Raw genomic sequence first — 132,202 nt, forward strand, 5'->3', positions numbered from 1 at the left:
GACAGCATGGCGATGACCCCTGACACTTTTCTGGCCCCTGCTGGACAGGCACCCCGACCAACCTGTAGGAGTCACGGTATGTGACACACGCACGCGCACACGCACACGTGCACACACACACGCACAATCTGTGCATTTATAGATCGGTAGATACAGAAGCAGAACACATTGCTTTCAAATATTAAATACCTCAAAACTGTTTTTTGTTTGTTATAAAAACATCAAAGATTTTAATAGTTCCATGAAAATAAATGTAGAATAATCCATTATTATGATGTAACGGTGGCGTTTGTATTGGCATGTTACCTGCACATGTGGCCTTCTAGCGCCCTCCTGTATCTTATTTTCAGAATGTTTCAGCATATTTAGTCATAAGTACAAATATATGCAATTCTAAGAACTACAGCTGTGACCTACACTGTTGAAATCAGGGGACTTTGCACATGTCACATGAGAGTGTTTAGAGAGTTGATTGTTTAGATCAGATAATCAATCTGTCACATGACTAATCAACAGAAGGTAAACCCATATAAATAGAGTGGATGCTCACTGATCAGTGCAAAGTGTCCTGCAGGCATCAGTGTTCCATTGCGAGCTCAGAGACTGACTGTAAGAATTGAGTGTTTACATGACGATACATGTATGTATTTCTGACATGTTTTACAGTTTTGTGTGTATGTTGCATGTCAGTAATTTGTTGTTGTTTGTGTTTCCTTTCCTGTGTTTATAACCTACTGGCCTATAATAAGTGTATAATTAGAGATCTAATTAGTTGCATTTGTGACGCCCTCCCACTCTGTCTACCAGTGCTAGTCTGTTGTGGATGCAGGTACCCTCTCTCCTCAGGTTGTTTGTTAATCTGCCTTGGTTTACACCGTGCAACATTCACACTGCACATACACTCGCACCCATACACTGCCTACACTGTGTCACACTGATGGTCATTCATATTTACTGACATGTTATGTTTGCAGTTGTTTATTTAGTTTTAAAATGAAGACATTTTATATACTTTTAACTGTGCCTGTGTCTCCCTTTTGCTGCAACCCTGAGTCAGGTTGTAACAAATGGGGGCTCGTCTAACTTGGTAGGACAAAATGTATCCGTAGAATGCTTTAAAACTGGTCGTTAGCACTTTGGCCATCTTCCTTTAATGGACGTTGGGCCCTTCAGGGGCAGTGTTCTCCAGTGGTGAGCACTAGTGCTGAGTACTAATGCTACCTGTGTGCTAAAATGATGGGAGATACAGGTGCAGGTTAGACATTTTCAGTATGTAACTTTGGTAAAGTTAAACATTGTCTGGTTTGGCTATTGGTTGAGTTTGTTCTAATTTTGAGAAAATGTGTTTTTATAGTTTGGTGAAGAGAGAGGAGCTTGTCTCCCTGGTCTGGTGGTACAAGGCAGTGTGGAGCTATTCCCCTTATAGGTTGAAGAAATGTGTCCTCGACTTGTTTGTTTATTATTTTGGTAAACTATTTGTTATTTTTGTGTCTTCCTTGCGGCCCTGGGGGCACATTGAGAGGGTTGCCATTTCATGGTTGCCCAATCTACACATCGGGCTCAAGTGCGTAAATACCTCCCGCCAGTAGGACACATGAAGACTAGGGTGAGTTAGCCAGGCTCTGTCTCTGTCATTGAGTCTGTATCCTTGTATGTACCGGGGAGGGAGCAAGGGTGGTACTCCTAGTAACCTTTGCTGTCGTTGTTACAGTAGCAGTATGGGGTGAAGGTTTGCTTTTGGTGAAATAAGAAGCTGAATTCCTTTTTGGTTGCTATGGACAGGTAAATCAAGTTTTTTTTTTTTTAATCGGAAGTTATTGTTGGTGTGGAGGACATGTAGGGCCCTTAGGAGTTGAGGGTTGTATGAGGGAGTATCAACGAACATGTCAATTGGTAAAAGACTTGATACATTGTACGGAGGTGCAGTACATTTGGGCTCACATTGCTTGTGTGACTGGCTAGATAATTGTACAGTAACAGTGTTGACTTAACATAGGATTGTAACAGGGGTGACACTATCCTGTTGTCAACCCTGTTACTGAGGAGTCAGCCCAGTTACTAAAAATCAAACACTGAAAATGGAAAATGGCACTTTTCGTAGAATGACTCGCATAGTAATGTAAACAACACAGCTGCAGCTAATCAAAATGTCTGTTAGATTTTAGGTGTGTCAATACTGTCTATCATGCTTGGCTCTGGACACACCTCAATCTCACACTCATTATCAATTTGTCTGGTGTTGCTTACGAATCTGCCATGTTTTTAATCTGCTGTCGTTTTTTAACCTGAACTGGAAAACAAACTGGGGTGTCATGCCCCTTCAAGGGGGTCCAGCCCGTGCCCAGGGGCCCATTGTTTCATACGTACTGTGGTGTTGCTCAATAAGTAATATGTACCTAGTAATAACTTTTCACTATCCTTTTATTTTGATATTTTTGCATTTATTTCCTAGTAGGTTTCCATGTATTTAGTAGATCATGCATTTCTTTTATGGATACTCGCCTATTAACTATAATTTATTCCATTTACATTCATTGTAAATACCTGGAAATAAAAGGGCTTCATGACCCCAGTCAAGTAGATAGGCTTTAAGTGGTTAATGGGCTAAACCATCTAAAGTACAATGTGTAAATTGCTTAGCCTTCATGTCTGACATTTTTGCACAGTTCATATTTATATAACCGTATACCCAATAACGGAGTAAATTAATATTAGTTGAACCACATTGCAATCTGCTATTTGCTGATAAGCCTAACACCCCCCCACACACACACCCTTTCCCCTTCTTACAGACTTCCCCTTCTTACAGACTTCCTCATTAGGGGACAAACGCAAACATAGACTCAACAATTACATAACCGCTCCCAAGAGTAAGTGAGGCGCAAAATTGAAGATGAAATACAAACTGGTGGACCTAAATTATATTCACTCAAAGAACACCAAGCAATCTAGCAGTATGCAGTGGGCATACTTACAGTATATATACAGGGTATAAAGCTTTTTGAAGCAAATGGCAGCAATCTTTTGCAGTCACTTTTGGGAGAATTAGCAGCATTTTTTTCTCAATACTATTTAAATAGTACAAAGCCTCAGATTTAAAATGTGTTTAAGGTAGCATCTCTGTTTATATGTGCAGTAGGTATAGAGGTCTACTCAGTACAGTAGACCTCCCACCCTTTGTCTCTCCCATTACCATCTCCATTACAACTCCCCCCCCCCCCCCCCCTCCTCCTCCCTCTCTCTCCAGTCTCCTCATTTCTTTACTCATGATCCTTCCCTACCCAGAATGCAACGCAGGCTGAGCAGGGCTGAGCTGAGCTATAAAAAGGCTCAGGATGGGGGAGGGAGGGCCAATGTGCAGCAGTAACTGCTCAGACGCACTGAGAACCAGAGGGACGACAGCCCCCTGCGCTGGGATCTAGAGCCGCAACGCGTAAGAGAGGTCAGTACAGAGGACAAAGGCACCATAGAGGAGGATCAGGCAGGGAAATGGCAGCGGGCAAGGTCTATTTGGGAATGACAAATAAGCAGATCTGACGGGGAGAGAGAGAGAGAGCGAGCTTGAGAAAGTGGGTAGGGCTGTTTGACAGGATGGGCGAGAGGAGAGACAGCAAGTGGAGAGAGACTGGCGTGAGTGAAGAGTGGCACCTGTTCATCTGTTGAGGTTCCACTCACCTGATCATGCTGCTCTCTAGTATCCACTCGATCTGTCATCTGACAGATGATCTGCTTGTCTGATGCAAAGCGTTGGAAGGAGCTGTTTTGGGATGGTTGGTAGACATTGTTTCACTGAATGGACATTTTGTCTACAGTGTTCAGATGCTGGCACATGCAGGCTAAGCTTGAGCAAGTCGCTATGGAAGGAAGAATGCCATTCAGAGTGCCATCCACAGAGACGGAACACAAATCATGTGTTATAATTAACTCTGAGATTGTACAAATGTCCCCTTACGGGTCCATTTGGTAACATTTGTACACTCTGAACACTGCAGATTTTGCAGTGTAAGCTTGAGCAAGTCACTGAGGAAAGAATAATGCCATTCAGAGTGCCATCGAAGAGGGGAATTTGACTAACTCGAGTAACTGGATATTATAATCATGTTTGCTCTGACAGCAGTCATTATGTTCAAGCATGCACCTCTGCCAGTTCATTGCCTTGTACCATCCAGTGCCGTTTTAAAATGTCAGAGCGGTGTTCATTCACAAACAGGCTTGCTGCTGCCTTTGACTCATCATCATGCATGTCGATAGTGCATGTGTCCTCTCCAAGCCTTCTAAGCTCAGAGCCCAAGCACACAACGCTCATTATGAACTGCCACACATTTGATTCAACAATACATTCCCTGCTAAACAGTGCATCTCTCTCACTAACAGCAATCCCTCACTCTCCTGACGTCAAAGAGGTCTCCTGTTCTCCCTTAAAGAGACAGTACGTACATATTAAAGGCACTGTATGCAATGTCCTATGGTAGTTACTGGTTAATGGGCAGTGACATACTGTCATAGGTGGCAGTGGATTGAATTATGTGGTTTTGAGGGGGGTGGGGAAGAGGCTCAGAGTGCAAGACCCCCCATCCTGGAACATTTTTCGAGAATGGTTGATATGTTATCCTGGGAACAGCTGCAGACTGACAGTCTTATTATAGCTATAGACTGCAATTTTAAAAGGAGTAATAACATGGGAGAGGGTGCTCGGGTGGCACGGGTAAGGTTCCTGCCCTCCACATGCAGAGACTAGGGGGTTTGAATCCTTCGCGGTACCTCCGGCTTGGCCGGGCGACCATACGAACACAATTTGCTGTTGCTGCTGCACTAGCAACTCCTACAGGTTGGTGAGGGCGCCTGTTCAGTGAGGTGTGGAAATATAGGACGGAAAGTGTGTACCTCTGTCCTCCTAGTGAAACTCCTCACTGTCAGGGCGAAAGAAATGACGTTGGTGACACACATTATCGGAGGAGACACGTGGTTGTCTGTGCTCTCCCTCATGAATAGTTAACGCCGGTCTCGTGCCCCCCAAAAATAACTGATCTACAAGCTCACAACACATCCTGCTGCAAAGTGTTCTGAGCTTCTAGATGTCAAAAATAGGCGAGGGGGAATAATAGGGAACGTCAATGCATAACACATTTATTAATCAATATATTAGTTCAATATAGAGTTGCAAAGCATGTGAGCAAATGGATTTGTTTGCAGAGTTGCCATTGGTACCAAAACACTAATGCTTGTACTGCACACTGCAGTGAATGCCCATGTATTATTTACCTAATGAGTTGTATATTTATTAAGGGAAACACTGACTACGCTTTGGTCACAATTTATCACCCAATATTTTTGTATTTAATAATCACCTAGTGCAGTTCACATTATCAGAGTACTTGGAGGCCAGTCTGGACAAGAGCCATGTGGGACTCCATATTTGGGATCTTCTGTGCTGTCATTTGCAGGCGATCGCCAGTACTCCTTCAGGGCATGACACCTGTTATGGATGACGCCTGTTATCTCCATATTTGGGCATAGAGAGAGACGGACAGATACCTGGAATGTATAGATTGGTTGATGGATGAGAACAGACTTTCTGCTGTGCTCCAGTGAAACCACTTCAAATTCTCCATAACTGCACATACTGTACAGTACAGTAGTATGTTGTGGAATTCTAAACTTTAAATAATTCACACAGAGTTGTACAAAGTTGTACTTGCACATCATTACTACTACATGGGACAGCTTCATACATTAAACATGCACATTTTTATTTAATGCCTCCAACTTACATGAAGTGACAGTTGAAAACTTCCTAATAGTATGCCCAGCTGCTGGGTAGTGCCCAGCTCACACCCCTTAAGGGACAGAACATGTTTGTCATGACAAGGAAGCAGAAGACCGTTAGATGACCATCTCTATAATTGGCCAGGGTGGCATTCCAAAGAGGCTCAGTGCTGACACAGCCCTCCTAGTGACATTTACAAAGACCACGAGGTTAACGGCCCCTTTCAATAGAAATCAGCCACCTGAGAAGCAACAAATGCCACATGGCTGATGGTGAATGAATACTAGGGCACACAGAGAATGATGGGATATGCAGTATTTTAGTCCGTAGGAATTGCAACTTTGGCATAAGCTGCCTCTATCGATCATCACCTCTGGGAACACACGTCCTAACACTTGATCTCTTAAAGCACATTAGTGGTACATTAGTAGCTTGTGAATGATTTGAATAGTTTTGCATGCCATTCACATATCCCTTATGTATGGTTGAAATGTTAGCCCATCTTTGTCACCTTTCTAACACTCCCTTTTTATTCAATGGATGGAATATGCTTTATCACGACCCGAGGTATGTGCATTGTGCACCATTGCACTTGAATGTGTTTGCACTGTAGATATGCGCCAGTGAACAAACAGGCCTGTAGTCACTTGCCCGAATTCAATACGCTGTTTTTGTTTGACATTTTAGCACTAGCAGAACTTGACCCGGCTGTGCTGTAGCTGTTGTCAAGTAGTTGTAGTTATGTGTGTGTGACGTGTGTGTATACTGTGTATATACACCGGTATATAATGTATATATATACGTTTTTATTCTCATACAGAATGGCTGCAGAAATAATCAGGATATGAGAGTGTGGTCTAGCCAACACCAACTCGGGACTCCTGAATCGCTGCTCTCCTATCTAACATCAGGGTCTTGAGCTCTACTACAGTGTTGTTAGCTAAGATGTCGCGCCGCAGTGCATCTACATAGGTGGTGCACTTCTTGTCTTTCCTGGTTGATCAGGATACGAAGATGATTCATAACTCACTTTAAATATTCCTTATGAAAAAAAAAATCCCTGACGAAGCAAATATTTGGTTCTGACGCGTTGTGGCAAAGAGATTTGTTGTAGAGGGGGTAAAAGGTGGGGACCAAGACCCTTGGGGGGGACCCCGGGTGGGGGTTGTGGCCTGGGGGTATGTTGGTATGGGGGTGGAGGGTTACACTGGTATGGGGGGGGGGGGGGGTCTGCTTCTGGGGGTCCCTGGAACAAAATGTTTTCAGATGGGGGTTGGTGGCCAAATACATATCATTTTGGGGGTCCTTGGCATGAAACATTTTGAGAACCACTGATATAATAACATACGTTTTTCAGTTAGGATTTAGAAGACATTTTTTGAATCGGCCCCAGGTTTAAATGGGTTGAGACTGTTTGTGTGGCCAGACTAAATGTTCTTTTAAGTGATGAACCACACGCCCCTTTCTCACTGGAGATCATGTTAGGACACTAAACCCACTGCCTGATTTATACTCCGCCGTACGATGGCGTCACACGTCCAAAATAGCCGAACTACAAGCTCACATGTGAGCACCGAAGTGTGAGCTTGTCAAGTGTAACTAGTTTTAACCAGTTGTCAAGTAACCAGAGAAAGTAACTTTCTCTCTGTAACCATTAATCATGTGCCATAGAAGTCAGGATCAGATGGCAGCATGTGTAGAGGGACTCCACGTGCGCTCTAGCCAACATTTGTTTGCATAAAATTAAAATATATCTATCATATCATGCATGCATGCATGCATGAACGTATAAAATGCACGTATGCATGTTGCATGCAACAAATTTACCATACAAAAATTGCAGTATTCACAGTGACATGGTTTCATTGTGAGCCACTCCACTGTCATTTTCTGTAGAAAGATTGGAGACCATAATGTGTGAAATATTGAGATGTATTTCCTCTGGTTATGATTGTGTACATCAATGCATAAAAGCCATAGAGTGATTATATAATTTGACTTATTTTTGAGCTGCTATATTCAGCATAATATCTCCAAGATTCAATGCATGTCATTGCTAAGTGCATCATTGATACAGTTAAGCAGGATTGTGTATTAAAGGAGGTGTAGGTACTGTTTATGTAAAACAGTTAAAAGGTTAAAGCTCTATATTCTGATAGCAGACATCTCCTGATTGCATTTGTAGCCTGGCATAACCAGACTAATATACTGCCAGAGCAAATTTCCATTTGTTCTGGCAGATTCATCTGCTTTCCATGCTATACTATTAGTATCCGGACCTGTATTTTCTGTTATCTAAAGATCTGTAGAGACAGGGAGACATCTGTTACTGAAGAAAAAAAACAAAAAAACACTGTCTATAGCAATGATGGCTCTAGGTAAATAGAGCTATTTAACGCTATCACTTACACACCCTTAAAGTTAAATTATATATACATATTTTGCCTGTTGAATCTGTTATTAAAGAAGCATTCTCTCAGTCACACTTCAAAGTCATCTGATGCAGGCACACAACTGCTTGAGCCTGGGTATCTGTTTACACATGCCATTCAAACTGATACTGTTGGCATTCTGCCTTCACTCTACGTGTGCCAGAGCAGAGTAGCAGAGTCAACCGGCAACTCCTCTTATACAGATATAGATATTACTATCAGTGTCAACCTATAGCTTTCTATGTTCATTCAGGTTTCCAGTATATAGCATCATTCAGTTTTTGCCATTTGTATGCAATATTTCTGAGATAGGAGAGTGTCTGAGAGAGCCGGGAAACCAAAGGCAGAGAGAAGAGAGACATGGGAGACTATTCATGATTGTTTTACCAGTCTGATGCCTCTCAAAACATATTTGAAACACCTCAAAATCCCATGAAACTTACCACAATTAATCAAAATTCTATTCTGATGTTGGTGTCCTCACTTAGATTTTGTAATTTAGGTCCATTGTGCTATAAGTTTACCCCCCAGTCCCATACATTCATATGGGACTAAGCAATTGCAAAATCAGAATAGCTTTTTGATGAAGTGTGGTAAGTTTCTCGCGATTTCGAAGTTAAAGCTTGAGCTTTACTTCATTGGGTGCCGAAAATAGCTGATCTACAAGTTTGCGTGAGCTACATAGATTTGTAGCATGTGACACCGCTTTACGATGAATTATAAATGAAACATAATGCCACACATATTGCATTTGGGCCAGTGTTTATTAGTTTGAAAACTGTAGACATGCAGAGAACATGCAGAGAACCGCACATATAATAATAATGATAATCCAATAACTATAGTGCATTTTCTCACATCAGCCACCCTAATAAGAGTTAATAATATTTGTTGAAAGAGGAATCTATTAGTCTTGTGAATGATTTGGTTTGTTATATACAAAAAGTGCAATACATTTGTATAGCAACAGGTGCAACCAATTGTAGTAGCTTAGGGTAGAACTAAGTCCATGATTAGTGTGTAATACCCAATTACTATAATGGTTTGCCCCCATGAAAATATGTGGTGCTGTGGACTGACTTTTTTCTCTTTGTATCATCTTACTTTCAGTTGAAAGGAAACCTCCAACTAAGACATCAAAATGGGAGGTATGGTATATCACTGTGCATGATTACAAATGAACATGTTACTTTCAAGTCAAATCTGCACATCATCACACTGCCTTATACTGCCCTCTTTTGGTGACTTTTCAGAAGACCATTGAGGTTTATGCTTATTGTATGTTACACAACTTTAATATTGAGTATTTATGGTCTTTGTTTTTCACTTGCAAAGTATCAATAAGATGTTACATGTTACAAATGCACTTTTGCTCAAAAGCAAAATATTTATAAGAACTACAATTGTTAAACACATAAAAAAAATACACACAGAAATGTTGTCAAACCTTTTCCACAAATGTGCAAAGTGGCAATGCAAACCAACCTTTGATGACTGCTCAACGTGATGTTATTCTTTATCTGACAACATAACAATCTGACAACATAACAATAGGGGTGGCAACGGCTGCCATAGTAACACTATGTTTGTGTGACTATTACGTGTGACAGACATGCATTAGTGCAGCCTGTGTCCTTGACCTAAAAGTATGTGAAATGGATTCTCTACTACAGATGTATGCATTTGCTTTACAGCAGATACATACGTTCACTCCAACTCTCAACATGGTCTGTGCCACGGGGCAACCCATGCCCTATATACACACACATACATACACACATCTGACTGCATTGAAAGTTATGCAAGGACTAATGGTTTTAAACTTGTGTATTGATAATGAAATGATCACTGATTGTTTGCTGGTTGGATCAAGGTTTAGCCTGAAGAGAGCTCTTAGTTGGGTCTTGTTTATACGTGTTGGCCTTAAGTGCTTATTTATTGTTCTCATTGCTCTATTTTTGACTTTTAGCCAGGCCTGTATTATTGTTGCTAAATGTATATATTCTTGCACTGGAGTTAGATGAAGGAGTTGGGCGAAATAAAAAAAAACAAAATGCATCTCTGACTGTCTTTGGAGCCTTGGCCGTTCAAGCCTTTTCACAGACTGTAGTCAAACTATTTGGTCACAAAACTAAGCATTCAGCTGGACTATACATCAGTTTTACAAGCAAAATCTTGGAACTGTATTAATTCCTGGATTCACTGTTTATTTCAGACAAACTCAAGGACGCCAAGATCATCTTTGTTGTAGGTGAGTATTTAGCCTTTTCTCAATAAATGGTGAAACACAGTTTAAGATATGCCATCACTTATCAGTTCACTTCAGCTCACATTGCACCAGCCAATAACAGATTTACAAGTGACAATCTATGCGAAGCCATTGGGACCTCAATTCTACATCACAATTCGATTCATACTGTATGATCAATAGCACAATGGTTACTCTAAATACTCATTGTATCTCTCATATGAGTTCTCTGAAGTAGCCCGACATGATGTTTTCTATTTTATTTTTATGGTTTGTTAAACTGTGATATTCTTATATCCCTGCTACTAGTCTCTATAAACTATAACCATTTTAGTATATACTTATCATGCTGTACACCTATCAGTCATATTTTCAAGGGGTTTGGTATGTCAGCCTCATTAAAATATCACCCATCTTTGATTGAATACTTTATTGATGACTTTTAAGGCTACATACAGTACAACGAGTTAAAAACACGGCAAATGGATTTCACGAAAAAGCCAAAGGCTTGTTTCCATTAAACATTCAACACTCAAACAACCAGGCAAAACAACAATGTAACAAAAACAACTACACAAAAATATAGCGTTTAAATTCATGATAAAAACATAGAAGGAGGTGGGGGGCCCGGGGGTACGACACATGGGCCATGTCACTCACAAGGAGTGAGCCGTTTATAACCCTGGGGGAAGGCCAGTCGGGGAACAAATTTATCTTAAATCCAATTTGAATGTTTGTGGAATGTGGAACCATTATTTTAGGTCAGCTTTAAACTTTAATGGGGAAGTTGAAACTTTCAGGGCTGTTGGTAGAGCATACCACTGTGTTGAGGCTGCGTAATAGAACACATTCTTGCCCTTTAGTGACTTGAACTTGGGGGGGACGAGGTCAGAGGAACTCCTTCTGGTGGAGTTTCTATATGAGCATCCCCTACTTTGGAGAAGTAGTTCAACCAGTACTTTCCAAGTAAACAAAACAACACAAAAAAGTTAGGCAGAGGTGGGCAGTAATTAGTCACTGTTTTGAATACATTTAGAATAAATTGTGCTTGTAAGTGTTTTATTGCAGCACACTTTTACTCAAGTATATTTGAAGAAAGAAACATTCCCTCAGGGAGACATCGGACAATTTCTGTTAATTACTATTGGACTAGCACTTATGTGATTTCAGATTATTTAAACAATAAATCAGATCACATAACACATAGATGAGTAGTCTTTTCACTAGATTCTTTCTCTTACTCAAGTAATTATTTAAATTACTACGTTTTAATTCAAAGTATCAATACTTTTACTTGAGTACAGTTTTATTTTGGCTACTCTACCCACCTCTCCACAGTTGTAGGTGGCGATAATTGATGGAACTTTGTAGGGGAATACAGGGGGTTCCATAGAACATTCAGTGCATGCCCTATGCAGCCAGGACCGACCCCCATAGGAGGTTAGTTAGATCCATAATCATTGGTTCTCAAAGTGGGGTCCGGGGACCCCCAGGGGTACTTGAGGGGGTTCCAGGGGGTCCCCAGCCAAATTAATAGTTAGGAACCAAATTGATCCTTATGTGTCTGTAACTCTGAGAGTGTACAAATGGAACCAAATGGACCCTAACGGGTCCATTTGGTTCCATTTGTACACTCTCAGAGTTAAATGAACATTGATTTTACAATACTAGACCATACCCGGTCGACGCATCCGTGGGGGGATATGCGCACATGATCTGGCAACCCGGGAGGCGACATTGTTTGACACATAAACGCTAATAAGAAGCTGAGATTTGATGAAATTGAAAAACGGGCTTCACAGTTAAGTTCAGATGGTAATGGTCAATGGCTGTGTGCAAAATCAGAGCAATTGCTCCAGCCACTGAGGAGAACCGGGTAGCTTCACCACTACATTCACCACTACAGACAAACGGACAGAGGTTACTCAAATTATAGGAGGATGAATTGGGGCCCCAGAGATAGAAATGCCATAAAATAGGGGTCCGTAGCCTAATGCATGCCAAACTGGTGGTCCTTCAATTAAAACGGTTGAGAATTGACTGCTAGAGCTGTAAAAAATCATCTCTTATGGGGGGGTCCGTGGCATATCTTTTCAAATGGGGGTCCGTGGGCTAATAAGTGTCAATTTGGGGGTCCTTGACATGACAAAGTTTGAGAACCACTGCCATACATTAAAGAATCCTTGTGTCCGTTTCAGGTGGACCTGGCTCTGGGAAGGGCACCCAGTGCGAGAAGGTGGTGGCCAAGTATGGCTACACCCACCTGTCCTCTGGGGATCTGCTGCGTTTGGAGGTGGCTTCTGGCTCGGACAGAGGCAAGAAGCTCCAGGACATCATGCAGAAGGGAGAGCTTGTTCCTCTGGTAAAAACCCTAGGAATTACGTTACATCAATCTGTGTTAAATATTACATTCTAAACCTGTGTACGCATAATTCCTACAATGAATGTTTTAAGCATTACACCACCCTAGAGAGTGTGATACAGAATTCATACAGTTTTAGAAAAGCTCACCAGGCCAGCCCTCATTTATCATGTTGTATAGGAAATGCATTTGTACAAAAAGGTCATTTATAAAGCAGAAACGCACACAGCTGCAAATGACACTGTAATGAATACGTGTTTAGTATGCATGTTTCAAAACTTTTCTTAATAACACACACAGTAAGCCTCATTTTATACTTTGCCGTACAACGGTGCTGCATGAAATTAGCCAGCCTACAAGCTCACAATGCATCGCAATGCGATGCATTGTGAGCTTGTAGATTTGCTATTTTTGGAAAGAAATAAAAATAATATTATTTTAAAATAATTTGAATTTCTGATTTTCTTTGCTTATCAAGACATACGCAAAATAGGGACAGCAGATTATGTGATTAGGTTACGTTATGTTTGCTCTCAGTATTTCCACATGTTTACAGTGGATTGAACAGCAGAATGATGTGGCTCTGCTTTCAGGACACAGTCTTGGACATGATCAAGGACGCCATGATTGCCAAGGCTGACGTGTCCAAGGGCTACCTCATCGATGGCTACCCACGTGAGGTGGTGCAAGGCGAGGAGTTCGAGAAGAAGGTAGGAAACAGAATGCCCGGCCCCAATAGGGATGAGGGGCATTGGGCGTAATTGGATCAACGTCAGAAGTCACAAAAAGTGATCCAATTCTATTACATCCATAACTTTTGTCAAAAACAGCAATTTACTCTTTCTTATTCTCTTGATTCTGGATTTCTACAAGAACAAAATGTTCTTTCTATATTTGACTTACAATATAATCCTTCCCATATTCTCATGGAGCCAGATGATCAGATATCTCTGCCTACTGATATGTCTGGGGACATCTAAATTCAATGTAGGGAACAGCAGAGAAAACCAGGGCTAACAAATCCACGCCGAAACCATCCCAATATGAAGGACTGGTCTAAATTCTTTGCATTTGGTTCTGCAAAGGTGACATTTAAAACCTTGAATCTTTCCCCCGTTTTCTCACGTCTCTCTATCTCTCTTTCTACCTTAGTTTCCTGTCTCTCTAAATTGACCTATCTGAAATAAAGCATGAAATGCTACAGAAAGAAAAAGATTAAAGATAGGAAGTCTCATATCATCTTTCATTTGACAACATGACCTTTGACATGCCCAGAAGAGCTGTTTGTTTTTGAAGCGGGGGTGGTTGTTCTGCTTGGCACGTACCACTTGATTATTCTTGGTATATCGCATATCACACGTTTTGAATAAACAATGCATTTACCCTAACCTTTATGCACTCATAGATTCTGCCTCAGTGGAGTATGGCTATTTTTCAGATTTATTTCAACCTTTCATCTTTTTTAGTTTTATGGTAAAAACTAAAACTAAAAAACAACAACCTATAGTTCCTTGTTTTTTCACAATTTCATGTTCGCCTACTTGCGGCACATTTTATCAGTCCCTGTCACTAAAGTATACATGACAATGAATCCGCTCCGCCTTTCAAAACAATGAAACGTTATTTGTTTATTTAAAAGGATCCCAATTAGCTGCCGTCTTCCTGGGGTCCTAAGACAATAATGTACATTAATGATAAGAAAAACATTACATTCACAATGTATAATATCTTGAAAAGCATTTCACAAGTAATTTATCACATAAGAAAATATTATACAAAAAAAAAAAGAGTCAAATCACAATTGTCTTCTTCCGCAGATTGGCAAACCCTGCCTACTGCTGTACATTGACGCTAAAGCCGAGACCATGGTCAAGAGGCTGATGAAGCGCGGCGAGACCAGCGGCCGCGCCGACGACAACGAGGAAACCATCAAGAAGCGTCTGGATCTTTACTACAAAGCCACAGAGCCAGTCATCGCCTTCTACGAGGGCCGAGGCATTGTCAGAAAGGTGAGCATGTAGACCAGGGCTGAAACTATCCATTAACTTCTTTGCGATTATTCTATAACCAGCTTACAGTGTGTTGCGGTGAGTTGTGAGCTTGCAGATCTGCTATTTTCGCAATTTCTTAAAATTAATTGTTTTATTAAATCAAATTCGTTTGATTATCTTTTGCACGCCTAGTCCATGACCATGTGAACGGTGTGTAATCATAGCTATAGAGAGTTTGTTCAGTAACAGGGCCCTACCAGTCTCTCCAGCTCGGTAAACGATAAAATACATTTTCAGTTCGGGATACCAATTCCATCCCGACAGGAGAGAGAACTCCTACAGGATAAACAAGTGAAACTTGAAGTGATGAAACAAAAACGAATAAAAAGACAAAATTGGAACCAGAACACTATAAAATTGTAGCCGATAACAAGCTGTTAACAAGAGCTTGTGATTAAATAATAGCTACACTGGATATACACTGGATATAGTGGAACACAGGTTCTTTTTCCCATTTCCTGAAAAGTAATGGTTTTGGCCATACAAGGTTTCTGCCGATGATAGTACTCTGTAATAACCAATGTCTATTTCTTTCTCACTTTAGATCGACTCTGAGCTTCCACCGGATGAGGTCTTCGGCCATGTTTCCAAAGCTATCGATGCTCTGTAGTAAAAAACAACTTTAATAGATCAACCTTGTCGTTGTTTTCTTCTCAGTGTGGGTTCTACATCACTTGAGGAAAAACAAACAACTGCTCATTCACCGTGGTTCATTATGAAAGAACATTAAGGAACACATGATGCCTTAATTGTGCACACATCCATCAAAAACAATAGCTGTCAAATACATTTATATATTTATATTTTTTTCTACAATTTCTGTGACCTGTGAGAGTGTGTGCGTGTGATCTACTAGAACAGTGGATCTCAACGTTCTCTGGATCAGGGCCCACTTGAAAATGTTCAAAGTGTTTGTGGCCCACCCATCTGACCACTTAATATCTTCGTGTTTTGCCAGTTATTTAGGGGCCCACTTGCAATACCCTCCCAGCCCACAGTTTGAGAACCACTGTACTAGCATTGTGAACACACACACACACACACACACACACACACACACACACACACACACACACACACACACACACACACACACACACACACACACCCCTACACTCATACAGGCACGTTCAGACAATACTGCAGGGTGCTGATCTCAGCTGCTGGTAATTACAGCGGCTGTCAACACCTAGTGACCTTAAATGTACAATGGCTGCCTGGGGCAACTTGCACTTTACACAGGCACTGGGTTCCACATCTCTTCACCCCCCCTGTATACAAAGCTCACAGTATATCAGAACTTATGTACAGTACACTCCTTCATGACTGGTGCCAAACATTGGCACTGACAGACCACCAAGGCCAAGCATAACAGCTACATCAATGGCTAACCACTTTCAACCTGGCGTCTCTGTTTTGGGCATATCAATATAGCTGGAAAATGTCAAAACGTTTCAAAAATGGCAAAAAAAAACATTGCTGATCTACAAGCTCGTAGACCGGCAACCCTTTTTTCTTAAATGTGTCAATTATTTTCAACGGCTTAACCACTAGAACACTCTAGACTTAGTCAAACGGACCTGAGTTGCATCTGTAGGCTACTTGGAACGCTATTTCCACACCATCTCTTTCCCCAAAATAGCCTATCTACAAGCTCACAACTGCTATTTTTGGCTAATGTTTCCCCAGATTCAAGTGGTTAAACACTATTTTATCCAATGACAATCATTTTTATTTAATTTGATTTGTATTTTTTTCCACTGACCGTACATTTCATTCATCTATTTAAATGTGACCATCTACAACCATATGCTGGCACACAATCATTTGCCATCCGATCCAATTTATTTCAAGATGTATAGTATGTAACATAATTGGATATCTGTAGAGTGGTACTGTATATGTGAAATCTAATATAAAGAATTAAAGAATAAGAAATGTTTGATTTTGTATTATAATATGGCATAAATGCATTAGATATTTTTTTCCCTTGTCTTATATCAAGAGGAAACGGGACACACACACACACACACACACACACACACACACACACACACACACCCCTACTGCAGTGCTGTGTGAAAAAGCGTTTAATAAAGTATTAACTTTTAGTATTAATTGCTGATTGATAGTATGAGATGTGGAGAGACAGACACGTGCACATACTCATGTAGACACATACGCATAAACAAAGGACTGAACAAAGCATTCAGTCTCGGAGAGAGGAACCCTTTTATATTTGATAAACAGGCTGGAGATGTGGAGCATGTAGACACAACAGGATGCAGGACACGCTGCCGCTACCTCCACATAGTTTAGTCCTGTTGTTGGAACTCTTCCTCTGAGTTCACGATGAGCAACAGGTCTTTCCTGTAGCTCACACCTCATGCACGCGCGCACACACACACACGTTTGTATTCATATGCTTGAGAGGCCATCATTTTAGGATGGTGATTTTATGAACGCCATCCCCCCCCCCCCCTTTTGCCACTTTCAACCCTAAGGCTAAAGCTGAAAAATAGCAGATCTACAAGCTCTCAATGCATCGCAGCGGGAGGCGTGAGTTTGTAAATCTGCTATTTTCTGTGCACAACTAATAGGCCTATGTATACATCACTCATAACTCCAACTGCAAGCCCTAAATCTAACCTATAAATACCTAATCCTAAACCCAACCTGAATCTTTTGTCAACCTAACTCCCCAAATCTTTTTTTTTATTATAAAACATCCATTTCTCTTGTGAGGACCAGGAAAATAGTCCTCACAAAATATCTATTTCTGAAATTCTACTATACTTGTGGGGACATTTGGCACGTGTGCGCGCACACAGACACACAGACACACACACACACACACACACACACACACACACACACACACACTACAGCAAAGCCAACACAGGTCACACAAACACTTTCTAACAGGTATCCGGCCTATCCTCCAAGGAGTGCTCTGTGGCAGTAGGTTGGAGGAAGAGGAAGAGTGCTTCTGAAGGGGACCAGGAATCAGGATGTAAGCCATCGGAAAGTCAATCAAGAAAAGGCGTCACTAAGCACTTTCATGAAGTAATCTAGGACCGTTAAGGAATGCTGCTTAGAGAACGTAAAGGTCGCCCTCTCTGACAAACAAAGGAGAAAGGAGGGACATAGTGGTGGTATACGTGTCATGTAGGTAGTAGAGGGGGAGTGTGAGAGGTCTCTGTATTATGTGAGAGAGAATGCAATGAGCTGGTCCCAGGCCTATTATGTCTACCTGCTTATGCAGTACCTTGTATCTTGTGGGGCAGTGGTGGTTGGGGGGGGGGTTTGGTGACTTTTATGCTTTTTTATGCTTTTTTATTGACTGTAGGCTGACAGGAAATGGGGAGAGAGATGAGGAGTGACATGCAGCAAAGGCCATCGTCCTCGGGACTCGAACCCACGACGCTGTCAGGCTACATTGCCTGGACCACTACGCCAGCAGTCCAGGTCTTGATAGGGAATTTTAAGATATTTTGAATACCTAAACCATACCTACTGTAAACCATACCTAGACCATCACTGCATCAAAAGTAATCAACACGCTATTTCATAAAAACTGGTCAAACATTGGCCAAATTGTCAAATAATATAAGAATGAGGCAAACATTTAAAATGTTTGAAAATAGCCGATCTATAAGATCTTGTAGATTTGCTATTTTCACTATTTATATGTGGAACTGAGTCAAACTAAATGTAATGCCTCAACTCCTACAATGCCAAGTGCTTGTCAGGGTGGGGGGGTCCCCACTTCAAATATTATTATTTTTGGGGGGCCACGGCCTGAAAAGGTTGAGAACCACTGATCTAGGATGCTAAGGAATGCTGCCATCTTATAAAACGTAAAGGTCGCCCACTCTGACAAACAAAGGAGAAAGGAGGGACATAGTGGTGGTACGTGACATGTAGGGAGTAGAGGTCTCTGTATGTGAGAGAGGATGCAATGAGCTGGTCCCAGGCCTAAATCTACCTGCTTATACAGTATCCTCAGTGGTGGAAAGTAACTTACAGTGTATACATATACTCAAGTATTGCACTTAAGTACAAATTTGAGGTGTCTCTACTTTACTGGAGTACTTCCAATTCTCAATACTTTTACTTCTACTCCACTGCATCTCAGAAGCAAATATTGTACTTTTACTCCACTACAATGATTTGAAAACTTTAGTTACTAGTTACTTTGTAGATTTTGATTATTACAAAACATACATTAACCACTTTAGCCGTGGCCATTTGAAAATATGCCGAAAATATAGATCTGCTATTTTCAAAAGATTTGTACTGTATACAAATTGAACTTGTTAAATGGGACATTCTGCATAATGAGAACTTTCACTTTTCATACTTTAAGTACCAAAAAAGTCTTGTCAATTGACCTCTTTGACAGCAGTAGGGTAAAGGTTTTACCATTGAGGTACTAGTGTTCCATTCAGGTCAAATAATTAAGAGACAGGGTGATGCTATTGTGCACATAAACACATGTGTTTAGGCTACCTGGTATATTAGGTATAGTGATCATGGCATTTTTTAAATCTCTTTATTTTTTTAATTCAAGGAACAGACCCTCATTTGCAATGATGCCTGCAACAAAAAGGCTACCAGGCTACAAGAAAATGAAAAGACAAAAATGCATTTGGATTATATAAAATAATACAATTCAGAAATCGCCTCAATGGCTGCAATGAATGGCTTAGGGTTTTTCAAAGTTTTTGTTTCAAATATGTGGGGAACAAAAGCAAAAAGCTCAGCCACTCGTGACCACTAGAGAGCACCAGAGAACCAGCACACTTAAATGTGCATGAAAAAAAAATGTAATTCATTCATCCAACAATAATAAAAAGGTAAACGGAAAAGCAATCACTTCTGCAACAAAACATGTTTTAAATGGTTTTCACAGACACACTTCTCCGCCAACTTCTGCTCAGGCAGTTGTAATACTCCAAGACCCCTGTCCTTGCTCAGTTGGCCTACCTCTTAAATCAACTGAGATGACAGCCAGATAGGACACCTTTCTCCAATGCCTTTTGAATGGTTAACCGCTTGAGCCCTAGTCCTATTCTGGGGGGAACATTTGTTGAAAAAAGCAGATCTACAAGCTTGTAGATCGGCTGAAGAGATTTGGTTTGGATGGACTAGATGGTTTAAGTGGTTAATAACAGCAGGAGATAACAGAAACATGCTAAGAAATAGTCCATAAAAGAAATGCTAATATCTGGTTCATGAACTAAGTCTGATAAAGAAACCTCCTGTTTCTCTTTTTTTTAAAACGAATAACCAAGAACACTAACAGAAAATAATAATAATACTGATTTGAGTCTGTTTTACTGTTTTGATTCCCCTTGGATGGGGATAAGACAAGATAGTGTATTGGAAATAACAGATCTAACACAACATGTGTCAATGTGTCTTTTCTAAAGTAGCCTTTACTGCAAACTGATGCACATACAGAATGCAAATTTATGCAATTACCCTTACACTAAAATGGTGAGCTATATTCGCATGCACATGATACTCTGCTGCCTGTGTGATGTTTTCATAATGAAAATACGATTTGATCTCTGGCACATGAAATCTGATTTAATTTATTGGGATTTACGTGTATTGAAATGGTAGTGAAGTTTTCATTACATCCTGCAAGTAGGCTACTTGCATTGATCTTAACGTAACACAACATAATTGAGTAATTGCAACCATACCAAGCTGCAGCACCTTTATGAAATGTTGGATTTGCACCGGCTTCTCGCCCATTCAGTGGTCTGATAAAAGGTGATAATATCCCATTCAATGCATTGATAGCATCCGAATGGGGTGGGATTTGATATAAATGGCATCTGAAACTGAACAGTTAAGTGAATTTCCTTTACACATAATATACAGTAAATACTAGTAGTGCAAAATGAAAACATTATTTTATTTTGTACAGTATACTCAAGCAGGAATGTATCATAACCCTCAGAGAATTTAGGTATAGGCTACTGTATTTGTCACAACGCAACATATTGTGAGCTTGTAGATCGGCTTGTAGATCGGCCTTTTTTGGCTTTGAAATTTGGTGTCTAGACGGGAAAAAGCAGTCGAAGTACAGAGCCAACACAGATCTAGTTAATTAAGTCTCTAGAGGGTTCACTGGTATGATACAATGTTGCAGTTCTCGCAACTTTGTTATTGGTCTGTGTCATGTATCAAATAACAGCCATTGGGTTTTTTCCTCTGTCATTGTTTTTTTTCCTAACCCTGTGTTGGGCACTAGCTGGCACAAGACCATGCTTCAGATCTGCCCTTGGAGGACCATAAGGAAACCAGAGACCTGGCAGGATTCTTTACTGTCCCCTACCCCTCTACCAGTGACGTGCTGCCGGCTGGCCCGGCTGACGACAACACCATCCCCACGCAGCCAAGTGGGACCCCGTGTTGACTTGTGATGACAGACAATGGGCAAGTTAGTCGCAGATCATTTCCTGCTATTGAAAAGGTACACAGGGGTCGGGGAGGTGGATCGGAGCGGAGGCGGCTGCAGTGGAAAGGAAGGCCGGACTTTTACATTCATATCTCCAGGCACAGGAGGAAAAGAATAGTGCTTTGGAACAGCAGAGGCATAGGTGTGCTCTTATGACCACCCTCCGAGTATGACGAGGAGCCTTTGATGAATGAATGGTCAAATCCCCCCCAGGCCTGGTTACATAGAAGGGTCAGGTATTTAAAGGGATAGTTCACCCAAAAAGATACTTTTTTTCTATCCATTAGTCACCCCATGGATACTTGAATATTTTTTTTTGTTTTTGTCGCATTCCTAAGCCAATAATTTGATGACCAGTGGACCGATAGGCAGCGCTTCCGGTAGGAGACACAAAGGAGACTCTTTGTGTCTCCTACCGAAACCACTGCCGGTCATCAAATTATTGGCTTAGGAATGCGACAAAAAAAAAAACAATATCCATAAATTCAAGTCTCCATGGGGTGACTAATCGATAGAAAAAAGGTAATTTTGGGGGTGAACTATCCCTTTAACCACTTCCAACCCAGGGTTATTATAGTTAAATAAGACTAAGACTAAAACGGAAAACATTTATTTAGATAACTGAACCTAAAAATTTAAGTTGTTTGAAAATCGAAATAAACACTAAAATGAACACTCTAAAACGAGCTAAAGCTAGAACTGCAGGTAAGATCATCTTAGTATTTCCACCATCATATATATATATTTTTTTTTTACACTTTTCACATTTCTTTCGCGAACATAGCAGATCTACCAGCTCACAACCCATGGCATCAAGACACGTTGTGAGATTATAGATCTATTTTCACTGTGCAACGCCATAGTATGATGAAGCTGTCTAGCAATCAGCCTTAAGTGGGTTAAGGTTGCATGTAGCCTACTGTATAACCTTGCACGTAAGATAGACAGGATATGAGTAAGCTTAGTGCAATTTATTTCACTAATATGTTTAGCCTAGTATAGACATTAACTTGCTTATGTCTGTGACTGTGGAAGGAATGCTCACATTATGAATAGGAGGAAGTTTGTATAAGCTATTCTCAATATACTGTACCAGGCATAAATCACGTGTTTGTTTGTGTTTGTTGCTCACGAGGCATGTAATGGAAGCAACGTTGCACGACTACACACTATGAAGTGACATTCCAACTCTGATGGGAATGAATCACAGTCATGTCTCGAAAGTGCTCTATAGCATTGTTTCACAACATTTTTCATATCAAGGACCCCCATATCTCTGAGACTGTACAAATGGAACTCTGAAAGTATACAAATGGAACCAAATGGACCCTAACGGGTCCATTTGGTTCCATTTGTATACTTTCAGAGTTACAGACCTGTCATTGGAACCCCCACAAGGAACCCTGAGGGTCCCTGGAACCCACTTTGAGAACCACTGCTCTATAGGCTTATACTTGCCGTTTACATTATTATTATGATATTCAACTTCAATTTTATTGTCACAAGTTTACAGGTGTAAACCTATTTTCCGTATAAGCTTCACAAGGTTTTGCAGTTGCAAAATATACTCGTAAGAATAGAGAAGAAACAAAGGAAATACGTTAAATAATAGGACAACAATATCAAATATACATTGTGTGGCACAATATAAGAAACAACACTTAGCAGCAGATATACTGCATAATATAATTTATATCTGCTGCTAAGAGATATTCTACTGCAGGGGTTTCAATGTTTTTCGGGCCAAGGACCCCTTAGCTGATAGAGAGATGAAGCAGGGACCCTATAGAGCGTCGCAGTTCCCGCCCACTTCCAGTTGCCGGAAGTAAATACTCAATGCATTTTTCCCATTGACTTTTCCGAAAATATTTATATAAATTAATTTAAGCCAAGAATCAAGCTATCCAGGATGCTGGTGAATCATGACCATAAAACGTTTGATTCTGTGAAAAAACTTTTTTGAAAACGGCAAAACAAAGGGTATTTATTAAACATAGTATATCATATCATTAAATATAAAAAATTAAAAAATCACAGAAAAAAAGGTTTTATGGTCATGATTCACCAGCATCCTGGATGGCTTGATTCTAGGCTTAAATTCATTGATATAAATATTTTTGGAAAAGTCAATGGGAAAAATGCATTGAGTATTTACTTCCGGCACCCGGATTCTGTGCAACTGCGATGCTCTATACTGTATTCTTATTTTTTAGAATGCTTTCCATTCTGTCATACAGAAACGTGAATGACCTGTGCATTGTGGCCTTGCATAGAACTTATCATTACAGTTCAGCTCACAACCCGGTATATAGACATTGAAATTGTCAGCCAGCTCTGTGCAGTTTTGGAGAAGTAGAAACTCCCGACTAGACACATAACTTCAACATGCGTGAGAACACTGTTCCGTGTGAATTCCGTCGAACCTCAGAATGGTGAAGTAGAGCAGTCTGTTCTTCACAGCTTCTTCACAGCTTTCATGACATCTGACAATTCAGCACTAATTTCTTTGGCAACGAGTGACTCCCTAGTCCCCGCGTAGCGTGCAGTTTAACCTGTGACCTGTGTAGCATGCAGTGCCTCCATCAGGTGCACACATAGGAGCCAACCAGTGCTCGAGCACCTGCCTGTTTGCTTCCATATAGGAGAAATTGCCCTTCTCTTACTTAAATATTGGTCTTGCTGAACCACAGTTGCTCTCCACCCTGCTCTCACATCATTCAATGTCGGTAGGTTAGGTTGCTTTGTTTTCTCATCCTGATAAGTCCGAAAACGTTTTAGTTGAGCATAGCAGTCTCCATGTTTCTTGTTAAAACCAGAGTATAAAAGGCATGAAAATAGCAAATGAAGTTGTCAGCACTCTATATGCAACACACGCAGCAGAACAAGGAAATGTAAATATTTCTCAGACATATGTGGGTGTGAATTGATTGATGATTGATGATTCATAGCCTTGAAGAAGTTCTCCTTAAGGCTATGGGACTTTCGATTCTTTGCGCACGCACCACAGGCTGCATAGCCTGTGCATACACTTTCGCTACTCACCAAATCAAAGACGTTTTATGGAGTTGAAAGCCAACTCTACTAAGTGGGAACATTCTGAGCCCCCCACCTCACATCTAAAATACACTTTTTGGCCAAAATATCTTGTCAACAGAAAAATTCCATTGACCAGATCTGTAGAGGGCGCAGTAACTACAACTACATAATGTTTTCTTTCCGGTGAAATATTTAACATTTTGTTGCTGGTACTTTAATATACTTAAAGTACCAAAAGTAAAAGTACTCATTATGCAGAATGTTACCATAAGTTATCATATGTCTAAAATAAAAAAATATAGGCTACATTTTTAAAATATCAGATCTACAAGCTCACAACACGTCACATAGCGACGTGTTGTGCTATTTTCAAATGGCCAAAGTTTAAAGAGGGCTGAAGTGGTTAACGTATGTTTCATAACAATAATCAAAATCTACAAAGTAACTACGGTAACAAGTTTTCAAATAATTGCAGTGGAGTAAAAAGTACAATATTTGTCTTCGAAATGTAGTGGAGTAGAAGTAAAAGTACTGAAAATTGGAAATACTCCAGTAAAGTAAAAAATACCTCAAAATTGTACTTAAGTACAGTACTTGAGTACATGTACTTACACCACTGCTGGACACTTCTGTTGTGCGTCTTGCTAGTTTAGTGGAAGCTCGCCAAACAGCCTCGTCCTTCAGTGGTCCAAACCACTGAAGTGGAAGAAGGAATTAAATCAATTCCAGTCAGTGCACTTTCAAACTGGAACTGCAAAAGGAGCCCTTAGTGGGGATGGTTTTGTGATAATTTAGTGCAAAATGTATACAGAAATGCCTTAACAACAAACAGAGAGAGAGAGAGAGAGAGAGAGAGAGAGAGAGAGAGAGAGAGAGAGAGAGAGAGAGAGAGAGAGAGAGAGAGAGAGCTGTACTGTACACATACTTTACATCAGTGGTTCTCAAAGTGGGGCCCGAGCACCTCCAGGGGTCCTTGAGGGGGTACCAGAGGGTCCCCACAGCTAAATAAGTTAATATAACGTAGCATCACAATCTGTTTAACCACTGTAACCCTATATACAAAATATATATATTTGAAAATAGCAGATATATCTCTGCTACTTTAAAAAAATCAGATTAGACTATTAGAAAAGGGTGGAATATTTTTAAAACATTTTAACAACACAAATCTTAAACTTTTTCCTGAAGAAAAAAAGCAGAAGATGTCAATTATATAATATATCAAAAATACAAACAAATACAAACTCACAGTGCTCTGCATTGCGACCGTTACAAAGTAGTAGGTTAATTGAGCCTCACACTGAAGAGATAATGCAACAGGGTTGTGCATAGGTTGATGTGATGAAACGCACGCACGCACGCACGCACGCACGCACGCACGCACGCACGCACACACACACACACACACACACACACACACACACACACACACACACACACACACACACACAGTATGCACTCATACACAGGCCCAGTGAAAAACAATGCTGCAGGGTGCTGATCTCAGCTGCTGGTAATTGCAGCGGCTGTCAACACCTATGACCTTAAACATACACTGTTATGGCTCTTCCTCACCGCAACTTGATTAGGTTTGATTAGGCCTGACCTGCCTGAACCAGGTAGCTCAACCACACACCCATGTATACGGTACCTACTGTCAGTGGTGGAAGAAGTACTGAGATGTTTTACTTAAGTAAACGTATCAATGCCAGTATGCCACCACGTAGAAATACAAGTTACAAGTAAAAGTCTGATATTCAGAATGTTCTTGAGTAAAAGTACAAAAGTATTGGCGTCAAAAACGTACTTAAAAGTACAAAAAGGAATTACGCAGAATGTCCCATTTCAAAATGTATACAAATCTTTTGAAAATAGATTAGCTACAAGCTCAAGCTCACAACGCGTCGCCATGCGACACATTGTGATTGTAGATTTTTTTTCATATAGCCAAGTGTAGGCTATATATCACAATAGGGCTGAAGTGGTTAAAGGGTTAGTTCACCCAAAAAGAGTATTTTTTTCTATCGATTAGTCACCCCATGGCATGGACACTTGAATTCATGGATATTTTTTTGGTTTTGTCGCCTTCCTACGCCAATAATTTGATGACCAGTGGACCGGTAGGCAGCCGTTTCGGTAGGAGACTAGGAGACTCTTTGTGTCTCCTACCGTAACTGCTGCCGGTCATCAAATTATTGGCGTAGGAATGCGACAAAAACTAAGAAATATCCATGAATTCAAGTCAGAAAAAAAATCATTTTGAGGGTGAACAATTTCTTTAATGCATGTGTTCTAATAATCCAAATCTACAAAGTAACTAGTAACTCAAGATTTCAAATAATTGTAGTGGAGTGAAAAGTACAATATTTGAATCTGAGATATAGTGTAGTAGAAGTAAAAGTATTGGAAATTGGAAATATTCAAGTAAAGTAAAAAATATCTCCAAATTGTACGTAGGCCTACAGTACTTGAGTATTTACTTACTTTCCACCACTGCCTGCAGTCAGGTGGAAACCTTGTATGTCCAAGACCATTCCTTTTTTATTTTTATAAAAAAAGAAGAAGAAAATATAGCTGCAAGCAGCGATAATATGGGGCCAGGAGAGAGAAATGATAATTCTTTTAACAGGTCAGTTCATGAAAGTCCTTGCGGTCTTGTTTCCAATGAGTGCCTGTGAGCAATTAGGGGTTAAGAGTCTTGCTCAGGGACAAATTTCATTTCATCGACACATTTGCTGACCTGGCCTGGAATCGTACCTGGGGCAACCAGAGTCTCTGGCTCCCTAACCACTCAGCTATGGCCACCCCTCAGAGAGAGAGAGAGAGAGAGAGAGAGAGAGAGAGAGAGAGAGAGAGAGAGAGAGAGAGAGAGAGAGAGAGAGAGAGAGAGAGAGAGAGAGAGAGAGAGAGAGAGAGAGAGAGAGAGAGAGAGAGAGAGAGAGAGAGAGAGAGAGAGAGAGAGAGAGAGAGAGAGAGAGAGAGAGAGAGAGAGAGAGAGAGAGAGAGAGAGAGAGAGAGAGAGAGAGAGAGAGAGAGAGAGAGAGAGAGACAAATGGAATAGATTGAGAGAGAGAGACATGGAAGAACGGAATAGATTGAAGAGAAAGACATGGAAATGGAATAGATTGAGAGAGAGAGAGAGAGCGCCATGGAAACGGAATAGATTGAGTCATGTTTTTTGCATTTCAACTTAAATGAATCTGCATCAAGTGAGGCTTGAACCGGCAACCTTACGGTCATGAAGCACTCTTAGGTAGCTGCAACACTACCTATAGTGCTATATCTTTGTCCAGGCTGATATTGTCTGTTGAGGATCACAAACTCTTGCCTTCTGTCATGACCCAAGCCCCTGTTTCACTAACACTAAGATCACTCGTTCACAAACCATTTACCAATGAAGAAATTGTACATCTCCTCAGAACCAAAATTAGTGAAAGTAGCCGATCTACAAGCTCACAAACCATTAAAAGTTGTCAGATTGTACATTGGCTATTTCACAATGAAGTATGTTATACATTGAAAAAACATACTCTCATTGCTATCTGAAAAGTTGTGAGATTGTAGATCAGCTGTATGTAAAAAACACTCAATTAAGTATTTCATGTTATCTTTAACAATTGCAGATGTATTCATTGATAGTCATGTTGTGTGAAATGCAACTCAGATGAAGTCTGCACCAAGTGAGGCTTGAACTGGTGACCTTCAGGTTGTGGGGCACACATTTAAGCGAGAAGCCACCAACAGACAAGAACCTGTGAAAGGAGATCACAATGATGATACAGTTTCACGCAAATAGCTGAAAAATCCTGGGTTTAAGTGTTTTTCAAACTGCTCAAGATTGCGGACAATCTAAGGGCGGTGCTTACTGGTCAACGTGATAGATGTGTTCCTCATTAGTCAAGGCACATGTGTAAGCAGGTCTAATGGCTGTCGGCCAAACGAGGCATGACTTTTGCCTGTTTAAAGTTTCAATTTTCAAAAAATTGCTATAGCGCCCCCGTTTGACCAATTGGAGTAAGATTGGTTTCAGTGATATTTGGAATGGCCCTTTACATTTCTGCAAAGTTTCAAAGAATGGTAAGTCTGCATGTATGTGTTAGGGGCAGATGAATAATTGTCATAAAACTGCAATATTCATTGGCTCATTAAAGCTTCATTTTTTCACTTATGGAAGATATTTTGCAAACGTTTTTTGGTATAGGTCCAAAGTTCATGTGTAAAAAGTTTTGTGCAGATTACTCAAAAATCCCAGGAGGAGATAGGTTTTAACTGTTTTTCATATAATTCAAAATGGTGGGAGATCTAAAGGTCAGAGGTCAAAAGTCAGAGTGTGAAAGTTGTTCAGCATGAGGAGACGCATGTGTGCATCGAAGTTTCATGGCTGTAGGTCAAACACGGCATGAGTTGTACCTGTTCAAAGTTGGCATTTTTCAATTGAGTGCTATAGCGCCACCTTTTGACGAAAGATTGTGAGAATTATTTCTTGATCGTTTTTCATGACCATCTATCATATGGCCGAGTTTCATAAAAAGCGACTGCACGGTTCAGCCAGAACTGCCAAAAGTGGCAGAAGAAGAAACGGAATAATGCGAATAACAATATGGGTCCATGCTGGAAGCCTGGCCCCATAAAAACATGTTACAATAGTGAAAATAGCAGATCTACAAGCTCTTTCCCTTTGCTCCCACTCTATCTCTGTCTTCTCTCTTCTCATGGAATTATTATTATTATTATTATTATTATTATTATTATTATTATTATTATTATTACCCATATTATTATTATTATTATTGTTATTATTACACTTATTATTATTATAGTCCAGGCAGACAGCCTACTATATGTCCACTAGAGGTCGACATATCCAGCTGTAACAAGCCAGACATTGAGGTATGAAGAAGGCTCCTGGAAGCCTTCCACAAATCATCATCATCATCATCATCATCATCATCTCAAGCATCTGCAAATTATGTAAGGATACATTGTCAGCAAAATATAATAGCCTAGTCTACCTTTGTTTTGTAAGACGACTTCTCATTTAACTCAACAGCAGTAGAAGTCCACACAGTAAATCTATTAGGCCTAAACTTTACGATTGAGTTTTTTATTGAATACTTGTTGCTGCAGTTCCTTTGATTTCCATTACTTTGAATCCACCCGCTAGGCTTCATCCAATCTATTGGTGGTCAGCTGTAAAGCTAGCCATGGATCACAAGACGATCATCTGTCATGACCGTCATGGATGAACTTTAATATAGTGTTTACACTTTTTCCATTTTTGGCCCGTACATCTACATAACCGTTCAAATGTCAAATATAAAGCACTATAGCCACGGATGTTACAATTATGTACGGGTATTCCAAAGTACCCGTATCTTCCGTATTGTTCAATAAGAAGCATTTTAGTTCGATTGGTGGCCATTTTCTCCATGTGCTTTCAACCGCTTGATCCTATCGGTTGGGAGGTGTATTGCACTCTGATACGTTATACCTCTATGAGAAAATGGCCACCAATTGGATTAAAATGCGTTTTATTGAACAATACAGAACATACAGGTACTTTTGTGGACCCGTACATAAGTGTATTATTTGTGGCTATGGGGTAAGCACTTTATATTTGAAATGTGAACGTTATGCAGATGTACGGACCAAAAAAAAGAAAGTGCAAACACTATGTTGAAGTTCATACATGACTGTCAGTCATGTATCAGGGCTACTGTGAAGCGTGCACACAGCCATTGCCTTGACGTGATTGCGCTTACATTAACATCCTTGGGCCAGTGGGAGGGGTACCAAAGTAAATCCGCCCAGACAGAGTAGAGAAAGTTTGAAAAGACTTTACATGACTGAACGCTACACTGTCTCCGTTCTGTGCTGCTGCTGGTGGATTAATACCTTTAAATGGGAACACTGTAGCTACTTTCAAATGTAAGTTTTTAACTTCAGATCACCTTTTCTTTATGTAGCCCTGTGTGTGTTTGTTTGATTGATTGATTGATTACTTTATTAACAGTTCGTAAAAAAAAAAGCACAGAGATACAGTTTTATACAAACGCTCCTAAAATCATTAAAACCAAAGTAGGCTAATAGGTTCTATAGTGTACCGGTTATCATGTCTGCTTTACATGCTGAAGGTCCTGGGTTTGAGCCTCAGTGGAATCCGTTGTTATTTATTTGATGAATTGAGAAAGGACCCCAATGGAAACAAGCCACAGGCTTTCTTGGGGTTAAAATCTTCTTAGCAGACATTGTATTGAACTGTACTTACCTTTTGCAAAATGTTACTTAAGTATTCAATCAATCAATTAAAGCGTGTTTCCATTGTGGTCTGTGTTTTCAATTCATCGAGACATTTAAAGACAATGATAAACAGAATATGCAAAAACATCATATAAACGAGTAGTAAAAATAAATATGTACAGTATATGTACGCTATGGCATTGTTTTCTTTGTTTGGCAAAGAGAGAATAGCCTTTGAATTATTGATAGTGTGTGTGTGTGTGTGTGTGTGTGTGGCTCAAATCTCAGAAATAAAACTAGGTATAAAGTCACGTATAGTAAAATCCCCAGTGTTAAGAGTGTAGGGCCTTTACAAATGTAACCAAATGCACCCTTAATGGACCATTTGGCTAAATGAATAAATTAACAATGAGGATTTTACTGTTTTTAAGGTCCGTCTCGTAGCTATTATGATCATTATAACTTTTTTAGTAGAAAAACAATATTACGTATAAGTGTCATTAACATGATGGAATGTGTGAATCATGCCCGGCAATGCAATCATAAATCAATTTTTGACACTTTTCACATTTTGCCCATAAATAACATTATTAGATGTTCAGGCTAATTAAGCTATAGGCAAAATAGGCTATTTTTAATTAGGAATACCATGTGGTGAATTTATATTGAGAGTAGACCCAGATTATGATTTGGGGACAAAATTAATTATTTACAGTAAAAGCTCCAGTCTGGGGAAATAACGGTGAGTCATTGTTTCTTTTGGAAGTGCATAAACAGTTTATACAGGCCTTTCCTTGGTTCTATATGAATCATATAACATGAGCAGTCTGCAGTCCTTATCAGATCTCCACATTGTGATATTATTTAAAGAAAGCGACGCCAGCAGCGCTTCCTGACAGACAGAGTGACCACTGACCACCGGACTGACCGGATGACCCTTGAGCTCACACTGGGAAGTCCAAGAACAAACTCTGTAGGACCTTTTTCAAACCGAATATTCAGCTGAAATCAACTTTTCTATTTAGCCTAACCCATGGTCAGTGACCTCCATGGTCAGTGACCTCGAGGTCACTGACCATGAGTTAGCTTAAAAAAAAAGTTGATTTCAGCTGAAGATCAGATCTGATCTTCAGAGAAACTACAGCTACCACAGAGTTCATTTGATTGGTGACAGGAAGAGTGGGCACTGAAATTAGAGTGGGCACCTCGATGTAAAATTGTCTTGATATTTGGTCCAAAATGTTAAAAAAATAAAATAATATTATATACTGTATGCATGTACAGTATGCATCATTAGAACATGATTTAACATTTCACCATTAAGGTCTAATATTTCTACAGTTGCTACAAATTGCTACCAAACCTGTATCTCCGATCATGTTGGGGCATAAACAAGAAGTTGAACAGTCAATCTGATAACTCAATCTGATAACAATGTACTGTACATGTTCAATTCATTATGTATACTTTACATTACTTAAGACCATTTTTCAAATATTTGATCTTATAACATTTTGGACAAAATAACACATTTTACATCGAGGTGCATCGAGGTGCCCACTCCTCTTGTATCCATTTGATTGACCAATGCCCATTGTATGACCTTATCTCGTTGACCGATTGCCATTTTGAATCTAAGTTTAGTACACTTACATCTGTTTTTGATCAAACATCTCAGTAACAGAAAGTAGCCTGCTGTACCTGCCAGATTGATCAGAAATCAACATTGCAATATTTGATGTGTCCTTCAGAATAGCGACTGATGTTAGTAGCTGTCTGGCCCCAGGATTTTCGAACACTATAGTTCATGAAGGGAGATGGATACCTATGGATGGACGGACGGACGGACAGACAGACAGACAGACAGACAGACAGATGATCTATTCATTGATTATTTATTTGATAACAATCTGCTACAGAATAGGTTACATATCCTGATGGTATTGCACCACAGATGAAGAGATATGACTGCATGTATTAATTTGTTTCGTTGTATGTTAATGCAAATCTCCATGGTCCTGATTTTCAGTACAGCAAAGTCTCCTTATCACATAATGAACCCCCCCCCCCCTCTCTCTCTCTCTCCCTCCCTCCCAGCTGACCTTTTGACCTTTGAAGGCTGGAGTTGCCTGCTTACACACACGCTGCCACAGTGTGCCTCACTACCATTGGACGAGAAGACTTAAAACGATTGCTTCAGCAGCTACAGACCCAGAGTGGTTAGATCCCAAGACCTCTCCAACGGTTACGAGATGGAGCTTTACACAACACTGTCCACCCTGCTCCTGTGTTTCTCAATGGCAACCTCAGGTAGGATGTTTTTGATTTGCAGCATTTCCAACATTTAACATTTTCCACAGGAAATATCGGCTGTTTTCCTGCTACACCATCATATGTCAAAGTATAAAATAGGGCTTAAGTGGTTATCTACACTGTTGACCATAAACCAAAACATAAACCAATCAACACTTGTTAATATTGACCTGCCACTGCATGATTTCAGTGAATGGAACATTTGAGGCCATTTATTGCCAGTGTACCCTGTTAAGTCTTGGTTATTCTGACTAGATTGTGTTCTCAGATCTGAAGGTCTATAATTTGTGCAGCTCTTGTGCACACATTTGGGCTTAACGGGTATGGATAGTTTTTTTTAAAGGTGCAAACATATCATCTCGTTGTTTTAGTGACAGGTATTCCTTAGGCCAGTTTTGTGTAAGAAGGCTTAAAGGATAGGATTTTTAATTGCAATATTTTCTACAAAACCTTTCTTTTGTGGTCAGTATCATTATTATTTTCTTTTACAGTTTTGCAGGTAAGGAGGAATTGTAAAAAGATATGGCTAGCTAGATCATAGATTTAGCATGTTATTTAGTCTTTAGCCAAACCAAACTCTCCCACACTGGCCTTTTCCTCCACTCCATCTAGCAGCTGCCTGTGGCTGCTCATATTAAATTCAATATGCTGTTGCTGCCGTACAAGGCTGCTAAGGGAGTTGAATCCTCCTCTATCCCCAGGCCATGGTCAGGACCAACAACCCTGTATGTGTTCTTTGCTCTGCTACCACCAGGTTCTTAAAGCCTTATCCTTACGTTCTCATACGGCCCGCGTTGCTCGCCAAAGATAACTGAATTTCAAGTAAAAAATGCAACACATCGAGCAACGCAGGTTTTATGCTGAAGTATGCATTATACCTAATTTATGCTCCATTGTGATGGCATGGCGAGCTGAAAATAGCAGACCTACAAGCTCACAGCGCATCGTAGATATGAGCTTGTAGGCCGGCTATTTTCGGCAGGTGACTCTGTCACGCAGTGAAGTATGAATCGGGCTTTAGGCTTAACTTTTCTCCTGTAGAAGCATTGGCCGTCATTCCACTTGTTCATACTCTCCTCCTCCCACCTGAGCCCCCAATTACAACCATAATTCCCTATTTCCATGCCCACTCATTCACCTGAATAACTCCCCCCCCCCACTTAGATCATACTTCATCTATTCTAGGAACTAATAATAATACATAACATTTATATAGCGCTTTTCTAGGTACTCAAAGTGGCTTTACAGAAACAGAATAAAAATAACTTTCTTGGGGAAAAAAAAAGAGTTAAAAGTTTAAAAACTAGAGGGGATTATGATAAGGTAGGGATGGAAATGCGAGTCTAAAAAGGTGGGTTTTGAGTGTGGTTTTAAATGTGGTGAGGATGGGGGCATCTTTGATGTGAGCTGGGAGTGAGTTCCAACACAGGAGTACTTTTACAGTGGCCATGGTAGCTTGTAATGTTTATTTACAATTTAGGCATTTAACAGACTTTCTTATCCAGAGCGACTTACAAGTGCAAAATCTGAGTAAGCAGAATAAGCTAAAGGCTAAAGGCCTCAAATGTGAAATACAAATATATATTTTTCCGTTATCAGTCCGTGTAACCTCTCAGCTTTAAATCTTTGTTGATGAAAATGTTACAGTAAACTGAACTCCAATAGACCTTTTTTCACGGCAACCATGTTGACATTAAAAAGTAGGGAAAACTGAAGTGTTACCAATTATGCCAATTAAGACTCTGTGCCATTTAATGTAGCAGAGCCTTTCCAGTGTGAGCCAACATGCACTGCCAAAGCAGCATCTGACTCTGTTTGACCTGAATGGAACAGAACCTTTAGTATCAATTAGTATCTGAATACTAACACTAAATATACCTTGTGTTTACGCTTCTATTTCATGCCAATATTGCTGGCGTGGAAAATATGTCTATTAGAAATGTAAGGGTTATTGACTGGACCTTATAAGAATTTGTCGCCATTGTATTCAGTCTTCAAAGTAATGATTGTAAGGGAACTTTTAACCATATAGCAAACTCTTTAGATGTTGAAAGCCTGTGAATTATTTAGTTTTATTAGTTGTACTCGCAAGTACAGCATTTCCAAAATTGTAAACATGCAGCATATAGGGATCTGTCTCAAGCTGTTGTTTACATTGACGAAACTTTTAAGATTAGTGCTCACAGCAGTGCTGTAGGTGCCTATGGGAGGTTTCTGTTGATACTTTAAGCTACAATGTTGTTGTGCAGCTTCTTTTACTGATCCCACTGCTGCCTTTGTTTGAGCTGTTCGCAGTGCGTTGATCCCTATGAATTCATCTCATCAGAAAGTTGTGCCTAACTTATAATTATATACGAAAATAGCCTTTCTACAAGCTCACAACGCGCCGCGACGCGTTGTGAGCTTGTGGATCGGCTATTCTTAGCGTGCGACACCGCCATAGGACTAAGTATAAATAAATCAGGCTTTCGTTTCTTTTGCTGTAGCTGTTTGATGATCGAGAGGGGGTGTGTTTTTTCCGGGTCCGTCTGAACCGCCTGCGCTAGTGTTTTTTGTTCACTGTGTTTGTCTTCTTCAGTGTTAGTCGCCTCATATAGCTCCGCCACAGTTCTTTCTGGCAGGGGAGGCCATGTTGAATAGACTCCCGCTGCTGCGAGCTTCCCTGCGGGAGCCTGCTGGCATCACAGCGTTGACTAGCTCGCCTCCTTTGTGCACTTCCGTCCATCCCAGTGTCTCCTCTCCACAGTCGGTAGGGAAAAAAGTACAAAAGCGATTTACCGAGCTGCCGGTAGAAGGGAGGAACGGCGTCTGGAAGATGACCCGAGGACTAGGGAGTAAAGCTGACGTGCGGAGAGACAGAGAGACGGAGTGAGACGAGACACAAACGAGAGAGAGAGAGAGCGGGACGAGCTAGCTAAACAGCAGGTGAGGGAGGCCCCATGCTGGGAGATGCATCCTCAGGAAGCTGTGATAGAAGCTGGTTAGAGGGGGAAAAAAGGCTGAGGGACAACTTTTAGACACGGGCGGGCTGGATTATGTAACTCTGCAAGGAAAGGAAAGGGGTGTTTTCTTTTCTTTTTTTCTGGTCCCCAGGGGAGGGGGAAATTACTTTTACTGCTTCACCCAACAGAGGGCTGCTCAGCAGTTAGGGGTTGCAGTGTCTTGCTCAAGGTCACTTGGACACTAACCCAGTGGGATCCCGGGATTGAACCGGGAACCCTCAGATTCCCAAGCACTACCTCCTGAGCCACAGCCGCCCCGCTCTTATTTGCACAAGAGACTGTTCTATCTGCTGCTATGAATATACCTGCTGCTAAGTATTTTCTCAAGAGACATTGCTATTCTGCCTCTTTTTTTTGTTGCATGAACCTTATATATATATTTGATACTGTTGTCCTATTGTCTAACTCTCTTCCTTTATTGCTTCGCTATTCTTGATGCCTATATTTTGTAACTTCAGAACATTGGGAGCTTGTAGGGAAAATAATTTCATCTACTCCTACACCTGCAAACTTGAGATAGGCGAAAATGAGGGTGCAAGATAAAGAGCAAGAGAGGAAAATGGATGACATGAGGTTTTCTCAATAGGGAACAACAAGCAATCGCCACCATTAAACATGACACTTAGTCTAAATATTGCACTTCCTCTCTCCAGCACTGCAGTGATTCGGCTCAGCCTGCAGTCAGACTGGGTGGCAGGGAGACGCGTCCTTGTGTCGCTCCCTCAGACCGATTTCTATCTCTCCCTGTGATGCCCCTCCCAAATAACAATCCATTTCTGAATGCCTTGCTTTTCCTCTGTTTGAATGCAGAGAACATTGTGGAGGCGCCTCACACAGTCGTGTGTTTCATTCCTATGCCTTTTTCTCCTTTGTTTTCCAGAAGCTACCGTAGCACTAGACTTGGCAACACATGATTAGTTTTAAATAATGGGTTTAATGTTCTCATTTTGTGTTTTTTGAATGATGTGGACGTGCGGTAGTTAATTTTTGGAGAATACCAGGACAGTGGAGTGGTGTGTTGTTCGTGTAGGATTGTTTTCAGCTCTTGAGTTATGTTGCCCATGATATAGGTTGTTAACAAAGCAATCTCCTCATGTACTAAAACATATTTCAAAAACATGCAAAACACATTTTAGCTCACACCATAATAAAGGGGCAATGCATTTCCCCGTGTTAATAGCTCTATAGGATCATTTTCATCCTGAAAACCCCATTTCATTTCAGCACTGTTTAATATTTCATAACTATAACCGCTTTGTTTTTGCTTTGCATGCACGTAATCATTGTTCATCTCTAAAGAGATGCTCTTGCCCCAAGCAAGTTTTCTCTGACTTTGCACTTGAGTTGTAAATGGGGCTCACGGTTCTCTCCAAAGGTCAAACAAAGACACTTCTGCGTCGGTTGTCGTCTCAGTGGCAACCAAAGAATAACAATGAACATCCCAAATAACAATTTAGTTTGTCCAATTTAGCATCTAATTCATACAGACGTCCTGCCTTTGGGCGGTCTCTCTAACCACTCGAACCCTAGCGTCCCTATTCTCGGGGGTGGGGGCATCCGCTGAAAATAGCCGATCTACAAGCTCACACGTTATTGTGAGCTTGTAGATTGGCTATTTTCAGCAAAGACATTTTGTGTAGTGTAGCCCATGGGAATATGGTCTACTAACGATGGGGTTTAAGTGGCTAATAGGCAGTGCATCTTCTCTGGGTGACTGTGAGACCGCGTCCCATCTGGGCCAGGTCAGTCTGCAGTGGCGTGAGCGCTGAACGGCTCATTAGCAGCGGGTGAGATAAACACCTCGTCAGCCTGGCGACCATTTGTGCCCATGCCAGCATGCCCGCCGTCTACCCAGATAAGGCCAGGCATTATGTGTCTCTTATCTCTGGGCCCGACCGCTCGTGGTCAAACCCACAGGCCTGCACTAACATGCACCATGGAAATATAAATATGTGTCTATTTCACGCACATAATATGTAATATATTATAGTAATAATAAGAAACAGTAAAGTGATTCCACTGGAAAGCAATTGAACGAACTGGGGTGACTTTTGTCTTTGACGAGAAATCTCAGCCAGGAAAAGGTTTTAAAACTTATTTTGTAACTTTTACCTAGGCCTAGAGAGGATACATTTTCTGACTGGCATACCCAGCGCGACATCGAGTAGATTATTCAGTATGCGGTATACTGCGGGTTTGCTGCTTTATCAAAGTTACTGGAAGAGACGTTGCCAGTAGCTAGCCTGCAGACAAAAAACCTTATACAACCCTGATATAATTTGCATTTGGATTCTCAACAAACACCAAAAATGCAATTAAAATAAAACACATTTAATACAATTCATGCAAACACGCTAAGTTTGACCCTTTCCTTTAACTATTGTATTACCGACATGCTATTTTCGGAGAGGGACACCATTGTATGACAGACTATAAATGAAGCATGGGACAGCTCATAGCACTTGACATAGTCATTTGTTATGTACTGTACACTGGTCAATGCTAGAACAGCAGATCCCTCTTGGTTCGAGGACTGGGTGGGTAATGCTAGACTTTCCTGTTGATTCATCTGTCACATTGATCAATCCATATTCATGGGCTGGAGAGCTGAAATCTCCCACTGATTTATGTCTGTCTGTTTATATAAGTGTGTGTGTGTGTGTGTGTGTGTGTGTGTGTGTGTGTGTGTGTGTGTGTGTGTGTGTGTGTGTGTGTGTGTGTGTGTGTGTGTGTGTGTGTGCGTGTGCGCGTGTGCGTGTGCGCGCGCGCACATATGTGTGCGCGTGTGCGTGTGCGCGCGCGCACATATGTGTGCGTGCGTGCGTGCGCGCACGTATGTGTGTATTTCGCTGATGACAAAACACATACGCACAGTGCCTCTACGCTTGATGTAACACAATACCTTTATGCTGTTATTTACTGTAATTCCATTTACTGGTAGTATTACATACATTGAGAAGTAAAATGGGACTCAAAGAAAGGGCCTTCGAGTGCCTGAGAGTTTTGTATGTGTAATTTAGTAATATGACTATAACAAAAGCAAATGACTACATCCCAAAGCAAAGCTCAGAGTACTTTATCATCTTTGCAGAGACTCAGGAGGGAATAACACCACACTTGTTGAGCAACTGTTGCCAGTCAGTAGATTTCCATTACTCTAAATCCTACACCACTGAGAGGCACACAAATCTCTGTACCTTTCATCTGACTATACAGAACTTTCGCTTTCCTAACTTCTCCGAATGGAGTAAAAAAAATAATAAATCAAAGCGCCTCATTGCTATGCCTCCCCCATGTTGCAGGTCATTAATATTTTCAGGCAAAATCAGCGGAGAAAAACGGGGTAATCTCTGTTGGTTCTATGAGGAGCATATGCTGTGCAAAGCTACATCAATCTTGAATGATTGGGAGCAACCAGTGTGCAATGCATCTCTGACGCCTCCATCTGCCTCGGTGGAGGGTAGTTAGCATAACATTCACTAAATTAGTCTTTACTTCCAAAAGCAGCGAAGCTAATTAACACTGAGATGATTAATAGAGTCTCACAAGATCTCTTTCACAATGTCTCATCATTTTGCCATGAATTAATTTCTCTGCATTGGTGCAGCAACCTGAAGACACAAGACTAATAAAGTGTTTATCGAACACCTTGTCAGTTTGAGTGAAGAGTCTACTACGTTAGTGAATAGAAGACATACTGTGTCCCCCTAACTGGTGTTGTCTTGAACATAACAGATAGGAGCATGTGTCTGTGTTCATCAACACTAAATTATGGTGTATTTGTCATCCCCTTTTCAAAACTTAACTAAGTTGTGGACAGCAGATGATGTTTCCCGCTAAGTAGAACCACAAACAACATGACACGTTTGTCTGTATCAGAAAATATCAAGTGTCTTACCACTAACACTAAATTATAATATACATTTGTCTCACCCTTTTCAAAACGTAACCACTTAAGTCCTATATACTTTGTCATACAAAGAATAGTGAAAATAGCTGATCTACAAGCTCATAGGCTAATGTGTTACACTGCGATGCGTTGTGAGCTGGTAGATTGTCTATTTTAGCTATTTTTGGAAATGTTGAGAAAATGTACTTACATTTATTTATATATATATATATATATATATATATATATATATATATATATATATATATATATATATATATATATATATATATATATATATATATATATAATATTATATTTTAAAGTATTTGAAAAATGTATCCTACAATGGGCATGCCCAAAATAGAGACATCCGAGGTTAACAGTGGTTAACTGAAAGGTTATGGATGGTGGTTAACTATGTTCTGGATGACACCCGGGTGACCGCTGCTAAGTAGGACATCAACCGCCCAAAAGCGTGTTTGTCTGTGTGCGAGAATATGCTGTCCAACGGTGTCTAGCAGCAGACAGGACATGCAGTGACTGGGTGAATGGGTGAGTAAGTGAGCCATTGGCTACTTCGCGCGCCGTTGCGTCTGTTGTTCCGTGAACTTCCATGACGACATGATGAGATGTCTGACGAATGGTTCCCAGAGGTGTAAACAGAGCTAGTGTGAAGACAAGCTGTCTCCAGACCAGCTATCGCATCATCACCGCCTCTTTTGGCAAGCGCTGGAGCTCCCAGTCAACACGTGCATGCATGCATGCATGCAAGGACACACACGCGTATACACACACACACATACACACGCATGCACACAACTCCCAACCCAGGGACCAGACAGGAGTATGTAATGGAATATGTCACGCACCCAAAAAACTGCAGATCTACATCCATTGTGTAATATGCTGTATGCAGTATGCAGTATGTAGTACATATAGGATGCAGGGGTGAGAGGCCAGGGGCCACTATGTACACTATGCCAGGGGAGTCTATGTAGTATGCGGTATGTACTGTAGTATGCAGTATGTAGCTTTGCATTTTGTCGTATGTAGAATGCGGTATGTAGAATGTTGTACAGTTCAGTAGTGTACAGTGTGTACCGTAGATATGAATGTAGTACAGTAGCCTACACAGTAGTATACATTATGTATGTAGTATGCAGTAGGTAGAATGTAGTATGCAGTATGTATGTAATATGTACTAGTATGCAGTATGCACGGGGTGAGAGGCCAGGGGACACTGTCAGCCCCTGCAGAGAACTGATAAGAGCTTGTTTACCTTCCTGTGGATGGTCAGGCCTCAGTCTGCAGCTGCGGAAACGCCGGGACAATAGGTGTGTGTGTCTGTGTGCGTGCGTGTGCGTGCGTGTGTGCGTATGTGTACGTGCGTGTGTGCATGTGTGTGTGTGTGTGTGTGTGTGTGTGTGTGTGTGTGTGTGTGTGTGTGTAGGGTGGTTATGTGTGCGTCTGTCTGTGTCTATGGAGGCTTGAGCAAGCCTTGAAGCGCCATTTCTCTGTTGTTCCCTCCCATTGATCTCCCCTCCAACCAGCTCTTGCGAAGACCATCACCACCCCCTCAACCCTGGACACTAACAGTTTATTTTGCCCTGAGGGGCCATGGGAGACGGTTAGACTTGACGCGGCCCTCTGTTTTGCCAGGGTTTCCCCTGGCTGTTGCTTTTTCACGGCAGAGAAGCGTTCAGTGTTATATAGAGGCTTCGTGTCACTGGGGTTCAATCTATATAGTCGCTGGAGACTTTTAGCGCATGCTGATGCTTTTGTTCGGAGCCAATGATAATGAGTGCTACAGGGCAAAAAGCCTGAATTCCCTGCACATCAACAGTCCAAACAAACAATTAGTCATACGTTCAAAGATCAGCCCCACAGCTCCTTTACAATAGACATAACGATGATTCCTATGTCTAGAATTATAATGGATGGTACTTGGTAAAGAAAGAGCTTTATTTATTTATTTATTTGCAAGACAAGACAATGGGATGTAAATATATGTAAATAAAATTATTATTGTCTTTTTTTACTGTGTGGGTCTGTAGGAGGCAAGCCGTCTAGAAATGTGTCTGTGTGTGTGTATCACTGCGTCTGGGTCTAGTCTAAACCACTGGACCGGTAGGCCAATGACGTTCTTTTCCCATTTGTTGAATTAAGCTTTGAAATACTTAACTTTCATTTAAAAAAAATGGAATGGAAGTCAAGGGTAGTTGAATTGGGATGTAACTTTGCCCAAATATGGAGTTGACATACTGATGTCATAGTACTGACATCATAGGTGACTGACGTCACAGACTGGCCACATGAAGTCATGCCGTTATTAGACCCCCGTCTTGTTGAAGAGAGCGTTATCGGGTAATGACAGGAAACGGTTAAGTAATTTGTTGTTGTGACTGAGGTGGGGAGGTCATTAGAAGGTCAGTCCACCATTAGGGAGCATGGGGGGAGAGAAGAGTTTATGGGGTTGTTTAATGGCCAGGATGCTACAGGGGAAGGGCCACTATGTTCCCTGTAGTAGCACTGTGCAGGGAATTAGGAAAAAACAAGACTATAGTTTTAAAAGCCCCACTAGCACCCCCTCGAGTCCATGCTGCTCCGCACATCCAACTTGATATTGGAAGTAGGGGTACGATATGAAAATGACATGTCACGATTATTGTGGCAAGAAAATTATTGCGATTAACGATATTATCGCGATAATCAATATATGCTTAAAACTGAAAATGCCACCTTTGTTATCCCTTGAAACCCCAGTATCCCTATTTTTGGGGAAAGTTCTACAAGCTCACAACGCATTGCAACGCAACGCGTTGTGAGCTTGTAGATTTACTATTTTTGGCGAAATCGAGTATAGAGGGTTTAAGTGGTACTGAATTTGCAGCTCAACAAAAGCTAATTCATCCCAGTGTATGACGGAGGACAATTATTTTTTCACGATAAACGTTGATAACGATTATCGTCCCATCCCTAATTGGTAGATGGGGGGCAGTAGAGGAAAGGTTAGTTGGGGTTCATCCTGGAATCTGCCTATTAGATTAGTAAAGGTCAAGGGGTCAATCAGATAGCTATAGGGTTCATCTTACAGAGAGCATGAATGCACTAGGCGAAGTTTCACGGCAATGTGCCCTTTTAGATTTTGAGATAACTTGTGTGAAAGTGGAAACTTTGGCATAATGGTGGCGGGCCACAGGGTCACCAAAATCCTCTGCGGTCCATGAAGGTGTACAGAAAACCTCATGTCAATCCACTGAATAGTTTATGAGATCATGATAATGTTGTTTGGGACCAAAGTAGTGACAAACAGACAATCTAGCCATTTGTAAAGCTCTGCCGCTACCAGGACAAAAAATGAAAAAAAGACACAATGAACACTGTTTTCATTTGAAAATAAGTTACTTTTGTTGAGTGACATGGTTGCATACAGAAAGTGCCATAGCACAGTGCAGGTCATAGCGTATAGGGAAGGGACCATGTCTGCATTTACAGTGCGGTGGTGTTTTGGATATTTATTCTAGAAAGTTCTATTAATAATAAATATTTTAGTTTGTTGTAGTCAGACAATCCCCAAAGAAATAAAAGATTCAAATTGGGTCAAATGTGGAGTGTGGTGGTACCTGCACAACATGTCCTTTGTTCAGAATCAAAATTTGATTCATAAAAAATAAAATAAAATAATAATAATTGGTTTACAAATGATTCACTCAACATTTAATGTTGAGTGAAAAAAAACACGCAAATTGGTACACTGCATCTCCATAGTCATGTGATTCTGATGGATCTGTCCGATATTTCATATTCCATCCTATTTGGCTTACAGTGGCTTCCAAAGTTTGCAGGATTGGTCAGTTTTAAACAAAATGCCTCAAAACATGAATGCAATGTGCAATTTCCGTGAAAGTTTGCATGCAGATTCCCACTAGGACGAGGAAGAAATGCCCCCCTTTTCACATTCACATTGGCCTTTATAGCGCCACCAGCAGGTCTAATTTAGCAAAACACATTTTTGGAACAAAATGCCTCAAATCATGAATGCAGTGTCCCATTGAAAGGCCTAAGAAGAAATGCCAGCCTTTTCACATTGGCCTATTATAGCGCCACCAGGAGGCCACAATAACCTCCCTGACCTGGCGGAGACCTGTGCTCCGAGGAGCACTTTTTCTAGTTTAATTCTCGTATGGCTGTGGGCACAAACCTGTGCAGCCAGAAGCAATGTGGATAGAGTGCATCCGTAGTCTTGGTAACGTGTAGGATGGGTGATGGCAGATTAAAGCAAACTTGTCATGACAGAAGCTCTGTCTCTCGCTCTAACTGTGTGTGAGGGTGGCTGATTTATCCTGTGTGCATCTGTTGTCACACCTAGCTCTGAGTCCAATTAGTTTGACTCAGTCAGGCCTGGTGTGACTGCTTAAAAGCAACCATCACTCAACCTACGAGGGCGCGGTCACACGTCTGCGTCCCTTTCACTGCCATTCTGTGGGAGCGAATGGGGTGGAACATGCTGTTGCGGTGTTCGTGGACGTGTCGCGTTAAATGTGTGGAGTTCGACATTAGGAGAGAAGAAGCAATAGGAGAGAAGCGTGTCGTTGACCCCACTTGGCAGGCGGTGTTGTTTTCAATCAGAGAGCCAACTATTCCAACGTTAGTCAAACAAAAATACACACCAGAAAACAAGCACTGCCCACAATCAGCAGGACGACATGGGTTAATTGACGTGTTCAATGCCTTGGCATGTGTTGGCTACTCCCCTTCTGACGCATACGGTATGTGTGACTGTACCCTGATTGCTTGTGTGCTTTGTGGGTCAAGGATGAGGTGACACAATCGGATAGGTTGAAGGTGGGACACCCGTGGACACCCGGGTTTTTAAAAACAAACAACCTATGCTTCCACGGAATTGGTGGTTTTCGGCAGGTCCAACTATGTGTCATTCTCTCTGCAGCCAGCTCATATTGTTTTAGTATTAATAGTCATATCCGAAAGAAGAAGCGATAATCTGGTCACATGCATAGGAAATGAGTCATCCTTTTACAGTAAGAGTTTCTACTTTATCTGTTAGTCAGTTTCAGACAGGAAATAGCCACAGTAGCATACAGGAGTTATGACTTGTATTTTTAAAAGATTTAATTGAATAAGATAGGGCTGTGGAGGAGAGAGACAGGAAATGGTGAAGGGCAGAGAGGCGGGGATGACATGCAACACGTCTCCCCTGAGGATGATGTTGAATGGTCTACGTTTTTACTGCCTGAGCCACCAAGGCACATCATGACTTAAGGGCTATCGTATACTTTTGTGTTGATGTCTTTTTATGTATAACTTTGGATTAGACAAGCTATGCTTAATTGATGTTCTGTCTCACAGCGGTGTCTCCGCGCCACGTGCCGAAAATAGCAGATCTACAACCCCAAACGCGGAGTGTGACACTGTCGTACGATGCAGTATGAATCAGGCTTCGCTGCATCATAAAAGTATTGCACTTACAGTAGATATACACATGATCAGTTGATCAACCGTGCTGCTGTTTTGCACCAACCATATAACACAAAGGCAGGCAGTGGCACACAGATAAACTTTGGATTCATGTGTCTCTCTGGAAGGGACTTTGTATATATTAAAGTGCCGACCGGCAAGCCTCTCATGAAAATCACATTTATCTATCCCCAGTGGTGACTTCCTCCCCCTATCCAGGCTATATGTTTTTGCTCTCACTCATACAGAGCGTCAGAATGAGACAAATGCCTTGCTTCAGCACTTTCCACACACACACACACACACACACACACACACACACACACACACACACACACACACACACACACACACACACACACACACACACACACACACACACGCTCAATGGATAAACCAGGAGTTTACACCACTTTTTGCAGGTCCATTTTTATGCTCTCAAGGTCTTTTCACACCTGGGGGGGGGCGCGACAAATAAAAGACACACAAATTGCCAGCGAATGCTTCGCATCAAAACTATTCATATACTGTAGTTGATGCCTCATTCATGCAGGTTGATGCCTTTATGCGTGGTGAAAGAATTGACCTCGGTCCGAATAAAAATTCTGCCGCTCACTCCCCACATGTAATATTTGCTTTCTGTGTGGATATACTCACAATGACACAAACAACATTAAAAAAAAAGATGTAACTTTGGGCGAATGAATCACGCACCCCACCTCCCCTCTGTGTGTAAGGATCTTCAATCAGATCAATGCTCTAGATATTACTGTGCAGACAATTGTAAAACACTGGATAATTACAGGGTTGCATATGATGTATCACACTTGTCATCGTTTTTATCATCTGCCCTTAATGGATTCCGTTCACGTTTAGCCCCCTCATAGCTACTGTAAGATCTAAATGGAATTCCCAGCCAGCCCTAAACATTTCTTGTCATGGAACAGGAAACGGGGGGGACTGATAAAAATAAAAAGAAGAAGAGGGAATGGAAGGAACGGCGCTTCTATACCCCATTTACCACCAAACCACTTAGTGGGGCCATTGGCATTTCCGGGGTCAGGAGGCTAGAATGAACATGGCTTATGGTGACTGATAAATAGGATGAGGGACACATACACAGTGCACAGTAAATGCCTCTAGTGTTAAAGCTGCAATCCGGAACTTATTTTTGTGAATATTTGTTATTTAGCAATCTGTATGGTAGAGTATGTTAATACAATGTAACTAGCACATCTGCAGTGGATGGAGGTGGTCTCCTCACTCTTCCATTAAGACATTTAGACCCTGGTGTCGGGTAGAACACCTAACTGTTTGACAAGCAGTGCTGCCTGAAGCTCACAACTGTACAATATTTCCCCTGGCCAAGCGGGGTATTCTCTCTTGAAAAGCGGTAAATGTTTGGTCTCCCATGCAGGAGACCGAGGTTCAAATCCCGGTAGGACATGAAACGTATGGATTGAAGCTTTAATTCAACTCTTGAGTGTATAACAAATGTGAGCAAATGGACCCACAAGCGTTCAAATGGGCCCATTTGGTTACATTTCTACACACTCAGAGTTACAAATGGATACATTAACGATAAGGACATTACTGTGTCACGTGATTTCTTGCTCTGTTCCTCTTTCTAGTAAGAAAGTAATAGCCAGCACTCTGAAGTCCTTCTGGTACTTTTAATTCATAGATGCACGGACAGCATACACGGAGGCGTTTTGGCGTCAAGCCTTCCTCAGCGTGTATGTCTCTTTCTAGTCTCTGTCTCTGTCTCTGTCTCTGTCTCTTGTCTCTTGTCTCTTCCTCTCTCCCTCCCTCTCTCTCTCTCGCACGCACGCACGCACATATTCATTGTGAGTTACTTCAAGTCCCCCCATCGGGCTGCAGTCATGGGCTGTTGACTCCGTCACAGGGGGGGGATGAGAATCCACTATTTCTTTATGGATGTGGATGTGGAGCGATAGACATGAACACACATGGCCAGAATAACAGGAAGCTGGCCTTGACCTTCAGGGCAGGCGAAGGGAGAGAGGGATGAGAGAGACCGGAGTGTGTCTTTCCATCTCGATCGGCAAGGGGAAAGCCACCCACCGTCCATTACTGCAGTGGTTCTCACTCAGCGTGGGATCTGGGGACCCACAGGGGGTCCTCGACAGTGTTCCAGGGGGAGTCACCAGCAAAATGATTGATAGTTAGCTACTGTAGGAACCAAATGTAACCTTATGGATCTGTAAATTAGAGAGTGTGCAAATGGAACCAAATGGACCCTTACGGTTTCTTTTGGTTCCATTTGCACCCCTAATGCACATCAAACTGGGAGTCCTTTAAAACGGTTGAGATTCACTGCATTAAAAACCTACTCAAGAACAAGAGAACATTACAGTCTGTACCCTCTTTGCTCTCCTCTGTCCCATTGTATCTGCTTCAATCTCATTTTACCACTCAGTCTCTCTCAGTCTATCCCTTCTTCAATTGCTTGTGATGGAACTGCTTCAACCAAGGTTTTCCATCACCATTAAGTGTCCCCATCTAAATATGGTATTTCCTGTTGTCCTTGTAAACTTTGTAATTTCCTGTTGTCCCTCTCCTCTCCCCCCTTTATTCACAGAAGGAAACAGTGGGTCAGTGTTTTGTCGTTTCATGTATGCAGCACTTGCTAGAAACACTGCTTCCATTCCAGTATTATATTTACTCAGGCGTTCGAAACCTGTTACTAAACACCTGCTATCTTATACTGTATGCGTTCTTTTCATAATTATAAAACTAGATTGTTTTATGTTAAAGGGGGTGTAGGTGGTATGTTTTTGTTACATTTCTTTTTTTGTCGGCTAAAATGTTAAAGCTCTATTCCGAGTAATCATTGACACAGTGTAGTCTTTGTTCAGCAACCGTGGTCTCCCCAACACCCCAGCTCTTTAGAAACAGAAAATGCATGTATTTTCTGTTTACTAAAGAGCCAGAGAGGCGGGGAGACCCCTGTTACTGAACAAACACTCTATAGCAATGATTGCCATCAGAATACAGAGCTAAATAACACTTATTTTAACAAAAAATATCACTTACACCCTTTTAACTATTTATAGATTAATCAGTCGCCGACCAACTTCATTAATGTTTCCTTAACTGGGGGCTGTAGTTGCTCGATAATATCAACTTCCCTATACCGACTGTGTGTGTGTATTGTATACAGGCTGGATATGGCCGTCTGGAGGCTGGCTGGGTGCAGCGTAGAGTAGTTCCTGTCCTGACTGTGATCCTATCGGAGCCCAATCTCCCCTAGTCAGGAGACAGACAGTCTGAGATTAGCAGGCATTACAGCTTGGTCATCTCCTCTGCATAGCCAGTCCAGATCAGAGACTGCCTCAGCCCATGATGTCTGCCACCCAGTGACGCCGCGAGGCTCTGATAAAGCCCAAATCAGACCCTCCCATCTCTCATCGGGCAGGGCGGGGCGTGGGTCAGAGCCCAGTCCACTGATTGGGTAGGAAATGACACCTGACCCTGCACTTCCTGAGGAAGGAGGGAGTTTATTGGTGGAGAGGATTTATCGACCACCAACAAGGCAGGATATGCCCCCTGGGGAGAGAGAAAAGGAACAGATAAAGCAAATAAACTATTTTAATGGAGTTTTGTGATGATTTTGACACAATGCCTGTCCAGCTGACACATACTCCACTACTTACCGACATTGTTAACAACACGCACGTGCCAAATATATCAATGCGTGCCATGCACACATCAGGACTTGGACTTGAGTTAAACTAAGTCACCTGTTCAGTGAGAATTGAGAATTCTCACAAAACTGAAAAAGTATAAGGAGAGTAAAATTCTTGGAGTGTTAACTCCTTGTCATAGTTGCACCATATGGAAATAGCAAAACAATAGCAATAAAACAATGTTATAAAAGTAGGAAACTACAATACAATTGCTCTTGGAGTTTGACTTAGATTCAGCACATACTGTACTTTTGAGACTGGCTTGTTATTCAAGGTCTGGTGAATCAAAATGTCCCACAGTATTTATTACCAGTTATGCATAAGTCAATGATATTATTCACAGTGAGTAATTAATCTGCTCTGTTGTCTCTCTTGAGAGAGGTCGTACAGCTACAACCTTCTGAGGCGCAGAGAGTAATAACGTTGATTGATCTGAGTGTATCCCCCCGTTGCCAACCCCCTCCACCACCAAGTGCTGAGAGTGATGGACGCAAGGATGCACATAGACCATGCACGTGGCTCTGCTAATGAACTGACCACTGATTGCCTCCAGAGCTCAGTTAAACTGCACACTTTGACTATACTGTTGCTCACTTTTAGGAGGTAAATGCAGTTGTTATCAAACATTTTCCTGTCAAGGACCCTCAAAGTGATATGTATTTGGCTGCGGACCCCCATTTGAAAAGGCTTTGTGCCAGGGACCCCCATAAGAGAAGATATATTTTTTGAAAGAGCTGATCTAAGCTCCAAACACGTCACATTGCAACACTTTGTTTGCTTGTAGATCAGCGATTTTCAAATAGCCAAAACATTAAATTGGGCTTCAGTGTTTAAACTGTTAGTCATTTTACTGGGGATCGCCTGGAACCCCCTCAAGGGCCCCTGGGGGTCCTGGGACCCCATTTCAGAACCAGTGCTCTAATGTTTCTCCATAGATGTAAGGGATACCTATTGTGATGGGCCAATTAAGTTGTTGGAATTGGAATTAGCATCAATCACATTTCAGAATTGCATTACTCCACCCTGCACTGTAAAATCCTTAATGTTCACCTAGTGTACTAATGGATTGTGCTGTGACAGTGAGAGAGTATGCAGAAGAAAGGGAACAAGGGTGAAACACTGCAAAAGACCCTTTTGCAGGTCCGTATTTTGGACTGTGATTCAATAGACTCTTTGATAATATTTGGGGAAATTAGCTCACATAATGAATCAATGTTATAATGTAAATATTATGCGGTTCTAATATATATCGTTGCTGTCTGGCAGAAACCTCTTATCTCCATATTTCAACTTTTTATGTTTTATTCGTAAATTAATTCCCTACAAAAAAAGTTTTTAAGTGAAAATGGTTAAAGCTGCACTATGTTACTTTCCTCTTCTACCCCGGCCGATTTTTGTTTTACCATTGAACTAAATCGAGCCTGTCTGCTTGCTCAGGGGATAAATTGAATCTTGACCATCAGCTCACAATTCTTGTCAGATCCGTTGTCTAAGTGAGACATGACCTTTGACACGATCTAAATATCTCAATGCGAGCAGGAGAGACAGAGGAGAGCAGGGAGACAAAATAGAACCATCCCAATTGTATAAGTTATATTGTATTAACATACTTTCTTTCTTAAGTTCTTTTTTCCTTTTTCTGAAAAGTAACGGTTTTGGACATACAAGGTTTCCGCCCAACATCAACGATACACAACAAATTTTCATTAGCAATAACATTTAGGCATACAAATAAATGGTACGCAGGAGAATCATGATGAATAATGAATAATTCATTGGCCCTTAATAGATTTGTTTACTAGCACTCTCAGATCACATCGTTGCATTCAGTCCCATTTGAATTTACTTGATAGACATCTTAGGAATATTAATACATATAAACACATTTTGAAGGTTTACTGCATCCTAATTCCTAATGTACCTGGATTTACATTCACAGATGTGTAAGCGTCACATAGTGGTGGTCTCCTCTTCTTAATCACTTAAACCACTTAGTTGAGTGGGGTCCCCCCCTTTTTCCCCTCTACACCACATCTATTTGCCAAAAAATAGCCGATCTACAACCTTAAAACTTGTAGATCTGCTATTTTCACAGAATGTTTGGCTATTGTTATTAAGTTAATTTTGGGGCTTTTCTGAGCCTTTATTTGATAGATACTGTATATAGCGGACAGACTGTAGTGACTGTCAGGTGTAAGAGCTCTTGTGGTACACAGCCTAAATACTCTGCTATCGAGTCGCCTCTCATGTGAAAATATTTGGTGCCAGGGACCCCCATACAAGACCTGGTTGCTTATTTATCTCGCAGAATCTGGCAACACTGATCATGACATGCCCAGAATAATAGGGACACTAGGGCTCATGTGGTTAACTGTTTGCACCCGTCTCTTCCTCAGCCTCCATCCAGACATGCGTACCGGGGAAGGATTCCACCAACCCCTCTTGGGTCGAGGTGAAGGACATGTCCACTGGCTGTTGGACAAGCTTCCTCAGAGAGGACAAGGCAGAGGTCCACATCCTTAACCTCCAATTCAGGGTAAGCAGCTAATGTTAACATTGATTCTTAAGACCCTTGAGCAATAGCATCCCTGTTCTGGTGCTAGCGTTCTGCAAAAATTGTAGATCGGCTGTTCAAGCCGACGATATTTAGTGTAGAGTGAATACAGCAGAGGGCCTAGTATAGAGCCCTTGGGAATCCGGTAAATTAAGTATAGGGTTTAAGTGGTTAAAGCAGCAGTTCACAACTTTTTTTTGGTTAACAAAACAGTGTCTGGGTAGCTCAGTCGGTAGAGCTCCCACCTTTGGGCCACAAGGTCATGGGTTCGACCCCGGGCACCGCCAACTTGTTGTTGTGCGGTAAGTCCGGGGAGCTGATGGTAGGTGTGGCGCTCCACCTCAGCAATCCATCTCCCAGGGGTCTTGTGCATTGTAACAGGGATAGAGTCCCGTGTTCTCGGCTTATACCGGCAATAAGCCTCTCCGACCTACTTACGTAAATAACACAACTGTTGTAGTTGGTCTACCTGTTATTCTATTGAGAAATGAATAGGACCACTACTGGTTGACAAGAGGTATTGCATGAAGCTCAAAGTGCAATATATCCTCTGCCCAAATAGACTTTTACTGTCTTAGCTCAGCAGTAGAAATGTCAGCGCTCTCGCAGGGAAACTTGGAATCCCGGGGGTATGCAGCTTTGATGTTGTAATGTACTCTATCACAGGGTTATATGACATATGCTGTGCTAGGCAAATTTTGCCAACACACTATCTCAGATTTGAAAGCGATTTCAATCACAAATCTTATATGGCTTAAGGGAGGACAATGCACCTACGCCCAAATATGGAGTGTGTTGTCTAATCTCAACGTGGTCATGGCATCAGGCGCAAACAAATCCGTCAGCTCCATATATGGGCACAAAAGGGGGCATGCCCATATATTGTATGGGCATATACTGATGACATCAGCGATCTCCATATATGGGCATTAAAGGGTCATGGACTGACAGACACAGAGATCTCCATATATGGGCATATTGGTCAGATCGGCGGTGCGACGTAGGTGTGAGGGCCGAACTCTAGATGTGAGGGCCGCGTAGTGACCCGAACCTCTAGTGTAGTGAATACGCTCTGAGAATGTACTCCAGCGTTGACGCCATAGAGCGCTCTGAATCTCTGATATCAGCTATAATATAAATATAGACAAATGGTCAGAGTAGAAAAGTGAAAAGTAGACAGCCAGACTTTTCACTTGGAGTGGTCAGACAGTGTACACTGTGAGTGCTCCCGGAGGCCAGCGCTGTGAATTTCTAATACAGCGGACGCTCAGAGAGCGCTCCGAATTTCCCAATCACCAGAGAGAACCCCAGGTCCGCTGACTCCGCTCCAGCGCTCTCAGAGAGTATTTATGAATGCATGGTCTGCATGGTTTCCAATATTTTGAGCCTATATGGAGTACTTGGAGTAGGCCATTTCTCAAGAATTGTTCTGAGAATTGTTCTGTAGAATGCTTGTGAGTGATACCAGATGACTGCTGAACTAGCAAGAACACTATAGCCTCCCCATGTGGTGTAATATAAACACACGAGGGACATCACTTCTGGTCAGCTTGATAGCTTTCTAACCACTAACACATGCCAGACATAACAGAGAGACGGTGTATCCCCCGAGGCCCTGGGGTTTCTCATACTTACGTTTCTGTGAGAAAACCATCAGGCAGGCTGCACGTTTCTGATTGTCGATTTCTTCGCATCGATTTTAAAACTTTTGCCATCAGGGATTCAGGAAAATGACACGAAAAACGTACCTTAGAAAACCTTTAATCTATATTGTTATTGCCGTGCCAGACTTCATTTTTCACTGTCCTCTATTGTCTGGTCAGCTAGCATTAGTCATTTCTTTATCAGTGTGCACTGCTTGCCTCTTTATTCTCACTTAAGCCACCGTTGATACTACGTTCTCATATATCTTGTTTTATAAAACTCCTCACTATTTATTCTTACGTATCCTTTTTCAATCTGTTTGTCTCTCTTTTTCTTCTACCCACACTGTTCATATTACATCCACCTGTCTCAGACACCATTACTAAATGTCCTATAAATCTACTCATTTAGACTCATCCCTCTTTTGTGCACACTCTTCTCTTTCTCTCTCTCACTCGCTCATTCCATTTCTGTCTCTCTAATCTGAACTAAAGAGTGCTCACCAGGGGTTGTGCGATAAATTACCCATAAGTGATGGGGGAGGGGGGTAAATGAATGTCAGGCAGAAACCTTGTATCTCCACATTTCAAAATTGTATGTGTTTTAGTAAATTAATGTCCTACATCCTCATACTACAGTGTCATACAGAAGTAGCAAAAATAACCAATCTAGAAGTTCACAACGCGTCACAACGTGACACCTTGTGAGCTTTTGTTTTGCTAAACATTTAGGTGAAAGTGATTGAGTCTGTGAGTTTTCTAAATATTGTTATATTGAACCAGTGAAAAGTATTAACAACAGCTTGTGACTAAATAAATAACTACATTGGACCCATTGGAACGCAGGTTCTTTTTTCCATTTTCTGTAAAGTTAACAGTTTTGGACATACAAGGTTTCCCCCCGACATGGATGTGCGAGGTGCACCCGTCGAGACACCATCACAGGATGATACAGTATCTCACAAGACGGCTGCCCGAATCCTTCAACTCTATAAAATTAATGAAGGCACAGGGAGGCCCTGGAGCCCTCTCCTTCTTCAACAGTCAAGTGGAATGCTACATTGAATCCTCTCATTTATTTTAAAGGGAGATTTAACGAATACATAAAGCTGATTTTATACATCTGATCGTATAGCCACCAGAAAACGGCCCAGTATGTTTGAAAAAATAAGGATTCTTTAAATTCGTCGTTTGATGATCCTGAGTGTTTGTGTTGATTAAAACCCAATACGTTGATTAAGATATATGATAGCAGTAAGTCAGAATGTTGGAAAACTGTGTCGTTTTAAATCTTCAAACAGCACCAAAGGTGTGGCTCAATGACATTTTGTGAGATTTCTCTGTCAGTTTCAGAAACAACAAAAGACTGTTGTCTTTTGTTGTTTCTGAAACTGACAGAGAAATCTCACAAAACTATGACCATAAACAAACTCGATATTCCCATATAGGCATAAATGGAGATCCGGTTGTCTTGAGCCACAAATCCGACAGCTATGCCTATATATGGTCACGTGCACATCGGCAAGGACTCGAAGGAGTGCGGTGTCCGCCGCCAAGTTGTTCGGTTAATCGGTTGTCCACAACCGCCGATCCGACGGATATGTCCATATATAGGCACCTGGATATCAAAGGGACAAGGATAGACGGGTGTACAAAGGGGACTCTGACAAATCCCCTGAAACTATGACTCAGACATATCGGTCAGATAGGTGGTGCGACGTAGGTGTGAGGGGACGCTTATTGGCCCAAACCTCTAGTACTGAAAATGTTATTAAACCTTGTTTTAAATGGGATGCGAGCCTTATAAAAGCAGTTACCCACACCATGGGGGTTGTTGGCCTGCCGCATCGTGATGGGCCAAACAACACCCTTAAATGTGATGTGATGACAATATGTCATGGCCCATCGTGATTTATTGCTTAATTATACCACAGCTAGTTCCAACCTCGCATTGAGTGTCAATATCTCTCAATAACAGCTCTTTAAACAACTTGTTTGCCTTACCTGTTACCAGCAACGGCCATCGCAAGCTGTAGTAACAAGGTAGTTTTGTTTTAAATCATAAATCTATCTATACATTTCAGAAACCTGTGTGTGTGTGTCTGTCTGTCTGTCTGTCTGTCTGGGCAAGGTGCCCGGTCATAACTCGGGAACCTTCTGACCAATTGAATTCAAACTTGCCGTATGTGTCACAGATGACCTGGGGATGGTTTGTGCCGAGTTGGAATTCGGTGCATGTATTCCCAAGTTGCATCGTTCCAAACTTGCATCGTTCCCGAGTAGTTTATGAATAACCCATTGATTGTAATATCTAATGTTATTAGTACTGTGGAAACAGGTACCGCACTGGGTACTAACAACGGGTTCAGCAAGTACTCTGACAACAGGTACAACGGGTATTGCAAAACCGCATGGGGCATTCATTCCCAACTTGCATCCTTCCTGACTTGTATCATTCCCAACTTGCGTGGTCCCCAAGTAGGCCAGTGCCCGAAAGGCACCAGTCTAGTATTATTATTAATTAATAATAGAATTAATACACTCAAGATTGAGTAATACCATAGTATTGCGACATAATATGCAGATTTTCATGCCACTGGGTTTGCAGTCTCATGCCTACGACCTCAATACACCAGTACCAATATCTCACGGTATAGCAATCTCCCTCTTGTGTATTATTCCTCATATATCAGTGGGTTCACTTAATACGCTATTGTATATCATTTGTACGCTCACTGAATACGTTTCTAAGGGAGTACTGCAGCAGAATAAGATAAGATAAAACTCTATTGAGCCCAGAGGAGAAATTCAGAAACTTGGGCTTAAAGATCAGAACAACACACTGAGGTCCAATGTTTTGTTTGTGAGAACCACTAAACAGAGACAGATGTCTTTGCGAAACCCTGGAAAGTAATGTGGAGCATGGAATCTTGCTGCCAGGATTTTTCAATTACTTTTTATATTCAAAACGGTTTGAGGAGTGGGGTAGTTGGGTGCACTAAGGGAGTTGGGAGTTTGAGATGAATGTGAGCCATTGGACATTCCACAGCATATCATGTTCTCCTGTGGGACCGCAAATGTTTTGCGAAATCAAAGAAGCAAGAGGTCATACGACTTCTTACATGGCTCCCTTATCTGGGCCTGACAGCGTCTGTTTGTAACCGAGCAAAAGAAGAAAAAAAAGAGACAGATTTAGAGCAGAGTTTTCCCGTAAATATACGAGTGTCTTGAGATGGATGTCTTCATCTGTTGCCAAACTGTTCAATGTGATTGGAGCGTTTCCCTCTTGCCGTATTATTTCGGCGTTGCACGTACAGTATGCCTGTGTGTGTCTGCAGCTTATCTAGCAAACCGCTGGACTGATCAGCGCCACATTGTTTGGCCACTAGGCCAATGAAGTAAATGGCCTAATATGTTTAACATATATTTTATACTCTTTGAAATATTTAAATAACATTTTACTTTGATATTGAAAGTCAATGGAGTGGCAATAACATCATCAACATGACATCCAAGATCCACATGGAAGCTACGTCAGTTTTTGCCTGATTTATACTTAGTTGAATGCCGGCTGCGACGTGTTGTGAGTTGTAGATCGTCTATTTCCGGCAACAGACCACGACCGCGTGCAACAAAGCACAATCAACCCTTCTGTTAGAAAGATTGATACAATGCCAGTCAGTTACACTTGACTCTCACCTGCATAGACTCCGTACTGACCGAATAATAGACTGTTAAGTTATTCTAAGGGTCATGCCACCAACCTCAGACCTGGATTCACCTCAAGCAATTTTTCATATCAATTGGAACACGGTAAACAACAATGATGGACTACATCCTCTGTTGAAGGGAGGTGGGACAAGCGTGTTCCTAGGAAGGGAGAGGTCAGACTGGGGGGAAGTGTGCCTGGCCTGGCAGCCTCCGCATGGCAGCTCAACTCTCTCAGTTTGACAGTGGAGGGAGGGGGGGAGAGGGAGTCAGAGAGGGAGGGAGGGGGAGAGAGAGAGAGGGAGAGAGAGAGAGGGGGAGAGAGAGAGAGAGGGAGAGGGAGAGAGAATTGACAGGGAGGAGCCGTCCTGCGGGGTCCATTGATGTCACACATCGGAATGGTGGCAGTCATCGGGTTCTTGGCACGAGGCCGAGACCGGACCAACGGAGCCACAACTCCAGTCAAGAGAAGAGAGCCGTAAGAATAACGGGAAACCGCTGTGCATCAGCAAAGTACCGCGGGAGAGAAAAAAAAGAAAATGCTCCCCAGGGAAAAAAAGAAAAAAGTCTGAAGAGGAAAAACATTTGTATCATGAAAGCTCTGGAACAAAAATAGCAGAGGGGCACAATATCATCACGGGCCAGTTACCTCTCATGTTTCATAGATCCAACCAAAAGAGCAACGTCATATATTGATACGGAGAGAAAGAGCAGATGATGAGAAGAGATAGTTAATTTACTAACTAATTTAGACCGGGAAAGTATCTGTGTCATTTTTAGATTTCTTTGGCTATTCAAAAATAGCAGATATACAGTACAAGCTCATCATGAAAATGTGTGTTATATGTTTTTTAAAGCGAACATTTGTAAAATATTTTGTTCCAGGGACCTCCAGAAGCAAAGATTTGAGTTGTGTGTAAATGTAAATATATGTATTCAGATTTGCACAAAATGTTCAAGATTTTTCAAAAATTGCAGATCTACAAGCTCGTAGCGCATATCTGTTGTTTTTGAATGGCCCAAAGCATAAAATAATGGTTATAGCTAAATATCTAAAATGACACAGTATTACTTTTAATTGGTTCCATATCAAAAAATGGAATAAACCTCATTCACTTTCAAAATGTTAAAGAAAATAGAAAAAATAGTCGATCAACAAGCTTTTTTGCTACTTGTGTGCGACACTCTGGTACGACGAAGTAGGGCATTACTTTATGAAAAGATACAAGGTTTCAATATGACATAGTAGCTGTCCACAGTTGTGTTCCATGGAAACTACGTATGATAATATTGTCCGCAGCCATATTCCATGGAAACCCTTGATCCACAGCTGGAAGTCAACAATCACACTCTCGATCTGCAGCCGGGGGATCTGTGATCACAGCCCATGGTCATTTTATTTTGAAGTTTCAGTTTGAAATGGCCTTGCAATCAATCAGAAGGTTCTATCCCTTCAGGCTATGGCACGGTAGAACCTCACTCATGTGGTGCGCAGTGTTCTTGTTTGTAGCCTGCAGGCACACACTGGCCAAGGGAGAGAGAGAGATGGCCAATGTGCAGAATGTTTGTTACCAAGTTGCTTATTTCTAACCTAAAATGTTTTCAGATATATATTTTAGTGTGCTGATTAAGTTTACAATTAGTAATACACCTTCTGGATGTCATCTTGAATGAGATTCTGAACGGAGTAGCTCTATAGTTAAATCAGCTGTGTTTGGAGGAACGTGCAGCTATGGAAATCACAGGTGAACGAAATCGAGATTCATTTATATTCCTGAAAGTGTATCTATGTCATCGCGCAGCACATTCTCGTGCACAGGAAGTATGAAATAAAAATACACAAATATGAGTTTGGAAAAAAATAAATGGCATCTATTGTTAGGTATGCCCATAAGATGACCATGGATATGCCCTAAAATTGTGAAAAACGTATTTTTCATTTCACCAGACCTTTAATGGGACATGAATGCATGCTAATATTAATGATAATGCATTGATGGGGCATGAGGGGCAGATTGAAGTATACTGTAGACAGTCTATATAATAGACAATGTATGTGTTGCGGCAGTGCAAGATGTCACTACAATTCCTGTCTGTCAGACAATAAAAACTCAAAATCTTAAAACAGGGACAGTTCCCAGACTAGTGTTTTGTATTATTATCAGCTACTAGTGCAGGGGCGGGGGTTGTGTACAGTAGTTGTGTAGTTGTGTTGATGTAGTGTTGATGTTGTGTAGTTGTGCTGATGTTGTGATGGTTGTGTGTGGGGATGACTGATTTATCCTGCATGCATCAATTACCTGGATGTGCTACAGTCACACTTAGCTCTGTGAGTCCAATTAGTTTGACTCAGACCAGGTGTGACTGCTTAAATCAGCCATCTTTGCATTGAATTTGCATGTAATTGTCACCACTCTGATCTGACCGGCTTCACCGTCGGCTCTTCCCTCTTCTCTGGCGTCATCAATACACACGCAGTATATCGTCGCTGTCAGGTGGAAACCAGGTCCAAAACCGTTCCTTCTTATTATTAGTATTTGAAAAATAATATAGATAGTGAATATAGCCGATCTACAAGCTCACAACGTCACTTGTATGATGACGTTGGACATATCATTTAAGTGGTAAATATGGGGATACAAGGTGTCTGTCCGACAGCAACGATATGCAGGCGGTTGGTTGGACAGTTCTCGAGATACACACACACACACACACACACACACACACACACACACACACACACACACACACACACACACACACACACACACACACACACACACACACACACACACACACACACACACACACACACACACACACACACTCAGAGATTTGAGGAATTTATTGTTAGATAATGGACTTCCATGATATTGTAGGCTATTGTTTAGCGACTAAATAAAGCACTCCTGTTCGCTTTCTGTATTTATATTTTGTGCCTTCAAAGTAACTTTTTTCCCCCTCACCTTAAGGGCATTCAGGCCATCCTCTTTTAATAATAAACATGGTCTGATAGCAGTGAAGATTAAAAGATAGCTTTTGCAGATAAAACGCTAGCATCTTTCCTGAAAATGTAATTTGATCAACACCGGAGAGTTAAGATACTGTAGTAAGGATAATCACTCAGACAGATTGCCTCCAGCTCTGTCTGACGCACGCACGCACGCACGAAAGCACGCACGTACGTAAGCACGCACGCACGAAAGCACGCACGCACGCAGATGCTTCCTCTTTCATATCGTTGCTGATAAGAAACCTCTTATCTCCATATTCTAACTTTTTGTGTTTTTTTTGTAAATTAACGCCCTACTTCATCATACTACAGCGTCACACAAAAGCATCAAAAGTAGGAGACCAGTAAGCTCGAAACGCGGCTCGAAATGCGGTGCGAAGCAGCGCGTTTTGAGCTTGTAGATCTGCTACTTTTGCTATATTTAATTTGAATCCTGAAAAGTAACAGTTTTGGACATGGGCGGTTTCCACCCGACAGAGACGATATTCTTTCTTCCCCATCCTCCTATGCCCCTTCATGCATCCTGATATTTTGATATTTAGGGGCAGAAACCTCCATATTTTTAACTAAATTAATTAATGCCCTGCCTACCTCATCAAGAGTGTCACACAAAAGTTGTGAAAATAGCCGATCTACAAGCTAACTACACATCGCATCACGATGTGTAGATTGTCTATTTTCACTATTTTAATATAAAAAAAAACATAACAAAGGAACGGTTTTGGACACACAAGGTTTCCACCCGACAGCGACGATACTTGCCGGTCTGCGAGTGAAGCGAACCCCGGGACATAACACAGATGTGGACTTCCTGTCAATAGACGAGACAATTTCCCCTCTACCAGACTAATTAGGGAAGTGTTCATCTCTGCATCAGAGAAGACAACAGGCAGTGTGAGATCTGAGATGATTAGCGGTGACACCATTAGAGACAATACAGACCGCTTCAATAACTGTGTGTGTGTGTGCGCTTGCGTGCCTGCGTGCACGCACACATACACACCCATGCATGTGCACGTGTGCTCGCTCGCGTGCACGTACGTCTATCAAAGTCGCCGTGTGTGTGTGTGAGCTTGTCCGATGCGTTTTGCACATGAGCCATGGGACATCTCGTCTTGGTCGGGGGTCTCTTTAGACCTGATTTCTCTCCACGTGGGCCTGACGATTTCCATGGCACATTTTTGCCTGAGCTCATCACAGTCCTCTCACATCACATGCTGTCACCAGCAGGTAGCAACAAGATGAATTTAATAATAAGGACTCACACTGTTCCCTCCCCATGCGCCGTGTGTCTCCAGCAAGGCGGGCCGCCAAAAGAGTCCAACCCCAGACAAGCAAGAGATTAAAGCCTGACTTATGCTTTGTTGCCCGCCGGTGTCGCGTGACGGAAATGGCCGATCCACAAGCTCACAATGCGTCGCATCGCGACACGTTGGGAGCTTGTAGATCTGCCATTTTCGGAATACATAAGAATGCATAATAGATTAAGAATGTGTAATAGAATAAAAAAGTACGTATTTATTGAAGAAAGGTGTCCAGAGATGAAAGTGGGAAATTTGCATTTATGAATGATTAATCCTCACAAAAGCCTCCTTTTTTTGGAATTGTGTTTTCAAGCTTTTAAAAAGCTGTTGTTCATTTCAGACGCATTGAGTCGTGTAAAATGAAATGGATCTGAGATCTGTGACTCTTTAGTTTTCCTAAACTCAATTATTTTGAGGCTGTAAAGGGCGTAAAAGCAATTAGATTGAGGATTTGTGGTAATTGAGTTAGATTTGAATGGAAAAGCCGTGCCACCGTTAGATCTCAGAGCAATCATTCCTGACTCACAGGAACGGGTAGCTTACTGTCACTGCATTATTATGGACCAGTTCCCCTCAGCAGAATGAAGGCAGAACACATTCTCCAAACAGAGGCTTTTGAGAGGATCTATCCTGTCTATTAGTTCTTGTCGGATCACGTGGTATCACTGTACTCGGCGTGAGCTTAGCATGTGTGTAGGAGACAGAGACACTGGGAGCCCTGTAATCTTTAATGTGGTTGCTAAGGCACATGCTGGTTGATTGTGTGCGTGTGTGCGTGCGTGCACGCGTGCGTGCGTGTACACGTGCGTGTGTGCGTGCGTGTGTGTAAGAGAGTCAGAGAGAGAGAGACAGAGAGACAGACAGATACAGAGAGAGAGAGAGAGAGAGAGAGAGAGAGAGAGAGATGGGTGATAAAGAGAGGTCATGCACGCAGTGTCGTCCGTCATGCCAGTGCTTCTCGGTGGGACGGCCCATCCATGTGGACGTGCACATGTACCCAGCATTCACCTGAGACCCGAGCACAGATTAGGAGTGGATTTGGATAAGCCTCTCTACCTAGTGGGAGCCAAGTTCACCGCAGGAGAGATTTAGATCAGTAGTTCACCTCAAACATGTTCCTGCCAAGCACCCCCAAATTGATATGTATTTGGTCGCGGATCCCCATCTCAAACATATATTGTGCTACGGGTACTCCCATACAAATAATCAACAATGTTCACACTAGAGTTAAAGTGGATAATCAGATTTTTTATGTTGTCATTTAGCTGGAACCCCGTCAAAGACCCCTGAGGGTCCCCGGACCTGACTTTGAGAACCACTGGGATATAAGCCTCTCCTCCTACTCGGAGCCAAGTTGACAGCAGGGGAGATTTAGATCATCCCTGGCTTTAATAATGTTGGACTGGTTTTTACTCTGAAATTGGGCTAATTTCCCAGTGTTGCTCTAGTACAGTGATTCTCATCCTCTATCATTTCAAGGACCCCCCCATTTTGACATGCATTAAGCCACGGACCCCAATTTGATATGATTTTTCGTCTCTGGGACCCCACTCATTTTGTTCATTTACAGTATCTCTCAGAGTTATAGACCTGTAATGTAGTTGGACCCCTGTGGTCCTCGGAACCCGCAGAACCAGTGCATTAGGCCAGTGGTTCTCAACCTGTGGATCTGGACCCCCATGGGGGTTTTAAGACCTTTTTAATACCTCAAAAAAGAAAAAGACCATTACTGCATCAAAAGTAACCAACAAACTACTGGTCAAATTGTCAAATAATATAAGAAAGAAGCAAACATTTAAAAAAATAGCCGGCTATTTTCTGAATATTTATCTGTGGAACAGAGTCAAAATACATATAATGCCTCAATGGTGGGGGTCCCCAGTTCAAATATTATTATTTTGGGGAGTCGCGGCCTGAAAGACAGTTATGTAACCATATACAGCAGCCGTATATTAAGTTGTCTCTAGCGGTACAGGTACACTGTTTTGTTCAGCTACTTTTATGTTAATGGAAGCTCACAATAATTCATCTTTTCCACTCTTTATAGAGAGAGCTAATGTACACTTACAATGTGCTCCTTTGCACCTTAGAAGCAATGTGTGGACATCTTGCTTCAAAATGGCACAGAAGAAAGCAATGCACCATTTTTGCCTCAGTCCTGTTGACATTTCTCATCAGAATAATAATAATTATGTTGCCATTGGTACATTTGCATATACCTGGAATTTGTCTTCTGCATTTACCAATCCTAACTATTAGGACCACTTAAGCTCTATAACCTTGTCATACGACAACTAGAAACAATAGCAGGTCTACACGCTCACAGCGAGTCGCGCCAAGTTGTGAGCTTGTATTTTCACTATAATGACATTCCCAAAATAGCCAAAATACCATTATTGTATTGTCCCTATTCTGTGTCTTGCTCAGGGACACTTCGACACATAGACTGGGGGTCGAACCTCTGCCTACCTGCCTCTACCCACTCAGATAGGGCCCTGTATCTAAATGGACGATATGTCTCTTCTCAGTTGGAGACACTGAAGAAGACAACACCGTGAAAAACACATGTTTTATGTCTGTCTCATCTCACCAGAAGAAATGAAGGTGTTAGATTGAATTTACGTCTTGTTTCACCCTGAGAGCAGTCTCATTACAGAGCATTGTGTGCATACATCGTGTTTGTGTTGACACTGTCTTATAGTTCTTGCAAAACATTCTGGAATTAAATAACACCTTTGTTTGTTTGTTTGTTAAGGTGGAGAGCTTGCACGTGAGGGAAATACCTAACAGAGTGTGTGTGTGTGTGTGTGTGTGTGTGTGTGTGTGTGTGTGTGTGTGTGTGTGTGTGTGTGTGTGTGTGTGTGTGTGTGTGTGTGTGTGTGTGTGTGTGTGTGTGTGTGTGTGTGTGTGTGTGTGTGTGTTTAAAACCTTATCTTTTTGATAAAAAACTAGATGCACACACACACACACACACAAAAAAGTAATCTCGTAACCATTGATTGCAGAAACAGCGTGTCCTTTCTTATGCTTTGTAACAAGTCTTACATTGGCCATGTTTCCCTATTCCTAACAATATACTCCACGTATGTGTGACTGTGTGCGCCCGCACGCATGTGTGTGTGTGTGTGTGTGTGTGTGTGTGTGTGTGTGTGTCTGTCTGTGTGCGTGTGTTTGTGTGTTTGCAAGAGCCTGATCGTTTTTGATAAAAAGCACATACACTTACTGAAACAGTGTGTCCTTTCTCGTACACTGCAACAAGTCTCACATCGACCAGGTTTCCCCTTTTCTAACTACATGCTCGATATAGAACGTTTTTAAAAACAACTGTAAAATGTAAATAAGCTTGCATAATCCATCTGCGCTCTATGCTTGCTGGTGACCCCTGCGTAACCCTTTCTCCGGTAAAAATGTTTATGAAGCCCTGATTTCTTTTTCTTCCTAATCACGGCAGAGTTCCTGTGGGAATATACACTATACCGCCACACTTCCTGTGCCTGTGCCACATATGTTGTTTATACTCCAGCTACTGTACATACTGTAGGACGTGCTGCTGTTGAGTCCTGAGCCATTGTTGATATGCCAATGTATATTAGATATGGTAATTACTGATGTTTGTTTAGTTGGTTTGTTTATCGTAGATTTATTTTGAAGCTATCTGTGGGACTCAACGTGAAAAAAAACAAAAAACACTGGGCCACATACTATAAGCGATCAGCACTGGGTTTCATCCGGGGTCTCATTTAATGTCACATCCTGAACAGGTGTTACCAATGATATTAATTAAGGTTGTGTTCCATTCAGGTCAAACAGTGCTTATAGACAGACATAATATATGTAGACGCCGGATTGACGTCGCTGCCATATTGTTCTGGGCAACTTGCCATAACTCCACTGCAAGAAATATGCCTGAGTCATGTGCAGTTTTGGCCTGTATATTGTACCTGGGCTGGAACTGAAACGTTTTGTTTTGTTTTATAGCATTGCTATTACAATACAGAGAAAAATGCTTTGGAATGAAAACACACATTGTTAATTCAACCAAATATCCTGTATCATAACATACAGTAACTACATGGCTGATATTTGTGACAAACGTCAGTGGGTTACAATCATTTCAATTGTGTAATAGACGTACACGTAGCCTATGCATTTGGAGGCGCAGCTTCACTGGACCAATATGGTGGCTAAGTTGTGACTTTGCTCCACTGAACAGCAGCAGCAGTGCGGTATCCACATGTAAAGTATCTATGGTCAGTGTTGGGAAAGTTCACTTAAAATATGAACTAGTTCAAAGTTCAGTTCACAAATTTTAAAATGAACTAGTTCAAAGTTCAGTTCATAATTAAAAATTTTGAACTAAAGTTCATGGTTCAAAAAATGAACTAGTTCAGTTATTTTTCGTTCTTTTTTTTCAATATATATTAGTGCTGTCAGGCGATTCAAAATTTTCATCGCGATTAATCGCATGATTTGTGTAGTTAATCGCGCGATTAATCGCATATTAATCGCATATTTTTTATTGTCTCAAACTTGAATGATGAACTGAAAAGCAGTGCATTGTATTGTATATGGAGCAGGATGCATCCAAATATATTATTTATTATTATTACTATACTTTTATTTTTTATCCAATACATTATAAAACCAATGTTATTCATTTAATTTTCTTATACATTATATCCTCTCTGGTGTACATACACAAAGCACCCTATATTTATTATTTCCAGTGGTGTAAAGTAACTAAGCACATTTATTCAAGTACTGTACTTAAGTACAATTTTGAGGTACTTTTACTTTACTAGAGTATTAGCAGTTTTCAGTACTTACTTACTTCTACTCTACATCTCAGAGGAAAATATTGTACTTATTTTTAATTATTTGAAAACTTGAGTTACTAGTTACTTTGTACATTTTACAAATACATGTATCACTTCAGCCCTATTTAAGTTTTGGATATTGGAAAATAGCCGATCTACAAGCTCACAACAGGTCACGGTGCAACACAGTGAGCTTGTAGATCTGCTATTTTCTAAAGATTTTCATTAATCTTGGGGGGGGGGGGCTGGGGGCTTGTCAAAGTGAGTGTATGACACTGTTAACATCAAAAGCCAGGTGCAGAAGTCCACTTTTAATCCAAAAATAAAGTCGGGTCGGACGTCCAGACTACAATACGTTCATTCAGAGGTTCGGGGGCCGGGGCTACCGTCCTAAAGTCGGCTGTAGGCTACGGTGCTACGACTCATCAGCCACGGACATGTTGTTGTGGGGTGACATCCCAAACTCATCTCGCCGTTCCGCGGTGTTTACTTATTAATTCAGCCCAGCTTCAAGTTAATTTTGTCGGCAGTGAAGCCAAGGAAACAACACCGATACTTTGGAAGAGACACAAGTCAACTTCCAAATGCTTGTGGCGGGGAAATAAGCTTCGCAGAGCGGATAAAGTGTCAGCTCTTCGCCCTGGCCGAGTGGCCGTAACTGTCTGTGCTGCTCACTAGCTGTCGCTGCAATGAGACTGTTCACTCGGATTCGGACTCCGCGCTGCGCAGATGAATGTTTAGACACCGCCTTGCTTTTCTCTTTTTTTGGCTGATGGTGCGTTCAAGACGCCTCGGAAACACAGAATAGGATGAAATACAACATGACAAACCAATGTAACCTTGGAAATTTGGGACACTCTTGAACGAAGTTAAACTGTGAGAGAACGCCGTTCACAAACGCCAGAATGAACGCGTTCACGATAACGTTCATCTAGCGGATATACAGTACGTTCAGTTCACGTTCGCCCAAAATATGAACGAGTTCATGAACGATCGTTCATTGAACGCGTTCAGGCACAACACTGTCTATGGTGCCGCTATTGTGCCTCTTGACTCACTTCAAGGGCTCTAAATGGAACAGAGCCTTAATTCTTGTTGTATCACAGTGTTTTGATCCTGATCATATATATACCTATAGCATCTTTTAACAACTATTGTGTTGTTCCCTGCAGGAAGAAGAAAACAATTTATTTCCTATCAACGTGAACATTACATCGCCCATGAACCTCATCCTCATTGCAGACTCTCCCGCATATGCATGGTGCTCCGTTTCCAGTGCTGTAAACATCTATGTAAGTACAGTACCATCTCTGATACACCTCACCTGATAGACTTACCACTTAAGCCCTATATACTTTGTGGTATGACAAATGGCAAAAATAATCGATCTGCAACGCATGATTTTCACCTATAATGCCTTGCCCAAAACAGTGACGCCAGGGTTAACCACTTTAAATAGCATAGCAGCTATTTCTGGTTATTAGTTATTTAGTGTAGAACAGCGATTACCAACCTGTGGGCCGGGGCCCCCTGGTGGGCAAGTGGGGCCCCAAATAATTGGCAATACATTAAGATTGTATTGATAAATATAACATTAATAATGAAAAAAAAAGTCACAGTATTTCTTTCCTTCAAACCTTGAAAATGAGTTTTCTTTGTGATACAGATAATTAGGAACTTAAAGTATTCTACGTTAGTTCATTGATCAAAGCTGAAACACAATCGATTGATTGATCATTAAAATAAACATCTGACCACTTAAGTGGTCAGATGTGTTTGGGAACCACGTAGAAGGAAATTAAAAAAAGGGGCCTAGTATAGAGCCCTGGGGGACTCTAAGGTCAACTAAGTTTAATGGGTTTAAGTATTTAAATAATTGAGTTTTAGAAATCTGAATATTATGACCTGTGCCCTTGCGGTATAGGCTATGAAGGTGTATGTTTTTCAACTTTTGGAGGATCTTGGGTAATGTCTGCCCAGATGTACATTATGAAGCTGCTATCTGCCATCAGCTGTTTTATATAGAATCAAACAACCACAGCTGTGCCTCCCTCTGGGCCAGTTTGGAGAAACAATTAACCTTGTTTGTTTACTCTGACAGTCCCCATGGACGCGTGTGTGTGTGTGTGTGTGTGTGTGTGTGTGTGTGTGTGTGTGTGTGTGTGTGTGTGTGTGTGTGTGTGTGTGTGTGTGTGTGTGTGTGTGTGTGTGTGTGTGTGTGTGTGTGTGTGTGTGTGTGTGTGTGTGTGTGTGTGTGTGTGTGAGAGAGTGTGCGTGCGTGCGTGTGATTTAGCTTTTTCCCTACATACTGTACAATTAAAACTAAATCAAAAGTGCTGGGTTGGCCACAAAATGAGAAGGCCCAAAGGCGTAGCTCTGTCATAATGTTCACATTCTAATGAAAATCTAGATTTTTTTAATTATTTATTTATTTGATATTTTGGGGGGGGTTTCTGCTTTTTTCTTAATTTATTTATAGTTTATTGTAGAGATGAATAGGAAACAGAGAGATGGGGGGGGGGGGCTCGAACCCGCAATGCGCTGTCAGGCTACATTACAGCCGATGTGCCCGGAACGCTACCCTAACCCTGAAACAATATTTCAAACAATCTTGTATGGTAGAGTATGTTAATACAATAAAGCTACATCTTCACTGTTTGAAAGAGTAATTTAGACCCAGGTGTCCCTGGGTAGGACACCTACTAGTGGATAACTAGTATAGCCTGAAGCTCAAAGTACAATATTCCACTGACCAAGTGGACATGCCTTATTGGCAGCTTGGAATTGGTCAAATTTGGTCTCTCGTGCAGGAGAACCGGGTTCGAAATCCCGGTTAACAGTTGCAAGTTATTGATTGCAGCTTTATGATACCATGGACCACTACTGGTTGACAAGTTTACAGTCCTGTCAACAATCACTGATAAAAGCTGACAAAATTGTGATACTATATCACATATCATGTCCTGTTCGGGGCCGTGAGAACATTGTCTTTGACTAGGGGATGTTTTTGTGGGATGAGCAGTATCACTGGGGGAGTAATAGTGTTTTACTGCGGGTAGATTGTGAACAACAGCATCTGCTCTGTGTCTGAAGAAATACGTCATCAACTTGACAGCTCAGTTGGGGGCATGCCCAGTTCACTATCCAGCTGTGATAGTGACAATCCTCCTTGGACTCCCACAGGCAACCCGGTTGCACAGGGCTGCGTATAACGTTGAGAAATACCACAGCTCAGCAGAAACATTTGCAACCTTTGCATCTTGGCCCTAAATACCTTCATCGTCGATCGTCGAAGCACGAGTGCGCATCGTAGACATGTCAGGAAGCGTTGTGAGTGCCAAGCTAAAGCTACAGACAGTCAGGCGACTGACCGCCACTGCCTCGACTCCTGTCCCAACCTCTTCAGCCAGTTCTGCCAAAGAGGTCACAGATAGTCATGACTCATGACAGCGAATTGTGTTTCCCTGACTCTCGTGTTCTGATAGCTGTGAGCTTAGAACAAACAGTATACTGTGACTGAGTGTCAGGGTAATGGTGTCTGCTCAGCATCAGGGTTATGGAATCTTAACTGTCATGGAAGGGTCCTTCGGAGGTTAAAGATAAATAAATGACTTTGACCACAACCATCTGAGTCTTGTTCATCTATTCCAGCTAATACTGAGGGGAAAGGAAATCTAATCTGAGAGTTTTCTAGAGAAGACAGAGCCACTCCCTGTGTCAAGACTACTTCCTTTCATACAATACATTGACCTGTGGCTGTACAACATCAAGCTGATTCTCTAGAGGCTTATTTGAAATAGTTTATTTTAAAATATTTTTCTTTACTTATATTCATTCACATTTTTGTCTTACTTTGTGTTTTGACACTGTGTGTGTGCACAGTCACAATTAACAATTTGGCATGATGCAGTAGGAAGGAAGTGTAGTGTTTGGATTAGAAATGAATTAATTAGAGGAGGAATTTGTATAATATGGGGTATGCTGCATCTGTTCTGAAAAAGAACGTTGGCCAGGCAGCCAACAGTTATTGCTGTTACATATTAAATAGTAAGGTAAACACAGGTTTTACCAATGCTATGCTAATTAAGGTTCTGTTCCATTAGCAGAGTCTTCCCAGTGAGTCAGCATGCACAATATCAGCACTCCGACTCTGTTGGACCTGAATGCAGCACTACCTTAATTAGCATCATTGGTATTACCTGTTTTTACCCTACTATTTCATGCCATTATAGTTGCTGTGAAAAAGGTCTATTGAAAGTATTGAACTTAAATGCTACTGTACTAGACACACTTAAAGTACACACGTAACAACAATCCCCTCACTTAGAAATAAGCTCTCAATCTCCCGACACCACACATGCTGTATGTAGTATAGTAGTTGAAAGCAAATTACACTTTCTGTATATTTATTAATCTTCACTTCAAGGTCACCTGACACACCATAATACACCTTAACCCATTTGGACCCGAGGCTTATTCTACAAATGCCTTCAAACTTCTCAAGATTTTTCAAAAATGTTCAACAATAGCAGATGTACAAGCTCGCAGAGCGGCACGAAGTGACACGCTGTGAGCTTACAGTATATATCTGCTATTTTTGAATAGCCAACGCTAAAATCGAAAATGACACAGATGCGTTGCCGGTTTTAATGGGTTAAGCATGGTTTATGCTTAAGCAACAAAGTATTTTCAGTTGAGAGAAGTCTTTTTCCACTGAACATGTGTTATTTGAGCGACATGTCGAAACGCCATTCGGTCGCCAAAACATAAATCAGTAGTGTGTTCCTCAAACAAAACAAAAAATCCCCTAAATGAATGCCAGCTCTGCTCCTTCTCACCAGAGCACAGGTCATACTGTATACCGCCCATGTATTTGTGCAATGTGGCATTGCTAATTACGTGTTGCTTTATTGTAAATGGAACCATGAAGTATAAGACCCCATGTACCCCATAGTAGGGGGTCCATTTCTAGTTCAAAATAACATGTTAGCATGCTAGTTGGAATATTGATGGCAACATTGATGGGGATTAATAAATGAAGCCATTGTTGAGTCAGGATCCAAGGCTGAATGGGTCTCACACTATTCAGCTTTAGTGTCTGTGTGTGTGTGTGTGTGTGTGTGTGTGTGTGTGTGTGTGTGTGTGTGTGTGTGTGTGTGTGTGTGTGTGTGTGTGTGTGTGTGTGTGTGTGTGTGTGTGTGTGTGTGTGTGTGTGTGTGTGTGTGTGTGTGTGTGTGTGTGTGTGCAGACTGTTATGTGGGCTAATATGGCATTATATAAAACTATAGCTTCCCTAAGCAAAATATTTGACTTGTGAGTGAATGTCAATATGAGTCAGATTGCTCCAATTGTTAGCTTTCTACAAACAACATACTGTACAGTCTGCCATAAAGTCCGCCATACCCTGGCCACTCTCACACACAAACAAACACACGCGTACATGTGTGTACGTGCATGCATGCACGCACACTGGGGCACGCACACAGTATACAGTACAGCATACGCACACACTCATTCATAAGTGCTTCATCTGAAGTCCATTATTCCCCATTGGTCCAGGCATGGAAAAAAGCAGAGCGTCTAGTCTATGGTCTGGATGTATATATTTATACCGCGTATGGAGCCAGATTCCAGCCGACCCCGCTGACGCACAAAGTTAAAAAGGTCCCATTTCCCGGCCCCACTCAGGAAGTGAAGGAAAGACCTTGGCTCCAACGGGGTTGCGCAACTGGACTTGTGGACACTTTACCATAATAAACATTCCTTTTCAAATGGACCCTGCTCGGGAGAATAGGGCGAACGAGGGAGCAGGGTGGGCGTAAGACACAGTGTTAGAAAGTGAGTGAGAGAGAGAGAAAGAGAAAGTGAGGAAGATGGGGCTTAACTTGTTTGTTGCCTGAAACATCTGGCAAGCATTAAAGCTCTTTATATAAAAAGCTGACTCACCCACTATTGTGACACCGGCGAATAGTTAGGCATTGTCTATCTGTCTTGTTGACTTGCTCTATTTATTGCTTACTAGTTTTCTGTGTCTACTTTTATGTACTTTGGGCAAATGTGTACTGTAGCTTCACAATAAAAGGGATTCTGTTTCTGCTCTTTTGTTGCCTTTGAAAGTAATCCTCTCGATCAATAATTCTAATCTTCTGGATGTTTCTTATATCTTCCAGGTACAAACAGACTCTAAGATTACCTTATATAATGCAGACAGTCAACAACACAAGAGAGATTTTCCCACTGAGGTTGAAGAGCTGGTCAAATGGGCAACACAGGAGTTTGGCGGTGTCTCCTCATTCACCACTCTACGAGACCCAACCAGTATCACCTTTACTGGAAGAGAAGGTACAGTATAGCAGTGGTTCTCAAACTTTTTCATGTCAAGGACCCCCAAATTGACACTTATTAGCCTGCGGACCCCCATTTGAAAAGATATGCCAGATATGACCCCCATAAGAGAAGATTTTTACGGCTCTAGCAGTGATTCTCAACCATTTTAATTTCGAGGACCCCCAGTTTGACATGCATTAGGCTAAGGACCCCCATTTAATGGCATTTCTATCTCTGTGACCCCAATTTATAATGTAAAATCAATGTTAATCTAACTCTGAGAGTGTACAAATGGAACCAAATGGACCCGTTAGGGTCCATTTGGTTCCATTTGTACACTCTCAGAGTTACAGACCCACATAGGGTCCATTTGGTTCCCGGACCCCACTTTGAGAACCAATGCAGTATAGCATACTGTACTGGTGTGTTATGTAGATTTTTTTTTTGTCCCAAGTCGAAGCGGCAATCTATGACTTATAACTGTGAATAAAACAACATTTTAACCAATCCGTATGGTAGAGTATGTTAATGCAATATAACTAACACAACTGTGGTGGTTGTAGTTGGTCTTCCTAACGAAAGTTACGGATTGCAGCTTAACTACTTGAGCCCTAGACATTTTCAAAAAATAGTTGATCTACAAGCTCACAGTGTGTCATACCGCGAGCGTGTAGATTGATATTTTTTGAAAATGTGTGTATATTTGAGAAACTTTTAGTTTATTGTCATGCCTAAAATAGGGACACCAGGGTGAAAGTGCTTAAATGCACTGTACAGCATACTAACCACTTAGTTCACATAATATACTATATAGATAAATTGCATGTTTTTTTTGTAAATAGAAAAAAATACTAAATTATGAAAATGTATTTTGGTTTTGCAGGAACAAAACTGGGCTCTAGGGACTGCACACTTGAACATGAAGATCCAACTCTGAAGCACTTTATGGAAACTTCATCAGTACCATTAAAATCTTGCTCCACCCAATCTAAGGACCCTGGTGATGAAACAGAGCTCCACATAATCAATATCCCAGAGAATGCCAGCATTCGGTAAAATATATGACGTTTATTACACTAGTACTATAAGTTAGGGTATGTCAATATGGCTTAGCTCTAGTAGCTGCCACAATGCACTGTTCCATAATGAGATAGATATCAGACAATCAAGAGTATTTATAAAACCAATTGGGCAATAAAGTGCTCACTAGTAAAACCACCATGCCACAAAGACCATAAGTCAGACAACCAATATTACTTATAATTTGGTTGCTGGAGAAAGAAAATGGCAAGACATTTTGAGACGTCCTATGTACAGTATGTAGCAAGTTTTTACATTATGCTTTACTTGTACATTTACCTCTACGGTATATGAATCCAGTTGTCTTTTTCATATAAAATATAATTTTTACAAACTCTAATCTGACTAAATATTGCGATGAGATCCTGTTGTGAGCTTGAAGATCATCTATTTTAGGTGTGCGACGCCACGCACAATGAAGTATATCAAGTCCATATGAAGTGTAGCCTTCTGCCTGTAGTGGCACAAAGTCTTTCGCCGCTTCTTGTTTGCATTCTCGTAATGATTTGGTGGTCCTTGTTGCAGCAACGTATCAGTTCATGTGGATACTGAGAAGACCATCAGTGTGTTCCTGAGAGGGCCACAGGGCACTACCTGGAGCTTCCTTAACGCACGACACACTAAGTTTGGTGTAAGTAGCGTTGATTTTGACAGCAAATTTTGATTCCGTTTTAGTCATTTTAGTCATCTGAAATGTTTTACTGTTGGTCTAGTTTAAAATATCATAAGATTATAGTGAACTAAATCTGCAGTTGGTTTAGTTGACTAAAATATATTTTTGCGGGCCTTGATGGCGTCGCAATGGCTGATTTTACACTTGGTTGCATGCTGAAAATAGACGATCTTCAAGCTCCGAGGCGTTGTGAGCTTTTAGATCTGCTATTTTCAGAGCGCCACACTCGAGCGCAACCAAGCATAAAATGACTCGTCTTTTAGTTCTACTGGATCTCTTCTCCACTAGTCCCTCCCTAACATTTTATTATAGTTTTTATTTGTTGATGAAATTGCATGTCAATATATTTAGTCTTAGTTTTAGTCATCGTAGCTTAGTTATTCAGTTTTCGTCAGTGAAAAAAGGTAGTTGGTGAACATTTGTTTTCATAGTTTTAGTCGACAAAATCAACACTGGGTGTAAGCATCAGTGCACACACTCAAGTATTTATTTCACAGATAGTACCGTATATACACATCATACAGATTCTATAATTATAGATGCTATACTGTATATACAGGGAAATACAATACAGTATATATTTTCATACACCCCCCGGTTTTGCAGACTCTGAGTCGTCAGACTTTACCATTTATTATTCTCCTTCTGTGTAAGCAGTAGCACTAGTACTGTTACATAACTCCCTTTACAACTAAATGGGAAAAAAAGAAAGAGAAAAACAAGATCTGTCTTTGACAGCCAGCCTATCCCATGTCATTGAAACTCCACCACATATCTGTTTTTCTGTCAATCAACACCATACCGTTTTTTTTTCTCCCCCTTCCACTGAACTGTCTTCACTTTTTCTCCCTTCCCAACAGTCTAATAATGAAATCCTTCTGCCGAGCATCCCGCATGTTCTCCTGCCATCAGTTACGTTGACCAGTGACAGCTTTGCAGATGTGCAGAAGAAGGCACTGGATCATTTTAAAGCCAAAACTTTCACGAGCTACACTGAAATCAAACTGATCGAGGGTTCCATGGTCTCGCTGGTGTTAAGGAGGAAAGATCACCCAACAGGAGGTAAAATAAATAAAGAGTATGGTGGACCTTTATTAATCCCGCGAGGGAGCAGCTGATGGCTGCTCAGATGGTCATAATGAGCACTCGGGACGGAGCAGTTAGGGGTAAAGTGTCTTGCTCAGTCAGGGACACTTCAACACATATACTGGATGGACCGTAGGGCAAGCCGGTGACCTTCTGATTATCAGATGGCCTCTCTACCCACTAAGCTACTGCTGCTCCAATTAAAAGCTGTGCTTACACACAAGATTTTCTAAAGTCATAAACAGTGGCGCAAAACTACAGCATTGCATGGAAAGAAATTGAATCATGTGGATCTTGGGATCCACATGGAATCCATGAGGCTCCAATGTGGATCTCGGACTTCATGTGGCCATCCTGTGATGAAAGTCATCTACACATCTATGACTCCAAATTTGGTTGATTAAGGCTTCAGCCAGATCAGAGGCAGAGCTCTAATTGACTCCCATTATAAAATGTAAGATAAATATCTCAACACGTATACTATTGTGTGAAAAAATAAATACAGTGGAGGCACTTCTATGGCAGTCAGTGTGCCGCTGATTGGTCCAGCGGTTTTAAAGATTAGCTCCGGACACACACACACACACACACACACACACACACACACACACACACAGACACACAGACACACAGACACACAGACACACAGACACACAGACAGACAGACAGACAGACCCTCTTCTAGACAGCTAGAGTCCTGCACAGCCATGCCGTAAAAAGATGGACCTTGTACCAATCATGCCACATACAGTACATTTATGATATGGTGTATTTTTTTTTAAATATGGTTTCTTGTCGCTAATTATACCCTCTTCTCAAAACCAGGCACCCAGGCACCAGACACCACCATTACAACTATCCCCCCTCACCAGATGCCCTTGCTGATGCAGCTGTACACCTCCCCTGACTATCGTTCACCTCTGGACCCTAACACCAAGGTGCAGAGCGACAAGAGGATCTACGCAGAGGTGGGATTCTTCAGTTATTAATACCGTCTTTTAAAGGACTACACATTAGAGAGGTCATTAGTGCTTGCATGGAATAAGGATGTTAAGCAAGCAACTTACATTAAATCATAGTGGGGGAGGGATGCATGTCTTTATCACGCTAGTGTGAAGCATAACAGTTAAAGCACAAGGGCACTTCGGTAGAGGTTTATGTTGTGTACTGTAGTTACCTTGCCATAGTGCAACCCCGATCCGGATCTTCCTCCTAAATCAAATAGTATAAACAGGTAGTTTACTTTTTTTTTTTGGATAAAAACACTGTGCCAGGTTTTGAAATTTTAAACATTGGCAGAATCCACTTTGTTTGTGTGCTAAAAGAGTTTTTCTTTTCATCACTGGAGCATCAATTGAAGATCTTTCACCAATATTTAGAGTTGCATCATGGCAATGCAACTACACAACCCAAACCTCTACCGAAGTGTCATTTTGCTATAAGACTGAAGGCTTTATACGTAGATCACCTAATGTTTTACTATTACAAAAACAGCATACATTTGCCCAGGATATGACCAATAAGGAAAGAAAAGAAAAGGCTTGCAAAGCCTGTGTTTAGTTGTGCCATCTATGGAACACAGAAGTCCTCCTCCCACACCTACTCTGTATGCAAGATTATTTAAATTATTGCTATTTCCATTCCGATGGGATCATGTTTATTTTATGTTGACTGTGTGTGTGTTCTGCAGATCTCTGGGCAGACCATTGGGGAGATCGTCCTGACCATCAAGGTGATCAGGTGTTTCGTACGCTCCAAAGACTCGTGTCCGGTGGAGAAGGAGATGCCATTCATGCCTGAGGCGTGCTCCTCTAAAGTGTGTCCCAACAGCACACGTGTCAGCTTCTCTCTGGAGCAACTTCAGGAGCTGGCCTCCACCACCTGGGACCTGGAATGCTCTGTTGAATTCTGCTACAGTGAGGTAAGAGGGGTTAAAGTGAACCGTATGCACGGCAAGCATGGCCAGAACTGCATTCAGCATTACGATTATGATTGCATGAATGAACGAATATGCAATCATACATACATGCTCTTCTCCAGCATCATAACAAGACAATGCCAAGAAGATGGATAGATAGATACATAGACAGACAGACAGACAGACAGACAGACCTTCATTGATCCCTGTGTGGAAATTCTGGTGTCAAAGCAGCACCACAGTAGGCATGAAACACATGACAGAGAGATACAACTCGTATTCAAAACAAAAGATTGTCAAAACAAGAAGACTTAAAATAGAAGACTTTCTATTTGAATTATCTTCTGGGTTCCCATTGATAGTGTGCCTTTTCACAGCCACAGTATTAACTGTTAGTGATGATAGAGATTCTGAACTTTAACAGTCAACCCGAAAACATCACAGATTATTTTCTAATGCCTCATTTTGCTCAATCACAACAACAGCTGTTATATTGATATTGCTGGGCCTGCTGTTAACTTCATCTGACATGTACAGTATTCGCGTCTTTGTTTTTCACAAAACTAGATTCAAGATTTGTATTTTTTGTCTCGGATACAAGTACACAAGAGCACTTGTGTGCAATCTTACATAAAGTGTCAAGTGCCTGTGGGATGTGTTAAATAATATGGTGGGTGTGTTGGGGGTGGTATGTGTGACTGTGTGTGTGCGTGCTGTAGCTGCCTCTTTGAGTGTGTGTGCTTAGACAGACAGTCAACGGGCATTTAGTGTCAGTGGTTCATAAAAGTGGTTGTCTTGGAGCGCTACTGCTCTTGGTCTTCAAGTTGCAGAACCACGCGCCAGATGGTAGCAGCAGCAACAATACGAACGTTAAGCTTTGATCTAAAGTAAGCAGCATCCAGAGTGAACTCACACTGGTATATAATATTTCTCTGATATTTCAAAGCTTGTGACATTCAGGCCTTTCAAGTGTAGTTGATGAGCTGCCACGTGGACTTAATGACGTGTTCTTTTTGACCTTCTCATCAGCAATGTGGAGTCGGGGGAAGAGTGAAGAGGAACCTGGAGGTTACCCAGCCGAGTACGTCGCCACCAAGTGAGTTCAGTTTTAACTCCAAGATATCCTTCAAGCGTTTGTGTGGATAATTTACTGTATTCAGTCTGACCTTCAAAATCCAGTTGTTGCCGTTTTTCAATTAACTTTGTCGTCGGACATGTGCAGATGTTACTCTTGTGCACCAGCAGACTAGATTTATATCTATGTTACTGTGAGTAATTTCATTATGAGGCTAATTACAGACCAGCTCATTTGTATGTGAGTTATGTTCTGATGTCCCTGTAATTGTGTTTCTTTTCAAACAAGGGACATTATTTAGATTCAGTCCTTTTTACACACGACATTGTGTACACAAAGCATTAAACATAGTTATTTGTTTTGTCTTTTGCCATGCTTTAGGCATAATTCACAAACCCAGTTGCGTAATCTTTCTTGTTTTCATGGCTACCGTTGCTTTCCATCCGCACTGACGCTGACACAGGTTGTCGTCATGGAGATGAGGTCAGGATATGTTGTGGAGTGTGTGTGGGGGGGGTGTGTGGGTGGGGCCTCCTCCTTTAGGAAGGTCTGCAGTCTGACCTTGTGGCCACAATCAGGGACTAATGACCCCCCGGGGAGGGAGGGGGGGATCCATTGTGTGCGTGTAAGTAAGGGGTCTAGCTGGACAGCCGTCCAAACGCGGGCTTTGGGCCTGGTGCCTTGAGCATGTTTAACACAAAGAGGGGAAGGTGTCATTCTTCAAAGGGAGGACAATCTCCGGGCAGATGAGACAGGAACAAATCTCACATTCCTCAGTGACTGCATGTCGCCCATGGGGAGAACCCATTATTTTTTCTTTTTTTAAAATGTATTCTTAGCAAAAAATAAAACACTGATAAACCGTAGTATCATGTTTTGGCTTGGCAAACGTTGCTGCCGGCTCGGTGAAATCGTTATTTTTTCCTTCGACTTCCTATTTCCTTTATTTCTCGTGGGAGTACAAAAAAGATACAGGTTGGAGCATCAGTGTTGTAATGGTGGCGGCCGGGAAGCTGCCTTGTCTGCTCGTTCAGCCTTTCCTGTGTCCTGTTTTTCTCTCCTTTTTAGTGTTTGTGTGTGCATTTTTTTGAGTCATGTAAGATATTCAAGTTTCTGGAGAGACTGTGGAGAAACGGGACTGGTGGCAAGGGATCATGCTTCCTCCCATTAAACAGAAGCAGCTCCTCATTGACCTAAAAGTTTCTTTCATCCTTTGCCTGCCAAGTAATTGCTCACAGAATTAATCAACACACCCAACTCTCTCAGATCTACTTGCTGGCTGTTTATGTGAGTCAGTTGCACTCATTGGCTAGAGCTTGTCAGTGTGCGTGATATAGCTGCCCTCGTACAACTTGATTGGCCAGGATCCTGGGGGTCCGGGATCCTGTTCAGCCATCCTTCCTGTTTGGTAGGCGTCCCTGCAGGGGTCTAGCAGGAGTCATAGAACAGGCCCACTCTTGATCCCCTCCTGTCCACCTGCACTGGGGGCTTCTTCTTCCTGCCACTGTTTATTCAGCTCTGCTGTCAAAAGCTGCACATAGTTTAGCTAACACGTGACTGACGGTGCAAAACAAAATGAAGAGAACAAAGCGAATACCAGAGGAACAAGCCTATTTGAACGGCGTCTACTTTTTTTTTATAGAAACACAATAAGATGTGTTTGATTGTTAGCTGGAAAAATCGGAACATTTTCAGAGAGCAACACTGTTTTTGTTTGTTCAAATATAAGGAAACAAAGACAATACTCAGCAAACTATCTGATCAAGTATGAAATTATAGTTACCTATGTAATAGGTATTTTTTTGTAACAGTATAAAAATATGCAAACAATACAAACTAAACATACATACATTCCCAACCTATGGCGAGCGACAAAGTATAAATTGTGCTTTAACAATGACTTAGAGACACAGTTTCATAAAACTTTGGTACTCTGGGGTCCTGTTAGCCAGAATGACCGCCAGATGTCACACTTGCTCAGCACTCAGGGGGCCACTTTATTCTGGCAGATCAAACGGGTCAAGGTTCCAGCTGGACTGGCATCCGTGTGCTTGTTAGCCTTAAATAGAATGTCAATATTTCAGAGCCACCTCCTGATAACGTTATAATGAAAATGACACTATTGCGGAATTGTATTAACTGTATTCGGCTTTAAAGTGCCAGTGTCCATACAATTCAGTTAAATGGTGCATGTCCCGAAAGGATTATTATCTCTCTGCTGATGGGAAAAGTTTTTAACCTGGCTTGAACCCAACTTAATGACTACAGATTTGGAGATGCGAATCTCGTTGGATGGTGGCAGGAGTTACTGCCAAACATACAGCAAATAGACTTAAATACAATTTCTCTTTTTGTCGTCTCTTTTCTATACTCCAGGAAAAGAGGGTTGAAGCCTATTTTAAAATGTTAGACATTATGCATAGGTAGAGGGTCCAGAGTGAGATGGGGTAAAGGGAATGCTTCATTTATACTCGGTTGTATGACGGCGCTCGACAAAAATAGAAGATCTATTCTAGCATATCTAGATTGGCTATTTTCAGAGAGCGACACCACCGTGTGAAGTATAAATCAGGCTTAAGACGGATGGTTTGCTTCCTCTGCCATTCTTATTCTCACCATGCAAGACAGTCTCAGTTCTTGTTTTCAGACAGGCTTGAATGTTTGCTCACTTATCAGCAGCAATACTGATGTCAGCACTGCTGCCGAACAGTGATTGAGACTCTGCTGGTAGCCGTTTAGTTGTTTTGCTCGCTATTTTGTTTGTATACTGTAATTGCAGTAATGATGGCTAGTGAAGAGTCCAATTTGCATTAGACCAAATCAGAAATTCTATACACTGATTACTTTCACAGCCCTCAACTGGGCTGTGATATAACAACCGCAATAATATTTTGTATCAATTATTCAGAGGTTTGAATGTGTAAAAACGGCAATGTTTAATGCAGCTTGAGATTCTCAGACATGGCCCTCCTGGCCATTCTCAACTAAATTAGATGAAAGATTGACCATGCTTTTTTCAGTCAAGACCCCTAAAAAGCTCTGGAATGACCTCCCAGAGGCGATCAGAGTAGCGACCTCAGTGGTGTCTTTTAAATCTCTCTGAAAAACTAACTATAGAATAGATCTTTTGAATCTGTATTTTGCTGGAATGTTTTATCTTTTATTTCATAAATTCATATTATAAATTGCTTGTTGCTTTTCATTCCTCTTCTGTATGTAAATAACTTTGTAATCTTTTTGTAATAATTTTGTTTTGCATTCATTGTAAAACACTGTAATTTCTGTTTAGAAAAATCTAAATAAAGTTCACTATTATCTTTAGTAGTAGTATTATTAGTAGTAATTACCTCATAATATTACCTTTGCAGAGGCTTGTATACATGACTTTGGTATGTTTTCCAGCACCACCATGTTTTGACTTTGGCCTGGCAGCTGTGTTGGGGATTGCATTTGGTGGGTTTCTAATTGGAGTGCTGCTTATTGGAGCCCTGTGGTTTATCAAGATCAAAACAGGTAAAGGTCCTATTCAAGGTTACACGTTCTGACTTACATAGATCCTAGTGTTAATTGGGATAATTTCGCTCATAATATTTGCTGTTACGGGTTTCAGGATATCCATCTGGACTGGATGTGAGTTCAACTGCAGCGAATCTTGCCGGTGAGTAATTAATCCAACTTGCCTTCTAACAAGATATGCTTTTCACATCACGTATTGACTTATCGGTTAACTTGTTTTCCTTTCTTCCAGGATGTCCCTGTTCTCTGACAAAACGACAACCTGTATCGACCAACCCGTCCCCCTCGGAGAACAGCAGCGCCAATGCTAGCATCGGCAGCACCCAGAGCACGCCGACCAGCAGCATGGCATGAGATTACTGCCATCATAACCTGCACCCTTCAAGTACCACCATCTTCCTTTATGTCACTTATATGGGTTTTGTGCTGTAGTTTTTACTCAAGCACATAAACACCGGCAGCCCCTATTTTGGGCATGTTGTTCTAGGCAACAAAAAAAAAAAGCCTAGGCATATGCTTAATTTATACAACATCATACGACTATGTCGCACGGCGAAAATAGCGGATCTACTAGCTCACGACACGTATTTTGAGCTTGTAGATCTGCTATTTCCGTTTGTACGACGGGGTTAGGTTTTAAGTGGCTTAAGAAGCGTTCCCGCCCTACGCCTGCATCCTTCACTCTCATAAACGAGCACAATTCTCATCTGTGACCCGCGGAGCCTCCAATCAATGCGGCCGGGGAGCTGGGGGAGGGTGGGGGTGGGTCGGCGGGGTGAGCAGAGATGGTTTGAAGGATGGCAGGAGTCTGGTTTATGGCTCCTGACACTAACCTCTCTAGCCTCGCTGTAAAGCCCCGGCTCCCAGACAGGAAGTTAAAGAGGGCAATAGAAAAAAAGAAAAGAAACCCCATTGGCTCCCAGCAACAGGAAAAACAAAGCATATCCCCTAAGAACTAACAGGAAATTCACGGCATTCTTTTCAATGGATTGTGCCGACGTGACGGAGGCACAATAAGAGTCAGTCAGGGGAAAAGCCGGTCAAAAGATTGACTTTTGAAAACATTAGAAGAGAAACGGGATTCGCATTCACGTTGACGATAAGGAACTTGTCCAGAAGGTTTCAATATAATCATCGACATCTTGGGGACAAAATAAAGATTAACTTTTCGGATTTCTCACAAATGAAGAAAATGTGCACTTCCCATTCCAAGGGGTATTCGTCTTAGAATTTTAGCACAAAGGGTCCATGGCTACCTCTTATCGATTAGAAGTCTGGAGTTGAATTCAAATTTAACACTAGACTTCTCCAGTGAAATAACTTTTCTATGCTTCTTTTAATGCTTTTTTAAAAACTCTGTTTCACTGGAGTTGCATCACATATTGTTGCTCCAGGTCAATTTTTAACTCCTAGGCAAAATGTAGAACTCCATTTTTCATGCAATCCAAGGTCTATATAAGGAACAATCTTGTTTTATTTTTTTATTCAGAGTTAAAGAGGCAGACATGTTTTACATTCCAAATTACTCAACAAATTAAAATAAGGCTTACTTAAAATATTCTATAACTAGGATTAGTGACGAAAACCTTTCTTTTTGAATGTGATCTCAGGAACGATAACCACTCATTATTGTAAGCTAAAATAAAGACAATAATCCTTACTACCACTGTACCACATTAGGACTACAGATGAACTGATAATACAATGTACTATGGCTATACATACCCATAACCCCATGAGACATTCTGTTAAGATATTCACATTGCATGCATGAATAATTATCTGGAACTATTCTGTTACTTAGGAGACATGAGTTTGTGTTATAATAAGCCCATTTACTGTACTTGCTACTGTACATGTGAGAAAGGATAGCAGCTATCGTCTAAAGCTGTGATTCTCAACCTTTTTAATTTCAAGGACCCCCACTTTAATATACACCAGGCCATATGATTTTTATTTACATTTTGGTTACATTTGTACACTTTATGTGTTACAAAACTGTAAAGGGTCCATTTGGTTTCTAACTATCAATCATTTAGCTGGGGAGCCCTGGAACCCCCACAAGGACCCCACGTTGAGAACAGCTAAAGGACAGATGACAGATTTCTGTGATATTACCACAGTTGATTGATGCGGTGTGTGTGTGTGTGTGTGTGTGTGTGTGTGTGTGTGTGTGTGTGTGTGTGTGTGTGTGTGTGTGTGTGTGTGTGTGTGTGTGTGTGTGTGTGTGTGTGTGTGTGTGTGTGTGTGTGTGTGTGTGAACCCACTCTCTGTGTAAATGTACAAATGTAAATGCATTTCATAATTGTATTACCTCTCTTTTACCTGTTTGAAAATACTCGTAATATGTAGTAAACAATGTGGCATATGAAAAAAAAGTAAAAAAGATTACTCACCAAATCACCATGTAGTGATAAATTAGAATTGTAATTGTAATTTGGATGTTCTCTATACCGTATTTTTTTGATACGTTCAGTTGCTTAGACCTTAGTTATCGCCTTGTACTTGGTTAATGGAAACATCTAATTCTGGAAAATAATTTATTATTTGTGAAACTTTATTCCAAAAAGGATAAACACGTGAGCCTTAATAAAACCGATGCTGCATTCAAAAACTCAACTTCATTGTCTGTATTTTAACTAAAGTTCAAATAAAATCAATGAAGTGGAGATGTGTGCGTGTGTGTGTGTGTGTGTGTGTGTGTGTGTGTGTGTGTGTGTGTGTGTGTGTGTGTGTGTGTGTGTGTGTGTGTGTGTGTGTGAGAGCGTGCGTGCGCATGCATGCATGTGTGTACTGTATATGTGTGTGTGCGCGTGCACCCATGCATACCTGCATATTTTGCTAGAAACATGAGTAGAGATTAAACAGGATAAATTGCCTCTTGAGTATTTGTGCAATATATATGTAATGTAATGTTATGTCTATGGAGTTTATTTTTTTCTTTGATATCCGTATACCACTACTACTATATCCATATCTGTATTATTATTATTACTATTTTATATTTTCCAATGAACTGGGGGGGGGGGGAAAACCCTTTTATGGCACTTAAATGCACAAAGATGTTTTTATTTTATTTACAGTTCTTAATTCTATTGACATTTGTAATGGCTTCTATTTTTATTTTTTATTTTATGTTTGTTAAATGGATGCTGTCATAGACCGTATACATCCATTACAATGTGTAAACCAAAATGCAAACACAGTGTGATAGTATATACCGTTATTGCTGATTTTATTTACTTTTACCATTTTGTCTTTAGCCCTCGCCGTACACAGTAAAGTTCTGATTGTTAATGTATCCAATTGCACACTCAGAGAGTGTGCAAATGTAACCAAATGGACCCTTATGGCAGTGGTTCTTCTCAAACTTACTGAAAATAGTTTGTGCCAGGGCTACAATATTTGTGTTGTTAAAAATTTCAATTAGCCAATGTGTATAGTTTTAAACTAGTTATACTGATTTTGATGCTATTGATTAGCTGACTTGCTGGGGGGCCCACTTTGTGAACCACTATTCCTCATGGGTCCATTTGGTTACATTTGTACACTCTCTGAGTTAAATTGATACAGATGATTTTACTGTGCGTGATTCCCCTGCTGTCCAATAACAAACTGTCTCGGCAGACATCCTGACATTGTGTTATGCTCTGTGTATTATCCCTGGCGGGGGTGATGGAACTCATGCATTCTAATTGGCCGAATCTTTCAACATAGATTTTGCACCGGGCCGGCATTGATTGGCACAAACATTACCCTCGTTTTTATGTGAAACTCCCGCCTAATATATCAGTGCAACCCAAACAAGGGAATATGAGGACCCCTCTGCTGAGGAATTATTGGTTGATGTTTGTCTGCATTGGGAGGAATACTGGCAGTATCACACTAAGCACAAATGGTGCTAAATAGCACTAAACATGGTTCTTTGGCTCGTAATTATAGGGGAATCTCTTTTGGCACTATATAACTCCTAAAAGGTGCTATAGTAGCCTACCTTTATAAAATGTTGACAAATATACAGTAGTAGATTTAACCACTTAAACCACAGCATCCGTATGGTGGGGAAAGCTTTCGCTGAAATTAGCAGATTGACAAGCCCACAACACAAAAATACACTAGGATAGAGCCCTGAGGGACTCTGCTCAACCATACGGGGTTTAAGTGGTTAAGATGGGTGCTATAGCAGTGTTTCCCAACCTGGGGTCCGGGCCCAATCCGCGTCCTGTCCCGCCACATCCGTCAATCAACATCAATCAACGTCAATCAATATGCAAATGGTCCAACTCACCAAAAACAAACTCCGGAAGCGCATAATTCATGACAAAAGTCTGTATGTTGTATCTATAGAGGTGGTGTTGCATGTAATGACAATGGTTTGCATGCGTGATTTGTCCCTATTTCAGAAAAAGATTGGAGACCACAGCACCAAAAGAAGGTATATATACGCACCATTTAATGGTGCTATATAGAACCATTAGAGATGCCTAAACTAAGCTGAAGAACCAGTAGGCCTACAGAGCCTCTAAAGAACCATAGGCTATATGGGCTTAACATGTTCTGAGTGCAGCAGCCAAATTACAGCTGAAGAATACACAATTTTGTGTGTGTGTGTGTATTCTGGACAGACTCAGACTCTTAAATATCAGATGCACCATGTATAGATCCAGCCTGACTGACTGCCTTGGCCCCTGTTGACAAGGCATTGACAGAAAACTGTGAAAACAAGACGTGCTGTCAGTTAATCCTCCTGTTAACCCTGTAGATCCCTGCCTACAACCTCTTGACAAGAGCTTTTCCCTCAGAGATAGACTGGAAACCACCATGAACACCACCTGCACACGGCACATGGAATGTATACGTGTGCATTGTGTAGATTTACTGGGAGGAGGAAGGAAGTTGTCAGACTTGTGTTAGTCCATGAATGTCCATGTGATTTATACTTGGCCGTAAGGCGGTGTTGTGCGCCGAACATAGACGATCAGCACAGCACAAGCTTACCACACGACACATCACAGAGAACACACTCTTCAACCAATTTAGTTTTTTAATTATTACGTAGCAATCGTTTCATCAAAAGCTCGTGTGTGTGTGTGTGTGTGTGTGTGTGTGTGTGTGTGTGTGTGTGTACGCGTGCATGCACCCGTGTGTGTGTTTTAGGATTTGCATATCTTGACTAATATTTATGTTATCCTTCAAAAATAGAACAAGACATTCAGTTCCTTTGCGGAAACAAACATTCAAACAAAAACCATTCGCAGGAGTGGCGACTGGCGACCATGACACTTGTATTTCAGCTCTCTTTATTCTTGGAAGGAACAAATCATTTTGAATAGAGGCTTTCATAGCCTCATCGTAATTATCGGAGGTGTACTGCTGTGGAGAAAAAAAAGAGCCTTACATAACATAGCTTGTTTGTGTCTGTATAAAGCATTTACACAGAATGTCAACACTCAGGCTAGATAAGACTGTTCTAAATCTGTGGTCTTTCATGATTTTATACAGAGTGGTAAATGAAGTGCTATTGTGTAGCTGGCGGGTTCTCACGCCTGAATTGAGAGCCTTTTTTAATGTCTATCTATTTCTTTGCTTCTTTGGAGAAATATGTCTTTTGTGAAATTATCTTAATAAAACTGAATTTAAAAAAACATATTCTTACAGACATGGACATTGTTGATGAATCATTCTTTTGCGAGCAATAAGATAATAGCTTTCTGATAAAAAGCAAAACCTAGAAAACAATATTGCTACAGAAGGCAAAGTGTATCTGGTAGCATATCTCCCAAGAGTAGAAACCAATTAAAATACAGTATAGTACACTGCACACATTCAGAAGAGGCCATCGCAGGATGAAAAGCCAGAAGCATTTACTATATATATAACTGAAAGGCACTGTTCTCGTAGAATGGTGTAGATGTTGGTGGTCAAACTATCAGCTTGGGAGTACTCATAATAACTACTGTTGTCATGTCAATAGGTGGCAAATTTGACTTTTCTGCCCCTGTGTGGTGATGCATCCACATTACACATGATTCATTATCTGACCTGCAGTCATGCAGTCATGCAATACAATACAATACCATACCATACCATCTTGCACAGCTTCAGCTTTTTAAGAGTGCTTGTTTAGAAGGTCTATAACACAGGTTTTATGATGATATAAATCCGTTGAGATCTGATAAAACATCCATAACAATTTTCTATACACATACCCTGTCTTGGCTTGGATGTGGCACGATTTGCTTTTGCGAAATGATTTGTTAAATTCCCATCAGGCAGTCATGCATTAAATAATGTAGGTGTTTCATCTGATTAAGTGCTTTGTACATTATTCCTTACCATCTGTGTGCAATCTTCTCCTCGCTAATTGCAGAACAATAGTACATTAGAACATCTTGCCTTGTGACTGACCCAAAACACACAAGCCTTCAATGAGACTTTTGTAATGGAAGATATTATCATCTTAGGAATAGGAGTCACGTATGTGTCTGAACTTTTTAAGGGACAAATGTTGATTGATAAAAAATAAAATAAAAAAGAGTCTTTGTGGGGCTTCCAAGCCTTCTATTGCATCCAGATACGTCCTTGTTTTCAGGGATGGCGCTGAAGCACAATACATGTATATGGATTGTCCTCTGGCTGTTTTGTCTGATTTGAAATGAGGCCGCCTCCGGCTCTAAAAATGGAGATGTTGTTTGGCCTTGCACAGCTAGAGCTTGTCCGTGTGCGTGTGCGTGTGTGTGTTTGTGTGTGTGTCCATGTTTCCCTTGGTAAATATGTGGCTTGCTACGACTGAATTCAAATGTCTCAGTGTGATCAGTTTATGCCTCTCTATGGATCAGGGCCCACTTGAACATCTTGAAAGCGTTAGTGGCCCACCCATCTGACCACTTAACACGGCCGCCGAATGGCGGCCGTGTTAAGTGGTCAGATGGGTGCGCTGTGTGCGTTTTTAGAGCATGTTTATTTGAATATTCTGACTTGGATCAATGTAACTAACATTAAAACTGGTTTTAAAGACAAAATACCATTTGTTTTACATACATTCATATTAATGTTACAGTATATCATTATCATAGAATTCTTAGTTATTTGGGGGCCCACTTGCAACATCCTGAATTCCTGATGGCCCACCACAGGTTGGGAATCACTGGTTTATATGCAGGAAACAGGACAAGGTCTAACAGCATGGCTTCCATGTGGATCTCAGACATCATGTGGCCACTCTATGATGTCAGATCATCTCAATATTTGGGCAGCTATAGGTTTCAGCTGAATCCCCATTGACTTCCTTTATAAAATTAAGGATTCAAAAGTTGAGATTGGCGTACTGGCAACATGCACAAGAAATGTAACACTGATTGGTCCATTGGTTTGCGAGACCAGCCCCGGATAGACAGACTCAACCGCAGACCCTCTCACTCACACACACACACACACACACACACACACACACACACACACACACACACACACACACACACACACACACACACACACACACACACACACACACACACACACACACACACACACACACACACATCTCGGCCCTTAAAAAACACAATGTAAAAACATTTTAAAACAAATTAAATTCAAAGATAGACAGAAAGGTAGATTCTCTACCACAGTGTGTTAGGCATTTAAAGTGAAGCAATCAACACATAGCAGTGTACAGCTCTGTACTGTGCCTTTTTAAAACCTCTTCTGCACACAGTGAATGTAAAAATCATTATTTCTGAATACAAAAACAAATCGTCCTTGTTGTTGCCAAGGAATCATTGCACTATGTACACCTTCTGTTGCTAGGCTTTCAATACTGGCTAACTCAGAAAGCACAGTAGCCTTAGCAAGGGACCATTGAGAATCTTGCAGTTTTTTTTTCCAGAGAACTATGTTGAGCTTCAATAATATATGTCGTTCACCCCAGGAAAATATTAATGTTCATTTAAAATTAATCACAACACATTACCCCAGCTACTCATTACCATAGTCCAATGATTTTATTGCAGGGAAATATGTATACATTGTGCTGAATCTGTATTTTTTCTTATTAAGCAGAGTGCATATTTTTCTTGTCCGCTGTACTTACCCTTATTAGAGCTATTTTTTTAGATGCATAATATTCACTTATGCAAAGTGTGTTTAATTCTATGATATGACTATAACACTACATTGTTCATGTGACATAGGAAGCATTTAGACTTGAGATCCCAGGATCCTGTATGCAAAGGTGATGTATTACATATATTTTTTTAACCCTAGCTGGTGAATGTAATTTAGCCCTGAGTGATGCGTGCGTGCGTGCGTGTATAAGATCTAACTACACAGTACTGTACAGTAGCTCTATTGGGTCACTGAACAAAATGATGCCTTACTGTTTACAGTATGGTTCCATCTCTCTGACCAAAAACAATTTGTGATAAAAATGACAAAATCTATTCTAACCTCCATTTCATTCTTGTCACATATTTTCAGCTGATGGGATTTCGGTAGATACTGCAGGAAAATGTATAGACCTACACAATTCAGTCACCCGCAGTGTCTCTTGACTGCCACTAGATGCTGCCATATTCTCCAATCTCTCTGAATGGGCTTTTTCCCTAGCCGTCTCAAAAATCTCAAAATCTGTATTAAAATTTGCATTTTTATCTAAGATTAACCATATGCTGGAACAGGAAATTGTAGGCATATCTGAATTATAGGTTGGAGCAGGAAATTGTATTACATACAGTATGTATGGATCTACCACAGCAGTAGATATTCCATTTAAATGCAGCCAAAATATTATTCCTACATCTGACATGCTTCGGGTTTTTTTTATTCACCTTGCCATCTCAATATTCAGCTCATAGACAAACAGGTTTACCAAATCTGTGATTGATCGTGACCTGTAAAGCTTTCAGGGCGTTTTCTGAATTCAGGAAGCTATGTGTGTGCATGACTGAAGCCACTTCTCCTCCAGACTAAGCTGCCTCTCCATGAGATGTTCACACCCTGAGGCACTGTGGTGCACACAGGTTGTTTACACATGTTGAGATTGTGTGGAGAGTCAGTCTTTCTCTCTCTCTCTGTCTGTCTCTCTCTATCTTTTTTCCATCCCTCTCTCTCTCTTTATGCTTTGTCGTACAACGGTATCGTGCACCAAAAATAGCCGATCTTCAAGCTCACAGCGCATCCGCAACGCGCTGTGAGCTTGTAGATCTGCTATTTTTGGTACACAGCACTGTCTAAAATGGAACATAAAATAGCTTGCACGCACACACACACACACACACACACACACACACACACACACACACACACACACACACACACACACACACACACACACACACACACACACACACACACACACACACCCACACACCCATATGCCGGCCCACACCTCACTGAGCACCCACAGCCCAGACCAAGGTAATCCTCTAACTCATACGCTGCAACGTGCGCTAGAAGCAAATCCCATTCCTTCGAAAAAATATTCTGAGACCTCTGGAGTTGATGTGTGACCCAAACGCTTCAGAAGTGGTATGATACAGCTTTTTTCTCTTTTCTTCCATCTCCTCGTCCTCCTGAGCTCCCTTTTTTCTACACTTGCTGCTCCTCTCACTGACTGACTGAGATGGCACTGATTTTAAATTTGTCATATGGCTGCTGCTGGACGTGTCATTGGATTTTAAAGTTCTGTCCACTTTCACAGTTCATTTCTAGGTCTCTAGTTGCTTTAGTACCTAGCACAATACCGTGGAAGAGGATGAAAATATTATGTGTACCATGATAAACATGTTTGCTAAATTACATTACTAAAACATTAGTGGGGAAGCAGTTACTTTGTTCAGTGTTGTTTAGGTGGGGAGAACATAAGTTGTCATTCTTTAAGAGACACATGGTATTTTGGGCCTGACCAAATCCGTCTTGAAGGTGCAAACAGCAAAGGGGTTCAGGGCGGCTAATTATCATACTGGGTAGAGTAGTCTGGTAATCAGAAGGTCACCGGTTTGCCTCCTGGCTCGCCCAGTGATATGTGTCACAGTGTCCCCTAAGCAAGACACTTAACCCCTAGCTGCTTCCCCCCAAGCATGACTATCTGAGTAGCCATCAGCTGGGTGAAGCTCAAACTGAATTTCCCCTGCGGGATTAATAAGGTCTAACAAATCACCTGTGTTGCGTTTGTGAGACGGATTGTATTCAGTCTTGAATATTGATATATTTTTTCTGTTTGAGAGCAAAGCTCAGTAAAGTATTATAGTGCAGTGCCAGGGACCTGCCACAACCACCATCTTATGACGAATGAAGACAGTCGAATAATCATTTTTCAAGTCCTTGAACCACGAAGAGAAGCAAAATCCACACAAGAAGCACCTTTGTTTGCACCGACACACTCACGTGACATCGATTCCCTTCCCCCATTCACATGTACTAGGGGGTGAAGTCTACTGAATAGCTAAAATAATAATGCAGCTAAAATAAACAATTAAGCAACTCTTTCTAGGACAGAGAAACTAACCCCAATTGTCTTTCCTTTCCTTAATTCTATTATATTATATTTATAAAAAAGTATAGTATTATTAAAAGGCATCAGAAAAGTTAATAATCAGCACCTTGGTTAGTTTCACATTAATCCCTGCATTAATGCCGGTTTTAATTGGGTTCAAGAAACCTCAACCCTAGAATGAATGAACAACATTGCCCACCATTCAGCATTCAGCAGTTTATCAAGTTCATTGGCAAGGGCATTGGCAAAGTATTCCACCTACCCGAGTATACATAAGAGCAGAATATCTGCCGTGTGAATATCGTCAATAACAACAGCTTGAGGCGACACATCCTAGCCCTTAATTACATCAAACATGTAATTGGAAGAACTAGACCCTAGCCATAGGTACAGTGTGGAGGTGTAGAGAATGTGGGTGGAGGCACTATGGAAAAAGTGGAGGAAATAAATCATGACTGTTGGGTGGAAACCTTGTATGTTCAACACTGTTACTTTTCACAAAATGGAAGAAAAAAATATTATTTAGTCGCAAGCTCTTGTTAATACTTTACATTCCTTAAATATCGATATAATCTACAGACAGACAGAATTCATCCTGGCAACCTTGGCATTCAAAAAATATATATTCAAAAGCTGCGAAAATAGCAGATCTACAAGTGGGATGCAATGCATTGGTTCGGCTAGATTGAATACTTTCACTACATTTGCACGACACTGCAGTCATCATCTCATCAGATGACTGCAGTGTCGCGCAAATGTAGTACTAAATAATAGTATTAAATAGTGCATAAATATATGAAGAAAGAAAAACATACAAAAGATGAAATATGGAGATACAAGGTTTCTGGTTGACGGCGACGAAATAAGAGGGGGATGGAGCTTCCAGCCGAAACAAACGGCAGCCTTGAAGTTTCTCATTCACAGCAAGGAGTCTTTTTTTTATGCTATAGCATAAGGCAAGGTCAGGCGGTGGGAATGTGAACCGCCGAAGACAGCCTCTCTCTGTTTGCTTTGCATCTCCAATCTGCACACAATGTAGGAGTGCATTTCACTTCCACATCTACATACTGCACTGCACTGTGCTGTTACTGTTACTGTGTGCTGTACTGTAATTTTTATATCCATCGCCTGCAGCTTAAACCTTCATACAGACCTGTCTGTTTAATTAACTGATGCAATATGTGCAGTGGTGGGCAGTAATGAAGAAGTACATGTACTTCAGTATTGTACTTAAGTAGCCTACTAGTATCTGTACTTTACTCGGGTATTTGTATTTTTGGGGCGGTGTAGCCGCCCCCTATAAGTGAGTTTTGGACACCGACCAAAAAATGTGTATACCCCCTAACCCTTCCATTGTTAATGCAAATCGATACTTTTGCAAAGTCAGCCAATCACATTACAGCTAGTGTCATCACCACTAACTGTAATGTGATTGGCTGACTTTGCAAATTCAGGACTGTGATTGGCTAGCGAAACACATGACACATGTGCAGCCCTATGAATAGCAGTATGGACTTTAAAAAAAGTTATTTATCCTTTTTTTTAAAGTGAGTCATGTTGTGATGACCACACACCGCCCACTTCACACTGGGTGTGATTTTTAGATACTTTTGACACTCACTCCACCACATTTCAGCCAAGACAAGACAAGACAAACATGCACTTTTGACCCAAAAAAAAAAAAAGGCTACATAAGAATTAACTTAAATATTTTGAAATTAGCAGATCTACGAATTCACCACACGCCGCAGTGCGATGCGTTGTGAGCTCGTAGATCTGCTATTTTCTTATATTTTTATTTTTTTTATCGTTTATTTTTAGATTTTTCGAACAAAGATTTAGAAAAGTACAACAGACTCAGACATAAACAAGTTATAATGCAAACCTGATTGTGATAGCAAAAACGGTAAATATCAATACACATACAAACGTGAAAATAATCGTAGTAATAATAAACTCAGGTGGTACAAACTTTAAATGGAGACCCAGCCAACCCATAGTCGAGATCCTGCTGTTCTAATGAGATCTGCTATTTTCATTATTGTTGATATATTTTGAACATTTCCTGAAAACCTTTAAAAAGTACTTGTCCACCACTGAATATGTGCCAGCAGAGTGACTGAAGATGAGGCCAACAAGAGGCCAAAAACCGCATAATTTTTACGTGATGACACATAATCTCTCTCGCTTGCTCTTTCTCTAAAATCATGATTCAAACACACCTCTGTGCAGAGACCCACGCACATGGGCACGCACACACACACACACACACACACACACACACACACACACACACACACACACACACACACACACACACACACACACACGCATATGTGCAGGTTTTTTCTCCCATTATGATACCGATGAATTGGAACTTAATGTATATAATTCCATTGATCCAAGCCGGAAAACAAAATCGATTGATCATTAAAATGAAAATGCACGCGGACCACCCATCTGACCACTTAACATGGCATCCGAACGGCTGCTGTGTTAAAGCTAGCTGTGTTAAAGCTAGGTTTCCATCCCACCAATTTAAGTGGTCAGATGGGTGGGGTGGACACATCCACTTTCAAGATTTTCAAGTGGGGCCCTGATCCAGAAAAGGTTAGGAACCGCTGACTTAGTGCAATTGACATTTACACCGTAACCTGTAACTCACATTTTTTAAGTCGCATGCTATACTGTATATGCATACTGATTGTATCAAATCTTTGAAGCGAACATTTTTAACTCAAATCTTTGCTTCTGGGGATTCTACAAATGTCGTCTAAATCCTAACAGTTAAAAAAAATTGCTTTAATATCAGTGGTTCTCAAACCTTTTTCATGTCAAGTACCACCCAAAATGATATGTATTTGTCCATGGACCCCCCCATCTCAAAATATTTAGTTCCCAGAAGCAAAGATTTGAGTAATAAAAAAAAAAAAAAAAAAAAAAAAAAAAATATATATATATATATATATATATATATATATATATATTCAAAGATTTGCACACATTTTCACGATTTCTTTCCCCCAAAAAAGCTCTAGCTTGTATATCTGCTAATTTTGAATAGCCAAAGAAATCTAAAATGATGCGTTCCCGGATTGAATGGGTTAAATGCAAAGCGGAAACTCAGCACTCAGTAAATATACCGCCATCACAAAACAAAAACAATGCATCCCTAAAGTTACGTATTTGGCCTATATATGGTCATGATCATGATAGACGGTCTTGCTGAAAAGGCCTGTTCAGGGTTTTATCTTTTTTGTGTGTCGTTTGCCCACAGTATTATCTAATCAATCATATAGATGCAGATGGATTTGCCTTTTGAGTTCCTTCGTCCGCATTTTTGTCAAGGGAGGCACAAATGCTCCCTTTAATCAATGAATCATTATTCTAAGCTAAACCTCCCAATCCTCCTCTCTGTCTCACTGCCTGTCTCACCCTATCTGTATCTCTGCCTATCTTTCTGTCTCATTGCCTGTGTCTGTCTGTCTGTCTGTCTGTCTGTCGGTCTGTCGGTCTGTCGGTCTGTCCGTCTGTCCGTCCTGCTCTGTCTCTCTGTCTTCCTCTCTCACACCGGAGAGTGTTTCCATGCTCTATCTGATTCTGAGCAGCATCTGAGAAAGCAGACAAATCCATATTCAGTGTTTGCTCACAGCTAGTGATATATATATTTCATTTGCCCCACAGCAGATATGATAATGAAAAATCTCAGAGGAAAATTAACAAATGGAAAACATCTCAGTACATATGTATGTATGTATACATATGTAAGTATGTATGTATGTGTATGTATGTATATATGTATGTATGTATGTGTGTGTGTGTATATATATATATATATCTTTTTTTAATGTACAGTGTCTGTCTGTCTGTCTGTCTGTCTGTCTGTCTGTCTGTCTGTCTGTCTGTCTGTCGACCTGCCTGCCTGCCTAGTGCCTACCTGTCTGCCTGCCTGCCTGCCTGCCTGTCGGTCTGTCGGTCTGTCGGTCTGTCTGTCTGTCTGTCTATCTATCTATCTAGTAATTAGTCTAGTGATTAGTTGACATAATTCTCTTAAGGCATATCAGGAATCATATCACTGCACAAAAAATACATTTCATAATTTTTTAATTAAATTAAAATAATACATTAGCCTAATTTCTCTGTAGCTCAGCATCTTCACTGCTTAAAGGGATAGTAGGGAGTTCAGAACTAAACAAACACGCCACTCCAGCAGTTCTTTTCCCCGACCACCAGGGGGTGACGCAAGAGGGACTTCCATAGAGCAAGGGTACTTTTGAAGGCACCGTGCCCCAAACAGGTTGCTTTATTGGGATACAATATGCGGAAATGTCCGCCCTGCTGGTTCTCTGAATTTTTATTTTTAAATAGGCTCTTTCATGATAAATTGACCACATATATAAAGTTAAACAACGACATTCTACCCACACGCTATCTTAAAAGTAAATTCTGTGCCTCAAAAACGAAGTTTGAGAGCGTTTTAAAACCGAAAGTAAAACGTTCATACGGACACGGACGCGCACGGACGCGCACATGCGTGCGTTAATTTACGTACCGGACATAAACATAGAACACATAAACATTAGGGAAAATACGGATTTCAGAAGGAGGACTGTGTTTCAATGCGGGAAAACACCCCAGCATCATTATATAGTGGCTGATAGAGGGGAAAAAATGCTAAATATATATATATATATATATTTTAAATTTAGGCTTAATGTTCCCTACAATACCTTTAAAATGCATTCACATTCAGATAATAGACATTGCCTACCAAGGCCATGGCATGGTTCAACGCGAGCCACCACCACCTACAGTATTACTCAGTCACACAGCCTTGTTAGTTATAGCTTGAAACATGATTGATATATCTCGCTTTGGTGTTTCCTAGCCCTGCAGCGGCAGATATGGAAATAGGTGGGAAGAGAACATAAATGCAAATGAGTGGAAGCAGCGAGTGTCGCTGCAGGTAAACCCCTGGTTGTCTGTAATGACTGATTTATACTTGGTTGCGGATTGTGTCACGCACAAAATGGGTCTACAATCTACAAGCTCACAACACGTCGATGTGTTGCGAGCTTGTAGATCTGGTATTTTCGATGCCTGACACTGGCGGGCAGCCAAGTATAAATCAGGCTCAACGACAGTGGCCTTCGTGCACGGAATGCAGAGCAGCAGTAGCCCCTTGTAAACACGCTTCCTCTATTCAATTTCAATTGGCTTAATTAGAATGAATGAGGGCGCCCCGTGGAAAGAGGAAAGCTCTTTTTGGGTGGAGGGAGATAGAGAGGCAGCGGCTGCCGTGGCAGATGGGAAGCTGGACAGAGAGATAAAGTTAGTAGCGGGTGGCATGGACCAGTCGGACAGCTACAAACAAAACCCCTCGCCAGAAGTGCTGCCAGAATGAATTTGAGGGGGATGGCACATGTGTTAATGTGCATCCAAATGGAATTATGATGATTCCATGTTCTATCTATAAGCCCAAAGTAGAGCGCTGTGTGTGTGTGTGTGTGTGTGTGTGTGTGTGTGTGTGTGTGTGTGTGTGTGTGTGTGTGTGTGTGTGTGTGTGTGTGTGTGTGTGTGTGTGTGTGTGTGTGTGTGTGTGTGTGTGTGTGTGTGTGTGTGCGTGCGTGCGTGCGTGCGTGCGTGTGTTTGTTCATATTTACTTTCACAGGGTGATATTTTAGTCATGCAAGTAGCTTTTGTATAGCTGTTAAATGTAATTGCAAGAAGACCGGTTTGCCACACGTGATCATTTTCCATGCCGATGTGCTACAGTTACCACTGTGGAGAGATATTTCTTCTGCCCAATTACAGTGTCCCCAGGCAGGCACCACTGGCAAACATATCACTTAAACGTAATTATGATCATTCAAAGCACTTTTGTTTTTGTTTCTTTTATTTAAAAAAAAAGAAAAAAAAGGAAACCAAATACTGTAAATATTTGACTATGAAAAGAAAAAAATATTGCAGTCATATTTACTGTCATGTTCATAATGGTGACCCACCACCCTTGTCGGATTGCGTTAATATGTTCAGGATGTGTGCCGAGTTAGAGACAAAGCAATTATATCAGTTGTTTATCCTCATTTCACGTCTATTCCAAATCTGCCCCCAAAACGAATTAATTATTCTCTTAAGTCAGACCATGCAAACAAACTGTACATAAACTGTCTGCATGAACGTAATAGTGTTGTGCAGAACAGGCAAAAAAAGATCCACATTTCTCTCAACAAGAATCAGCTATGCAAGCCTGTGGGCAATACAAAGATTATCCCCCAAATCCATGAACGCGCACGCACGCACACACGCACGCACGCACGCACGCACACACGCACGCGCGCACGCACGCACGCGATGGGACGCACGCACGCAACGCAGCGTTACCTGCCGCGACGTAGCGCGACGTGGCGTGTGCACTCGCGCACACACACACACACACACACACACACACACACACACACACACACACACACACACACACACACACACACACACACACACACACACACACACATACTACAGTACACAGACATGGACACTACACAGACATGTATATTGTACACAAATGCACATGCACACATAAACATGAACTCCCTCCTGGCAAACTATTCAAGGGTTTCAGATGCTCATTAGCTCAAAGTCTTGATGAATGCCTGCAAGGTGTACACACACAGACATATCATCCAGACAGGACGTAATGCTTATAATTGTTCAGAGGACATTTTATATGTATGGTATAGGCTATGCATGCATTGTATTATTTATTGACTAAACAAGCTGTAAACCTGGAAGACAGATATCAGTATCACAGCCTTTGCTTTCACAGACACTTTACTCTTTTGTGCAGCCACGTTTAGTGTAGCAAGTTTATGTCTGTGTTTGTAACACACCAGTAGAGTGATGCTTAATTTATCCTTTAAATTTATACCGATCTACAAGCTTGCCATGCTATAGTATAGACTAGCTATTTTCAGTGAGCGACACTGTCCTATGAAAGAAAGATATCGAAAGTGGCAGAAGGTCCTATTCCCCAAAAAACAACACGTACGCACGCACGCACGCACGCGCACACGCACACGCACACACACAGATGATGTAACCACAGTGATGTCATGCAGTATCGTTCATTGACTTGCAGAGCCAGTGACTCATCGCAGGGTGAGAGGTCGCATCCACACGGAGAGGGTGATAATGACTGACGTCTGTGTATCAAAGATGGAGACAGGGAACTCCATCTGGCTTTTGTCACATTGAGTCACTGTCAACAATAGCAGGCGTTTGGAGAGAGAAGAGCTATCTTATTGTAATAAATACAAATAAAATAAGAGGAATCTCTGCATCATGTAGGAAACAGAAAGTCTATGATTGTTTGTGCTATTTAGGGGATAAAAAGGTATATAATGTTCTTCTTGTGCTTTATTATACAGGTTATCTATCTTGCATTGCAAAATGCATCAGGTATCAGCTGTGCAACCCAATCGCCAGACAAAAAAACATTGCAGTTGTACATTCCTGTAAACCACAGATATTGCATCTCCACGTTTCAAAGCAGGCGCCTTACGAGGCGTGCCCGAGCTCGGCGCCAGTCGAGCGAGTGCCCGCGCCCGCGAGCGGTGCCAAGCCCGCTGCTGCTGCCGACTCAGCGCCATTCTAATTGCATAACGATATGCAGAGAATAGTAAATAATTCACTGTCAATTATAATACAAACTCCTTCGAAATGTGCACTTGACTTCGAAATCTATCATTGCGTCGGCATCAAAACATTGATATGCATTGCCTTTTGGGTCGAAAAACATCCACATTATACATTTTCGGGAAACATCCAGTGCCAAGGTTTCCTCTGGTGACCAGGCTGGTACAGTGTGTAGGACAGTTAATCAACTCTGCGCTGTTTTACTTGGGCGAGGTCCTATCCTCCGAAGGCTCACAGAGAAGGCTACTGTGTGATGTGTTCAAACGCAAACAAGTCCACCCTATTGACTTTGTGTCAAACTGCCACTTGGCCTTTTGCTTCGGAGGGGATGGCCCGTCACTGTGACAGGGGAGGAGAAGGGTAGAAGATTTCTCTGAGGAAAGGAAGCAAGGGAAAGGTCATTGTGAATAAAAGGTTTTTAATCTGAGCACCTCGCCCGCACACCCTGGGAATATCAAAGTCATTCCATCACTGGTAAGGTCAGCCTAGGCCAGACGCTCAGTTTGCCCACCGCTCCCCTTCTATCTTTGTGATGCCTAGATGCCCCGGGTCGGAGGACTTTAAGAAAAGGTTAAAAACAGCCTGCCATTTGTGTGTAGAGTGTCTCTCTGTGTGTGTGTGCACTTGCGTGTGTGTGTGTGCTAACACTAAAATGCTGTTATTGTCAATGAAAATCATAGATAAACTTGGTTCTTGAGGTTGGCTGTACTTTTGACTACAGCCTAGAGATTAAGCCTTTCAAGATACTGAAATATCAACTCAGCTGGAAGCAGACCATTTCACAGCTAGGCTACAGGTGTAACACTTTCAGTTTTTATTTGGCAGGCTATAGGACATTATGGACAGATGGCTGGTATCCTAGGGAAGTTAGCAAGGTATTGTTCAGTATCTGTATCTGCAATTTTTTTTTCCTTTTACTTAAATTTTTATCCTACAATTTTGTAACCCATTTTTTCCACCCAGTGCCAAAAAAAGGAATCTGCTATCATTGATAGCCACTCATTATTAAGGAGGCGTTGTTTCATATAACCATGAAATTAATACTGCTTGTTATCTGTCACTATTACCACCTTACTCACTTACTTACTTACTGCTACCATCATGTGATGATATAATGTGGTTGATAAGTCCCTATTCTGGGGTGAACATTTAACAAAAATAGCAGATCTACAGTATAAGCTCACAACGCATCGCAACATGACCCGTTGTGGACTTATAGATCAGCTATTTTTGCCGAAGAGATTTGATATCATAGAACCCTGGGGGACCCTGGAGTATAATGTTTTGTACTTTGTGTGCTTGTACTGTATTTATGTGGACATATAGACACTGTGTGTGTGTGTGTGTGTGTGTGTGTGTGTGTGTGTGTGTGTGTGTGTGTGTGTGTGTGTGTGTGTGTGTGTGTGTGTGTGTGTGTGTGTGTGTCCGGGAGAATTATATGAAACCCTTATATATACAGATATGATTAGCTCTCTTTGAAGCTTCATGATCTTAACACCCAAGGTTTGACCGCAAAACAAAGACTGCAGGTATTTTCCGTAACATGGTTTGAAACCATTAAATAACCCGACGCATGACTGTTTCATGAATTATTTATACTGGCCGAAACAAATTCAAATGCCTCGTGTACTTGTATGCGCTCATTACACCGCAACTCTGTGCATGTGAAGTATACACAATTCACTGCATCAAATATTCAATATGCCATAATCGTTTCAGCCGAATTACTGCAGCTTCATATTTCAATATCGTTGCTGTCGGGGTGGATACCTCATATGTCCAAAACTGTTACTTTTCAGGATTCCAATTTTTAAAACAAATGCAGCCAATCTACTGTATAAGCTCAAAAGTTTTGAGCTTGCAGATTGGCTATTTTTGCTACTTTTGTGTGACTCTGTATGATGAAGTAGGGCATTCATTTACACAAAGACATACAAAGTTAAAATATGAATATAAGAGGTTTCCGCCCGACAGGTAACAATATGTTCTTACGTTTTGTTATACAAAGCGCCACCATATGAAAGAATATTTGTCTGACCCTGCCAGTGATGACAGATGAGACAAGCTTTGGTTGTGATGGCAGCAGTGTTGGCTAGGCACCTTGTCAGCCTGCCCACCTGCCCAGGCCTTCATTTAGCCGCTCTCCAAGACTCGAGGGAAAGGCTTGCCAGTCCATTAGGTGTGAAGTGGAATCATGTTTTCCACAAGACTGGACTTAAGCATCCATCTTCTCCCACATTCACAACAATCCAGCCCCACTACACAGCCCCCCCTGATTGCTTCTGCAGAAAATATGAAATATACCTCAAAGCCGCTGGAATGGTAGATGACAATGTCACTTCTGACACTTGCGCTCGTTTGATTTACCTCATAAGACCGGAGTGCAAGTTCAGGGTTCGACATGTTACATGTATTTTGCTTGTGATGTAATGATAATGGAAATGGAATGTGTTTTAATGAATGAATATTACTAGAAGTTCGCCCTCACATCTAGCGTGACGTAGTGTCCACTTCGCATCGCACATCCACCTCACAGCCATCTCACAGCTACGTTGCACCAGTGACTGATATGGCCATATATGGAGATCTCTATCTGTCATTCGCTGCAGGAGAACAGGGTAATTATTTAACTTAACTTCCTTGCTTTAATTGCTAAGAAATACTGCTGCTTATTTCAATTCTTCAATGTGCTGCGTTGCGCTCTCTGTGGGTTTGTTATCAACTCAAGTGTATTTCCAATTTTCAATACTTTCACTTCTAGGCCTACTCCAGAAGCAAATATTATACTTTTACTCCACTACAATTATTTGAAAACTTTAGTTACTAGTTACTTTGCAGATATAAATTATTATATTATAGATCATACATTAACCACTTTAGCCCTGTTTTATATATAGGCTATTTAAAAATAGCCAATCTACAAGCTCACAACACGTTGTGAGCTTGTAGATCGGCTATTTTTACATCTGCTATTTACAAACATTTTAGTACTTTTGGAACTTTTTTTGGTGCCTTTTTCTGCCTTTATTGATAGGATAGTGGGCCGATAGGAAATGGGGGGTGACACACAGCAAAGGTTGTCGGGATCGGGAGTCAAACCCACGACACGCCGCCAAGCTGGATTACCAACATATGTGATATGCGTCTGGACCGCTAGGCCAGCGGGCGCACTTACATTTGGTACTTTAAGTACATTTTGATGGCAATACTTTTGTAATTTTACTCTTTTTGAACACAGGCCTTTTACTTGTAACAGAGTATTTCTACATTGTGGTATTGCTAATACTGTACGTAAGTAAAATATCTGAGTACTTCTTCCTCCACTGTATATAACACGCACACATGCGCGCGCACGCGCATTCTAATCCGATGTCTAATGGCCTATATTAGTATATAATTAAAGTCCCATTCATAGACATCTCCAGCAGGTTGTTGTGTGGTGAGCTGCCTGTGCTGTGACGTCATGAGTTTGACGAACAGGAGGCCTCATAATGACTGAAGCGTTCCACCTGTGTGAGAGAGATCCTCAGACAGAGACAGTGATTCAGACGCAGAGAGAGACAAGCTATGCTGTGGTTATGCACAGAGAAGCACAGCTGTGCTTGGCGTTAATTGGACACACAGATTAATGGACTTTGTCATGATGACATAAGGGATATATGCTGTGCAGAGTCATTGCTTGTGCCCTTCCAATCCTTTACCCCCCTTCTTCCCTTGGAGTGTGTTCTGTGTTTGTCCTACTGTACGTCAAACTGATCTGTCGTGAAGAGGAACGACACCGATGACTTAAGGACGCCGGCGACCGAGAAACCGGAGCAGGCCCGAGAGACAGACCGAGCGGCCAAACAGACAGACGCCATCCCAGGGGAAGAGTGTCTGTCAAACCAGGCTGCACGCAATGTCCAAGAGAACCAGGTCAGCCACAGTAGCATGCACCACACCTGTATTTTGAGATGTCAAGTTAGATAATGTTATCAACCGAGTGTCGCGAACAGAACCCTAGACAGAGACACAAACGAGCTGATCGACAAAGTGTTGGACGAGGTTGTAACAATTTTCACTGAGAGTATAATGCTAGTGAGATAACATGATCCTCCTCATCAAGAGAAAATACCATGAAAATCCACCCACGCATTCTCCATGTTGACCTATACAGTAGACCTTCATTGCGACCGTGACCTTTTCAACCTTAAAGTTAATCATCTCTTCAATGCTGCCTACAAGTTTCATGAAAACCCATCCATCCGTTCTCCATTCTGACCTCCATTTCATTGTGACCTTGAACCTTTCTATTGAGAAGTGCTGCTGACTACCGTGGGCTTACTGGGAAGAAATATCTGTCCGTTTGACACACAGTTTGACACACAAAATAACAAAGTTTAGTTTAGTTTATTAGCACATTGTTATTAAACAAATAATTTAGAAACAATACATATAAAATAAATCAAGTTACTGTGCGAGGAGGCTTATTTGAAATCCTTTCCTTAATGTGCACAGTGCAAATACCAACCTAACCCTTAAGTTGTGCAGTAATTCACAATGTGCTGCTTGTACATAATTATTCGAAAAGTGAAAGACAAGCTATGTTGTTGTTGAAAAAATGATGCACCTGATGATGCAAACTAATCGGAGTTAGAAGAAAGAAATGGATTACTGTGTATTTCCATTGCAACAACATGTTTTTTTTACTTAAAACATTGCACCATGTTTTAAGTAAAAAACATTGCACCATTGCACCTTTCAACAATCCAGGAAGAAAATGTTTTAAGGGGAGCAGTGAGAAACTGTATTGCTAAGTTGGTGGTATATATTGACAATGAATATATACCACCAACCTAGCAATACAGTTTGTCACTGCTCCCCTTAAAACATTTTCTTCAAAACTAAACTAAAACATCCTTTATACGTGGATTGTTTAAATCAGGGGTCTTCGACGTTTTCAGCCCAAGGACCCCCTAGCTGAGAGAGAGAGAGATGTTGCAGGGACCCCCTCTATATTGCATAAAATTGTGTTTTAGATTCAACTTTTTTTGTTTACGTTTACTGCTCTTTTTTCCCTCGACACCTACACCTCTTTACCAAAAATAGCCAATCTACAAGCTCTCAACAAGCTCTCTGAGAGCTTGTAGATTGGCTATTTTTGGCTAAAGTTCTCCTCAGAAAAGGAATTCTAGGGTTCAAGAGGTTAATGTAAAAACTCCTATCACACAAAGATTTGGCGGACCCCCTATAGTAGCTCTGAGGACCCCCTAGGGGTCCCGGACCCCCTGTTGAAGACCCCTGGTTTAAATGAGTAAAAACCTGAAAACAAGTTAAATAATAATTAGTAGGGCTCCAAATGTATTGATACGCAGAGTGTGAATCAAGTACCATCTTGCAGTTCAAGCAGTCTTTTGCAATATGCATATTGTGCATGTTGATATTGCGATGACTATAACGTTTTGATACATCGTGTGCATTCCTACTATCGACACTGAACAACAAATACTACTGTGTATCTATCAAAGATCTAAGCATAGTAGACAGTCGCAAAAAAAAGCCACTGTGAAAAAGATAAAGAAAGTAGAAACACAGGAGAGCTACTAAACAGGCAGCCGGTCACAGCGGTGCCCGTACAATACAATCAAACAATAATAGCCCCGAGGAAACCCATTCATCCATCATCTAAAAAAAAAGGCTTATCCATCAGAGTCACAGAGGCGACAGGGAAAGCATTGCGGCCCAGGCCACTACTTCCAACTCCTCCTGAGGGACCCCTAGGCATTATCCCAGGCCCACACGGGAGATACAGTTATAATCCCTCCAGCTGGGTGTACCCCGAGGGTCTGGCACCCAGAGGGTATCCTTATCAGATGCCCAAACCATAACTGGCTCCTCTCAGTGTGGAGGAACAGACTCTACAACGAGGTCGCTGCCAGATCACTGAGCTCCTCAACCAAACGCAGAGAGAGTGAGCACAGCTACCCGGCAGCGAAAACTCATTTCGATCACTCGATCGTATATTGTTCCCAAGGGCTCTTGACCTCAGACGAAGGCAGGAACATCTTTGCTCTCTTTTTACCATCGCGGCCTATTAGTACAATGTCAGCATTACTGCAGAAACCACTTTTTTGGCCAACGGTGTATTATTATTTTCACTACACCGTGGCTCTGCAAAAGTTTAGCCGTCTATGCGAAAGTCTGTGTGTGTGTTTTTTTTGCAATACTGCAATGTAGATTTACGCGGTTACAATTAAATGTCAGGAATTCAAAATTAATTGAAGTAAAAGTACAAAAATATTTGTATCGAAATGTACTTAAAGTACCAAAAGTAGAAAGTACTCATTATGCAGAATGTCCCATTTCACAAGTAAATGTATAAAATGTATAAAGATCTTTTGAAAATAGCAGATCTACAAGCTCACAATGCGTCGCATCGCGAAGCATTGTGAGCTTGTAGATCGGCTTTTTCCGAATGACCGAAATGTATATAGGGCTGAAGTGGTAATATGTTTTGTAATAATAATCAAAATCTACAAAGTAGCTATACTAAAGTTCACAAAGGATCACAAAGGAAGTGGCCATTTCACTCAAGTAACTGTGTGACTTGTACTGACATATGGAATATTAATATTATATAAAATAGGTAGAAAAGCTCTATCAAATACTGATTTGTAGCCAAGGCAGTACTTCTGTAGTGCTCCATTTTGTTTGTTAAAAATATGTTACATTATTATATTTTAAATCTTGGTCACTTTAAACCCTTTAACCCTAGATGGTAGAGTGTCAAGAGGTATAAAAAAAAGTCTGAGTTTTTATTATAATAAAATGTTTTTCCTTTATTTTGTCAGCAAAGTTGCCTTGCTGGCATTGCAGGAACAGGTACATTTACACGAAATTCACAATTAGGCCGGCTCTCCTGCGGTTAAAGGCAACAGTGTCAGCACCTTTCAGCATGTCCTGCTTCTGCATTGTCATACTGGTGTAATCACACTTTGTCAGTGGAAAAAAAATGTTTGGGGCTTAGAATATGGGCTTCATTAGCATTTGATCTGATATGCTGAAAGAAGACTCAGCAAGGACAGAATAGCTAGGGCAGTGCTTTATTGTTCGTGCTGTTTGAAAGACATCCATGACGCTGCAATGCCTGTTTCCGTACTCAAAGCATATTTGTGGGCGCGCACGTGCATGACAGATTTTGCTCACTATGTCCCCTTCATTCTTTTCGTTTCTACAGTTATGTGTCTGCATTCTGTGCACTGTACTGAGCTGCAGCGCATTGCACAGCAGTAGATTTACTCCAAATACCACGATATTTCACATCCCGTATTCCCTGTTGCCTATCTTATGTGGGTAGTGGTACAGATGTAATAGCCCTAGCCACAGTGCGTTTGTATGCAGGGTGTGTAGGGCCGCTAAGTAGCCGTCTATCAAGAAATCAGTGCTCCAAAACCAGTTCTAATTGCACTCAGGCCCTCTGGTGCCTGCCACAGCCAATGCCGCATCACATTTGAGTGACTATGACCAACCATTAAACCCCAATCCATTGTTTTGCGAACACTGTAGCCTCGATGCTCTTGAGTGTTGCTGTTTGTCTTCCAAACCCCCTCTCCTCTGCCTCCCTCTCTAGCTTGTTCTCCCTCCCTACTTTTGCTCTCTCTTTCAGTTTGTGATTACTCTCCCTTCTCCCTGGCTCTCCCTGCTTTCTCTCCGCCTCACTCTTTTGATTGCATCCCTCCCTTTCGCTTTGTTGCAGCTCTAAGCTTGGAGACATGAAAGCAGGGCAGCTAGACAGTCCCTGCCACCTTGTAGGACATGCTTGTTTGTCATGGACCCTGCTTGATGGACGAGGAGGCATTGCTTTGCGTGACAACAGCACTCATCGGGTATAGCGGACACCTCCCTTTCAGTCTGTCAGAGGGGCTTATATAAGTGCCATATAGGCCTATATGTAGGCATGTCACAATTATTACATAATCATCTGATTGCAATTATTCAAGCTTATCACAATCATTAGAATTGCTTCCGTTTGTATAAAGCTTGATGAATGTCACATTTCCACGCTCTTTTAAACACTTTAATTCAGCCTGCCGTCACTTGGGTATTAGGACAAAACATTACTTATTTTAATATCTGATCTACAAGCTCACATTGCATCAAAGTTTTGGTCATAGTGCATTATTTATTTTGATTATTGGTACTGGTCAGTCATTTCGGTGTATTTTTCGACCCCGGGCTACAACACTGATGATAAACCAGGTGCATCCACGTTATGTTTTTTTTATTTATAGTTATTGTATTTATAGTGGCTCATAAGAATAGACTACGTGACAACCAGGAACAGTCTGGTGACCACCGGAGAGACAGTTGACAGCCGGAATGTAGACGGAACTCGGGAGCAGTTGGCGCCCCAGCCTGTGTCTTCCGAGAGGAGGAAGCTCACAAACCCACGGTGAGGGCTTTTAAGGAGGGCCTTTCAGGCAAGCCGCAAGTGGAGCCTGCAGCACCACCAAGGCCCAAGACACCATCACGCCGGAGTGAAATGTTTGGAGCCGGGGGAGTCTGGTGCAACGCTCAGGTCCTGGTGAGGCGAAGGAGTGGCCCGGACAGGAGGCCATCCACAGAGCCTCCACATGCCAGAGCCTCCCCCGTTCCCAGCAGAGTAGTTCCGGAGAAGTGGACTGAGGGGCCCTGTCTTTTCCCTTAGAGGACTGACCGTGGGTAGCTACTGGGACGTAAGTCGGGGCTTGATCAACCCCGGCTGGGTCACCTGGGCGAGGGTGTATGTTGCGAGACCCGAAACACCCGTCGACCCCAGGCTACAACACTGATGATACGTCCCAGATGCATCCACGTGATGTTTTTTATTTGTAATAGGCTTTGTTATTCTTCATATCTGCCCTGTGCAAGTTTTGTTTACCAAGTCTAAAAGACAAACAGAAATTAAATTTGTATTAATATGTTCCAATGTTCAATGCCCCATACAATTTTTTGTATGACACTAATCATCAACCTATTAGTCAGTGCTTAATTTGTAAATGATTAGATGCCAGAGCTCATGAATCCGATTACAAGTCAACGTAGTGAGTGTAGGAGTCAGATCACGTTTCATCCACGGCCCTTTTCTATTGCAGGAAGGGACATTCAGGGGAAAATGTGAAAGTTGAATTAATAATAAATAGCGTAAAATAAAAAAAACGTTATTGTATTGTATGTGCATTTGAGGTGACGGAACATCTTCTAGATTTCCGGGAGCGCAGCAGGCAGGTACCGGAGCCGAGCTCTGGCCAGCTCCGGCACAAATTAAGCCCTGCTATTAGTGCCATATTGATGACCAGGGCCTACACACATAAATGGCCTCAGATGAATTCGAGGATCAGCTCTGGTGATTAGTAATGCGTGTCTATGGCACAGCTCTACTATCTGCTCTCTCCCAGACGTTCGCTCAGGTAACCCTCCATCATTCGTGCTTGTCAACAGATGAAAAGCTTTCAATACCCCACTCTCTCGTCCCCCCTCTTTTCCTTGTGTCCCTTGCTCAATCTGTCTTTCCATGACTCTCTGCCTGCTTCTGTCCATTCCACACCCCCCTCCCCCCCACACCCCCCCTCCTCTCACTCCCTCACTGAAGAAGCTCTGTCAGGCAGAGAGAAACACAGCGAGAAGCTCTTCAAACAAAACCTGAATAGTTTGCTAATGTGCTCTTACTGCAAACCCTGACGACTGAAAGCGCATTGGGCTTGGCTGAGCAGCTTGCACAAACGATGTACAACAAAATAAACACATAAACAGTATTAACCCATTCAATCCGGGAACGCATCTGTGTTAGATTTTAGCTATAACTATTATTTTATACTTTTGGCTATTCAAAAATAGCAGATACAAGCTCATAGCGAGCTTGTAGATCAGCTATTTTTGAAAAATCACGATTTTTTTGAAAATCTTTTATTATATATGTTAATGCGATTTTTTTTTTACTAAAATCTTTGCTTCTGGAGGGTCCCTGGAACAGTGTATTTTGAGATGGGGGGGGGGGCGCGGCCAAATAAATATAATTTTGGGTGGTCCTTGAGTTTGAGAACCACTGATATTATAGCAACATAAGTTTTTTCAAAAAACTGTTTAGGAGACATTTGTAAAATCCCCAGAAGCAAAGATTTGAGTTACAAATGTTCGCTTTATAAATATATATGTTCAAAGATTTGCACACAATTTCATGATTTTAAAGAAAAAACAGCAGATCTACAAGCTCATAGTGCGGCACTCATTGCCACGCTATGAGCTTGTATATCTGCTATTTTTTAATAGCCAAAGAAATCTAAAATGACACAGATGCGTTCCCGCTCTTAATGGATTAACAGCACACACATTAGCAGCGGTGAGCTGCATTAGTAGTGAAGTGCTGCACAGTCAAGAACACAAGAGAGTTGTCAAGCACCAAACAGCGAGTAGGCTACAACAACTCTTGATTACCTTGTCGTAGAATACAGAAGCAAGACTTATCAGGCTTAGATTGCACTCTAAACACAACCCTCCTACACAAGGTGGGCACTTAGTCCTCTGAAAACCATTTCTCAGCATTATCGATTCATTCCCTTGGCAAACTGAATTACATTCGATCCAATTTGGTTTCCCACCTATTCTCCTCTGCACAGGAGTAGCCTTATTTGCATGGGACGGCTCTGAAGGTTTTAGGAGGCAGAGACGGGGAAGCAGGGGATAAGGGAGAGAAAGTGGCGAGATAGTCAGCCACAGAGGAAGGCACACAGATCACTGTGGGTAGACAGATAAAGTGAGTGTATCACATGTATACGTGTGTGATGTGTTTATGCTAAACACTCGAAGCACTTATCAGCAATAAATAACCAAATGGGGTTCTTCATACAACCAGAATGTTGTATGCAAGATGTTGTATTGTATGTCTGGGTTATATTATACACTGATGTTTTCCAAGTCTGCTTCAAACCAGTGTTGGAGAGTGTCACTGCTTTACAAGTTGTGTACTGCTTAGCAGTGCACATCGTTAGCCTTGATAATCATCTGTGTGGGATGGTTGCTAAGTAACCTGATGTAGACCTTTTATGTGGAGAGTTTCAGAGGTGTCGAGGAGCCATGCGGCCCTGACAGTCTTAATCGTTCTGTGATTGTCACACATTTCAACCGGTAACACCCCAAAACACTTAGCATGGTTGGCTCTGTCTTTTATAACGTCGTTGTTGGGCAGAAACATATTGAAACTTTTCTTTGGTAAATTAAAGCCCTATGTCGCACAAGAGTGTCGCACAAAGTATATAAAATAGCCAATCTACAAGATCACAATGCATCACCTCATGATGCGTTGTGAGCTTGTAAAGGGTAATTTTATTTAACCAATGAAAAGTATTAACAAGAGCTTGTGACTAAATAACTACATTGGATCCATCGGAACACAGGTAATTTTTTCCTTTCTCCCAAGAAGTAACGGTTTTGGACATACAAGGTTGCCACTCGACAGCTGAGATTAAGCTAAATCACAGTTGCGTACCAACAGTGGCGTGTCTTCTATACTTTGCATGAATGCCAACATCTGGTTTTGGACAAACCCACAAGAATTATAATGGCGTGCGTGGACACCCCTGCTACATTCTCCTCCTCCACTCAAGAGAGCACATCTGGCGAAGCCGGGGGCTGCCGACAGGACAGCAGGCGTATTAATAATTACTTCCAGCAGGTGTCCCTTCGTTCGCTATCCTCTGACCTTTCCCTCTCAAGGAAACAGTCAATGGACCCCCACAGTGCTCAGTCAGATGTGCCTCCCCCTCTTTCTTACCCCTGATTTATACTTGGTTGCATGCAGGTGTCGAATGCTGAAGATAGCCTATCTACAAGCTCACAACGTGTCGCAGTGCCGCACGTCGTGAGCTTGTAGATCTAGGCTATTTTCAGTGCACGACACAGGGACGCATTTAAGCATAAATAACCCTGTACGTGGCCTCTACTGTGCAAAAATCCAATCGCCTTCAAGGCAAGTGTGAGGAACCTATTATAATGTGATACCCGTACTGTACTGAAGTAACATTTTTAGGTACTTTTACTTTGTTTAAGACGGTGTAAAAAGTGTCCATTTTGTATACTTCTACTCCACTTTTCAGAAGTAAATATTGTACTATGTACTATTGATAGATTGCTTTATCATTTTACAAACACCTTAGGCTCAGATCACACATTGGAATAAGATAGACACAGACACAGCGGAGATCTCCTTCACTTTTTACATAGCTTTAGTTGCTAATTACTGTGCATATTTAGATATTACAAAACATACATTAACGTATCATTTATGATGTATTATTATCAGAGGTTAATTTACCCAGCAACCAAGTATAAATCATAAAGTAATTACAGTCATCCACAACCTTTACCAGTTGCAACATTTAAGTGATGAACACATAATTTTCTTTTACTGTGAATTGGCTTTTATATTGGGTACTGTAAGTATATTTGGATGCCAATACGTTTGTAGTTTTATTCAAGTAAAATTTTGTTTAGAGGATTTTCACTTGTAATTTCTACATTGTGGTGTTGCAACTTTTACTTAAGTAAATAATCTGAGTATTCTTTCACCACCAGTGATTACTGAAGCTGTGATGATGTTTACAACAGGGATCTCCATACAGTATATGGGCATAAAAGGGACAAGGGTAGACAGACAGATACAGAGATCTCCATATGGGCACAATAGGGACATAATGGGTACTCTGACAAAGCCCCCACTAGGACTCAGACATAACAGGTCGGATTGGTGGTGCAACGTAGGTGTGATGGCCACGTAGCGGCCGAATCTCTTGTATTCTTTTCAGGAATAGCTGATTTAAAGCAGATGAGAACGTAATGAAAAAGAACAGTATGCGTTAGTGGTTGCAGTTACAGTGTTTATAGATTATTGGTGATGAGCTTCCTCATACAACCTTCTGGTGACTGTTAGGCACCCGTGGCCTATTAATTATTAATGTCTGACTGCACCCGTATTTTCCCCTAACCTTACATAATAATAATTACATTGCAGGATATTTTTCACCCGTTACATCAAAACTTGCTGGTCACCCATCATGTACCCCCCAGAGCGCTACCAGCATGCAGGACTCTGGTTTAGACATAAGACTTCACCAGAGCGTCTGTTTTACATACTGTCACTGTCACTGTCAGGCGGAAACCTTGTATGGCCAAAGCTGTTCCAGGAAATGGAAAAAAGAAGCTGTGTTCCAATCGATCTAACCACTTTCACTTTCAAAATGTTTTGAAAATAGCAACAATAGCAGATTTACAAGCTCACAAAGCGCCGTGATGCGACACGTGAGCTTGTAGATCAGCTGTTTTTGCTACTTTTGTGCAACACTCTTTGTGTGACTAAGTAGGGCATTTATTTACGAGGAGAAAAAAAACATAGAAAGTTGAAATTATGGAGATACAAGGTTTCTGCCCCACAGCAACCATTGTTGCTGACTCTTGTTATCCTTTATGTTTTTGCTTTCCTTTGCCTCCCCCTCCCTTCCCATGTCTGCAGGAAATGTCATTGTAGTATGAGGCATACTAAAGGTACAAATTACACAATCAAACACAAACGGAGGTCAACTTCTCCCTGGAACACGCACACTCTGAAATGACTACAAGACCTGATGTCAGGTGTAGCCATGTCATTATAAAGCATGGCCTGGGATCCCCGCACAGCGCTTAGGGCTAAACGAAAAACTCACCCATTCTTTCCCAAGACACCTGACAGGGTTTAACTATCCCCCAACACCACCAATACTTCATGCCGGCGAAAACAAATAGGTGGCACCTTTTAACGACGCCTCATCAGTTTTGTACCTGTGAAGAATGTGAGGTTTTATCTAACACTACAGGTCCTCATTGAACAGCACAGAAGTCCAGAATCGCCTCAAGAACGCTTTTTCATCCCCAATGCCGTGTGCTCAGAGGAGATAGCATGGGGCGGCGTTCACACTGGCCCGTTCTGTCTTTGCTCTTGTTTAAAAGTCCTTGACAGGATATATACTGTAGCTTGAATCTTCCTTTTCGGGAAACCAGCGGGGCTATTCCTCAGAAAGACACCCTTTTACAGGGTCCCCTCCTGTGACAGGGTCTCTGCACGGAGAGCAGGAGCCATCTCAGTCCATCTGAGCACATTATAATTAGATGGCTTTCCTACAGCTAGCTGAAAAATAGAGGCGAAAAAAGCTAACATTCTTGTACAACTCATTATCTAAGCATCTAACTTTAATGGCCATCGTTGTTTGTTTTATAAACTGTGGCCTTATTTTCCTCTAAATCCTTAGAAGAACTGTGTGAATGAAATGCCTTTTTGTTTGTTCTTTTAGAGTTACAGTATAGAACTCCAAAAAAACAAACAAACACTGTTTTTTAAGTTTTTCATTTAAAAACCACCCATCTACAAGCTTGTTATTTTATGGAAATGATGTCTGTGACTGTATAGATTTATTAGCTGTACGTATCTGCCTGCTGAATCTCATCCATTTGACTGAATAATTGCCGGGCCCAACTCATGCACACATAAAGACAGCAAGGGATTTGCCTACAGAGGAGGACAGGAACGTGCAAATTGCAATGAAGATGAACGTAAACGATCCGCACATTGTAATGCATCTCAATGGCTGTTCTCTCGAAAGACCTTCTAAAATGATGAAGCCTTTTAGTCTAATCAGATTTGGCCCTAATTACGTAAATGACAGGCCCAGTGCAGACTCCCAAGGGACGGCGATACACATGGCTCGTGTAGGCTCAAACCAGCTATTATGGGACAGTGGTTCAAAACACACTACTTCACATCTCAAAATGCAATTTGATGCAATCATGTCAGGATTGCCCGGAACTGTGCGCAGGGAAATGCATGCTAAAAGGGGTGATCGAGCCTACGGTCAGATGCGGTGAGACAGTTTTTAGCCTAATTCAAGGTGTCACTTGTATTATGATACATGCATGTTTTTTTCTTGCTATGAGATCCCCTATAGCCCGAGGCACTGCAGTTCATTTGATTACCCATATGTAGGCGAGTAAATGATTGCAACAGATTAACAGTGAACTATATGAAATGTTGCGATACAGTCTTTTTCCACATTAGCTTTCAGAAAGATTTATAGTTACTGTCGAGAATTACAGTGAATGTGTTTCATATGCACCACACATGCACTGCCACGTACTGCATGTGAACAGAAACTCACAGGAATCAATGCTCAAGTTCAAGGTTCATGGTGTTTATTGTCACTCACGCAACAATCCAGTTTGTAGCAGTATTATATATAGGCACTAGCAGTGTCCTAAATTGCACTACAGCACAAGTTTCCTCAACCCACTCGTACACACACACACACACACACACACACACACACACACACACACACACACACACACACACACACACACACACACACACACACACACACACACACACACACACACACACACACACACACACACACACACACACACACACACATGCAAGAGTGTACAGTATTTTGTCAAATCAAATCCATAAGATAACTATGCACAAATATGTCCAGGCCTCCATTGGCTGTCAAGGTACAGTTGCCGCCACACAGCCGTGGTCTGCTATGACAATGACAGATTACAGTTGGTAACTTCATGGAAGTGAGCTTTTCTGATTACAACAGAGATCTGAAATTGAGGCTCAAGTTATGCTACTTTGGCTGGCAAGTGAAAATATCCTGTTCTATGGTGTGTGACATTAGAAAAATTGAGAATGCTGCTATGAAGTTGACCAAATAAGCCGTGGCTCCCTCTCACCCAATGAGCCTTGTGTAGCAACATCTCTTAAAATTCTCTTACTGTACATTCTCTCTTCGTTTTCTGTGAAGAGAAAACGAATAAGAGAAGTCTTCTGGAAATAATCATGGATAAGAACAAAAATAAGAGGACATTTTGAATTTATGTTTTGCTTGAAATGTCCTACACAGGTCAAATTGACTTGACATATTTTTCAGTTGTTGTATGATGTGTTTGCGCAACAAAGTACAGTATAAATTAAGCCTTGCATATCTTTATCTTTCTTCCCACACACAAGCTATTCCTCTGAGCTTCACTGCAGCTGTGTCCTGCTGTTTGCAGCCAGGTTACCTGCAGTTTTCTCTGGTGAGCTTTTTAATTTATTCTCCACAACATTTCTTTTATTTCTTCCAGCTGATTTACCCAGAAGGTGGGTGGGCTGTTGGTGCAAAGTCATTTGATTCTGAGAGAAATACCCTCTTTTTTCCCTCCTTTATCTTGTAATGAAGATGGGACAAAAAAAAAGTTACTGGCAATATCCCAAATTAGTTAACAGAGGCCAATACAGGTCAATGTATATATAAACATTTATTGAGAAGGTGAATTCATAGAGGAATTCTTGGGTTTAGTGAAACAAAATCAATGTGATTTTTCTACCGGAGTGAAATGAAATGATTCCTCCCCCTTAGCCTACTGTAGGAGTGCAATAGCCTTGGTAAAACGAAGTGCCTGGCTACACAATCAATAATATCACAAGATTTTATGTGCTTTTGCAGGCTCCTATGTGAACATGAAATTCAAAATATGTTTTATTATTGTGTTTATTTTTCATGACTATAGCCAGGTGAAAATGGGCTTGGGCGAATGCCTATGAAATACTATTTACCCACATTTGCTTAAGATTGTGAGCAAGGGGAAATGGGAATACAAAGCTATTGAAGTTTCCAAACCTTCATTTGCCATTAATGAGGAATTATATATTAAAAACACAAATCCTGTCAGAAAATTGGCCCACCAGAATTGACTCTCTGATAATGGGTTCGAAGAGCTAGATGCATTTAAAATAGTATTTTGAAAGTGGTTTGGTTTGTTAAAAAGAGAGATCAATGGTGCGCCACAAAATAAGAGGATAAGATAGAGGTGGAGATAGTACCTGGTCTTAAGCATGATTTATGCTTAGTCGTACGACCCAAAATAACAGATCTAGAAGCTCACAATGTGTCACGATGCAACAAATCGTGTGCTTGTAGATCGGCTATTTTCAGCTCAGGATCCACCGTTGTACGGTGGAGTATAAATTGGGCATTTGGCTGGCTTGGAGGTGCCTGCGACCGATAAGGAGACCTGAACACCTGCCAAACCCTAGGATGAGGTCTGACTTATGCCCTCATATTTTATTGCCTCTTGATGAGGAGGCCTGTGGTGCCATTAATCAAACACGACATGGCAGACACAGGCTCTTAAGCCAGAGCTCCGGCTCTGCTCCGTCCTCCATCCCTCAGAGGCACTAGCCTTCACTCCGCGTTGCAGCCTTTAACCCGTTCAGTCCGGGAACGCGTCTGTGTCATTTTAAGATTTATTTGGCTATTCAAAAATAGCAGATGTACAAGCTCTGGAACAAAACATTTTGAGATGGGGGTCCGTGGCCAAATACATATCATTTTGGGTGGTCCTTGACATGAAAAAGTTTGAGAACCACTGATATTATAGCAACATAAGTTTAAAAAAAATCTGAAAACAGTTTTTGGAAGATTTAGAAGACATTTGTAGAATCCCCAAGATTTGAGTTTCCACGATTTAAAAACATAAATAGCAGCTCTACAAGCTAGTAGCGCGGCACTCAGTGCCACGCTATATGAGCTTGCATATCTGCTATTTTTTAATAGCCAAAGTATAAAATAATGGTTAAAGTGGTTACACAGATGCTTTCCCGGTTTTAACGGGTTAAATTACTCTGCATTTCTGCATTAAATTACTTCACAAGTTAGCCCCTTAATGTGACGAGCTACCGAGGCCAAGCACAGTAATCAATGCCTCGGCGTATCAGCAGGGCGACATTCCTTGCTGGTCAAAAGCCACTCTTAAGGCCGACTGGAAAATCATGTAATCCCATGCATTATAAACAACGGAACGAATCATATAATTTATGATTTCAGGAAATGGGGCCTTCTAAGAATACTTACATGCTTTAGCTGTAGACTAGAGCTGTATTTTTTTTCTCTAAAAAGGAATACAGAGTGGAGATTAAAAACACTTCATGATGGAGGAGTCCCAGTGAGTGCCCTGTCATCGCCTTGTCTGACCCCAACACGAAAAGGTCAGCCTTTCTGTCCAAGTGTATTCCACTGTTGCGACAACTCCACCTCATAACTCTGTGCCTCACGTCATTATTTAGAAGCGTCGGCGTTCCTACAAACACTTAGGGCTTTCCTTTGCCCTCAAACTGCCTCTTCTTGTCTTCATTCTGAGTGTATCTGTTTCAGTCTCCGTCTTGATTTTTCTCCCTTTCTCTTGCCACATCTGACAACTCGTCCGTGACATCAGGCACACAGTGCCCCGGCACAAAAGGGCCTTTTATCACACTGAGTTCCCATCTCCCTTGAGTCCTGTCAATCTGACACGATGACCCCCGCGGTGGCCCCTCGTCACTATCCCATGGAATATCAGCATCCATTCCTTTCATGATCAAGCACTGACAGTCCTAAGACAATTCACTTTGTTTCCTGATTGTCATGGTGCTGGATAGGCAGGCTCAGAATTGGGGACATCCATAGACGTCTATCTAGCTATCTCTATATATCTATCAAAGAGTAAATACCCTTTTGTCATACATAAACTATGCCTGGTTCCTATCATTTTAGATTGTAGCCATTTTCAACCTGGCGTCCCTATGTTGGGCATGTCATTATAGGTGGAAACTGTCAAAAATTGTGAAACTATTTCCTAATTTTTTGAACATTGAAATTTGTTTGCAAAAATACCAGATCTGCAAGCTCATAACGAGTCGTATCGTGATGCATTGTGAGCTTTCAGATTAAAAATGTCTGGCTACTCATCATAGTGTATATAATACTATACAGTATACTGTAGGGCTTAAGTGGTTAAAGGCATGCATCTGTGGTATCTGCACACTAAATATGCAAAGCTATACATTGTCTTCTTGCCTGCTTGCGTGGACAAGGAGCTTTCTGGTTGGGAGACAAAGAAATGCATGATGACAGAACATAATGATGTTTGTATGACGTAGCCATGCAGAACCAAAACATGGACAAGTAGGCTGTCCTATCTGTCCGTCCCCTATTTATACTGGCCCTATTTCAGAATAATTGTTGCTATATTATTTGATACGATGGTACTACTTACCTATGATAAATAGGTTAATTAATTCATAAGAACAAGATTCATGTTTGTGTTTAATTGCTATTCAGTATTCAGACATATTTTATGCAAATACAAATGTGTTAATATGTCCCAAATGGCAGCAAAAAAGATTCTCAGCACTTTAGAACAAGTGGTACAATTATAATACACATTGGGTTTTCTCATTATTCTTCTTTCAGCGTGCCATATGCTAAACCAATACTACTGTTGCAAGCGGCAATGTGCGACCCTAATACAGAAATTCAATATCTCCCCTTTTGGTTTCTCGTGGAATCCTTCTTTTATTTCTCCACAGGGATACACTGCATATTTGTGAGGAAATTTATTCCACTGCACCATCAAACTGTCTTGCTTCCTGTGCAAAATCTCAAGTGAGCTTCTGCAGGCACTATCTTTTAGACACTTCTTAAATGGTGGTTGCACCAATACAATTTGTTTATGATATTGATCACGGTTAACACAATCAATGTGGCACATGGTTTTCAAAATTGTGATTATGCTGCTTTTCTCCGTTTTCATGGATAACTACATTTCTTGAGACAATTGGCAGGATGGTACTCTGTCCTGAATAATAGTGTGTGAAATCCAAACTCAACAGAACCGTTTGAACTGCATTACTTCCTGCGTGTACAGTAGATAGTCCAATTACATTGTTGTCTGTTGAGAGTGAACATCAGATAGTGTTAACCCACTGACTAACCAGCGAACAAAGACTTACACAGACAGTTATACTGACCAACTGCCAGTCAGAGACTAAGGAATAAACAAAGAAAACAAATAGGCCTACATATACATACATCCGTCCGTCCGTCCGTCCGTCCATACATCCAAGCATACACACACACACACACACACACACACACACACACACACACACACACACACACACACACACACACACACACACACACACACACACACACACACACACACACACACACACACACACACACACACACACACACACACACACACACACACACACACACACACACACACACACACACACACTGCAGCATGTGCATTGCACTGCCACTAATTACAGCATCTTAAACGCCAGCACTATATACACACGTATGTCACGGGAACACTTTGCCTGAAGTACTGTATATCATAAATGTGTACTACTGTATGTGGTCAGTTAACAGCATGCTTTCCCTGTGAATACGCCTCGATAGGTGTTTTGTTTGTTTAGTGCCTAGTTAGACTGGAGTCTCATATGATTCTACATACTGAAATAGAGGCCATATATCTTGAGAATGATTAATATGTTGGTAATAAAAGCTGGGCCCTCAGTGGGCCATATATTAATAACAAATTATCTCAGTCCTGGACTGCTTCCAGTGAACCTTGGAATTTCTGCAACACTATCCTGAAGTGATAGCTTCATTGTCTCCAGAAGCTCATTAGAGCGATATAGGTCATCATTAAAAGAGATTTGCAGCCTCAGTTTTAAATTTTGTAAGCTCATTTTTACATTATTCAATAATGTATCTGGAGACACAAGAAGCAATTATAAAAGTACTGTAGCTAAGTGTAATGTGCTGTCTTCACTAAAGGCTGTTCTGGCATTAGGTGTGCTAATATTCAGTGACCTGCCCATGCACTCTCATGCGGCCTGTCCTTTACGTTTGATCTGGTGAGTGAGTGGGTGAAACATGATTTAACATAATGAGCAAAAATGTGTCGATGTGTCAAATCCCAACCATGTACTCTACCTACTGCACTGGTTCTCAAAGTAGGGTCCGGGGACCCCCAGGGGTCCTTGAGGGGGTTCCCCAGCAAAACGAGGAACAGTTTTACCACTTTAACCCTAATCTATACTTACGCTATTCTACAACCCGTTGTGATGTGACGGATTGTGAGCTTGATAGATCAGCTATTTTCGAAACATCTTGAAAGATTTAGAATATCTTTAAAAAATATTTAACAACACAAATCTTCTCAGATGTGGGATCCGCGGTCAAATCCAATTTGGGGGTCCTTAATATGATTTTCTTTTTTTTAAAGAACCATTACTGTATAGCTGGTAGCCGTGGCTCCTCCTTTCTCGGGACTGTAGAACTGAGACTAGCTTATATTTTATAATTATGCAAACGTCTCATGTCAACTCTCACCTCGTAAGCAGAAATATCACCGACACTCACGGAAATGTGCATTAGGTTGCCTCTGTCTGGCTCTTTCACTCTGATGAAGATGTACGAATCGAAACGTTGGTCTGCACCTGAAATAAAAAGGCTTTATCTGCCTGTGTGCTCTGAGTAGTAATTTCTTTTCTTACTGCTACATGTCCTGCTCCTGAGATCCACCATGGCTCGCCTGTTAGTGAGGCGCGCGGGAGAGATAACCCCTTTTAGTCCTTTGGTACTTTTTATTTTGATAGGCACAGGCAGCATATCATCACTGTATATACCTTGTACAGTATGTCCAAAACCTTTACTTTTCAGCAAATGATCCTGTGTTTCAATGGATCCAATTATTTAGTCGCAAGCTCTTGTTAATAATTTTAATTGGATAAATATTTATAAAACCCAAAGACAGATTGGGCAAGTCATTATAGGAGTTTCATTTAAAATAAAATAAAACAAGCAATAGCCTATGTACAAGCTCACAGCATGTTGCGATGCGACACATTGTGAGCTCAGCATGTAAATCAGCTATTTTCGCTACTTTTGTGCAACACAGTCATACTATGGCAAAGTGTAAAATAGGATATTAATTTACAAAAACAACATACATAAAAAAGACGAATTATGGAGCTAAAAATGTAAAATAAAAACTACCTAAACGACATTTCCGTGAGTGATGGTGATGTTCTGCCTAACTCTTCTGAGCCATTGTGCTTGCATTCTTTTAAGTTACATCTCTCACTTGCATGACACTTTGTGTATTGCGACACTGCATACAGTATGCAACAGCTGAGCATAACTCAACCTAAATTAGCTGAGCACATCAATCATGCGTGCGTTATCCATTTCATATGAGGTGTGCGCGGCTGTACTCTCTTCCGAGCATTCGGCTGTGAAGTCTACCCCTCATGAGACTGATTACTGCAATCTGGCATGCTGATACGGGTCTGACGGCAGTCCACGATGGGAGGACTGTGTTGTCAAGACAAATGGTCCTGAGGCGCATAGGCCAGTCACTCAGTAATCGACGAATCCTGACCCCTGCGCCCAAACTGGCTTCTCTCATTTAGTCGAGCGCTGCCAGGAGGATGCTGAGCCCTTTTGATCCCACTCTCACTGGAGGCTCTGGTTAAAACAAAGGGCATAGAAAGGGATAGATTATTGCAGGGTTCAATTAGAAAAGAAAACCCCTATAGGGAGACATTTTCTTAATCACTTAAGCCCTGTATACTTCTTTGTGCGACAAATAGCTAAAATAGCAGTTCTACAAGCTGACTATGCGTCGCAGTGTGATGCATTGTGACCTTGTAGATCTGCTATTTTCGCTATGTTTTAATTAAAATGTCTGACACCTATATTAAAATTGCCTTGCTCTGACAAATTTGCCCAAAATTGGGATGGCAGCATTAATGTTAACATACATTTTTAATTAAATTGTTAAATTATATTATCATTATTAAACATGAATATTAAACATACTGTGTAAAGGAAATGCATGTATTTAATTCAGCCTGACCAGAAGCAGATATAAAACATACTGTATCCCCACCAGGCCATAAATATGAATGACCAGAGGCATGGATTTCTCCCCACCCACCCATCTCCCCCAATCCAAACGAACCCTGGATTAATGCTTCGTTCAGACCACCCATTGCTCATGTGAGTTTGCTGTTGCAAAGGCACGCATGAACCCCATTAGAGGACACATATTAGTGTCGCATTAGCACATGCCAAAACAAATAATGAACATGTTTAGCCAACAGGGAATTACAGTGTTGAAACAATTCTGCTCATTTGTAGTACCCTACGTGTCCCTGGACCTTTTGATCATATTAATGTGTCTTCCCATTATAAACCGCACAAAGATGCAGATTTTTTCCTTGCCAACTTGGGTTTCCTTGAAATCCATTCCCATGGATGCTGTACAATGATAATGAAGAAAGCCTGTCGACTCGCACATACTGTAAGCCATCGTGAATGCCAAATGTGTAATTTCTCCCATATGTTAACAGACATAAGAGGGACAAATATATTATCGTGCTGATCAGTGAAAGAACATTCATGCAGACTTTTTGGTTAATTGTGTGTCTAAAGTTTAATGTCTTTCAACTGTCTTTTGAAGGACAATTATGTATCACTTAAAGGTGCTATAAGTGATATTTTTTTGATACAACACATTTGTTTTAAGTTAAAGCTCTATATATCACTGCTATAGAGTGTTTGTTCAGTAACAGGGGGTCTACCCGTCTCTCCAGCTCTCTAATAAATACAAAATACATTTTCAGGTGGGTTGCAAGTTTCGTCCAATCAGGATGGAGAACTCATTTATCAGCTTAAATGTTATTGTGTCCCAGTTCCAAATGTGTACATTTTCACTTGTTTATCCGGTATGCTGTATGAGTTGATTGGATGAAATTGGTAAATGCATTTTCTGTTTACTAAAGAGCTGGAGAGACAGGGCGACCCATGTTACTGAACAAACACTCTACAGCAATGATTTCTAAGGGAATATAGAGCTATTTAACACTTCTTTGAACAAAATATACATGCTATTGTCAATTTGGCATCAAACTAAAAACATATTACATATGAAATATAATAATATTTAAATGTCAAAAGATTTTGTATAAATTACAAAGGATTTATTTAGTTTAGGTTAGCAGAATGGATTCATAATCCGCAGCTTTGGTTGTGAGAGATTGATTAATGGCTTTATGGCTCAACATCACATGAGTTATATACATTTGATGGAAGCGATGTAAAGCGGGAATGTGTAAAGAATCTGAAGACTCAACGGGGTACATATTTCACCAGATGGCCCTTTATCGAATCCTTGCCAACAAATAAGGAAGCATCTGCTAAGACTCTTCAATGGTATGGTGATCACAGAACGAGATTATGGAAGGAAGACTGCACCATCTGATCAAACACTTTAGTCAAGCTATCAGCAGCTCAAATGCTACAGTCGAGAACTGAACTTTTTGGTTTTGCTAAATGGGCTACAGTATAAAGTTCTTTTCTATATTTAGTTTTTAAATCATTTTAACATCGCAAGTAAAGAGGTATTACTTTTGGGCAATATACCAACTCATTTTCTATATGGATTCCCGTTGCATTTACTCATTACAGGGTATATTAACCACATTAACCCTGGCGTCCCTATTTTGGGCATGTCGTTATAGGCAAAGAATTCTGAAAAATACCTTAGGCCTATATGCTTAATTTATAAACGCAGTACACCACACAAAGATAGCAGATCTACAAGCTCACGCTACGTAGCAATGCGACTCGTTGTGAGCTTGTACATCGGCTATTTTCATCATATGAGGTGTTAGACTTAAATTGTGAAGAGAATATGCTGTCAGCCCAGTATTTCTAATGGAACTAAACTTAATAGAAATAATGAGCAGCCTTGGCAGGTTCTGCTGGGCCATTTAAGGCTAATTCACAGGATTGTGACCTGCCGTCACAGCTCAGCCTGTCGGGTATCAAATGACAAGGTACCACACAGAGGAGACACAGTAAGAAGGACAGATCATTTCTTTCATTTTTGCTGCAGCATGCAGTAATCAGTGTTGGAATTGTGTAATAACACACATTTTCTTTCTCATTTATATAGAAACATTTGGAATTACAGCATTCACTGTATATTGGTTTATTAAAAAGGCACAATTAAATAATATCCTCCCTTATACTTAACCCTAGAACACTAACGATGAAAAATAGTCACACTATCACTAACGTTGGGTATATTTTATCCGATTTAATACATTTCATAAAAAATATGTCTCATCAAAATATATTAAAATGTATAACAATATATGACAAATTGAGGTACTTTTCTTTATATTTCAACATGAAATTTCACAAAAAAAAAATGGACCCACCCACCTCAGACATCAGCAACATTATGGGTGTGTTCGGAAATTGCGCACCGGCGCACTCGCCTATTAGTTTGTATTGGCCAGTGCGCTCAGTGCTGTATTTCCGAACGCACCCTGTGAAAATCACATAATTACAATTGTTCAGGAGAATTCACCCATGGTTAGTGTTCTCGGGTAGTATTTGTAAGTAGTCGTATTGTCTATATGTCACAGGTAAATTGGCATTCCAGGTAAATTGGAAGGGGAGCGTTTGTTTTTTGGCACGGGGCTTCGGGGCGAGGCGGGGCTTTGATGCGACGCGGACCTGTCTTTTGTTGTTCCCCCCCACGTAGCAACCAGGAAGCTACGCTAGGGGAACGCTGAACACGCGTTCACACGCACATGTGATAATAGTTATTGTCCATGACGGAGGCGCGCCGACTCAGCAGAGCTTGAGGCCGAGGAGGCGCGCCTTCAGGCGCGAGTGCCCGCGCTGACCGGCCGATGCTCTGCTAGTCGAATCAGCGCCGTCCGAGTTGTGTGTGTGTGGTCGCGGCCATATATGTTTGTGCACTTTAGTTGGGAAGCCTGGCTCGTGGCTCCCTCTAGTGTTGTTTCTAAATTGAAAGCATGAGCGTGTGCGCGTGTGCGTGTGTGTGTGTGTGGTCGCGGCCATATATGTTTGTGCACTTTAGTTGGGAAGCATGGCTTGTGGCTCCCTCTAATATTGTTTCTAAATTGAAAGCATGTGCGCGTGCGTGCGCGAGCGCGAGCACCCCTTTTCCAATTTACCTGGAATGCCAATTTACCTGTAACATATACACTGATGTATGTTACTGAGTTACCATATCTGAAACAACCAATAACGTTGTTAAGCTAATATACGTTTGACAAACAGTGGTGGTATGTCCTTTATCCATCTGTTAGCATTTTCTTGTCTTCGCTCTATCTGTTGTCATTTGTTTTGCAATTGAATGAAACTTAAAGGTAGGGTAAATTATACTCCTTTGTTAAAATAAGTGTTAAATAACTAGATATTCTGATAGTAATCATTGCTATAAAGTGTTTACTCAGTAACAGGGGTGTCCCTGTCTCTGCAGCTCTTTAATCAAGAGAAAATATATTTTCAGGTCAGGATACCAATTCTATCCAATCAGGAGAGAGAACTCATAGGACACAGTATACAGGATAAAGAAGTGATGACATAAATAAATGAGCAGACAAAATTGGAAATGGAACAATATAAAACGTGCTCTCTCCTGATTGGTTGAAAATTTGCAACCCACCTGAAAATGTATTTTCTGTTTATTAAAGAGCAGGGGAGATGAGGGGGGGGGGGGGCTGTTATTTAACAAACACTCTATAATGAGTAGTCAACTATCAGAATATAGTGTTTTAACCTTTTAACAAAGCGCTTTCTGTTTTGACCAAAAATATCACTTACCCTATACCTTAAGTACCAAAATAATTTGAATGATAGTTTGGCATTTCAGTATTCTGTGCTCAGGGGTCATTGTAACAAAAGTTTTCCAATAATTGTAGTGGAATAAAAAGTACAATATCTCTGAGATGTAGGCCTATTGAAAAATGGAAATACTCAAGTAAAGTAAAAGTACCTCAAAATTGTACTTGATTACAGTTTACATAAATTTACTTTGTTACTTTCCACCACTGAAAAGGAATATGACTCATTAATACATGTTTGGTCGAAGAAAGGACTCCCACACATGGCCTCTTCACTTGCAATTAAAAATATTTATTGGGAACAGAAACATCGTTTCGGTACACAGACCTTCATAACCTGATAAAGGTTGTGTACCGAAACATTGTTTCTCCCATAATATTGATACATTTTTTTTTAATTACAAGTGAAGAGGACAGTGTGCGGGAGTCCTTTCTTCTATATTAGTCAGCCCATAGTCTTTTCCGACACATCTGTCGACCTGTAGATGTGCAAAATTATAATAGGCTCTCCAGCCATGCTCAATTCAGGTTAAAGCACCGAGCTACAGTAAATATCACTCCACCATTGACACAAACAGAAAAAAATTACATGTCCACGGTAATGGGGTAGCAGAGATATTATACTGTATGTCTAGCTAATGCTGCATTGCTTTGCTAGGCTACTGGAATTGTCTGTGTGTAAAGAACTAATGATTACAAACAAGCTACAGTAGTTAGACATGACACCAGGGCCCACATTTCTCAGTGGAAGAGAAGGGAGACCACCTCCAACACGGCAGATGTGCTAGTTTTATTATATTAGCATCCTATCCTATAATACATTGCAGATAAGTCCCGTCTTCCGTCATCATTCACTCATTCACTTCCGTTACCATTGTTTCCCTTAACACAACCACAACATATCACTGTCACTAACCACACAAGCCACAACGTGCGCGATTAATTGACACGTGCCATAGGCTACTTTTCATTGCTCAACACACATTTGCCTCCTCGGAGCATAATTAATTGCGAACAGCACAAACTGACAACATTTCGGGTACACCATTTTGTTCCCTTTAGCCACGCAGCCGCTTTTGTAATCTCCCCACAACAACAACACACAAGTCGCCATCTGGGTTGCCACGTTGGGAAAAGACAAGCAGATAGGTCAGTGTTGCCAGATGTGCGCCAGAAACAAGCAACCACCGTCATGAAAAAAAAAAACCCAGCCGAAGGGGTCCGCGATGTTTCACGGGGTTCCGCGGGGGTCCCAACACTCCCAGGGGGTCCGCGGAACCCCAGGGGGTCCCCCATGTATTTTTTTGTTTTTTAATTAATTGGTTTTTTAAAACTTTTTTGGGGAAATTTTTATCCCACGATTTTGGTACCCCAAAATAAGCGCGCCCTCGCTAGAGCCCCGTGCACGGCTAGCGGACCGGGTGTTACAATACAATGCAAATTGGTTAAAATAGTGTTTAATAAGTTCTGGATAGTAGCCTAGGTTTAAATGTATATGTTTACATTTAGTTGAATGGAGTGAAAAAAAAGGCAGTAGCCTTGTTTCTTGGTCAGAATATTACACAAGAAGGTGTTCTTTACAGTTGTGTCAGCAGTAAAGAACTCTTTTGTAATTTTGTCACTTGACTTGATCAGTGGCGTAACGCAGAATCGCGGGGCCTCCCCGTGGGAGTTTCACGTACATGCACGCACGCACGTGCACGAAAAATGTCGGGTCTAATTCGGTCTAATTCGGTCTAATTCGGGTCTAATTCGGTTCTATTTGACCAATATAAATCAACTTTTTCTTTTTTTTGCTGTAAAAATATTTGTATCAGCGCAGGTGGGGCCCCCCTACTGGTGGCCCCCCTGCACCGCATCACTTTCTACCCCTCCGTTACGCCACTGGACTTGATGTGCTTGTGGTACTAGTACAATAGTACAATAACTAGTAGTAGTGTAAAGTCCAAGTATACTATGCCCATATGTAGTGGTGAGGTGTAAACCAATTAGAATATGCAATAGAAAACACTTGCCATGCTAAATAAATGTATTATGACAAAATAGAGAATCTGGCTTCTTATACTAGTATTGCACAAGGAAGTTATTACTTCTGATTTGAATCACTTAACCTTCTATACTTTGTCCCCCAGGGGTACATATTTTTCCCTCTACACAAAATCTCTTTGGTGAAAATAGCTAATCTACAAGCTTACAATTCTTCGTGTTGCTACGTGTTGTGAGCTTGTAGATCTTCTATATTTACTGAATCTTCGCCTATTATAACATGCACAGAACAGGGATACAAGGGTTCATGTGGTTAATAAAACTAAGTATTGATTTTTTAGTGGTCAGTCAAGCACACTTTTGCATTATTTTTGCCTTGTTTCACTTCCATTTCACAACTGCTGTCAGGTTCAATTGAATTTGTTACATCGTTTATTTTTTTTCTCTCAAAAACACATTTTGGTTACTGTCCTACTGTCCTATGCACAGCCCACCCTTATCGCTGATGCCTTCAGGCGTAGTCTCCTCCTGCCATTGAACAAGGCCTGCAGGGGAAACAGAGCACTTTAGCATGTTACATCGCTCCTCTGCTTAGAGGCAAGCTTCTTGTTTTTTCCTGTGTGCATTGCTCCTAGTCTCTTTCTCCTGATGACTATTTCAACTTCAGCTCCCTATCTCGAAATACTGGTGGAATGTTCTCAGATTCACTCAAGGTGGACGTTGTGGAGGCAGATTGGAGCCATTGCATTCCTGTTATCTTGTCATTTTGAGGAAGGATTGTGGAACAGAAGACATCCCAACTGTTGGCGAGTATGGCAATGGGAGATCAATACCCCTTTTGTCCGTCCTTCCGTGTGTCCGTCCTTATGTCTGTTAACAGCTAATCTCGGCCACCGTTGGCCCGGTCGCTTTGAAACTGCGCACACATACTCCCTGGATGCCACAGCAGAACCTCTGCCCCACATTTTTCAGATCAGCCTGTCTTAGCGCCACCATGAGGGCGACTTTTGCAAATCACATTTTTTGATATTACTCCTACAGATTTTCTCCAAAAAACACGCAAATCGGTACACAGTATCTCTATAGCCATGTGATCAACACGGATCTGTCCGATTTTCCATATTCCATCCTGATTGGCTAAGATTGCCTTCCAAAGTTAGCAGGATTGGTTCATTTTGAACAAAATGCCTCAAATCATGTACGCAGCATGCACTTTCCGTGCAATTTTCCACGTACATTCCCACTTGGTCCAGGAAGAAATGTCACTTGAAAACTTTCAAATCAGCCTCATGGTGGCGCTATAACAGGCCGATTCACGTTTTTAGCTATAACTGCACCGATCTGCGTGCAACTTTGCATGCAAACTCCTTAGAGGCCAAGGAAAAACCTTTGCCCTGCATTTTTCACATTATGTCTTTTAGAGCGCCACCAGGAGGCTGAGTTTTGTAAAACACATTTTTGTCTCCCCCAGGCCGAAAGGCATGGCGAGAGAGTATGTTTTTCCCCCTGTCTGTCCGTCCGTCCGTCCGTCCGTGTGTCCTGTCCGTGTGTTACCAGCTAATGTCCGGCACTGGCAATCTCCGGTCGCTGCGAAACTCTACACCCACTCCCTGGATGCCAATTCAGCGGCTGAATAAATTGGTGAAGAAGGCGGGCTCAGTACTGGGTGAGAGGCCGGACTCACTGGAGGCTGTTGTGGAGAGGTGTATACACAAGAAGAGGAGGGCCATAATGGACAATGTGGGTCACCCTCTCCACAACATCCTGGCAGGTCAAAAAAGTGGTCGTAAGGACCTGTTCCGTTCATTGCCCTGCAAGAACGATCGTTTTAAAAACACCTTTGTTCCAACAGCAATCAGGCTCTTCAACTCCATGACCAGCCGCTAGGCCTATGAACTGGACTAATGGTCTTAGTTTTTAGTTATTTATGGGTCTATGTGCAATGACAATGACAAAGGATGATTTATTCCAGTGACACCTTTTAGCTTTTTTATGCTTATTTCATAATATATCTTTTATATTTGTCTTCTCTCAGTTTTAACCTGTGCCCCCCCCCCCCCCTTTTGTGATGTGTTTTTAACTAACCTTAGTCTGATAATTGCCGGTTTTGACCGATTTCTTTTTTAGGAAAAAGACCGGCAAAAATAAATCTCTCCGGACATCCTGACCGGTTGACAATGACATGGCAGTTCATTCATTATCACCGCAAATCAGGCACATTTCAAATCCTCTGCTTTGCAAGCTCTCTCTCTCTCGCTCGCTCGCTCGCTCGCTCCTTCTTTCTCTCTCAACAGCATCTGCGTGTTTCAGAGAGAGAGAGAGAGAGAGAGAGAGAGCGAGAGAGCGAGAGAGAGCGAGAGAGAGAGAGAGCGAGAGCGAGAGAGCGCGAGAGAGAGAGAGAGAAAATGTTAAGTTACACCTATTTCCTGTTAATAATAACCAGTGTAAAATGTGCTGCATTGGGAGGTAAATGGGAGAGACTTTATTGTGAAGGTACAACAGGAAGAAGAGAGTTATTGCTGCTGCGTAGTTGTCGCAATGTATTATAACTCCATGGTCTGCACTGCAGTCAGACAGAGATCGCGGTCCGGTTATATTATATAAAGTTGTGTTTAATAGTCACACACAAGTTGTATCATTACGAGTTAGAATATGTCACAGACACTAGGTTACTACAAGAACACTTGTGAGTAAAGTTGGCAAGTTGCAAGTAATTAGAAGTGTGGGTGGGGCTGACAAGGCTACATCCATAAGGGCGCATACACGTTTTCCTAAATGTGACCATGGCCATTTGGCCTACACAACTAGACAGTGGTGTAAAGTAACTAAGTACCTTTACTCAAGTACTTTACTTAAATGTAGGGTAAGTGATATTTTTTGGTATATTATTTTGTTTGTTAAAAAGGTTAAAGTACTATATTCTGATAGTAATCATTGCTACAGAGCGTTTGTTCGGTCACAGGGGTCTCTCCAGCTCTTTGGTAAACAGAATATAGTACATTTTCAGGTAGGTGACACAATTTTTAAGCCAATCAGGAGAGAGCACTGAAAATGCATTTTCTGTTAAATAAAGAGCTGGAGAGACATGGGAGACTCCTTTTACTGAACAAACACTCTATAGCAATGAGTACTATCAGAATATAGTGCTATTTAACACTTATTTTAACCAAAGTAAATCACTTACCCTACCTTAAGTACAACTTTGAGGTATTTCTTTCTTTACTTCAGTATTTCCAATTGTCAGTATTTTAACTTCTACTCCACTACATCTCAGATGCAAATGTTGTACTTTTGCTCCACTACAAATATTTGAAAACTTTAGTTACTTTGTAGATTTGTATTATTATTACAACACACACTAACCACTTCAGCCCTATATACATTTCGGCCATTTGAAAATAACCGATCTACAAGCGTAGATCAGCTATTTTCAAAAGATTTTTTGACATTTTACATATCTGAAAACTTGTGAAATGGGACATTTTGCATGGTGAGTACTTTCTACTTTTGGTACTTTAAGTACATTTTGCTACCAATACTTTTGTACTTTTGCTCAAGTACATTTTGAATTCTGGACTTTTACTTGTATTTTTACATTAAAGTATTGAAAAATTTTACTTTTTCCACCACTGCCGGTAAGGGTCCATTTGGTTACATTTGGGAGGTAATTAGAAATGTGGGTGGGGCTGACAAAGCTACATCCTAAAGGGCCCATA

At 41.3% G+C, this 132,202-nt stretch overlaps 2 protein-coding genes across 3 annotated transcripts; both read left to right on the forward strand.

Moving 5' to 3' along the window:
* The first annotated feature begins 3,337 nt into the window (after nt 1-3,337).
* ak1 (adenylate kinase 1) lies at nt 3,338-15,490 on the forward strand. Its single transcript, XM_084046998.1, has 7 exons — nt 3,338-3,442; nt 9,310-9,347; nt 10,415-10,450; nt 12,646-12,809; nt 13,403-13,519; nt 14,627-14,818; nt 15,405-15,490. The coding sequence occupies exons 2-7, from the start codon at nt 9,341-9,343 to the stop codon at nt 15,468-15,470; spliced, it is 582 nt and encodes a 193-aa protein (XP_083903124.1). The 5' UTR covers nt 3,338-3,442; nt 9,310-9,340; the 3' UTR covers nt 15,471-15,490.
* A 14,678-nt stretch (nt 15,491-30,168) lies between these two features.
* eng (endoglin) lies at nt 30,169-87,274 on the forward strand. 2 transcript variants are annotated; one of them, XM_084047810.1, is made up of 14 exons: nt 30,169-30,299; nt 32,709-32,921; nt 51,400-51,539; nt 67,215-67,338; nt 72,223-72,384; nt 73,253-73,421; nt 73,975-74,080; nt 74,983-75,184; nt 76,034-76,176; nt 76,899-77,129; nt 78,156-78,222; nt 81,604-81,714; nt 81,812-81,859; nt 81,950-87,274. In XM_084047810.1, exons 2-14 carry the CDS (start codon nt 32,864-32,866, stop codon nt 82,069-82,071), a joined length of 1,683 nt encoding a protein of 560 aa, XP_083903936.1. In that variant the 5' UTR covers nt 30,169-30,299; nt 32,709-32,863; the 3' UTR covers nt 82,072-87,274. The 2 variants fall into 2 exon arrangements, with proteins under 2 accessions (XP_083903936.1, XP_083903935.1); XM_084047809.1 differs by having other exon boundaries at nt 67,215-67,334; nt 72,213-72,384.
* Nucleotides 87,275-132,202: the final 44,928 nt, after the last annotated feature.

This window comes from Gymnoscopelus microlampas (genome assembly GCF_963454915.1).
Source record: "Gymnoscopelus microlampas genome assembly, chromosome: 21".
In the NCBI taxonomy this organism is placed as follows: Eukaryota; Metazoa; Chordata; class Actinopteri; order Myctophiformes; family Myctophidae; genus Gymnoscopelus; species Gymnoscopelus microlampas.

Coding starts and splice junctions, on each gene's coding strand:
- ak1 (XM_084046998.1), top strand. Junction 13,520..14,626: donor GCGAGGAGTTCGAGAAGAAG/GTAGGAAACAGA, acceptor CTTCTTCCGCAG/ATTGGCAAACCCTGCCTACT. Junction 14,819..15,404: donor GCCGAGGCATTGTCAGAAAG/GTGAGCATGTAG, acceptor TTCTCACTTTAG/ATCGACTCTGAGCTTCCACC.
- eng (XM_084047809.1), top strand. CDS start 32,864: ATGGAGCTTTACACAACACTGTCCACCCTGCTCCTGTGTTTCTCAATG. Junction 76,177..76,898: donor ACAAGAGGATCTACGCAGAG/GTGGGATTCTTC, acceptor TGTGTTCTGCAG/ATCTCTGGGCAGACCATTGG. Junction 77,130..78,155: donor TTGAATTCTGCTACAGTGAG/GTAAGAGGGGTT, acceptor CCTTCTCATCAG/CAATGTGGAGTCGGGGGAAG.